This window comes from Condylostylus longicornis, unplaced genomic scaffold (genome assembly GCF_029603195.1).
Source record: "Condylostylus longicornis isolate FDR11 unplaced genomic scaffold, ASM2960319v2 ptg000001l, whole genome shotgun sequence".
Lineage (NCBI taxonomy): Eukaryota > Metazoa > Arthropoda > Insecta > Diptera > Dolichopodidae > Condylostylus > Condylostylus longicornis.
Genome location: NW_026577970.1, coordinates 6,056,987 through 6,201,165, shown reverse-complemented (window position 1 = coordinate 6,201,165; position 144,179 = coordinate 6,056,987). Strand labels below are relative to the sequence as shown.

At 25.8% G+C, this 144,179-nt stretch overlaps 1 pseudogene; it reads right to left on the bottom strand.

Annotated features, from left to right (window-relative positions):
• Positions 1-33,731: 33,731 nt before the first annotated feature.
• Positions 33,732-34,201, bottom strand: LOC129619123 (40S ribosomal protein S12-like; annotated as a pseudogene).
• Between the last annotated feature and the right edge of the window lie 109,978 nt (positions 34,202-144,179).

Here is a 144,179-nt window from a genome sequence, read left to right as displayed (position 1 = left end):
GATACACGTGTGCTGGCATACATACATATAACAGATATGTATTGATGTTTACATATGTACGTTAGATTTAAGTTTCTTTATTTTATCATTTTAAGGATTCTTTTGTGAAAAATTTTTTATTTCTTTAGAAGTTTATTGAAAACTTAAGATTAAAAAGTTTTTTTATTTAACAAAATAATGTGTTTTAATAAGTCATTTTAAAAACTTTTCTAGTTTTTTATTTTCATTACTTTAGAATAATTTTGTATATATAAATTTGTAGATAGCTATAGCAACGTGAGTATATACATACATAGGCACTTTACATTACAAAAACTTAAGTTTTTCGTTTGAGTTTTTAAGTTTTCACAAAATTAAAATTGAAAGTAATAGACAAAGTAAATAGTAGAGTAGTAAAAATCAAGTATCTACGATTGCTAAAATATTGAACTATAAGAAAAGTTTCCATGAAAAACATCAAATAGGTTAAGGCACAAAACATAATGAGGGGAAATTTCATTTGGAATAGCATTGGGAATTGAGGGTTAGCAAGATATTTCTGGCTGAAGGTGGACAAGGTAAATGAAATTTACAGACACTAAGCAAAAGGAATCTTAATATTCTGTATTTGGTATTATTAACGGACATGGTTTGTTTTGTAAAATGGCCAAGAAACTGGGCTTTCTTTATTCTATTTTTTGATCGTGCCGGTAATAATATTGAAATAGTAGAGCATTAGCGACACATACTCTGCCACACGGGTGCTATGACTGCAATAGTTTTGGAAAAATCCCAATTCCGTGATTTCAGGGGGTTTTAAAATTGTCCGTGTGAAACTATTTTACTTTTCTTGAAGATGGTTCAATGGTTCGAAGGAGGAGAAATATATGTTTCGTAACATTGAAATTTACAAGAAAAATTTATATATTCTTAGAAAAATATTAAATTAAAACAATTAATCTGAATCGAATTCACAAATTCGTTTTCAAAAACTTTCGAAATAATTATAATAATTAATTTAATTTATCTTCGATTGTGAATTATTTGATATGTGTTTCTTTCAGAAAGAAGCCAATGTGTTGCAATGCAATTAAAATGTTATATAAAAAAATGTTATGTAAATTGCCTTCAGTTATCATACATTAAAACGTACGCAATATTATGAAATTTATAATATTTATAAATTTTTGTATAAAAGTTTTGAAAAGAAGATTGATACTATCTACAAAATTTTATATGTGTATACAAAACTCAATAACTTCAAATAAATTTATTTTTTAAAAATTATACTCTATAAGGAATACACAATAAATGAGAGTAAGCATCAATAGATATCTACTAATTTTCATAAAATATTTAATGAAGATAATACAAAATTAGAAAACAAAACAAAGTGGTAACGAGGTACGTGTACCTAATAAATTACAATAAGAAAAAAAAATTTCAATAAATATCAAGTATTTTCAAAAATAAATTTTTCAAAAATAATAATAAATATTAAAAGGGTCAATCCTGATTTCATAAGCAACAAGTATTTTATCTTTTGTCTATTCTTAAATTTACTTAATTCTCATTTAAATCAGGTGTATTAAAAGCTGAAAATTAGCCGTATATTATAATTAGTGCTTTTCTTTTACAGAATGGTAACTCTCCTAATTATATCGTAGTAGTACGGAAAGAAGGCATATATAGAAATTCTATAATAAAGGATCAAGAATAATAATGCACATTAGAGAAAATTTTGAAAATTTCACATTTATTTTGCGTTAACACCTTTAAAATAATACAACCTTTTCTAATATTTCCTTATATAACCTGGTTTCATATATTTATTCTTGTATTCCTGTAAAAGAAGGTGATAAAAACTGTAATCATTTTAATTTTAATACGAACGTGTTTGCATTTACAAATAATATAACATGAGTAAGAAACAATAGCTATCTACTCCTATAAAAAAAAGGCATCATATAGAAATCGATGCATGAATTACAATACTGCACAAAATCATCATTAAAAGATCATAATTTCGAACTATATCGAATCACAATTAAGAGATCATAATTTCGAAAAATGCTAGAAACTATTAAATTCGCCCCATGTATCTATACATTCATATAGGTCTATTAAAATAATATTAATAAATTAGACTATTAGTACAAATAAATAAAATTGCAGCTATATGTAGTTAAAATATTTCGATGTGGTAGCCATCTAGAATATAAATTAGTTTTAATAAGAATTCAAACTAGTACCTCATATCTACGTATAAAATTAATTGCTCTAATTCTGGAAGTATAGTTGTATTTCTTTAAGATAATATTAAATTTTTTTCGATTTCCCTTAGCATAATGAGTGTAAGGATAGTATTTACTGTTTTTACAAACAATTTAATAAATGATCAATAAAATTTCCGAATATCACTAATGTCCGTGATGTAGAGATATACCCTACTCTCAGACGGGTTATACCCTATTGTTGTTATACTCTATTATACCATCTAATCTCCATTATATTTGCAACCAAATTTAACTCAAAAATTTTTTTTCTTAAATTATTTAAGTTAAAGATATTTATACATATTGTCTTACATATTTTAAGAGGATTACCCTTTAAAGCAAATATTCTTAAAATTAAAATAGATGAATCATAAAACAGAGTATAAATAAAATTTAATAAAATATTTATTTGTTTTCTATGAGTTTTCCACTTCAAATGCACGAAGTATAAATATTTTTAATTAGAGAATTATTATTATTATCGCCTCAAGGATACTTTTTGAAATAATACTTGAGTGCATATAAATTATATACTTGTTTTTTTTTTTAAATATATAAGTAAGTATATAAATGATTTGATATTCAGTACATCTACGTATACTGGGTATGTATGTATGTAAATATAACTATACCTATTTATTATTGTTTTGTTGATAAATTAAAAAAAAAAAAACAGAATAAGAATTTTAAAAAACAAAATTTTTTTTTGTTGCTTTTCAAGTTGAAATTTTAAACTTATAGTAGCTCATTAAAAATAAGAAAATCATTAAAATTAAGAAAAGAAGAAAAAAAATCATAAAAAACACACAGAAAATTCGTCCTAATTAAATCTGAAGATTACTTTTTTTTTCTATTTGTATTTTTAATTTTCTTTATTTTTCTTGTCTTATATTTTTTTATGATTCTTCAATTTTTTTTTTTTATAACAAAAGAAAAGGAATAACACTGAATAATATTGACTTGAATGAAATATACAAATACATACATACATATACAAATATTTAAACTGTTATACACTATATAAATGCAAGATACAGTGTACAAGTGTGTATGTACAGAATATTTTACATAATTATATTTATAGAACTTAAGTTTTCTAATTAAAGGCAACCATATATACGAGTACAGCTGAATATACCATTTGCATATTATACATAAAGGATACTTTCAGTACAAGTACACATATACATAATATACCAGTTAAAAATCAAAATATGCCAGGACTTGAATAAATATATATTGTTTAAAACTCATACATACGTATATACATATTTATACCCATAGTATTGTGAAACTTTCAAAATAATAATTTCCAAAAATAAAAATAATTTTAAAGACATTTTCATTTCAAGACAAAAAAAAAATTAATTTTTCAAATTAATACTTATAAATTTACTTAAAATTCGTAATCACTACCAGAAATATTTTCAATACACATACCTATAATATGTGTATGTATATGTATTTGTATACATTCTGTTTGTATATAGCTCTACATCTAAATATTATTATTATTATACAAAGTAATACAATTATGATCATTAATAGTATTTTCTACAGAATTTTATCACTTTCTCTCTCTCTCATCCATCTCCTTTTCTTCCTATATCTCTTTTTCTCTGTACAACTTATTATTAAATTCATCATTATATAAAACTAATTTGACCAAGATTAACGAGCTTAATCAGAGGATTTTTGCCATTTTCTATATTCAATTAAAAATTCATCTAATTAATATTCTTTTTGATCAACGCCAATACTACTAAAAAAAAAATTTAGTAAGAAAAAAAAAATTATAACTTGTATTTATACTTACAATATTTTTTTTGTTGCTTTATATAATATATAGTGTGAGTATAGCAAAAACTTTGTATAACAAAGTAAAATAAAGTTAAGTCAAACCAATGGCTTGTAAAGTAGCACTTTTGTTTTGAACAAATGAAATTATTACAATTAAAAACAATCTATTTAACTTTTTAAATTGGTTTCATTCATATATCAAAATTTTTCAAAGATTGCATACATTTAGGATAAGATAACAAAAAATTGAAAAAGACGTTAACATACTCGAATACTCGTATAAGGGTTAATTGCGTGAATTAAGAAAAATAATTATATTTTTTCGGTGGAGTAATATTTACCGTTAGCTTTCTACATTTATAGAAATTTGGAATAGATTGCGGTTTCGGAAATATAATGTGCCAAAAATTCATATTTTATACATTTTAAGAGGCGATAACTTGAGAGCGATTGAAGGTAGAGGAAATTTTTCTTCTAACGAAATGAACAATTTATAAGTGTCTAAAAGCTGCTAAAATTACAGACTTCTAAAACCTGCAGTTTAAAAGAAAAACGATATAAAAAATTTGAAAAAAATTGGGTTTTATATAACGGTAAATTTTAACGTCCATTTTATTTTTTTAAAGTTCAAATATTGTATGACGCGGTAAAAGATGCTAGCCACTATTCTAATGTCTTTACAATATTTAGGAAATGTATTAAAAATCTTTCTTTTTCACGGTCTTCGATGGCTATAACTTTTAGGGGGAGAGGGATACGTAAAAATTTTCTTTTACGGAAATAAGTTTCCTGTATAGATCTATATAATATATGTGAAATTTCGACATTCTATCTTCAAGGGTGTAGACATTTTGTAAACACATTCGATATGGATGAACAGACGGAAATAGTAAAACTAATAGGCAGTTTTTAATAAATTTTTTCAAATTTTTTTTGGAAAATTGCTAAAAAGAGAACGAAAAATATAAACCAATGATATAATATTCATTATACTTATAGTATAGATGTATTTAGACTATATGTCTACACTTTTTATAATATATTATGTAAAATAGTATAACAAACAAATATAAAAGAAAAATTAACGGGAAAAATATTCATTTAAGAAATTAGAGGGAAATTTCGTTTAAAGAAAATTTTCAACATAAGTAAATAAAGGTATAAAACACAAAATTTTATTTAATAAAAGTACAAGAAAAAGTATAGGGAAGATATACTCGTAGCTACATAATAATAATATTTTTAAAGAAGGCTTTAATTATTTAAGTAGCAAAAATGTTCTTTAAAAAAAATGTATATTTCGATTTCACTTTAATTTATAAGCTAATTATAATTATTCTAAACAGTTAAGGGTTACCAGATAACTTAAAAATTTAGAAAAATATTTTTTGAACTCAAATTTTAAAATGAATTATGCATCCTGTCTTAATTTCCAAGTACAGCAATACCTATATATAATTGTTAAATATTCGAAATTCTATGGTAATTTATATTTGCTTAGGTATTTATACATTAAAAAGATACCCAAGTTTGAAATTAAAGTATTTGACATAATTTTAAGAACACTCTTAACAACACAAACAAAGACATAAAACAGTGACGCCAGAAATGCATATGCAAACAGAAGGTCACGACTAGTAGGAGCATCAACGGAGCATAAGCGCACACTCTTCCAACCGACTTCTTTATGTTAAAATTATGTGTTTAAAATTTAACATTTATTTTCCATCCAAAATTAAGCCATCTTGCGGAATGTATGTACAAAACTACAATTTTCATCTACTCTTTTTATAGCCTAGAGTAATTTTTATTAATATAAAATATTAGTATGGAAATCTAGCTGTAAAATGTGGCTGCCATTATGCGGTTTGTCAGGTATCCAATTTAGGTGCAGGTATAGGGCTAATGTAAATGAGGATGAGAATCGCAAAAGGTTCTATGGCTCGATGTAAGAACGGCTTAATGGCCTTGGTTCCAGACGCAGGAGAATTTTCTGAATTGTGTTACACTTTTGAAGATTAAGATTCCTATGAAGGGAGTTCAGGATGTATCTTCCCATATTATAACTATTGCAATATTTTAAAATTTTTGGAAAAAAATTATTTTACTCTTCTAATTTTAAAAATTTCAAGTAGCTGGTAATCTAGTATTTTTTCAACAACAAATAAGGAAAAAAATTCTATGACTTGTAAACTGGAAAACATAATATTTGTAAAAATAACACCAAAGTAAAAAAAAAAGAAAACAACCAACGTAATATTTCTTCACTATAGTTCACCGTTAACCATAACGATGATGGCTTAAGCAACGGTGCGAAAGAAGAAAGAGTTATTTTTTGGCATCGTTATAATGCTGGTATAAAATTTAAGCATGAAACAGAATAACAAAAAAATAAAAACAAACAAACAAACATTGTAATTAAGTTATCAACGAAGATAAATTTTCACTCTTGCCTTCTCAGTCTTGTTCAGGGTTTTCAAAGTTTTTGCATTATTTTAAATGGTGAAAATGTCGAAGAAGACGAAGAAAAAGTAAAAACAAAAAAAATGGAAATCTTAAAAGTATAGCTGGGGTGCAGGAGGTGAATAGAATAACTAATAAAGATGTCCTGTGTTTGGTTAAGTTTTTCTTTTTTTTTTTTTTTGTTTTGCTACTGAATATTTTCCAATCAGCATACCAGAGTAAAGGATAACATTAATTTTTTCTTTTAGTTGGTACGTTGATTGGAAAATTTTTTAGAAGCACAGAAGAAAAAATTGTGTGTCGTGAAGCAGCAAAATCTTATTTCTTAAGAAAAAAAAAAGAAGGCTAACAAATTTATAGTTAATATTTTTTTTAACTAATTTATTTTGTACTTGTTTGAGTAATCATATAATATAATTTTTTATTGCGGTATTACAATCAGAATTATTAAACAAAGTTATAAGAGAAGGAAATTATCATGAAATTGCAAATGGTTTGAATACAAAATACGTGAATTATTTAAATTATTCAATTTTTATTTACACAAAATTTTAAAAATAATTTTAAAGAGTTTAATACTAAAGAGTTATAATTGAATTTTTACATAAAATAATTTTTTAATTCACTCTAGTGAATTGTCCGCTTGAAATATGAAAATATAACACCGGAACATAGGGTCGTATACTACAATTTGTGTGGAGTGTCTCAAAATCTGACCCGAGTTTTTACTAACGTGAAGTAGTGTGAGCCTTAAAAGGCACAGTCGATCATACCTACTATAGATTCTATTGAAAACAATATTTTTATGACCAAGTCACATTGCATATATTTAGGAGGAAGTTAAGAAAAAAATTAAAAAAAAAATTCTAGATACATTATTTTTAATACACAAACGGCAGTTTGTGCTTCACCGATATTTAATTCGACGACTCTCAATACTTTAAAATCCAAACAAAAATGGATATAAGCAATCTTTTATACCAGTAACTACCAATAATTTCTTCCTTTTAATTGTCTTTTTTTGTTCATTCAAACAATACTTAGTAATCATGTGGATTACAGTATAAAGCAATATGAAGAACATTTCGTCGGCAATTTTTTCATACCTCTGTAGCTCAGTTGGTACAGCGTCCGTCTAGAAAACGGTAGATCACTGGTTCAAGTCCAGTTCGAGGAGAAAAATTTTTTTAATTTTTCTGCCTTTCACTCGTTCCTTTGATTACGTCATACATCTGTTCTGCAGTTATATGAAGAAATTTCCATTAAGTTAATATTATTAGTGTAATAGGCACATTACTTATTAATTAAACAACTACACGTTGTAATAGTAATTCAATTTTTGTGCACTTTTTTTAACCAGGATGATTACATTTCAAGATGATCAAAATAATAAAAATGTTTTTTTTAGTAAAGGGTTGGTCATCCATCTTTTAGCACATTATTTCATAGACATAGGTCATGAAAATTTACACTGTGCAAACTCATTAAACACAAATTTCTAACTATTGAGAATAGGAACAAGTTCCAAATTTATAAGGAGAAGGGAACATCCACTTTTAAAGCGGTTCCAGTAAAATGTAATTATTAACAAGAAATTTGTAGTTTTTAGATAATAAAAGTGGTAAGACTCTATGACACCTATGTGTCTGATTTGAAAAACTTGAATCTAAAAAAGTTTTATAAATCTAATCAAAATATTAGTTTAGTGTTGTTCTAAAATAATTTGCAAAAATATTCTTAACGATTATGCTTCTAGCAAGAGCCACTAATTGCATCTCGTGCCATATAATGTTTTAATTTTAGTTGTCGTGCAGTTGCTTCTTTTTTCTTTTGCAAATTTAAATTAAATTCTATTTAATCAAATTTAAATTCTTAATAAATATACTAATATTATTGAATTAACTCACTGATAATTTAATAATGAAATAGTGAGTTTCATAATTAATCCTACAGCCGACAAAATTTTTACTTTAAATTTTTTGTGCAGTGTGAATTTAAAATTATGAAAAACGAAAAAATATACGATTAAAAAAAAATAATTTTAAAATAAACTTTTACACAGGCACATTGTACACATGTGTGCCAACAACCACGCACTTATACAAATGTAAAAAAAAATAAATTTTTTTAAAATTAATTAAATTTTAAATTTTTATTATTTAATTTTCAAATTTAACTTTTAACCTTACCCCCTTCTGCTTTTTATCTTATTTTCGTAATTAAATCGATTCAAGTACGTACCTGAAATAGAAAAGAATAAAAATTTTATATGTGAGTTTTTTTTCTGTTAAAATAATTAAAAGGAGGAAATATAATTTTTTTTTTTATTATTTTTAATTTATGTTTAAATATAACACTACATATATATATACATTCATTAAATTTATTTATATAAGCATCTATGTACATAAAATATCTTATATCTTTTAAGATAAACTTGAATATATTTTAAGAATTCATCTTAAAAGTTTATTAAGTAAATATGCGACATACAAATTATCTACTTTCATATTTTTACTACCTTTTCTATTTAAATTTTATCGTCTTGAAAAAAAAAAAACAAAAAAACAAAAAGAAAAGCTAATAAAAATTTTGAGTGTGTTTTAAGTAATTTGTTCCCTTTAACCGTCTATTACACACTTCTTACCCCCACACCCTATATACACACTATCCACATCCTTTTCATATACACAACCATATACACGTATCCTTTTATATTATGAAAATAAAACTTAATCAACGCTCTTTGCATACGTAAATTTTATATACGTATACAAAAATTAACTGCGAAAAGTTAAAATTTATTTCGCATACATTTTAACACGTATGTACTTTGTAATTTAAAACATTTTCGTCAATTAATATTCTCTACTTTGTTTTCGCTGTTTCCCTTGATTATTAACGCTAATTTTTATAATTTTTTCATAATTTTTTTTTTTTTTTGTGAAAGAAACGCTTTTCGTTGTATGCCAAAGAGAAACAATAAAAAAAGGAAACGTTTTAGATTTAGAATACAAGAGAGTAGCTGCTATTTCATCTACATCTACTTATTTTGTGTATACGCATGTACCTATGTACACATACACAAACATAAATTAAAAAAATTTTCGAGTAAAAAGTTATGAATTTGTAGACAAATTAGTAGATAAGATTTTCTTTTTTTTTTGATTTTTTATGACAACTATACCTTAATTTTCCGGCTTTTTAGAACTTTTTCAAGAATATTTGAAAAAAACAAAATGTACTTTTAATTTCATTCTGTTCGCCTTTCCGTCCTTTTGTTCATGCAACTGTTCCCTTCATAAGTTTTACAAAATAAACCTTTTCGAGAAAAGAATTTCTATAAAAACAATTTTTTCTTACACTACCGCCTTCTAATAAAACTAATAATACGTCAAAGTCCAAATATTGACTCTTAAGAATAACTAATGGAAACTTCTTCATACAACTGCAGAACAGATGGATAACGTAATGAAAGAAACGAATAAAAGCAGAAAAATTAAAAAATTTTTCTTTTCGAGCTGGACTCGAACCAAAGACTCACTACTTTCTAAGCGAACAATCTACCAACTATGCTGCAGGGGTATTAAAAAATCGCCTACACATTGTGTTTCAGATTGCTTTATAATGTAATCTTCATGGTTACTAAGTATTTGTTTAATAAAATACTACTTGCAATCTCCCATTAGAAACACACAATCACAAGAACATATACGTATTGTGCCAATTACATTAATAATGTCACTAATTTTTTCACAATATAAAACTAAAAATTTTCGCAAACACTGAAAAATACGGCTTGTGTCTTTTATCATGTCCTTTTTTTACCTGGCAGAAATCAAGTATTTTTAAAAATTAACAAATTTATGGTTTATTTTGTCGGAACAAAATTACTTCTATGAACTTTTAAAACTAGCAAATATTCAAATTTTGGCTTGTATTTTTTAAACTGCATGCTTTCCTTAACTTCTACAATATTTACGCAATTACTTGCAATTATTGAAACCTGATATTACATTATATCGTCTACAAAATTTTTGCTCGTATCTCTAAAATATGCAATAATTATAATATATTTTTACTTCTGGATATTTTAAAAGACTTGTTTTTTTTTAGAGTCAAGAACGGAAATGTGCTACCTTACAAACCATTGGTTTAATTCAAATTTAGTTAGGATCTAATAAAAACGAATCTAAACACTGATTAATATTCATTTTGCGTGAACGAATTGTATAATACTATGTATATAAGCAAGTACGTATTTAAATATAATTAAACTAAAATATTTTTAATAAAATTTATACAAAACAAATTTCCTTTAGATTTTCTTAATAAAATTCTAAAGGAAAATTCAGCCGTTTATTATATTTTAATTTGTCATTTTAATCATATTTTTCACAATAATTACTTCACAAAACCAGCATTCTAGAAAAACTTTTAAGTTATAAAGCGAAACAATATTACAAAATTACGAACACGCTTCAGTTTAAAATTTAAATATTTTTTTTTTAAAACAGTGAAGAATGTAGTATAAGGCAGGACTGGGAATATTATGTTCCGGTTTAAAATCTAAAATCTACTTAATAGCTGCCAGGCTATTTAGAGAATGAAATTTCGACTGTGTATTGTGTTTATCATAAAAACCATTCAGTAGTCATTGAAAATTAGTTTGGCATTTTTGAAAATGACGTAGACTATTATGTAATAATTACACCTTACGGATATTCATGGAAATATTTGAGTCTTTAAAAATGATTTGATGTTTTTAGAAGTGTCGTAGCAAAATTTTTTTTCTTTATAATTTCCTGTTGCATATATTTAGGAGAAATTTCCAAGAAATTACTTTATATTTAACAAATTGTCACCGGCTATTATTTCGTAATTGGTAGATGGTACCGTTTTTGCAAAAATTTTATTTAACTCTTTCATTTGAGAATGTTAAACCATATTGGTCTACGTAACGACTAAATCAAAAAACCCACTATCAAAAAATAAACCCGTTACCCTACTGATAGTCGAAGCGTCACCATGTTCAATAGTTGCACCAAGAATATTTAAATAATTTTGTAAGTTTGGTGTAATATAATGTTCGTTCCACTCTTCTTCCAAATCGCCGTCACTATCTAATGCAATTATATTTCTTTTTTTGATATTTTGGTGGCCTAATATCAGAGTCGCTCTCTTCTGTTGTAACATCATTTTCACAGTTACAACAGTTTGATTCATAATCACTCGGGCAATCAGAAAAGCATCCGCGTGTAATTCATTGAAAGATTCTTCTTTATGTTACGTTATCTTGTTTTTTTAAATTTTTTAAATTATTAAATATTTTTTACAACAAAAGAATTGACAGGTCTTCTAAACGAAAGAAACAGCTTGTGTTATACTGACCAACAACTGCACTGTATGGTCGCTAACAGAGAAAACAAAGAAAAAAAAACGCATCACGAGTTTACTCGTGGCCGATCAACAATGTTCGGCCACAAAATCACGAATTAACTCATAACCGGTCAGCAATGTGTTATCATTTCCATTTAATAAAACTGTTAATTTTTTATAGTTCGTTCAAAAAAATTTTTTGTTTTAATCTGCAAGGATTTAATTTCTTTACTTGTAGTAACGGTTAATTTGTTTAATTTTCGTTTTTTAGACGTTAAACAGATTTTGAAAGTTCAAAGACATATGATTCCGAAAATTTAAATTTTCCTCACTTTCCAATAAAATTAATTATAGTTGTTTGTTTCTAAAGTGAAGGCTATTTTATCGAGTGGTTGAAATAAAATTTTTGACAAAATACGAAAAAAAAAATTAGCAAGGATAAATTTAAACTTTGAACGCACTGAAAACATTGATTGTTTTCCTCCTTTTTTTTTGCTATTCACAAAAAAAAAAACACATTACAGCCTATATTCATATTAATTTTTTAACCTTGTACTAGTTTTCAAATTTGTTCAACATTCTATTAAATATTTGTACAACAAAATGCATTCACAATCATAGATGGTTACTATTGTGAATTTTAAATATAAAAAAATTAAAAATGTCACTGAATGCCATATGAGCTATGGATGGAAATGAATAAAATTTATTTCTACTTAATTTTATTTTTTTTGTGCAAATCGCAGAAAATAAAAATAAACTTTCCTGTACTCACTTAAATCGTAATAATGAAGATAATAAAAAAAAAAATAAATTTTTTCGAATTGCATTTATGCAAAAAGGAAGTTTCCTTTTAAAAAATTATATTTCCGATAAATACTTTATAAATATGTGCATCCCCTATTTTTATGATGAAAGAGAATGATATTTTTATTAGAGTGCTTGTTTATTTCAAAGTTTCAGTACACATACCATACATTACAAATATTCCAATTATTAATAAGGCATAAAAAAAGAGAGAGAGAGAGAGAATTGAATTAAAAGAGAATAGAATGAAAAGGATATGCTTAACAAGTTTTCGTTTTTTTTTTCCATTATTTTCATTTTTCTCCTCATTCGGAACTTAGAAGTAGACATTGTTGTAAATCATATTATTAGACTGCAATTTTTTTATCTGCAATTTCTATATATGCTATAATAGAATTTATAATGTTCTAGTGTTTCCTTGACATTAACCAATGACATACTTTTGTTTAGTTTTTTTTTCAGTATAATGCAAAATACAGCATTTTCGTTTGATTTTTCATTTTCATTTGCATATTTTATTTATAATTTAATAACATGCAACTCTAAGGATTTCTATTTTATATAGGAATATTTAAACAACATTTTGTCATTAACAATTAATTGCAGGGTTCAGAAATTAATCAATGTAAATCAATGTTGTTAGTTGATAATAGAAAAATGTTAGTTTATGCTTTATAAATGTTAGTTTTGTTTAGCACTTTTGTCAAGCATAATGGCTTAAAAATAAAGCATAATTTGCGTACTTAAATATTTTTTGGTTGAAATGTATAACTTATACCAATTAATTTTTGAGGCCAGCAGCTGTTAAAATACCGAAAATGAAATATTAAATTAGAAAAACATTAAATTTACTGCATTGTTACAAGTAATTGATAACTACTAAGAAGAAAAATTTTGCTGAGTCGGGAATCAAATTACTATAATAGCAATGTAGATATTTTGGAATAAGTGAAAACATTATTTTCAACGCTCTACTTATTTATAATAGAGGGTATACCCAAAAAACCAGTGTAAACAAGTGAAATTTTCTCAAAATTTCCGTAAAATCCAATTGTACCTTTGAAACTATTAAGCTTTGACGCATATTCTTCCAAACAAAAATTCAACCTATTTTCGATATTTCATATTATGCAACAGTCCTTACTCCCTTGGTGAGGTATATAGAATTGTTGCATAATATTATACAGTAATACCTCAATTTGATATCCCGTTCTGCATTTCTTCAAATCAAATGACTAACCACTTGCGACTTCCCTTTCTAATACTTAATTTTTAAAAATATGATAAATTTACAAAAAACAAGTTAAAAAATAAAAGGTGGACAGAAATAACTATGAAAAAAAAAGGTTTGCAATTCCCATGCGTGATAACAAAAAGTTGAATATACTTTTCATAATAAATTGTAGATTATTATGCAGCATGACGATTAATCGAGGCCATCGAGGATCTATTATGCAAGATATTTTCTTGCAGTATAGCCACTCTAGCTCTCATAGTTCTAATAAAATCAAAAATAATATAATTTCTAATAATATAAACGATTCGTATTGTACATGATAACAAAATTATTTTAGTATGATAACAATTCTAATTCTATAGAAATCTAAAATAATAAATAATAATAGAGAATATATTAAATTTAATAATAGAAATAAATTTATGAACTATATGTGCTTTTTATATTGAAAAATGATTCTGAACCTGATGATAAGGTACCTAACATAAATGATCTTACACTGTGTACATTATACGAGTGCAAACAATTGAAAATGAAACAAATTACATAGATTTTTTATAATATTATCTATATGTTATATATATACATATGTATATGTATGCTTTGTATTCCTTTTCAAGGCTCAAACAAAACAAAAAAATATTCAAGAATTTTTACATTGTCTTCCTTTTCTTTTTACATTTTATCCTTGTGTACAATAGTTTGACTAAATAGTAAATAATTTTTCTTTGTTTTAGAATATTTTACATGAATTTTTTCTATTATTTTTTTTTTTTTCCGATTTTATTGTATTTTATTGTATAAAATACAACATATGCGGTAACCTTTTATAGTTTAGATAATATGTAATATGTATATATATATATGTATACATAATTATGTATAATAATACATTTATAATAATGGAATTAAAAAAGGAAGAGCAACCGACTATGAGTTTATCCTCGACAATATTAGGTTTTTCTGGGACATTTTACATAATAAATAGAGAGAACAACCGTGATAATAGGAAAATAAAATAGAATTTTTTTTTTTTTTTGTTAAGTGAATTGTAAAAACAGATTATACAATAGTATATGTATGTGTATCTGAATGGTAGATAATATTACTTGAATAAGAAAATATTTAAATATGTAAATAAATACAATATGTAATATGTATATGTATGTATTATATTCATAAGTTAAAGATGCGTTTACATATAATATGCACGTAGATATTAATACTATATATATGTAAATGGTTAAAATAGCTTCAGGAATTGTTAGATATTATGAAAATTTAAAAAAGGGAAATAAGATACAGACATACATATACACTTAGGTACATAAATATGCATTATATTGTATTTCCATCTCAGTATACAGTTAAATACTCTACAACTCAAACTTCTTCTCTTGAACCCAAAACATTTACTGTATAGATATAGATATATATAATTTTCTTAGATAGAAAAATGTACAGATCAAAGTAAACTTAAGACTAAGTCATTTCAGTCTTTAAAAATTTTTGTAATATTCTAACATTCATAAAATGCCTGTTAGATATATGATCTTTATATATTTATAGATTTTCTTAAGCATCACTTCCCACGAACTTAAAGATGCAACCACATATTCTCCAAGCTGAATTAGTCGATTTACAAACAATGATTCGCAGGAGCAAATGACTAGAAAAATCTACACAAACTGACAATAGTTTGTCTCAATTTTTTTCAAGTAATTGATAAGTTTCAGTTTGTAATGCTCATTTCGAGAGACCACAGAAAGACCCGAGAAGAAATCTCTTACTCGAATATTTTTGGATGCTCAAACTTTGCTCAGGCTCCAACCATTTAATTTTTTGTATGATTAGTTGTTGACCATTGTTGATATGTCGTTGCTGAACCGCCATACACAGTTATTATTGTATTTGTGTGTATCATATTTTATAACTATAGAAATTGACTTTATGACTTGAATTTAATGGAATTTAATTGCATTTTTTCCCGGTTTTCGTTTTTAAATTTAAAAAATTTAAATGTGTGGTAGGCAATTTTAACTCGATTCCTTCTCAAAATTAAGTTTTAGTGAAAAATTTACTTCTACACGAAATACAATGCATATTATGTAACATAATAACAAAATATGGCGATTTGATTTTGTACATGCAAAAGAGAGTATAACATTAATTTCAGGATCATTTTTGAATTTTCATTCAAAACTTTTTTATAGAGTTCAATTTATGCAAGTCCTACTGTAATTGGAGCTTACGATTTTAAAAATTTTCCTAAAGGTCTTTACAAACAGAAGAAAAAACAAAAACTAATATAAACAACAACAAAACAAAGTTAAGATAAAACTACAAAAAAAAAAAAAAATTCAGGTTATCCGGTTATTTTCAGTTCTGCCCTCTAATTATGTACCATATCCTGTGTTCTTATAAAATTTTATAAAAAGCTAAAAAGCAAAACGTAAAAACGAAATTTGTTTATTTTTTTTGTTTTTTTGTATTTTTAGAATGGGAACAAAGATGACTCTTAAAAATTTTCTGAATTTTAGAATTTTTCTTGAGGAAAAATTTTGTTTTTTGCTATTTTTGTTTTTTGTTCTTTGTTTCCATTATTGTAGCAAAGAACATGGAAAAAAAATTGAATAGAAAATTGTTAAAAAATTAAAATAAATTAAACTTTCATACATTGAATTTGGAATTTTTTCTTTTGGCACAGTTAAAAAATTTTTTTTGGTATATTTTGGTATATTTTGGGTATACAATAACAAAAAGAACATTAAATTGAGCTGTAAAATTAATTTTAAGTTCCTATTCCTTTTTATTTTTTACTGTTTCCAAAATTTTACATAAATTTTTCAAAAAAATTTAATAAGGAAATGGGAAATTTTAAAATATTTATGTATGTTTTTTTGTTTTTTTTTTAAATTTATTTTCTGTATTCTTTCAAATATAGAAAAAGGGTATTTTGTTTGTATGTACGGTTGTATTAAAAGTGTGTATTTTTAAAAATAAAATTGTAAAAAATATTAATTTTATTTTCACATTACATGCAACAAGATATAGGTATATGTGTGTTTATATACATAAATATTCTGTTTTATCTCCCGGAAAGGAGTAAAAACTTATAAATTAAAGTTGAAATACTTTGAATATCAAAATATATAAGAAAATATTTTAAAATCTTCTTAACGTTTCTTAAATTTGTTTTTTCCTATTTTAAGCAACAAAAATTTATTGAATTAAATTTTCTTTAATAAATGTATGTAGGTAAGTAGTTTAAATGGAAATCCTTATAACAATAATTATTATTCTGATGAACTATATATTCGAACTCTTAAAAGAAATTTAAAATAATAAAATAAAAAGAATTTTATATGACAAACTAATTGTTTGAATAAGAATTAGAATTCAAAAAATCTAAGTGATGTATTAAAATCATGTATGGTAATATAGCACATTTCTTTTATTTAACATTATTTAATTCTAGAGCTTCTAAATAATACAGTTTTGCATAGTAAGATCTACCACACTAATCTCATTTTTTCCATACAAACATTGCATACATTTAGGAGAAATGTTAGAGTTTATGTATAATTTTTGAAAAATTAATGCCAATATATTATTACATTCCAACTAATTTAGTCAAGTCACTTCAGGATGATGACGTCAGACTACAAGAAGATGACAGTTAACTTTATGTTTCTATGAAAGTTTAATAAATATCGCGAAAATAAGAAACGGGAAATCGACATTTAGCAAATTTTTTGGCGTAACCCAAAAAATTTCATAATAATTTCAAATTTTAATGAATACTTAAAATCATCTTGGTTAGTAATTGAATCAACCTATTGGTATATGATCGATTTAGACAGCTAATGAATTTTCAATTAGAAAATATTGATTTCATTAACATTAATGTATTTTGGAACGAATTTAATTAACAAAAAGCGATTTTTATAATTTTGAGCAATATTTTGCGAATATCATGTTCATCAGAGATGAATACAGTATTTTGTTCAGTAAAGCGTTCTTAAATGAACAGAGAATAGAATGTTTCCAGACGATCTATCATTATTTTTGGCACTACTAATATTGGGCGATTGCTTTAAAAAAATTATTCAATTAGAATTTTTTTTACGTATTTTTATAAAATGGACGATTACAAAATTGCATTGAGTTCATCAGCTGGCAGTGATCGTGGAATAACGTCACAAGAAATGTTTGTTGAAAATCACTTGCGATCGAATAACTACACATCCAAAGACCTACATATTCTTCGTAAATATTTGAAATAAATTGTTAAAATAAAACAAAATATTAAATTGAAACTATATTCTTTTTAAAATGAATTCGCAGATTGTACGCTACTGTAAGTAGAGTTCTTGAAAATTTTCTTAATTTTTCTTACTGTAAGATTGTACTACATACTGTTATAAATATGAAATCAAACATATAAAAATAATAGGGTACATGAGCATTGATTCAGGGTTTTTAGAAACTTTTGTTACAGTCTTCCATTTTCTACAAATTTATCCTTAAAGAATAATATTGGCATGATTTAATTGTTAACATACTTGCAAACATATAGAAGTTTCTTGTAGATTCAAAAAGAAAATTTTCAATTCAAATGTTCACCATTAAATTTTTAACAAGAATCAACAATTATTATTTTTCAATAAGTATAAAATTCAATATAATTTTCATTTTTTTTTCATTTTTTAAAATTGTTATTTTAAATTTATCATCAGGTCGAAATATCATTTAGTAAGTTAATATAATTTATTTAAGAAAAACATTATTAAATTGTCAACAAAACCAAAAAAAAAAAGATCAATATTTTCAAAATCATTTTTTTTTTTTGTTTTTTGCTTTTACACATCCCTTGAGCGATATTGAAACGAAGAATTTCTAGAAACAAACATGGAAAATTTTTTTAAAGAATCATAAAAAATCTGATTGTTGATCAGCACGTAACCGTCGTGAATTGTGTACGTATTTTCTGAATTTTGTACGGCTTTGAAATTAAAGTTTTCTTAAAAATCAGAATTCTGAATACGTACAGACTGCTCCTACGCATTGCGGCAATTCAGCAATCTAAACAAAGATGGATGAGCTGAAACACGTGTAACGCAATCAGAGAACTGATGTGTCTTCACGGAAGAGCCATTGGAGCTGTGATAGCGGTCATAACAGGGATTTGTCTAATTGGCGAACAGGCCCGAAGGATCGGCCGCTCTGCGAACGATCTCTGCAGGAGCTGCTGTGACGAAGAGGAAGGGGAACGGTGGCCCATCTCCTTCCCTCCTGTCCGGGTTTATCAGGAAGAAGACGGAGATTTCTTGTGATTCCATTTTCTTTTTACGGACTACGTATTTAGCGAATGTAAATGTCAGGGGCCTTGGTCGGTTTTTGAAAAGCTCGCGCTGGTTCTCGTGAGGCGGGAGTATTTTGTGGATCCGGCGATATCACAACGGGCCTTACTGGCTTATATGTACCTTGCGGTAACCGCGTTAATCTAAATATAAAGCTAAAAATTAGAATTTTAATATTAAATTACAAAAATTCCACTAGCAAAATAGTTCTACAGACAAGATCAAAAATGTAAAAATTATAATGAAAAGTTCAATTCCCAAACCCTCTGGTTATATAAAATTTAAATGCCATCATAATTTCGCCTTTATTTTTTGCAATACAGTCGATAAGAAAGAAAAAACTAAAATCAATTTTAAAAATTCTTTTAATATTGTCAAAATTATTTATATTGCGATTATACCATTTATATGTATGTATATGAACAAAAGTTTAATTCCATAAGTATATTACAAGTTATACATTATGCACATTATGTCAGTATAATTCTTTTATACCAAATTATGTTGCAGTTATAGAGTACTGCTTCAAAAACTATTGGTAAATAATCTTGTGGTTTTTTTTCCACGAGATTTATACCGAAAAATTTTCCATTGTTCATACATAGTGAATTTTTATATCTCTATGTGCATGTAATACATAATATACGTTGTAGAAAATGAATACGGTGTAGAATCTACACAAAAAAAAACAAAAAAATCCATAAAAATTCAAATGGAATCGAGGAAACCGACTCTTTTATATTATCCCTGTATTCCCTATAATATTCCCTTTTTTTTCTGTAATTTTTTCCAATATTTTTCTTTTATAATATCTTTAAAATAAAATCATACATGAATTCAACATTATTTTCCGAATTCAACATTATATTTTTTTTTTGCAATTGAATGATCGAATACATTGCACACACACATACTATTATATGCATACATACACACATACCTACATATTTGAGTGTGTATATAGAAAATTCAATACAGAAATGTAGAAAGAATATTGGAAAAATTATTGAAAGGAGAAAAATGAGAAATTCTATGTTTTTATTTTATTTCACTGAAAAAAATAAAAAAACACTGAAAACAAAAAACACACATATTATAAGTATACATTGAAAAACTTAAATCAAATGATTAAATGCAGTTTTGGATTTCAATGGTGTTGTTGTTATTTTTTGTTTTTTTTTGTAAATTTGTCAGTTATTAAGCGTTATTGCTCGCTTAATACCCTATTATCCCTTTTGAAAATCGAATGTAACCGTATATAATACAAAATGATTTTTTTTTTCAGTGGAATTCTATACAAACTAAATTTTTTTTTGCAATGATTTGATAACAAAATACTTTAAAATATTTGAAATGTGAATTTAATTGGAAAAATAGAAAAAAAATATTAAAATAAGAATTTTTTTTACTTTTTGTTTAATAAAAAAAATATCAAAAGATTAAAAAGTTGTATAAATGAAATTTATCAGTGTTAAGTTTTAGAATAAAATTGCTTGTGAATTTATACGTTAAATTGGTATAATTGGGATTTGCTATAAAGAAAAAAAAATATGAAAATTTTATTGTGAATTTTGAAATTATTGCTAATTTTTAAATAATAATTTGATGGTATACGTATATCAGGTTATTTTTATGTATTTCAATCTAATTGATTTTTAGAATATTTTGCTTTCATAATTTTATATGGTCATGTTCATTTGTCTGACCCTATATTAAGTTTCTTGAAAAACGTTCAAGAAAGATAGCAGAAATTATTACGGCATATAGAATTGCATACTAACTTCCAAGTACTAATTGCAACTCATCTAAAACAAAGTGTAAATGTAAGTATATAGGTATTTATTTGACAACGTAGAAAAATTAAAAATTTATTTTTTAATTTTTTTTTTGTGAACTGAATTCGAACAATGGGTCTACTAATATGAAATGCTGCATTGACAAAAACAGAAGGGATACAAAAGCTATTATATTCAATTTATCCAATTTCAAAATTTTTTTTAGCATTCGAACAGGTTAAGCACGTAATATGGCCCAAATCACTTTTTGATTGCAGTATAAAGTTGCCAATATACAATTATATGTTATACTAGAGAAAAATTCATATTAATATGCTCTATATACTTTTTCAAAAGTCGACCCTGCTATACTCCATATTTTTCAGAAAGTTCCAAGAATGATCTAAAAAATATTAATTAAAATAAGAGAATAGGTAGTGTTAACCTTGTCAACATTTTGATACTTGTGCGAATTAAAGATTTTAAAAATTGTATTGTAATTGCCGCACTTTTTCACCCAACTTTTTTTTTTTCTCTTGAGTTCTAATCTATATATAGCACTATTTTATACACATATGGCAGTTACAACATAACCTCATATTTATATACCATTGTTTAAAAGATATGTACTGAATATTAATGGCCGTATTACAATATCGTTTATGCAAATTTTCATTATTGTAATTTCAAAAGTTTCTGAGATATGACCAAACCACTACTGAAGTTGTATAGCAGATACCGCAAGGAATTAAAAAAATTTCAACGACTTTTATCGCAAATAACAGCCCTAATAATACACAGTTGTTTGCGCCATGTTGCCATATTTTTTTGTTCAAAATTCAAGACAATACAATAAGTAATTTCTGAAATATTGCAAATAACTATTGAAATTGTAGGGCAGCTACACAAAACACATGGAAAGATGGCAAGGCAAGGTTTAATCGACTCAGAATGGGACGCTGATCAAAAAGATACACTTATGTCTACATCTCAGCCCATTATTTCTTAGTGTTACAAACCATAAACGGTACAAATTTATTATACCCTTGAAATATACGTTCGGTCGGTTATAATAATGTTGAAAAGAACAGGGATTCATAGGGCTTCTCAATAAAAAATCTATACAAATTTTGTTTGAAAAAAATGTCTTTTCAATTCAATAATGCTTCTAGACTTCTGCTCAACCCAAAGACTCATATTCTGTTAACTGTCTTCTTAAATTCAAATTGTATAGATTTTAAATTCTGTATTCTATATTCTATACACAACGTACAGCAATTAACCAGTAATTAAAACGGAATGAAACAAAAACTTTGAACAAACTTCTTATAAATCATCCTTATATAATGGAACTCTTGTCTGGCTTATAATAATTTTATTTGCACTAAACATAAGAAAATTTTGTTTTATTTTCTTCTTCTCTCTAAAATACAAGAAAGATCGAACTAAACAATTAAATACGAGTATAAAAGCACACGTCATCTAGAAAATTTTTAATCTGCATTAAAGTACTACTGTCCATTACAACTCAAAATATCAGAATGAAACAGAAACAACAGTAAAACCTAATTGTTATGTTATTATTTGAAGGAAAGAGGAAACAAAAGAAGAAGAAGAAAACATTTTTCTTTTGTTATCCTTTAAAAAATAATTTGAAAGTAAATTAAGAAAGTAAATTAAAACAAAAAAAATAAATGTGAAATGTACAAAAAAGATGTAAAAAATTAAATAAAAAAAAAACAAAAAAAAAAATTGTAAAAAGGAAGCTCTAATGAGTTCGAATAAAATGAATAAATAAAATACAATGCACATTCGAACACACATACACTCAAGACGAGTCCATCTCTAAGATTGAAAAACTAGAAAATTTTTCATTGATTTTAAAGACTAATTGAATATACCGGATGTAATAAATTTCCCCCAGCCCCCATCTCCACCTCTCCTCCTAAAACTTTTCTTTTATTTACTTGTGTATGTACGTAATGTTCATTTAAAAGAATCGAAATTATTTTTACAAATATTACACAGACCTAGTTTTTCTTTTTTTCTGTAAACCAAACATAATATTTCAGGAAACAAAATTTTTATTTATATATGCTTGTAAAAATACACACCATAACACACAGGAAACATGACAAAAGGATCAAGAATGTACAAAAAAAAAATATTATTTCTCTTGTTAGAAAAACAAAAGATTGTTTTGTATTTATTTTGGAAAATTTTCAACAAATCAGTCAATTTATAAATAATTGTACAATTTATTTTTTAGCATTATTGTGTACTCTTACAAAATCAAATATTTGTGTACACATATTCCGAAATTATGTTCTCTTGCAACTGTACGGTTTAATGCAAAGAAAAATTCTATACATAACATTTAACTAAAGATTTGTATCCAAATTTATATCCAATTTAAAACTTTATATTGCAAATTTGTTAAGGTAATAAAAAGGTAATAAAAGAAAGGCCGAAACGAACGGATCTTGGTTGCTGTGTGGTGGTCGAAAAAGTAATAGTAGCTTTAAATTTAGGAATATTTACCGTCAGGGTTCAAAGCATTGCCTCCCAGAAATTCTTGTACAGTATAGCAGGCTATTTCGAGAAAGGGGCAGTTTCTTTTAATATTTTTTTTAATACAAAACTCTCCCTTTCTTATATACAGAGTATCTCGTATCTAAATGCACTGTTATATACCACTGTATAGTCACTCATATTTAATAATGAGTCTGTCTTACACAGGCACGGAGTTATATTTAAAATTTCAAAGAGTAAGAAAAATCAGTCGAAATTGATTTGAACCCCCTATAAGTACGAAACTGTTGAGCAGTGAACATCATCTTCTTACAAAAATTTTGAAGACCTTTATACAAAAATTTTGTTAACGCATTAGGTCAAATATAGTGATATATAGCAGTGCACTTATGTAGAAAACACTCTGTATAAACTAAAATGAAAACTGGTTCGTGTCCAGAATTTTTACGGATCACACATTTTTTTATATAGTACATATAACAAATTTATTTAAAAAGTAGATAATGATAAATTTTATGGGCAAAAATTAAATCAATTTGATCAAATTATTTTGTATATCGTAAAGGATGTAGGGAGAGGAGAACATTTTTCTTTTTTTTTTTTTTTTGTTTTATAATAAAATTAATTTATTTATATTTCAAATTGAATAAATTGATTTGAAATGAAAAGGTTAATTAATTTTTATAAAGATTTTCTTATATATCTTAATTTTAAATTGGGTATTTTGTATAACAAAAAAAAAAAAGACAAGTAATAAAAACCTATAAAGGAGGAAATTGGGTTAAAATTCAAAAGTTTAGTTTTTATTTACTTTTCTCATTTGTTTTTTTTAAATAAATTTAACATTTTCTCAATATATTTATTCTCTAATACTTCTAATATAAGAAGTTGTTCTTGTATATGTATAAGTATAGGGGTCGTATAGCTTTCAAACTGATTTATTGCTCGGAACTTATATACTTATGTATACATATGTATGTATTTTGTAGTATGAACATATGAACCAATTACAGATAGGTATCTATTCAAAGATTCAATTTTAATTTTGTAAAGTGTTCTAATGATTTAATAAAAATAATTATCTTAAACTTTTTATATACAAAAGACACGTACTGTATATTGGTATAGATGTTTGTATATTTTGAGTGTATAAGAAAAAGGGTCAGGAATTTGTTTATTTATTTAATAAATATGTAAATTATCATGTTTTTTTTTTTTTAAATGTTGGTTTTAAAAATCACAAAAGACCAACTTATACAAAATTTATTGAACTTTTGTTAAAGATATCAAAATTAAAAATTTCTTATTTATTCTTAACTTGTAATTTAAATTGTTTGTTTTTAGAATATTTTAAGAAACAAGTTATAGTATCGGGTTAGGTGGATTCTAAGGTAAAATTGGATTATGTTACTGTTGGCAATTTTTAATAGGATATGGGTCATTTGGGTGAAACGGACTTTAGCAGAATAAGGCCGCTGATGTATTAGCAAGAAAAAATCCTGAAGCCGATTTCGTGGTACATCCTATATTCTATAAATAATGTATAGCCTCTATGATGTGAATTTAAGGCACGCAATTTACTTTTATTTCCGCCGATTAATTCAATATTGAATATTTTCTCTAACTTTTTTCGGAATTTGATTTTAAAACTGTATCTATGTTATATGTTTAATACAGAAACCTAATTTAAAAATCAATCATACTGCAATTCCATCCATCCTCTTTCTAACATAACTTCGTGCCAATTCTTCTTCCGTCGTTGAATGTACGATTGCGAACTACCTATAGTTAAATCATACAGGATTTTAAGGAATGTATCTAAATGTTCGATATCAATATTTTCTGATACACTATCTAGAGCCCAACTAAATGTTTGACTTACTCGAATGTAATTTTAATTAAAACTCGGATAGTATTTACTGGGATAGTGAAAAAGGGTGTCTTGCTCTTACCACAGCTCTGACAAGGTGGACTCAATAACACAGTTTTAACCCAAGTTTCGGGCAACTCCCATATAGGTTAGATTGCCGTCAAAACGGATATATTTCAATTTCTTGACACCCTTTGCTAGGAGACCCTTCCACCGTTGAACCAATTACCGTTTTATTTAAACACAAAAATTTGTTTTGTTTTTTTGTTAAAAGCTGCCATCTTAATAGAGAATATTGAACTATTTAAGTTAAAAATTATTGAGAAAAAAAAACAAAACAAATCCAAAAAAAATTTGTTTTTATAAAAAATTACGATAAGAGGAAAAATAAAATAAAACAGAAAAAACTTAATCATAAAATGCAAGTTTAAACTACTTTAGAATGAAAATTCAAAAGCTGTTTAAATTTTTATTCTAAAAAAAAATATTTTTAAATATACAAAAAAAAAATGAAGGGAAATAGCACGAAAAGAACAGAAAAAAAATTAAAAGTTAAAAAAAAAACAAAACAACAAAGAGAGAGCAAAAAAAAAAATAATAATAACGAAATGTTTAGAAAGAATAACAAAAACAAAAAAAACAACGAAAAAAAAGAAGAAAAGGAAAACGACATATCCTTGACCTATACAAGTGTTATGGATTTTATTTAACTTTTCTTCTTCTGCTTCTCATTATTTTTTGTTTTTTTTTTTTGCTGTGTATGACGAGTAGCTTTTTCGTTGCTTTTTTTTCTGCCTGGATTTCTTCTGCCCCCTCTTTATTTAAAAAAATAGAACGTATACATCGCATTTTATGGAAAAAAAAAACTACCCTTGCAAATAGCACTCATCGTCTTTAGAAGCAAGTGAAACTTTTTTATTTCTTTTGATTTTCTACTTTTTCTTCTCTCTTGTTCTCCATATATTCTAATAATATACTAAATTGTGACTGTGTCCTTTTTTATTTTATTGTGCAACTTCTTATCATCGTATTATACTAAGTGTATACAAAGAATAACAAAGGACAACAACAATAATAATAATAAGAAGAGAAGAAAAGTTTTCGGATACAAAATATATCAGAAAATGTTAAAGGATACGAAATTATTCTTCGATATTTTAACACAAGCACTCTTCAAGAAAGTAGATATATAATATACAAGTAAAGAAAAACAAAAACAAAAAAAAATAAAAAAAGGTCCTTTAAAAAAAATATGTTTGCATATTTGATTTACTAAAGCAAAATATAAATAAAAAACACGAAGAGAGAAAAAAACAAAAAGGGTATGTCTAATGTAATCCTTTATCTATCTTTCAACCTATATACATTATACTTGTATACCTTATTTTTCCAACTAAGTATTTATATTAAAAAAGGATTTCTACTATTAAGTCAAAATAAACAAGTAACATCAAAAGGAGGGCTTATTTTTATAAGAAATATATATATGTATATATATATATAGTATAAAAGAAAAAAATAACTTAAGTCGATATTATTTTGCCTTGAAGGATTTTAGAAGAAGATCAGTGTGTTTTTTTGTTCTACATGTAGTTTTAAATTAAAAAGAAAAAAAGGCATTCTTAAAAGATACTTTATAAATTCATACTAACTCAAATTTATACATTCATACATACTAATATAATATTTGTATCTGTTATACAGTATAAGGATTTTTAAAAATTAGAAGATAAAAAAAATTGGTAAAATATTGATGAAAATTATTTTAGTTTTAGTAAGTTTACAAAACTATAATGGAAAGAAAACATTCTAAGACACAAAATTTTGTTTTTTTTTTTTTTGCACAAAAAAAATTTAATTGAAGTAAGGAACTAAAATAATAGAAGAATTTATATGTTTGTGGGATAGCCTTAAAAGTTTTATAATTAATTAAGTAAATTTTTTTTTTTTTTTTTTTGAAGTTTTATAGGGGTACGGATAATGGGAAATTTGTTTAACAACCAAACAAATAATAAATTATTTTTTATATACTTATAAAATTTATGGGTTAAAATATAATGTAAACCTATATTTAGTTTATCGTTGCGCTACAAGTATTAATTGTCGTAAATGTATAAAACAACAAAAAATTAGTCAAGTGTAATATTCTCTGATAGTTGTTTAAATTATGTGCTCAAACATTTCAGTCTATTTTAGTATAACGATTACAGATTTTTTGACAAATGTCGTATTTGACATTTTTGTCGTAAATGCCATAAAATTCTCTAATACGACAAAATTTAGTAAAAATCTAAATTTATAATAGAATAATGAATTACGTTATTTCCATTACAATACCATATATCTATTCTTTCGTTTTTGAATATTGAAATGTCTTCAAAAAATTTTTTATACGACAAATTATTTTCGAAGTTCTAATTCCAAAAAATTTGTTTTATATACGTTTTAATAATTGTTTTATATTTCGAAGAAATATAGCAAATAAACCGTATTATCAATAACACAAAAAATCTGATGTGATCAGCACATAGCCGACCACGATGTATTTTAAATACTCTCTTATAATTTTAAGGACAATAGTAAGATTTAAGATAACATTCTTCGAAAAATGTAAATTTGATTTTTAGTAGAATTTCGCTTTGTGTTATTCAATTTCCATGACGAGTATACCAGTTCGTTTCGATAACAATCAGAACTAAATTTTAATTTCAGCAAATTCCATCAATTAATCTCGCAGATATGGTAAAAAATGTAAAATTGTTCTGTAAAAAATTGCAGTTCCCGAGACCTGATATATCCCAAAAAATGAATGAATACGTAACATTCAAAATAAATTCATATGTAAAATTTAATGAAAATCGGTTCAGTTGAACTTGAGATACACGCGTGCACACAGAATGGCATAAAAACCGACATTTCTCTAAAAATAGTTTATTTATGCTTCTTTACCATCCAAAAACCCGAAATTTGGTGCCCTCACATAAACTCTATTATTGTATGCAATGTGGTCGGTAAATAACTCACCATTTACACCAATTATATAAAGTTGGGTCAAACCAATGGTTTGTATTGTAGCACTTTTCCCTTCAACAAGTGAAAATTCTGCTTTTAAATACAGTCTATGTATACCTATCACACTATTAAAATTATTTTCATTCATATACAAAACTCTTTCTAGGATTGCATATTTTTAGGATGAACGATTTATGCAGTCTTTGAAATAAAGCAAAAATTAATATAAAAAGGGGTTAACATAATGCTCGATTTTAAGGGTTAATTGTGTGAGTTAAGGAAAATAATTATATTTTTTAATGTCATGGAATTTACCGTTAGCTTTTTGCGTTTATAGAAATTTGAAAAAGCTTGCGGTTTCGGAAATATAAGGTGTCAAAAATTCAAATTTTACAAATTTCAAGAGGCGATAACTTGAGAGGGGGTGGAGATGGAAAAAAATTTTCTTCTAACGAAATGAACTATTTGTTAATGTCTAAAAGTCTCTAAAATTTCAAGCTTCTACAGGCTGGGATCTAGAAGAAAAACGACATCAAAAATTTGGAAAAAAAGGACTTTAGATAACGGTAAATTTGAGCGACCATTTTGTTTTTCTAAAGTTTAGCTGTAGTATACCGCACTAGGGAAAGCAAGCCGCTGCCTTTCTGCGTTTGCAAAATTTCAAAAATGCTTATGGTTTCATTGCAACAAATAGTTAAAAAAGGCCATTTTTAAGGTTTTGGAGGGGTATAACTTCTAGAGGGGGGGAGATAGGTAAAAATTTTGTTCTACGGAAGTAAGTTTCTAGTAAAGATCTATGTACATATAAAATTTCAGCTTTCTATCTTCAAGGGTGTAGAAGTTTTGTAAACAAAAAAAGTGTCCACGGACGGACGGACGGACGGACGGACGGACGGACAGAGTGAAACTAATAAGCACTTTTTTCAAAATATTTTTTGGAAAAGTGCTAAAAATAATGTCAAGTTTTAAATACGATTTGCCAAAAGGAGATATTTTTGATATGCGACAAAATAAGTAAGAGCGAATCTTCTGTATCTAAAACTAAAGGATGTATGGTTTGAAAAATAACATTCAAATACGTGCACATTAATAAATTATAATTGTTTTAATTATTGCGAATTGAAAATGCGTCTTTATAGCAACAACAAGTTTATAAAAGATTTTGTGTAGCTTACGTAAAAGAATTTTGCATAAACAAAACATTTTAGATACATAGTATTTTTCAAAAGCGTGACTAGAATGTTCCTAGATTTAATAATGATATTGAATATTCATTCATTTTTTCCTTAAACCGCAAATTTAAGCTCATGTAATAGTTTTAATATACCTGTCAATGTAATGTTAATGGAACGGCAGTTTTACATCGTTAACTATATGTTAAAATATTCTAATTTTCAACATGTTCAACCTGTTTCCTATTAAGTTTTCCTCTCTTATTCTGACTTCCTCTCTCATATGATACTGAAATAAATGAAGTATAAATGAAAGATTTCAATAGGAACTGGTCTTATTTAATTCTATTGAAGGCGTTTCGCCTTTTCAACTAGTGGGACTTATGAAGACAAAAGTCTGTTATAAATTTTCACAAATCGTAGACAAACAAAAACGAATTTATTTACGTTTCTCTATCATAACATAAAGAATTCTCGTTGAAAAGTCGACATAAAAAATTTGGTGTTATCACAATATTATTCCTCCTCCTTCCTATTCAATAAATGAGTACAATGTTATATTTTTCATATTCTAAAAATAAATTTTTAACTAATTTTAAAAATGTTTTAAATTTTTTGTTTGTGACAAGTCTACTTCGATCGAAATTTAAAAAAAAATCACAATAATTACAAATTTTTCTCAATTTCATTTTTCAATAAAAAAGTCATTCGAAAATATAAAAAACAAAATTTAATGAAAAGGAAAATGAAACAAAATAATAAAGAAAATAGGAGAGGGAGAACATAAAAATTACTTCCTAAAATTAAAAAACTTTCTTTATGTTCTCTCAGTTCTACAAAATATTCTCCCCGCATTATCTCCGCAGTCACATGCTTATTTCAACTTTATAATTCACGTGAGTGTTTCGTAAAAAAATATTTTCATCTTCAAAGACTACAAAAGAAAACAATTGGAATGAGAACAATGGGAACCGATTTTCAAATATTTTTAAAATTAAAAATTAAATTTCAATTTTGTACTCATTACTGATATATGTATGTAGGAATATTTTTCGATGGAATTTAAAAGAACTAGACAAATATTTAATAAGGAAGGAAAAGTTATTGCTTTAGAATTGATGAAATAAGTCCATAGAGAAAATTTATTTTAGTAAACTACAGGATTCTTTTGATTTTCACAAAGAGAGCTCTTACACCCATATTTAATTTAATTGTCGTCTTAAAAATTGTTAAGTTAGATTTTTTTACCGTTCTTCTATCATTCTAGATATGCATGAAAATCTAGTACAAAAATTTATAGTTTGAGATTGCACAGTAAACTATTTTCGACGGCAGTATCGATTTAATTGCAATATTAGATCAAGGAAAGCAAACAGAAAAAAAAGCGAATACATCAAATTTTCTGTTGGATTTTTCAGATTTGACTTGGCCTGTGACGTAGAGTTACCAGAAAAACTCTTAGTAATGTTTGGTCTACATATATATTATTAACAAAATTTGATTTTTTTGTGTCCACTAAAACGCTGCTATTTCGGTAAACCTATTAATTGTAAATTTTTTTAAAATGAAATATGTATGTATGTGCATACTACATAATAAAAAAACAAAATAATTCTGGAACTCAAAAAAAATATTTTTCTGAAAAAAAATAATCACAATTAAAAATGTTCGATTTAAATTTTCAATGCACACTAAGGTTTCGAAATTTTAAACAAAGTATACAAAAATTTTTAGATGCACGGTTTGCTTTAATTTTACTTTTAGTCAGCGTTTACGAAACATTTTGGATCAATTGACGTTGTAAAAAATTTTCAATTTGCAATTTGGACCATAAAACTTTACAAAGTTTACGTTTTATTTGCGATTTCGTTGTCACAGTTACGATTTGTTTAATATTGAATAAATTAATCGAATTTTTAATTTTCAATCGAAACATTTTCTAATTAATTATAAAAATGGCAATCTATTTTTTTCTGAATTTATAAGCTTTGTCAATTGGAACTTCTGTACCGGATGACAAAGCAATAGAAGTTTACTTTTCCAACAAAAATTGAAAATTTTTACGATATTTTTTTTAATTCTTAAAACTGTTTTAAATATTTAACTTGTCATATCGCATGCAATCCTGCATAAATCGAAATTTCTTAAGTGTTCAAGGGGCTAAAAATCGGATTTAACTACAATTTAAGACAATGGGTAAAGAGAATTCTAATATTTTATTGTCGTTATAAATGAATTTGGTTAATAGTAAATGCAATAATTTTGTGATACCAAAATATTACTACATACTTTCCGTACTTTTCACAAGATTCTGTTTTCGTGGTCAGGTATTCAAAATGGGACACGAAGAATTTCATGGGAGAGAAAGAATTCAATTCAATATTCAATTTAAAATAAATATTTTAATATTCTTTGGTTTTCAAAAAGCAAACAACAAACGTACCTGAATAAATGGCCAATTTTTACAATTTATCCCTTCTCATTCATTAAAATATGCTTTATGATTAAATTTTGGAACAGTCTGTTCATATTTCTTAAATTATCCCTTTGTTATTTTATTTAAACAATTTCACTTGAATTAATGATTGAATTGTAAAACTTGATTCTTTAATCTGCCCAATAGACGATGAAATGCAAATTTTTGGAAAACAAAATTTCCGTAATTCTTATTTGAAGGTTTTTTTTTTTGCATTCTTAAACTGATTTTGGTTTTTTTTTGCACAATTTTATGTTATGAACTTGAAATGAAAATAAAATCAGAATTTCTTCTCGTATTTTCCGTTCATTTTGTTTTTCTTGAATATTTTCCAGCTCTACTCCGTGTTACATACATAATTGTTTTTCTTTGCTTTATTGAAGCTAAAAATGTCAAATAAATTTCCTTTTTTTTGTATGGCGAATTTCAATTTCGTAAACTGTTTCTTATTTCCATTTTTTTTAAGATTTTGAATGAAGAAAAATAATTTTTTCTTTTTTTTTAAATTTTTTTACTCTTTATACAAAATTTTCATTTTAAAAAATGAAATATAAAAAGAAGACTAAGAAAAAAAAAAAATAAGGAAGAAAAGAAAATGTGATTAAAAATTTATTTGAATTTTCTGTTCTGCTTAAGAAACGTACATAAGCAAAGCGTTTCATAAGCAAAATATTAAAGAGTATAAGACTGGTAGGACGGTTAAAAGACGTAATAGTATGCGCTCGCAACTGTTACACAATCAAAAATACAATTTATTCTTTGGTAATGCACACACAACTACATACATATGTGTACATACATTCTTAAGAAATAAGCATGGAAAGTACAATAGAAAGCAATTTAAATGTTGAAAATTTATTCAGAAAAAAAAAGAAAAATCAAATAACTATGAGCATTGCACACACTCCCACACTCAAACACACTGGTATGTAAGTATATAAAGAATAAAATTATTTTGTATAATTTTTGAAGTGTTCATTTAAAATAAATTGTAGTTTAAAGAACTTTTTTTTTTATTCTTCTCGCTATTTTTTTTTAAAGGACTTTGCAAATTTTTGTTAATGTCTTTAAGTTTAAGTAAAATAATAATATTTTTGTCAGGAATATGTGCCTGTATTTGTATATTTTTCATCATTTTCTTATATAAAGATTTAAAATTTTCTCACTTTATTTCATTTTCAAGCATAGCCAGCAGCCTGTCTATTAGGAGTATTTTATTAAAGTTTGCGTTGAATAATTTTGTGTTTGGAAGGAGTGTACGGACTGTGGTGTTTAAAGAAATCACAAATGCGAGTTGTTAGTATGAAGATTTTCTTCAATAATTTTATTGTATTTTATGTAAATTATAAAATTAAATGCAATTCGATGATTCTATTCGAACTAAGAACATTTAATTGGTCATTAAGAATAACATGAAGAGCCTAAAACACAAATATGAACAAAAGATTCGATTAAAAACATTTCTTATTAAAAAACGACATTCATAAATGTTCAAGTGTTCTGCTTCAGTATTCTACTGCTGAAGAAAATGCTTCAATTTAAAAGTTGTGAATATTATTCTTTTATCTAAAAATAATTTTCTTAGATTGACTATCTTAACAGCAGGTGTTCTTTAACAACAACCAATGCTCTAGTTTCTTCACGTTAATCTTTAATTACAATTACAGAACAGCCGCAATCTTTATGTGTTTTTACTTCTATGTCGATTTTACATAAACCAGACCATTCACCTAGCTGTTAATGTGAATCTACACGAATTAATGGAATTCTATGGTCATTTTGTAAAGGTGTTATTTATTAAGTCTTTTGTATAATGGTTCTTGAAATACTTCAGTCACTAATGAATTCCATCAACATATCCATCAACCCTTAATAATTATTTTAAAACTTCTTGTAAAGCTGAATTTCTGCTCATAAAACTACCAACGATTGACAGTGCCGAAGGATAATCTACATCTACATCTGCCACTTTAAAATATTTAAAGACTGTAGCTTCTGTTTGATAATCGGAAATAAAAAGGAAAAGGAAAAACAAATATACAAAAAGCTCACTTACTCATAATGACTAAAAGTTAGCCTACATCCTGTTAATAACCGTTTTTAATTAATATAAAAGGCTAGGGTTACAGAATTCAAGGAATGTCGAAAACAATTTCCACAAAAAATATTCTCGATATAAAATTTAAGTGCTGTATTTATGGTCGCAATTTTTGAATGTTTGTGTAATAATTCCTGATAGATCGTCAAATGAATCTTGAAGTTCTATATATACGGCTACCACATAAAAAATTACAAACATTTGAGTATTTACATTGAATACAATAATATATTAGACATTTATTTTAAAGTAATCTTGGGATAGGGCGTTAATTAGGAGGTTTCTGCAAAACCGCAAATCAAACATCAACTTTATGAAATTATGTTGTGGCATCTATTAACATCAGTCCCATTTCAAACCAGTTTTGATCTTGTTGAAATTAATGAATAATTCTTGAACGTTTATTTTACAATGGACTTAAATATAATTAGAAATAAATTGGTTCTAAATTAACTAACGAAAAAAAAATTGGTTGTTATTTTTCACTTTCAAATATTCGACCATGACTATAAGACCAATATATGGACATGACTCATAAGACATGCAAAATAATGCAATTCAAGTTATTGTTACTCAATATTTTGCTAAAACTATTTACAAAATTCAACTTAAATACTATGCAAGATTTTAACTCAAATCCTAAATTTAGTTATTCAATTTTAAAGTTATTCATGTGTACACAAATTATTTTAAAATTCTTGAGAAAAATTAAAAGACTCATAAAAAATAAAACGTAAATATCTTCTTAAAATACATAAAGAAATTATTTTTTTTTTATCTTCAATAATTTTTTATACTATGATTCTTTAAATAATAATTGACACAACATTGATTCGAATTCAAATCCTCCTTTGATCTTGCAACTGTATAAAATTCAGAGTATTTGTTGGTAATAAAATTTTATGCTTTGAATTCTGAAGGAGAAAAATATTGAGAAATTTTAATAAATTAAAATTAAAAAAAAAAAAAAAACAGAAATCTCTGTAAAATCGATTTATTTACGAACCAAATATTTTTCAAAAATTTAATCAGACCATGTTTTCAAGATCCACGATAGAATCAAAGAGATTTTGCATCAGAAAATATTTTGAATTTTCCAGGCTGTTTATAAATTTTGCATTAAAAACGAAAAGAAAAAACTCTCAACTTTTCTTTTCACAGAAACGAAAAATAAAAACTGACAAAGTAAAAAAATTTTTATAGTACAGAAAAAAGTGAGAAGTTTTTGAAATATTTGCAACTTCAAAAAATGACAATAATTGTAAAAATTATCACAAATAAAAAACTATAAATATCAATAAATAAAAAATGATCATTAATGAAAATGAAAACAACATCTTGTTTATGGAAAACTTTGGATTCTACTCAAAAATTATACGCGAATCAAATTTGGTAATGTCCGGAGCAAATAAATCATGATTTTTCAGATAGACGCATTTCTATATTGCATACACTTGTAAGTGTTGTTTCTCATTAATAACTAATAATATTTTGCTTATTAATTTAAATAATTAGACATAGACTGTTGCAGTATATATTTTCTGAGGCAATAACAAGAAATCGTAGAGTTTCAATGGCGATTTCCCGTTATTCAAGTATAAATCCAGCACAGTTTGGTTTAATTGAAGTGGTGGAATTAGAAAGAGAAAAACGGAAGTCTCTCTAACAATTTTAATTAATATATTGAATTTAAATATATTAACCTTAATATTACTCTACTTTTAATATTAATAGGAGTTCTATATTTTTTATTGGAGTACATAGCATTTAAAAAATTATAAAATTTTACTTCAAATCTTTAAATTTTCATTTACTCGAAATCAATAATTCTATTTGTTTTCCTTTATTACACAACTGATTGCACAAATTGAAAATAATAATAGCCTTATATTGTATCCCAATTCCAATATATTTTAAAAAGATCTTAATAGAAATTTATATATCACTTCCCTCCACTCTGAAAGTTAGAGCTCATCAAAGACCTTAAAATGCCACAATTTGAACATTTATTTTAAAGAAACCATAAACATTTTTTAAACTTTTAAAACGGTTTTTCTATTTTTTTCTCCTTCGGCTATGTGAAACCCGTTTTTCTCAAATTTCTAATATCGTTCTTCTTTTAATCAATAAGTTGTAGATGGCTGAAATTTCACTATAGCTTTTAGACACTAATAAACAGTTCATTTTGTTAGAAGAAAATTCGTTTCCGTATCCACGCCCTCTCAAACATTTGTTACCATTCTAAATTTTTAAAATTTGAATTTTCGACACCTTATACAACCGAAATTGAAAACTTTTTCAAATTTTTGCAAATTCAGAAAACTAGCCAACAAAAATTATATAATTATTTCTTTAAACTAATGCAATTAAATTTTAATTGCGACCATTACTTTTTCAATTCTTTCAATTTGTTTTTTTTTTTTACCGCATCCTAAATGTATGCAATCTTGAAAATTTTTAGTAGAAATTGTCTTAAAAGCAGTATTTTCACTTGTTGAATGGAAAATTGCTACTTCACAAATCATTACCTTAACTCAACCCTGTTCTAATGGATATTTCATTTTCCAATTTTCATTTACTCATTTCCTCAAAGGAATTTTTGTAATTTGTCCTCAAATTATCGACTGAAATTGTCTCTCCTTCAAAAACAAAGTATAAACATAAAATTTTTAAGTTGTAAACGAAAAAATTTATTCTCACTTTAAAATTAAATTATACAAGTCTAATGATAGTCATTCACTTTCCTCTCACTAGGCGAATAAAATAGCGAGCTACAGAATCACACCCTTAAACGCATTGTTTTTTTCCACATTTAAGACAGTGTGTAAGTTTTAAAGAAAGGAAGTTCTATAGGCAAATTAGAATTTAAAAAAAAATATTAAAAATAATTTTAATTAAATTTTAAATTCAAATTTTTTAATTTTTTAAGAGTACCTCAAAATTAATTGACCGGTGAAAAGTATTTTTTTTTTGTTTGAATAAGTGCAATGGCAGCACAACAAAAATTCAATTTATTTAAAATTTTTATTAAAATACGAAGTTCAGATTACAAAGTCATAATAAAATTAAATTTTAATAATCTTTGTATTTACGCTTTCAGTACATTACACATTTGTCTATAGATACAAAATATAAAAATTATTTTTAAAAATCTTAATGTTATAAAAAACAAAAAAAAAACTTTAAATTAGATTTTCTAAGCAGTTTTTCTATAATTTTTACTTAATTTAATTCTATTTCAAAGAATTCGAAAATGTACTTAATGTTGTTGCTGTTTTTATTTTTTTATTTTTTAATTAAATAAGCAGAAAATATTTAACTTTTTATGCCTTTTGGCAAAATTTCAGACCAGAAAGGTACATAATGTCGTTTTTCTTAATTCACGTCTTTTTGCTTGTTTTTTTCTCTTGCCTTTGCTTTAATATATTATAGTAGAATACTTAAAGTTGAAAATTTTCGTATACAGAACACACACAACTGTATACAGATGCACATACACACTCAAACACACATAATGGTTATTTAAGTATAAATTTATACGTATTCCTTTCATATTACGAAAAAATTGACTAATAGACATTACGCTGGAATTTACCTGCCCCAAGCAATAAAAGAATAACAAGTTAAAGAACAAAAAACAGAAAACATAAATAAATTGAAAAGAAAAACAAAAACAATAAAAAAAGTTCAAAAAGGATTAAGTCTAGGTTAAAGTCCAAAACATATTATACTTAGTCCCTATATATTTTATTTCTATTTGTATAGGCAAGTATGTATATGCTTATATTGCACGTATTAAGAGAATTTTTGTATATACTTATACATCATTTTAAATTGCATACACACATACATACATTTAATGAGAAAAATATTTTTTTTTTTGCTTCTTATTTTTGTTATTTGTTTTTTTGATATTCCTATGTTTTATATATTATTATATAGGGAAACGATAAAAAGGATTTCAAAGAATTCACAAAGAACTTTAATAAAATCAGAAAAAAACAAAAACAAAATACACATAAAATGAAGAAAGCATTTAAAAGAGAAAACTTTATATGACGAACAGGGCTGATACTTAAAAACCAGTAAAAAGTATTAAAATTTTGGAAAAATAAGAAGCAAAGTAACAAAAATTAAAAAGAACTACCGAAGTACCTATCCGAAATATACAAATTACTTTTCTTTTGTAGTTTCAGGCATTTATTTAGTACTCTTCTTCGATGCGCTCTCTCAAAAATGTACTCCAATGAATAATAATTTAAAATTTCCCATTTATATTATTTAGGATTTTTTTTTTCAATATAAAAAATATAATTCTCATTTCAAAATTTCCTTTATTGTCCCGGGAATTATACAATACAAATACCAAATAAAATCCCAATTTTGTTCCAACAATGGTTAAAAAATTTCAATAAGAAATCCTATAAAATCCACAGGATTTCAAATAAAATTCCAGATAGGTATAATTTAGACCAAGTGACTACTGTTACAAAAAAAAGAATTGGTATCTTCACATCATTTTCGTCACATGTATTGATTAATTTACCATGAAACGTGGAAAATTTTTGAATCCAGTTGGAAATCCTTAGAGTTTGATCAATTTTAAATTCGCCTTCATTGGGCAAATATTTAAATTTATTTTAAGACCAAAAAAAAAAAATTGCATTTTTACTATTTAATTAAAGTAACATGACGGTAAGACAGCGCCGTGATTACACAATTTTTTGTCTGAGGAAATAATAATATGTTTAAAATCAGTTGAGTTGAGTTGAGAGAGAAACAAAATTAAAAGAAACAAATCAAAACCAAAATAAATAAACAAAAAGAAAAAAAAACAAAACGTAAAAAATTGAGCATCCAAAATTTTGTGTTGAAAAGATTTGTGAGTAAAAATTACTGAAAAGATTTCAATTCTCTTCATTTTTTTTTGTTTCTCTGTTTTTAAAACTTTAAATAAAATCCCTCTAATAGCTTTATTTAATTCTCTTCCACCCCTTCTTTAAATTTTTTTTTTGTTTTGCATTGAAATTTTTTTTATATTTTTTATATTATTATTTATGTACGTATGTGTGTATGTGCTTATACCAAAATTTTATAGAGTAAATTTTTCATACAGTAGAGCTGAACAGAATTAAAACAAGAAAGAAAAATAAACTTGAAAAAATTCTGAAATCCTTTAAGGTTAATTAGCATTCCTTTTCAAATATAAAAAATGTTTGGTCTTTAAAATAAAAAAAAATTTTATTATTCTTTCTCTTTCTTTCTCTTTTATTTTTATTTTGATTTTTTTTTTATTATTTTAATTTCTTTTACTGTTTTTGTTTTTTTTTCTGTTTCTGTTTGTATGATGAACTTTTTTCTATATTCAAAGTATACAGTGAATTCATTTTAAATAATAATGATGATGGTTGAATGGAATTGAATACAAGAATTATTTTTACTTATAAAAACAAAAACAAAGCAAAAAAAAAAATTCTTAACCAAAACTTCGAGTTGAAAGATTTTCGAATTTTTCAGTTGCACATAACTAAAATATTTTTGCTTATTTTTTTATTGTTTTATTTTTTTTGTTTAAAAAAAAAGCAAGAACAACTGATTTTATTGATTTCAGAAGCTTCTACAATTTGAATTTTAATTTTCATGAAAAAAAAATTTTAAGCAAAAATTAAAGAACATACAAAATTACTGAAATTACAGAAATATTTTCATAAATTTACAAGATGAATTCCAAAAATTATGTAAAAAAAATTTGAGTAACCCAGCATTTACACATACAAGTTACTTGCATGCAAGTTTGTATAATATTAATTGTCAATTAGTTGTTCGAAATGTCAAATTACTTGCTATTATGACGTAGGCGTTTAGCAAGTTAATTTTTGAAAATGTCTTTGAGAAGAAAACAACTAGCAATATATATAATTGTTTATAAATTTTAGAAACCATAAGTTTGCTAAGTTTAATTTTTTCAAAACAAAATTCAAAAATTTTAAATTAAAAAAAAAAAAAATCAAAACAACAAATTTTTTTTTGTGAGTTTCTCAATATGTCAAATTACTTGCTCAAATTACTGGCAGCAAAATTTTCTTGCAAGTTGAACTGCAAGTAAACAAGCAAGTAGAAATATTTCAATGTGTTAGTAAAATTTTTGTATGTATTGCAACTTTCTTGCAAGTAACTTGTACGTGTAAATGCTGGGTAAAGCCTCAATTATCAATTAATTGTCAAAAATTTCATATTAAATATTTTGAATCCAGAATATTATTTTAAATCGAATAGTAAAAATTATAGAAATTCTCTATTCCTGGAATATTTTCTAAGATCACGCTGATCAATAAAATTTTATTGAATTTCAATGCAAATTTTTGAAAAAAAAAACTTATTTATTTTAATTTTTTATTAAAATTACCACCAGATACCGTTGAACCAATTAGACAACAGGATCACTGATTTTTGACCCCAACTACTTATAAAAAAGTAATACCTTCAACCGTAAATAACTAATATGTAGCCAGATCATCAGCCCTATCATGAATTCTACTCATCAAATTCTACGATTTACGAACTCACAAAGTGAGTACACAACTTTCATAAAAAATGATATTTTTTAAAAAGGGAGTTTTGCAGTTTTTTTTTTTGTTTTTGAGTGTTTTTAAAAATTTCCTTCCATGGTAGGGTAGGTAGCGCTCTGTTGGAAGATTCAAATTTAAACAACAAAAATTTAAAACAACTCTCTTTCTCTTTAAATTGCTTGTGACGTCTGAATATTTCTTTCGTAGATTTTTGAGGGTTAATTTGACTACGAACGTAATTTATGATTACTCTATTAGTCTATTATGAATATTCGTAATCGAATTTTAGTAATTCAGAATTCAGAATATGAAATTCATAATTTTCTGAATTTCGAAGCTACGAACGAAATTCATGATAGGGCTGTATATTATTTTTTTGCATTTTATTAATTTTACACTTTAATTTTGATTTCAATTATTTTATTTTTCATTAATTTAATTTGGGACGCGTTTATTAACAGATCAATAATATATAATTTGACTTTTAGATATGATTTATTAAGAAATGTTTACGGGATTTAGGAAGAGTGGGCATTTAGGAGTGACCGAAAATTGCAGACCACAAGCAGACAAACATGAAAGCAGGTTAAGGAAAACGTGTTAAAAATTGGTAATCACTCCCAATAATTCATTTGTCTATATACGAGTAATTGAAAAAAAGAAAATAAGTAGTATATTTTTTAACTCTATTAGGGAATTTTTTTTTACTTTTTAATTTTAAGGGAATTTTTTGTATATACATAAATATTTGCGAGCAATTGCATTATTGGTATGAAATTTAAACAGAGTGTCGAACTACTTTTCTAATAATAGATATATAATTTGATACAGTCTTACCAAAATGGTGAAAAAATTTCCATTTTGAGGGATTATTGAAGCCTTGAAAGATAAAAGGGAAAAAGGCCAGAAATCGTGGGAAATTACATTGAAAACTTTTCGTTAACATATTGGTTTTTATTTTTGACCAAATACATCTTAAACTTAAAGCTCTTTAACTGATATACTATTACTCATATAACAATTTGAAAGTACCTTTTTAGCTGTGTAGTCATTAAGTTATGCGATCGAAAAGATGATTAAATACGAATATTATTTAAGTACTATGCTAAATGTATGCGGCAATAAATAAAAAATTTTGTTAAAGGAAAATTATATGAGATAAAATAGGGTTTGGAAAGGAAATGAAATGGTAATTTTCGAACTAAAGGTAGTTAATTGTGCAAGAAAGAGTTGGCAACACTGAGAATTTATATTTCGATTTTTCTTTTTACAGGTCGCCACCCGTGATTAGTGGGAATTTTCGAACTAAAGATAGTAAATTGAGCAAGAAAGAGTTGGCAACACTGAAAATTTATATTTCGCTTTTTCTGTTTACAAGTCTCCACTCGTATAATAAACAAAAGAAAATGTAATAATTATATGCAAGTGTAATTAAAATCAAAATATTTACATAAACCTACCAGTCTGTAATCAAAACTCACCATACCATATACTCGTAAATCAGTCAAGCCAAATAATAAGAAGAAGTGTAATTAATTATTTTCTAATCAATAAACTTAGTTAAACGTTAGATCTTTTGTTAAAAATATATTTCACTTCTTATGTTTTTCCAATCTCTCCGTATATAAATAACGAAAACAGAGTCGGATTTTAGAAACTTTAACATTTTAATAATTTAATAATGTGTGAAATTTAAATAAAAGTTTTGAAAATAATTTTCATTTTTTAATTAAATTATTAAATTTGTTATTTGCAACGAAAATAAATAAATAAAATTAAATTTATAAAATAAATTTTCAAAAATTTATTCAATTAATTTAAATATTTAATTCGTAAAGGTTATATAAATAAAAACTATATATATCTGTATATGTATGTATGTATGTATATTTGTATAAACATAAGTTTTTTCTAAGCGAATAAAATTAATTTGAATAATAGCTATGTTTTGCAAAAATTTTATAAAATTTAAAATTCTATAAGGTGTTGAACTTTTAAAAAATAATTTTAAAATAATTTTTCAACTTTTATACAAAAGATCTTTGCAAAAATATTATTTTAGTGTGCATAGTGATGTAGTTTGTATTAAAGTTATCTTAATAAAAAATTTTGGGAAACTAAAAAATACAAAAACAAATAAATATGTGAATATGAATGCCGTATAAGAGTTTTTAAAGAGCATATTAATTTAACAAGTTCTCTAGTCTTTATAATTTTATATATAAGTATAATACATATACATATATATATACGAAATCCCGTGAACTATGTTCAAAATTAAAGACAGAAAATGAAAATTTAAAAAGTGTTAAAAATTATACTTGTATAATTTCATAAATTTTCAAGTTGAATTTTTAATTGGTTGTTGTTTTCATTCACAAGAAGGACATAAGAACTTATAATATAGTTTTAAAATTAGCTAGAATAAATAAGAATTGCTTCTGTACTAACAAAAGTTTTTCGTATTGTCACGGAAATCATGAGAACTTTCAATTAAATATGGTATGCAATCAAAAAATACTAAATAAGGCAAAGGTGAAAATTAAAATATTAGGGGTGAAAAATAAAATAAAGGGGTGGGTAAAGAATAGTTTGTTAATATTGCTATTCATTATATAATAATTTTATAATTTAAATTATATTAAAAGCAAAAAACAATGATAAATTCACAATTTTAAACTTTTTGAATTTTGAAATTTTTAAGTTCTGGATTTTGCATTGTACATTGATGGAGCTAATAAATAGTAGAGTCTAATATTGCAATGCTTGGTAATATTAATTTTCCGTATATTACATTCATTGTTTGTCTCTCAAGAACTATATGATTCGTTCTAATTGTGTTCTAGTGCCATAAACTGGAATATATAGACACTGGTACTGGAATTGAGTGATTTAATCTCCTTAAAATTAATAAAAATTTAATATTAATTTTATTAACAACATACAAGCGAAAATATTGAATGTATATGAAAAAATTCAAAGTATTTTTATTTTAGGTTCTTAATAGGTTCTCGATCCAACTCTGAATGTAATTACAATGTTTTTTTTTTTAATGAAATCGTCTCTTTTATCTTTACTTACCCAATACGGGTATATATAAACAGCAGACGTAACAGGAATATTGTCCCTTAAAAAAATATTGTAATAAAAAAAAACAGAGAAAAAACCAAACAAAACGCAAAAATAATGCTCCTTTTAAGATGATTTTTGCTAATTAAGTCACATAGCCATAGTAAATAAAATGAAAAAGATACTAAAAAAAAAAAATAGACAGTGAGTATTTTTATTGACATTTAAAAGAGACCCGTAAAACATAAAAAAATCTAGGTACCTTTTTTTCGCAATTTTTTTTAAATAAAATTAAAATTGAAAAGGGGATTGCCAGACCAAATTCGTCTGTCTTTGTATCTGTTTATAAAACTTCTACACATTTTAAAGCCGAAATTTTGTACAGGATTATTTCCTTGGAGTAAAGATATCCCGCGAGGAAAAATTTTTTTACCCCACCCCACATTTCTAAAAGTTCTAGCCCTTAAAAGTATGGTAATGGTAATTTATATCTTAAAAAGACCACAAACATTTTTAAAATTGATACTACGCTAACGTGTAAAAATAGCGACTTAATTGTTCTATTCCAAAAAAAAGTCTCTTGTTCTATTCAAAAAAAAAAGTCTCTGAAATTATCTATTATAAGCCCGTTTTCAGTCTAATTTTTTACGTCGGCTCTTCCCTTAGACAGTAAGTTGTACTTGGCTTAAATTTTAACAATCTTTACTAAAATTAATGAAAATTTTTTTTATTGGTATTCAATTTCAATTTTCGGCTATCAATGTTTCCGAAACTGTATGTTTTTCCAAATTTAACAGAAAAATTTACTGGAAATAATTTATTTTCGTAAGTTCTACAAAACGAATGTTCGTACATTATGTTCTTTAATTTTTTTTTACCCCTCATCCTAAAAATATGCAATATTTAAATTTTTGTTCAAAAAAAACAAATGTGCTATTTCATAAACCCTCAGTTTTATCAATATTTATTTTTTTCTTTAAATTAAATAGAAAGAGAAAACATTAGATTTTCTAATTAGATTTCTATATTTTACCCTAAAGAAAGGAAAAGAAGAACAAAAAACAAAATCTACAAAATAAAAGAAGTATAAATCTTTTGACTTATAATTATTCTGTTCAGCGCTCAATCAAAGTATTTAAAAAAATCGCAACACGAATAAAAATTTACAATACGTGTACTCTGTGTGTACACGTTTGTATAAGTATACACAAACAAAAATGAGAAAAAAAGTGGGAATTTAATTATCGCCTAAACATTAAAAATGAAAAATGACAAAAAAAAAATATTTCCACTGTTCTTTTCAATTTTATTAGTCTAAATTTAATTTATTTATTTATTTTTTTTATTTTATGAGGACGTGTTTGCTCGTTTTCGTTTAAGGAAAATAGGTACATTTAATGTTTAAGTAAGTACCCAAAAGTTGAGTTTTTAAAATCTAATGAACTCATTTTTATTTCTGTGACAAATTATTTGAAAATTGTAAAAGTTTTTTTTTTGGAATTCTTAATTGGAAATCGAAATTTGTTAAATCTTAAACTTTCTAGAAGGCTGGAAATACATCAGAGTAGTATACTAACCCTGGAAATAGAGTTGTTGGGGATGAACAGGAGCCGGGTTCGCACTATTGCGAATTTTTTTGTGGGGCATCGTTGAGGTATCACCTGCATAGGCTGAAGATATCAAGCTCTGTGCAGATTTTGTGGCGGCGGTAACGATACCACCGTGCACATCCTTTGTGATTGCCCTCTACTGTCTGTCCGGCGTCGAAATTGTTTAGTACATGGTTTCCTAAGCGTTTGGGAACTGCTGTCCAACTCCCTTGAGGATATCTCCGGCTTCATAATTGGAGTGGGCATATGATAAGTAGGGTCATGGGATGGCTACAATAAGTTCCGAATGACTGCGGCTTGGGGGATACTCCTTCTCCACTCAGTTCCCCTTAAGAATTTAAAGAATCTACAGAATCCTGGAAATTGTTTTCTTTTTAGCAACTGGAATAATAAACTGTTCTTCTAAAAGCATTTATTGTAGTCAAAGGAGAACATATCCCAAAATGTACCCAAAACATACAAAACTTTTAAATATCATACATGAAACTTATAGTACATAAAGAACCCAGCCATTGGCATAATTTTTCAAACATCAATTAAAATAAATTTAGCGTACTAGATTAGGATTCCCTATAAATTCCGTAAAAGAACCAAATAATATTTATCATATCATAGGATTTTATAGTAGAATCATTACCTAAGTGCAACAACTGTTTTCTACTTAAACATTAGGACATTAACATTTGTTGAATAGAAATCTTTTCTAAGAAATTTTATTTTTAAAATTCCAAACTTAAAATGTTGTCTTAAACTCTTAAACGAAAAAATGCTTTTAGAGATTTCTTTCAAATTATAAAATTAAACTTATAAAGTTCACATAAGATTTTATTTCCCGTAGCAAAAATCACATTTTTTTTTGTTCACGAACTTACAAAAAAAAAAAAAAAAAACGAAAAAAAAAACTCCACAGAGTGACTTAACATTTAATTTTTCTATGCTATTGAAGTACCACCACTTATTTTAAAAGAGTAGAAAATTTCATTATTAGACACATTTTCAATTTTAAAAAATTTCTGCTGCATTCTTATGAGTATTTCACTTAAATATTAAAGAAAACAGAAGAAAAATAAACCAATTTTAAGTATAAAAGGTTTACATGTCACATTTAAATCGAAAGAAATAGCTATAAAGATTTTCTTCTATATTTCTGGGTATTTTATGTAGCATTTTGTCGAAAGAATAAAGAGAATTTCATTTATTTAATAAAACAAAATTCAGTTAATAGCGCAAACTTTAGGATTTCGAAAATATTTTAAAATAATTTTTTTTACAATAACAAATATTCTAAAAGAACTATGGTTCTATTTAATTAATTCTATGAAATTATCATAATTATTACATTCTAATATTGCATACTTTTAGGGGAAATCTTTATTTTATTGTAGAAATTTAATAATTAGCTGCAAAGAAATGATTATTGCCGAAAATTAAAATTTTCCAAGATGTTTAAATTGTTTCAATCTCAGAGAGCGGGGAATTATCGAGAAAAAATTTGATCCCACAAAATAGAATAAGAAAATTTTAGATTTCGATAATTTTCCGTCAAAAAGGAGACGGTAATGTTAAAAATTTGAAAGAAAGAGGAAGAGCTGATTTTAATGTGACCATTTTGTCAAGCTTTTTTTGCCTATGCTTTTTTGCGTCAGAAATCTAGCAAGTAACCAGAACGTGTTCGTAAATTTTTTTCAAAGACATAGGTCTTCTCCACAGAGAAATTCATTTTTGTTGAAAAATACAAATTGTATTTTTAAAAAGAAAAAAAAACATTAAGTAACAAATTCTTGGACGGCCGAATTCTTAACTAATCAGATTTTCTCAACCGAATCACATTATTTTTACTTACGCAATTGTTTAGACAATAGATTTGAAACCTGATATTTTACTCAGTCAGTACTCGTTCGATATGAATCTAGATTTTAAAATTAAAGTCATAAATTTTTTTGTAGTCCGTTCATTTGTCTTATTTGCTATTTGAGTGCTTTAATGTCAATTTTATAGACATTCAACAAACTTTTATTCCAAACCTTACAACATTCAATAAACTGTTATATTGGATATAGAATTCACATCCTATCGTCCTGTCAATATTTTATTAATCTCATATTTATGTTTTCTATATAATTTTTGGTCTAGATTATAAATGGAAAAAATAGATGGCAATGTTTTAAAAATACAAAAACATTTTACAGAAAATTATAAAAGGAAAGAAAAAAAAAACAAAATTAAATATAGGAAAAAAAAAATAACTTAAAAAGGAAGAGTTCGATAAATTGAGTGAGTCCTTTTTAACGGGCCAATGACAATGACAAACAGCATTTTAGGTTTATCAAATTAAAATTTTGATCACGTATTTTACCTACTTTTTTATATTTTCTAATATAATTTAAAAAAAAAATGGAAAAAAAATTAAAGAATGAAAGAAACACACACAAGGCACACAAGGATTCTGATTTTGTTTTTTCTATTTTGTCTTCTTCCATTATTTTTTATTTTTATGCTTTTCTAATATTCAAGCAGCCCAGCCCAGCCCATTCGCATGTATAGAAAATTTTTGTTTTTCTCTTTTTTTTTTTATAGTCTATTTTTTCTCTGTGTATGTTTAGTTTAAGGACGGCAACGACGGCATGTGATATTAATTTCTTACTTATGTTGCAAACGTACATGACGTTATAGGAAAAATACAAAAAAGAAAGAAAAAATGTTTAAATATTAAATTTTGAGAAAAAGCAAAAAAACAAAAAAAAAAAACTTAATGTTGCCCTATAAAAGAATTGCCATAAGAACAACATTCGGATGGTGTTGAAAAGTGTTTTTTTAATATTATGAAGTCTCGCTTTCTTATTCTCTAAACTGAATTGCAATATTTTTTAAACTACAAACACAAGGACGTGTAAAATAAAATAAAAAAAATATTGGGAAAATTTTGTTTTTTATTCACTATTCATTTAGGTATAGTTTAGTTAAATTTAAAATGTTTTTTTTTTATATTCACAAATTAAAGGCTTTTAGTTTAAAGACTTTAATTTGTTAACCTTATATACTACGGAAAATAATGGTTAAATAAAGTAGAGAGTGTAATAATCGTAAATTTTAATTAAAGTTTAAAATTTGCTCACCATTATTATTTTGAGAATTTTTATATTTGTCTGTCATGTATATTATACAGAGTTTCTTGCATAAGGTGGCAACTAAGTTCAGATATTAGTCTTTGATCGATTTCCAGCAAAAAAAAACATGTATGAGATCGGAGGGTTCTAAATTTATAAGTACCTATTTATATGCAGGACAAATCTGGTATCTTTTTTTTCAAACAGGATGTAGCTCGAAGCCCCCGCCTCACCTCATCCATACAATTTTTGGTGGATATTGATTAAAAAATCATTCCTGAAATTATTTGCTACTTTGTACTTAACACCCTGTATATATGTATATGTCAATATTTAAAGTGAAACAAAAATATTTTGTGGTAGATTCTCACTAATGAATCACTAATTATCTGATAAAAATGAAACTCTCGGAAGTTATTAAGAACAATGCCGAGGTGGTTTGTACAAAAAAAATTTTAAAAGTGAATAATTGAAATTCGTTAATTTATTGTGATCGTGCGAAAAATCTGAGTGAGATTAGCAACCTTAGCATATTGAGAATTTTGGAAATCATTCCTGTGGGGCACTAAATTTCGGGAAACGGGACACTCGAAAAAAATATATATGTTAAATATTTGTATGTAGTTCTACATGGACAGTAACAATTTTTGAAAAACAATATCCGATAGAATTTTATTAAGCTTAAGAAAAAAATTACCAGTAAGCCAAATACAATGAAGATTTGTGTACTCGTATAATTATATAGGGTATCAGAGGAAGATTTAAATGAACTCTTCTGCTTCTAAGATCGCAGCGACGCTCAAGTTTCAGTAACGTACGTGTTTTAGTTTCCGAGATTGGCGTGGTACAAATAGATTAAATGAAAGGTAAAAGTAGCAAAAAAAAATGTAATGCTTTCTTAGAATGTTTACATTGCAAAAACTGGTATATTGATGAAACGTATATATGCTAAGCAGTTTGTACTATAAATTTTTACACTATTACACATTTTATTCTAAGGGCACGATCTTTTGTGGAAAAATTCAAATTTTACTGAAAAATCTTATTTGAAATCAAAAACTAATTTAAGTAGTTTAATTAGAAAAAAAATTTTGCAAACTTTCAAAGCAATCCACTGCAAAATTTTGAATTTTCTAATTAGCATAATTGTGCCGTTCAACGTCTACACATAATTCTATCTGTAAATATCTTCACTTGGTCTAGATTTTTTAAATTGAAGCTTTAATTTTCATTACTAATCTTCTCTCTGCATAAAAACTTATCGACAAATTACTTGTCGACATTGCTATTGAAATTTTCCGATTAAAATTATTACAATAAAACTAAGAGAAATTGAATTTGGATACTAAATTTGCCTTACCGCTGTATTGTAAAGTTAAAAAAATAATAAGATGAGACATCGTCGAATTCTGAGTCGATTTAAGCTTGTCTGTTAGTCCGTTCGTCCCAACGATAAATCAAAAACTAATTGAGCTAAGCTCATCAAATTCTCATAAATAATTTATTATAGTAAATGCTAGAACCGAATTTAAATTAGATGTGATCAAGGAAGTCAGTGGTTTTCGTAGCTACCCTACAAATTCAAAAGTTATTTGGCTATATTTTAGAAATTATTGAAGCTATAAAATCGAAATTTCCCAAAAGCAAATGTCTTATTAAGTGCTGTCATGTGTTATATCTGTGTTATAGTAGTTGCCATACAACTTCTAAAGACACTTGGTTGGAAATTTTTAAAGCTACGGTACTGAAATTTCGCAAAAACAACTATTTTAAACATGGCCATGATTTTTGACAAAAGCTATTAATATAACAAGAGCGCTCATGATACGAGTAGATGCTAAATACAACTTCTAAAATTATTAAAGGCTAGATCTTAGAACTGATAGAACTTATAGTATTTTGAAATTTAGCACAAGTAAATATTTTATTAGGACTCTTCTATTTGACAAAAGTAGTTGAAATTTGTTGACTTGTGTTGGTAGCTGATACACAACTTCAAAAGGCATTTAGTCGTGTATTATGGAAACGAATAAAAAAACCAGGCTATTACGTATGACAAATAACATACAACACTTAAAATTATTGATTCGTACGGGTATCATTCAGCTACCTTTTCTCATTTTAAATAACTTTTTCATTTTTTTAATAAAGAACTTCCAACTAAAATGATGATTTTCAATTGAATTCGACTTGAGACCTGTAATTATATACTAAACATGCTTTATACATATTATATGTATTAAAAATCAAATAAATATTATAAATTTTAATTATTTTAATTAAATGGTATGTAAAATATTTGTTTAATGCCTTACATTATTTTATATTTTTTCTATTGAGAAATTCTTATAGAATTCTTAGAATTTTACAATATTGCTTTCCTACACCTACACACATCTATGCACACCAACCGTTTTATTTAGAAATTTTCTAGAATATTCTTTTATATTATTGACAAGAACACAAAAAACAAAAAAAAAATAGAAAAGAAAAACAAGTCATTTTAATTGAAAAGGATTTGAAAGTCCTTTTAAATTCTTAGAAACAGTATTTTTCTCCTAATTATAAAATTCTTATTAAAAATTGATTTGAAGTTTTTTTTTTTTGGCCTTTTTTCTTTAAAAAAAAGAAACACAAGGTCCTTATTTTTTTGATAAACTCATCATTAAAGTAAAAGGAGTAAGTACAAAAAGAAAAACAAACAATTTATTATAAAGATTTTTGACACAATTTAAAAGAAAGAAAGCCAACCAAAAAAAAAGAGAAAAATTTTAAAAATAAAGGATTTTCTTAAAGTTCCCTTTCAGCTCTCAGGTGTTTAAAAAATGTTTTACATTAAAAAAGAAAATCCCTTGTAAAGAAAAAAAATCATTTAAAGGAAAAATTGCAAACACCATGAATCTGCCATGAATCTTCAAAAAGTTTCACCCATTTCATATTAAAAAATGTAAAAATGTTAACCTTGTTTTCTCTTCAATTTTTTTTCTGTGGTTTTATTATTTTACAGGAATTTTTGTTATTGGTGTTCTAAATTTCAAAAAAATATTCTTTTGTTGAAAATTTATTTTTTTTTCTATTTTGGATCTCTGAAGAAAACGGATATTTTTTTGTTATAAAATAACGTTATCAATATGTCAAACATTGTTAAAATTTAATTGAACGATTTTTTTTTTTTTTGTCTAACCACATCAAATTGCCTCCGTAGCGTTATAATAATGAGAAATGGAGGGTTCAGAAGTCAGAGTCAATGTAAATCAATTTCAAATTAGAGAAATTAGTTATGCAAGGTAGATATTTTATTTTAAAGTTCTTGGATTAATAAAAAATCTGAGTTTGTACTTTTAACGGTTCTCGTTTTCCGAAATTATAGTTTTCTTAATACAAAAAATTTCCGGGTGTTTTTCAATTTATTTGCTGACTTACACTCATTAATTTCATTCTTGGAGAAAAATTAAATTGATTTTGGAAACTAGTACTACGTTTATGTGTATATCACAATATTTCCAAAAAAATATTAAAATTAAAATGGTTATTTGCAAAAATCTATAATTAATAAATTAGAGATTCGCAGAGCATAATTTGGAGATCACTATTTGGAAGTCCAAAATTTTCGGCTATCTCACAAATTAAATCTGTGATTTAATCGCCAATACAAATTAATATTAGAATAAATTCGACTATTAAATAAAAATTTTTCAGAAAATCTTAAAAATTAACAAAAAAATTAAGAGTAATTTAGAGATAAATTAGTTAATAATAAAGCAAATATAAATATTTTGCTAATTCTTTCATATAAAAGGGGTACTTGTATAAAGTCTCAATATTGAATTTTTAATTGTCCTTCATTATTTTCATTATTTTATGCTAAAAAATCTAAACACTAAATACTAAAATACTAGGAAAACCTTACAAATCACAAACTAAACAAAAATCACAAAACACAAAAATCTATATTGAAAAGTAAAAAAATTTTTTTCCCCATTACATTTGGCTTTTACTTTTGTTTTAAGCTTCCGTTTTGCATTTTTTTTATTTTTTGCAGGAAATTGTAAAATTGCTTTTTTAACTTTAGCATTTAAGGTACGACCAATCTCGTTATTTCATTAAAATACCAAATTCAATGTAAATGTAATTAATTCATATACCTGAGGCAGTTAAATGAAAACACATTTTTTGGTGCATTTTAAAAAAGATCAAAAAAAATGGAAAAAATAAGCCTATTAGTTTCATTATTGTTTATCAGTCTGTCTATTCGTTCGTCTATTTAGAAATTTTCCACAATGTTCAAAATAAAAAACATGAAATTTTTGTACATAAACTAATCACATCTTCAACTTATATGTCAAACCGGTTTTTCATTATTTTTCGAAGAAATTTTTTGTTAATACGGCAGCTTGCATGAATTTTAATTTTTAACAATTTGTTGATATTGAAAATCTTATTTCATTTCAATTGAGAATTATTTTTATTAAAATGCGTGCTGTGTTGTCTCACTCTCTTATTATCCATAAAATTTTTAATATTTCGCCTAATTTTATGCAATATTTTATAATAATAAGAATAATTAACTAAGAATAATGTAATGAAATTTACAATTTAAATTTACATAAATACAAGCTTTATACTCACATTAATGAAGCGAAATTTGCTATTGTACAAACAATTTTTTAATTTTTTTTTGTGTTTGTTTCATAAATTTAATTATCTATATTATTCTAATATGATTAAGTGAATAAGAATAAATTGTAATTTTTGTGAACAAATTTAGCTATACACTAGAGCACAATTCAATGGAACAAATTAATTACCTTACATAAGATTTACAAACATTTTATCGTGTACTAATCACACAATATCTTAAAATGAAAAAGAACAAAACGGGCATTTTATGTTTCGTTCAATAAAATTGAATGTTGTTCATAAAATCATTTATAATTTTGTATTCTAGGGCAGAATCAAGCATTTCAGTGGCCTGAAACACAAACCACCTAACTGGAGCTAAGACTAAAATGGCAACCAGTGAATTCTCTGTTTTAAGTTTCATATGCTCACAAAAATTGGTGGTTCTACGACTGTTATAGCCGGAGTTATTGCCGAATCTAAAACGACTTAAATTTGAGTAATTTTTCACATATCGGCCAAGTCGAACTTTTTTCAAAATTTAGTTTAAAGTTTTAAATTCATTTGTCTCGAAATCATTAAAACAGACTTAAGTCGTTTGTGCTTGAAGCCACTGATTTATTTTATCGGCTGCATGAAAATAAAAACCTGTAAATTCAATAGAGTATGCTAATTTCAAAAAATTTGATATTCAAGATAAATTTACTTAGATTTAATTAATTACAGAAAAAACACGTATACTTACGACTAATGGCAGGAGACTGTTCAAAATTATCTAAGTGAATATACGCAGAGGGATACAAACAAATACAAATAAAATTTATATTACAATATTTTCAAAATCTCATTTCGCTTATATTTTTCGTATATCAAAACTAAAAGAAAGACGACCGACCGGAGCTCTTTAAAATGTTCATTTTGATTTTTTTTTCTATATTGGACCAGCAAAAAAAAAAAAAAACATTTTTTTCCACTTACATTAAAATTGAGGTACTTTAATTTTGATAACAGATTTTTTTTTTTTCTTGAACATAAAGAAAAATGGCTTCAAGGAAAATTTTTAGAAAAAAAAAAAATAATAATCGTAATATAATTTTATATTTAATGTACACATGCTTATATACAAACACATTTGAGTGTAAGTGATTGTGTGTATATGTATATGAACTCAATTTATATCCTTTTCAATAACTTCATCATTTAACCATAATAAAATAAAGAGTATTTTTCGTCCTTAAAAACCGACAAAATACAAAATGAAAAACAATAATAAAAATAACAACAAAAACTTAATAACAAAAAAGAAAAAATTGAAAATTTCAAGAAAAAGGAAATGTTTTTAACCCTTTTTTTTTTGTTGCTCTTCTCCACCTTTTTTCTAATATCTATATTTTTTTGAATGTGCGGCCAAGACAATAACAACAACAGCAGAAAAAAAATTAAGGGATATGATAGGAAATTATTGTACATTTTCTAACAATAAGCATAAGAAACCTTTTTTTTTTTTTTTGGATTTCTTTAAGAAAACATTGCTATAACCATTGCCACCCATAGGTTTTTTTTTGTATGGTCACCATAGTAGCATAATCTTAAAAAATAAAAAGAGAAAATGTGATTTCCTATGAAAGTAAAATAAAAATAATTTTTTTTTTCTGCTCTTGCTTATTTTTTTTTTGTTGTTATTATGATGCTCTTGCCTTTAAAAATCAATTATCTTCGTTACTTTATGAACATGGTATATATACACTTTAATACACTCTGTATATCTATATAAAGAGTAAAAATATTATGAAAAAAAAAAAAAAACGAAAAATTGTTACCAAAAAGAGAGTAAATTGTTATATTAACAAAAGCAACCAAAATTTTTAATATTATATAAATATAACAGTTTAATAATAAACATACAATCTTGTAATACATATAGGTATACACACGGGGATAATAATATAGAACCATATAGGAGATAATATTAAAGAGAAAATACAATAATGAATTTTAATCAAATCGCTATGATTTGTAAAACAGCACATTTCCCTTATTATGAATTTTAGTTTTTAGCTTGTACTTACATATAATTCCTGAGCAGAAAGGCCAAAATTATTTAGAAACGATTTACTTAAAATACTCTCTTATTATTAGAATATAATTTTGCATAAATTTAGGGGTATTTAGAATGCTTTAATGGTATACTTTTAGTTGAGCGTGTTTTTTCCGATCACTGTAGTTATTTTCAAAGTTCGTCAATATTGCAATAGAAATTATCGAAAATAATATTTTTTTGGAAGAAATTTTAAAAAGTCTTTTGAAAATCTTTAATTTCAGAAAGATTATTATGGCACTGTTGCTATTATAAAACTTCGATAGAGCATTTGAAATGTTAGACTAAAGATTGATATATTGCCCCTTATTCTATGGAGCTTTAGGTAAATAAAAGAGAGAAAATTTGAAACAAAAAGGAAAAAATTTGAAAAAACAAAAAATTCGTTCCAGTAAAATCAAGTTTGAATGGATAACTTTCAAATTGAATCCCTGAAATATGAAATATTACTTTATTGACGTTTAATAAAAAAATTGCTCAGAAAACTAGTGAAAAATTGCTTGGAGATAATGATTAAATTGCAGGGGCAATTCAACATTTAGACATTTTGTTCGCAGTTTGTGTTTTGTGATAGAAAAAGTTATCCTTTACCTTTTCATCTTTGCGAAATTTACAGATTTCTATTGGTTTGGGCACTGTAATTTGTAAAGTAGTTGAATTTTTATGGCTATGGAAAGCTATAACTTGTACTGTGGGGAGTGGGGGAGTAGGGGTTGGGCGAATTTACAAAAAATTTCATTCTTTTTATCTTGAACGCAAGTACAAAAATTTTAAAAACAAACAATCAGACGGGACAGATGATTTTTTGGAAATAAAAAAAAACAAAATCAAAATCATTTTTTGGAAATGTCCCGAAAATATGAAAAAAAAACAGAGGAAATTTAAAACAAGTTGATAAATAACGACAATACCTATTTACTAGTGAAAAAATGTAAGTATAAAAGGATAATATTTTTATGTTATCCTTTATTTTTTTTTTCAATTTTTTTTTTTTAATTTTTCTTTATTTTCTTCCTATACAATTGAGTAATTCAAAAGAAAATTTCATTTAAAAGAAAATAATTTTTCCTTATTGTTTTTTTTTTTCATTTTTTTTTATTTTATTAAAAAATATTGTGGCAAAATTTTTAACCTAACCTTTTCTATACAAAACAAAATAGACACACAGTCAACTTATAAATTTTTTTTTTTTACTTTTTATGCAATTTAACACAATCCATTTTATAACCATTTAAATTTTTTTTTTTTTGGAAAGCTAAAGAGATCGAAAGGAGGAAAAAAAACACGAACATAATATTAAGGAATTGTGAATAAAAGACAAAGACAAGAGGACAATCCCAAAAAAAGCACAAAGAAAAAAAAATTATAACAAAAAATCCTTGGAAGTGTGTGCGTGTGAATGCGACAACAATAATAGAAAAAAAAAAGACTATGACTTTTTCTTTTGCTATTTTTCCTCTTAGAGCATGTCAAGGATCCTCTACTCTTTTGTTAAAGTTTATTCCCATTTATTATTATACGTTATAGAGACGACAGTTTAAACTTAAGACAATAAAATACCTACCATTTAAATATCAATGGTTATGCAAAATAAAATAAAAAAAAAAACACAAAAAAAAAGCAATCTGAGACTTCATTTTTTTGTAATTTTTCTTATTTTTTCACAATGAGAGCTAAATTTATAGGACAATTAAGATTAAAGTTGTATCATTTCACTTTAATAGTGTTGATTATTAAAGATTTAATTTGAAATTTGAACAAAATAAAAATTATTGTATGTCGACTGTAAATTTAAATGGTGTAAGATTTCGTAATGAATCGCTAGAATTTGTCACTCCGGAAATTATTTAATCCTATATATTTCCGAAATCAAATTTAAGGAATTCAAGCTTAAAATTTGAATTAATAAAAATTGAGCCGAAAAAATTCTCCATTTTTAAAAAAGGTTTTTAGTATATGTATTTAGGGACGGTTTTTTGGCAATAAAATATCAATTTAAAACTTAGCAGGGTCAAGATTTTGGTAAATACTGTAATTAAAATTTCATACACTGAATATAAAACACTGGAAAATTTCCTACAAACCTAAATTTCGAGGAAATCGATTGATTGTTTCCCTATATATGAGCAGAAACATAAATTTGGTTGGTATAATTAAAGTTCAATAAATGTAGCACGTTATTTCTTCGGAAAAATCATTGCCGTTATCATGCGAAAATTGCACAAAGAAAATGTGTTCAACATATTCTCTAAAATAATCAATTATACCGAATCAACCCTCAATATAGATACTATCCCAAAATTCAAGATAAAAGTTTGACCGAATTGATTGGTCAAAATATACTTAAATAAAATATATTTCAATCAAAATCAGTTTAGCAAAAATTTAAATTCACAAATACACATACAGACAAACGGGGGACGAACGGAATGGACAGAAATCGAATGGTATACGGACGGATCCAAAACTAGAGAAGGGGCATGTGGGTATTTGTAGCAACGAAGAGGCAGATGCTCTTGTGAGGTCAGGTATGATAATGGTTCTATGAGCTGTCGAGTTGTCATATGAAGGCGTATGGAACGGAACGTACGGCGGCCTTCAACAGGACCGTTGGGGTCGGGCGTCGGGAATGAGGCAAACGAAGCTCTTTATTAATGATCCGTTTCCCAGAAAGGCCAACGAGCTATTGGCGCCTAAGAGGGTGTGTGGAGGGGGGGGGGGCAGGGGGATTATTGGTTTTCTTACTGGGCACTGCAGGCTGGGCTATCACTTGAACTATTAGGAACAACCCGGAGATAGTTTGTGTAAATTTTTCCATATTCTCTGTTTTTGTGAAACACTGGCCAAGAGTTGATTTGTTCACTTGGGGAAATTTGTAGTTACACCCTCGGACTTTCGAAAAATGACGCTTGGACGAATCTATAATTACGTGGGAATTATAGACCTAGGTCGCTCCAATCTACGAATCTAATCTAACAAAAATTGCATTTCCGTTAAAAATTTGACATATTAAATTCGATACAATCCCAATACCTCCATTGTTGTACATGCAATGCGGTCATAAACATCATATTATATGAAAATGATCTTAAAATTTTTTGCTGTGGTAAAATTTTATCGTTTGGCATGACATAAACAAAATATTTCCCCCACAAAATACGATCCTACACTTTTTCAATTACTTTAAGCTTGCGTGTGTATGTTTTGGTTTGTCAATATACTAAAGCTGTATAAGACATGATTTTATTTCAATTTTAACTTGAATTTATTTCAATTTAATTTTTTTGTTTGATCATAAATTAGCTTGAATAGCAATTCAATTCGTCGTATGTGATGAAATATTGAATAATAATTTTGATGTGTGGTTGTGTCCCAATAGGAAATAAAATAAAAAATTGTTAGCCAATAAACTGAATTTTATATATTTTGTTACTTTGTTGATTAAATTGCATAATATTAATTTCTATGTCCTTAAGTTAATATTATTTTAATGTTTTACAATTCACACATAGGTATATAATAAAATTGTATACTTATATATATATTTTATAAAAGCCTATAAAATTCTGATGGGATATGGGACCATAAATTTTTAAGAGGGCGATGAAAATTAAATTATATACATATTTATAATGGTATTTAAATGGTTGAACAAGCATCTCGAATAAAAAGTTATACACGTACATACATGTATATAAATGTATTTATAAATGTGTGTTTAATATTATATTGGCTATGTAAAATATTACAGAGATAAAATAAATGCAAAATTCTATTCCATAAAAATAATTGTTTAATAAGAATCTTATGCGAAATAAAAAGTCATAAGAGCACGTCTTTATTAGTTCTTTTCTTAGGATAACCCCCCCCCCCCTCCTCCTCCCTCTAAAGTAAGCACGTGATCTGAGCCATAATAAGAATAAATGGTCATATTCAGATGAATCATCTCCTTAGGCTTTGAAAATTTCGCTGACACCAATTATAAATAGAAAGAATTTGAATGCTTTAATTTTTAATTTGAGCAAAATAACAAATATGAATTAAAATAGTACTCAAAATTGATTCTCCAAATATTTTGATATTGTTTGCAAACATTAGGATTCTAAATGGGTCAGGTTGATTATTTTCCGAAAAACCGCTAATCTAATAAGTTCGTGGAGTTTATTAGATTTCAGAAATGCCTAAAAATATGTAAAAAATGGTATTAAAAACCTATCAGTTAATAAAATAAATCTATAAACAAAACTTTTTTAATACATTCAAGGTCTAGTAAACCTGGAAGAAGAATTCATTAAGAATTCTGTTGTTAATGAATCATTATGGAAATTTTTTATATTACACATAATTTTCACAATATACGCTCCAAAAATAAAGTAATAAATTTTCACCTAATCTCGTTCTTCTTCCTCTTTTTCTCCTTATGTTTCAATAAAATCAGTTATTTCTCTAGTTTCTTAAAAGTAGGTTAAATTTATTGCATATCCAGAAAAACTTCCAAACTAGTTCATAAAAACGTCAATAAATTGCCATTTTCAGATCCCGTTTCGATACTCCCAAAGAAATTACGTTTTAGATCAAATTAATCTACCCAACAAATGATATAAAATATTTGATCTTATTCTATGAAAACTGCTCTAAATTAACGAAAAACAGTAAATGCAAAATTTTCCGCCTGACCCCAGGAACAAGTTTTCATTTGCAAAGATGGAAATAGAGAGTAATCTCGTACCCTTTCCCCTTGCGGCTTCTCTAAAGTCACATACTCTGTGGTTTCTTTAAAGTCCAACTGTAAATTCATTTAAGTCCATTTCAATAATTATTCCAATCCAGTTACGTATAGCAACCTACTTATTAATTGCATATAAGCAACAAGAGAAATGCACTTTTTTGTTTTTTTCTTTCAATAAGATCCTTTTCCTGTAATAACAGAAAAAATTGGAAACAGAAAAACGGAAATTATTAAACTAAATTAAATAAATAAAATTCCAAATAAAAAATAAAATCCTGAATTTCAAAATGAAAAATAAATCAGCCGTAAGCGAAAAAGCGTTTTAAGTCGAATTAAAAAAAAACAAAAAAAACCAAAAAAAATATTAAAAGAAAAACTCAACACACCATCATTTCCATCACGTTTAATCGCCAATAACGGTACTATGAAATCATCATTGTGTCATCATTATCAACGTGTTATCAATAGAGAACAAAATAGTCTTATCAACACAGACCTTTTAAAATCCCATTGCACTGTTACCAATGTTCTTAAAAAACTTTTTATGTCGCATTAAGCTACACTTTTATACTCTTAATATAACACTTTTGTTTTTGCTTTTCTGCTATTTTCACTCCGATTTTAATTCTTTTGTGCAATAAATTGATAGTTACAAAGCATTTATTTGTTCCACCGTAGTTCCACCAAAAAAAAAACTAAAAAATAAAACTTGTGGTAAAGTTCTCTATAAAAATGTTTTATTTATTTATGTCATTAAACACAATCAGTCTCCAACTCTATATAGTAGTTTAAAAGCGTTTCTTCTTGTTTTTGTACCACTTAGAAAACCTCCAATAACATTTTCCATGTACTTGGGGATTTTTTTTTCGTATTTCTTTCCTTTTTTCCTCATTTTCTGTTTTGTGGATTTAAAATGAGATAAAGCACTAACTTTTCTTTTTTTTTATTTTATTTTATTGATTTTGTTGTAAAGAAATTGGTAAATTAGTTTTAAAAAACTTTTGAACTTTATCAGTTTTAAATGTAGAAGAGCCCCAAACCAAATAAATATAAGAAAAAAAAATTTATTCAAAATTAAAATTTGAAAGCTTTGAGGACATTTTTTTGTAAAATGTACTTGTAATGTGACAATTTCTCTGACCAACCGTTTTGAATTTTTAGGGGTATGGAACACCCTACATTAGTGTATTAACTCAAAGAAAATTGCGGAAAATTGCGGAAGGACACGAAATATTACGATATTATAAACAAAATCTAATATCGAAACATGAAATTTTCGGAAATTTCAGAACGAGATTAAAATGGAGGGAAAGATAGATGGAGTTAATAAATGATATATAGCTCAGCATAAGCTAAGGTTCGGCAGATTCAAGACTCAAATCAAATGACTGAATAATAATTAATTATAAAGCTTAACTAATATAAATTTCTTCATACAACTGCAAACCAGATGGATGACATATTCGAGGCCATGTAAATTACTGTAAAGCAATGTAAAAAACAATTTCTCGATAATTTCTTCTTATCTCTGTAGCTCAGTTGGTAGAACGTTCGCCTAGAAAGCATTAAGCCACTTGTCCGAGTCCAATAAGTCATCCATCTGTTCTGCAGTTGTATGAAGAAATTTCTATTGGTAATTCTTATAAGAATTACATATAAAGGTAAGGCACTCCACGTTGTATTGGTATAATTATTAATATAATCATAAAGCATTGTAATTCTAACTATCCTTATTATTTTAGCGTTTGTTCCAAATCTTAGTGGCTCAAAAATCGAAAATTTTTATGAAATGATCTAAATGAAAATTTTACTTCGTAACTCAAACAACAAAAATTGTGAAAATTAAAAATCAATACTACAGTCCAGTTAATTACTTGATTTTATTTCAAAAACTTTTCGTTTTAACGTTGAGGCTCAATTGCATACAAGTACTCGCATATTGAAATGCAAAATAACACACTATACCTTTTTATTTTTAAATAAGCCATTTAAAAAATTCCTTTTGTTTTCTCTCAACAATAATATACTTGAATTTTTCATTGCTTCCTTAAAACACCGCATATTTTTAATTTATATAATTATTTAATTTTGAATATACGAGACACATTACATGTTAACATTTAATTCTTTATTTATTATTCACAAGACTACATTTTGGAATTACATTTTGTTGGAAATTCCGGTGAATATTTTAAATGTAGGTACCTATAATGTAAAAAAATTTGTTCAAATTTAAATATTGTAAAAACAAGTTCTCGCAATGTAGTAAAACAAATGAAGTTCAATGAAATTTAACGTATACATTTTGTATATTAAACGTGATAGAAAATTTTGATATGGTCAGCCACATGATCGACCGTATTAATTATTGTATTTAGCTCAAATAACATAAATTTTAACAAATCTGATTTTATTGTACAGTGTTGAAGTGTTTCACAAAATCATGAAAATGAAGCTTTTGTTAAAATTCTAAGGAAAGTTTAGTTACTACACATGGAAATATACCAACCTCCCTTTTAATAGAGTTTCTGGTCACAAAGAGGTTCAATATAAAATTTCACAAAAATTGCGGTTTATTTTTCCCTTGGTCAAACAGCTTAAATTTGTTAGTCAGAAACCGCTTTCTACTTAATATTCTTGAAAGCTTTTGTAGGTCAGTGTTTTAAAAACCATTACAGATTAAAGTGTATTACATTCCAGGAAAATTTTTGTATATTTCAGCCCGTATTTAAAATCCGTCTTATTGGTAGATTCGGCTAGTACTTAAAATCTGCTTGACACACCCATATCTCGCCAAATACAGTTTACTTGCGTTTCCCTATGACATAGAAAAATACTTTTCCATTACGAACTCGACATGTGATCCCAGTACCTTCCCTATTGTACAAAAAATAGCGACATTCTTTTTTTTTTTAATTTTCCTTATAAATTCTAATTATTCTTACATTTAAATTTACATTTTTTATTCCCTAGTCATTACAACTAGTAATCACTTGTGTAGAACAACCACAAAATTTATATAATTTTCTACATTAAAACTATACATAACAGCAACCACTTGTATACGAGTATAAGACGGTTTTAACATTGTTTTTTTTTTTTCAACACTATCCTTTTTTCTACCCATTTTCAGTTTGTAGTAGTTCCCCATTTCTTTACGACATGATTTTTAATTTGGAATGCACACATGCACATGTTAATAACAATGAATATACAAAAGTTCAACAATGGATGATAAGAATTATTATTGTGCATGTACTTACTAAGGAAATTTCTTCAAGCATTCAAATTATTAAAATTCTATTACATGTATACACTTATATAAATTTATACATTGGCCGGTTTTAAGAGCTCTACTTCGACATTCAAATTGCTGCTAATAACAGATAATTACTTAAATTGAGTGAACCATACTGTTTTTTAACACAATAATGAAGCTGGAATGTCAGAAATCGCAACTGTAGAATCATGAAATCATTATTGAAATACAACTGACTATGTCACACACCTTGAAGTAAGCACATTTAAATTAAGCTATTTAGCAACAAAAATTACACTGTCATATTGGTTAGGCTAACGCTATATTAAAATTTTGATACAATACGATTCTTAGCCATAATACGTTAACATTTTAAAAAAAAATCCAGAACACATCACCTGTTTTCATAAAAGCCATCGGGTCAAAGAATAGTAACCGAAATTATTGCATTACATATACACGACCCTTATCTTATGCACGAATTTATAAAATATAATTGCAGCCAATTTAATTATTAACCAAGTCAAACTAGTTTTAAAACAATTATTTTATACGAAATATTGTACAAATATTTTGAAATTACTCTCTTTTGTTTATACTTCTATATGCAAATCAAAAGATTAAGATGAAAATTTACTCAAAAATGAATTCATACTTTTAAATGATAATATCATTGTTAAAAATGCACTTAAACTTTTTTTTCACTTACAGCAAAATAGTGTGATCAGAAGATTCAGACCAATTATTAAAGAAAAATTTATTTTTCAAAAAAAAAAAAGTTTATTTAAATTTATCAAAATTTTCTCTATAATAACTATAGATTTTGTGTAATTGCCGGCTGTATTTCATAAAATAAAACAAGTATTGCAATAGTACCAAATTTTCCATGTTGAATTTTTAACGAAAATACATTTAGAAACGGTAGTAAACTATGCCAGATGACGGCCTTTCCGTTTGTGCACTCATTTGCTTTATTTTCGAACAAACTGATTTTGAATTACAAATTAAAATCAACTTTTAAAGTATTTGCGATATGAGAAGCTCAGCCTTGAACACGCACTGATTTTATATTTTTGATAATTTTTGAAAGAATATTAAATGAATTTCTTTATAATTTTATATGCCTGTGCATCGGTACCATTTGGTCATACGACTAATCGCCTATTTTTACGACCAGTCGTCTATTTTTACGACCAGTCGAATATTTTCCCAAATTTATATTTCGTTTTGAAATTTATACTTTCAAATCTGATTGTTTAAATTTTTACAGCATACTCGTATATGTAAGAAACAAATAAACGAATTTTCTTCAAACACGTTCTAATATATGAGTTCGGCTTGTCAGCGAAACTAATTGATACTCTACTGAATCTGTACAAAAAAAAACCAAATGTACATTTTTCTAGCTTTCTATTTTAACTATCAATTTATAAACTTTGCAAGAATTTGAAGTTAGTGTGTAAAGAACTGTGAATTAAGAATAAATGTGAAATTATTTTCATTGAACAAATTTTGTGGTCGGCTATATGTTGACCCAAATGACATTTTTTATTGTTTTGATATAGGTAGTGCTATAAATTAAACTTCTTTACTATTTTATACAATATTATATTTTCTTCCAGATATATATTTATGTATGTATGTACGTACATATTGTAATATTGTTGAAAATTTCTGCTGATAACAGTAGGTGCATTTATTGTATAAGTATGTACAAACAATAACAATCATCTAAAAATCAACAATTTATACAATAAAAACAACAAAAAAAAAAAAACAAAAACTGACAATAAGTATATACTGACAACGTATAAAGGACGTAATGTAAAGGACTCAAGCGATGTATAAGGAGAATTTATATAAAATTGCACTTAAACATAAGTACCATAGTTTTCACAAAAAAAAAAAAAAAAGAATATTTAAAAATAAAAAAGTAAAAATTTCAGATTTTTTTTTCTTGCTCTTTTTTTTTATATTTTTGTTATTAAAGTCAGTTAAAAGCAATTTTTCTTATATACAATAAAAGTAACAATACACAAAAATGCAATATAGAAAGGAAAAACAAAAACGAAACAAAAAAAACAAGTAAAATAAAAGGATTTATCAAGGACTTAAAGAACAATAAGAACAGCCATCAAGAAATTTACGGTACTTTTTTTTTTTTTTGCTATTTTTTGTGTTTCTTGGTTTTTTTCTCTTTCTCTTTCTCTGCTCCTCTTAAATAATACCGAAATGCTTTTCGACTGATATTATTTTTTTGTTTCTGTTTTTATGTTTTGCTTTTTTTTTTAATGTTTCTTTAACTCTATTTTACTTATAAAAATGTTATGTCCTTAAACAAAATATAGAAAAAAATTAAGTCCTAAACAAGGACAACAATCACTCTTGTCCTTTTTCTTATTATTTGTTTTGCTCGTCTTTTCATTTTTTTTTTTTTGTTCAGTTATGGAATAGAAAATGTGCAATGTCGCCTGCTGTTGGTTAAAAATTAAAGCTATAGAAAAATTGTCATCAAAGAAATTATTTTTCTACTTGTTCTATAAATGTCATCGCAAGACAAAATCAAAACAAAAAAAAATTACATTAAAAATATAAAAAAAAAAATATGAAAAAATTTCGTCTCATTTGGAAACCTTTATATATACACAGGATTTCGAAAAGAAAACCGCTAGCTAGTTAAATAATACAATCATACTTTTACACAAATATTTATTATACGTTAAAAATATCCTTACAGGATCAAAATAAAATAATAATTTTTTTTTTTTGTTATTTACAAAGAAATTTATTTTTTTTTTTTGTATAAAATAACTTTTTAACTGAAAATTGGATTAAAAATTATTTTTGAAGGTAAAAATATAATCGGTTTAAAGGAGAATGGAATGAGAGTGGGGGAGGGAGGAAAAAAATTGAAATTATAAAGAATAAATGAGGGAAAATACGAAAATAAATTTAAGTTTTTGAAAGTGCAAGGACATTATTTGAAATGCAAATATTTACAAAAAAAAAAAAACAAATTTTTTTTCATATACTTAGCTATTATTTTATTGTTGACTCATGGAATTTTGTTTTTATCCCTTTAATATTACCCACATATATACATACATAATTAAAATTTTAAGACTTACTCATATTAAATTAAGAATGTTCACGTTGTTAGTTCGCGAATATAGCGTTTTATTCAAAATGTAAATTCTCAGAGTGCTTTGATTCTAATATTTGAAAGGCGATTCTTAAGAGAATAAGCTAAATGGCGGCTAGCTTTTCCCAGGTGTTGATATTTGTGTAGCTAACAAAATATTATTGTATTTTCATTCTTTATAAATGCTGTGCATTGCCTTTAGCCGACCCCTTATCATTAAATGATTATATTGTTGCTTTCTAACTGGTAATTGCCATTATTTCAACTAAATGATGTTGTTTTGGCTTTCTTTTTAGTTAAGGCATAGAATGGCATAGTTTTACACCTTAAATCTTAAATAATCGCCTATAATATTTTGAGCTAATTCTTTTAGTTGACGAATTATACATAAAACAAATTCGTTTTATTGTGAATTTGTATTGAAATATTATTACACTTGATCATAGGGGCTTACATCATCTAGAACTATGATCAGCGAATATACTTTCTAAGGTATAATAATGTTAGCGGTTTTTATTGTAATACTATATGGAATGTTAATGTAATATTAATAACAATTAGTTTAACCCTTTCGACCTGGCTTTCGAATAGTGTAAATAGCATATTTTTCTCATGTGACATCTACATTACCTTTATATAAGACATGAACTGTCTGTGATGAAAAAATTTGCATTAAAATTTAATGTGCCCAATCATGCAAAAAACGAAATGGTACAACAGAGAACCAAATACACTGCGGTTTTTAACTTTTAAGGATGTTTGAACTTTGCTGATACAACGCATGTGTACTTTGATACACATGTGTACCACCCAGGTCAAATCAGCTAAATTTACAATTTTGAACAAACTTCATATTAAATATTTTATATGACGTCAAATTCTATAATTCCAAATTAAAATCTGTTATACACTTTAATTTTTCCATTTAAATCTCATTATTTATTTTAATTAAATTATTTTCTTAAATTTTCTATGTAGAATTAAATTAAGATTTTGCAGTTTTTCATAAGTATTTTTTTTGCATATGCATAAAATACAATTCGATTTTGAAAATGACAAGGTCAAATAATTTTCAGAATAGTTATTGAAATTTTTTTTAAATAATTATTAAAATTTTAGAAATCAAACCCATAGAAGTATTGAAGAATTGCATTATTACCACATAGTTAATAAAACGTGTTCACATTTTATCGAACTGAAGGAATTTACAATTGATTGCAGGTTGCTAACAAAATGCTTTTTTATATGAAAATTCTGTTATATAGAGAAATTTAAATGAACCAAAATAAAAAATTTAAAAATTAGAAATTTGGATTTTGTTTACCATTAAAAAAAATTGAGGTCGGGTCATCTATTTAATTAAATTTAAGTAATTGCTACTTTATAAAGTCTTGTGTGGTTAAAAGAACTCTCACAGTTTTGGATGTGTTAAATTACGGTAAAAGGACAACAGTTGCGCATTAATCTTTGACTGCTATTTCTCTTAACAGGATATGGGGTGCTAAATTTAAAATTTCAAAATTATTTTACATTCTAAATGCAATTTTATAAAATAATCTATAATTTTTATTAATTAATTAATAAGGACTTTTAAGAACCATCATTAAGATAAAGATTGGCGGTAATGGTGGTAATAATTGTAAAGAACACATCTGTAAAGATTCAAAATAAGATTTAATTAAGTACTTTACAGTAACTATAAAAATAAGTTGAATAATAATGGGGCAGATAATTAATTTCTCTTCATTATCCTGTATTCAGTTCACCATAAAAATTAAATAGGTTTTTAACGCATAAAATTCGATAAATTACTTCAGTTTTTTTTACTGTATTTAAAATAAAAATATTTTCATTCCAAATTGCATTTTTATTTTTGGCCATATTTGACCTTTTCAATTAATAAAATTTTTGCTCAAAACATAGGTTTTGATTTTAATTCTCTAGAAGCGAATTTTCTTTTTAATTAATTTGAAATGCAGCCTAGGGATTCGGCAAAGTTAAATTTCTATAAAAACCTATGACAATAGTAGCAAATATCGGCCCGTATACCTTTTAATTTTCAGAAACAATAAAGTTCCCCTAAAACTATGCAATAATAATACTTTTAATAAATTTGAAATGTTAATTTTTGAAGAGTTTATTTAAAATTGTTCTATCTTCAAAAACTCTTTAAATATTTTCGAGCACCCTATTATTTATTTTGTAAGTGTTATTGTGTATTTTACAAATAATATTAGTTTGACTAAAATGTTTTTTAAGTGTATATAAGAACTTAATATAAAGTGATAAAATAATACCGTTTTTCTAATTTTTAACAAGTAAAATAATTACCTTTAAAGTATCATAACAATAAATTTTATGTAAAGCCTTTATAATGGCACTATTTTTCAAGATTGTGTGGGGAAAAAAAAACAATTAATAATTACGTAATGCGAGCACTTATTTAAATTATTTTAGTTGACTATCAACTAAAATTTATGAATTTAATTATAAATAAATCTCATGAAATCGTTTTAAATTTTAGAATGTTTTCAAAAATAGACTAGAAAAAAAATTTACTTATTGCTGATCTTGTGTCCGTCCATCTACTATCCGTAATACTTTTCACAAACAAAAATTGTGGTCGTAATTAACCATTACCATGAAATAGTTTTTTTTTCTCTCAAAATCTGAGATTTTACCAAATTATATAGAAATTCGCAAATGCTTTTTTATTAAGACAAAATTTTTTTTCATGACTCTCCGCTTTCGAGTTATCACCTCTAAGAGAATTAGAAAAATATTAGTTTTCGAGTCCTTAATTTCCCCAAATTATTAGGCTTCCCATATTTTCTTTAAAAGCAAAAGGATAACAGTTATAAAATATACATATAATTGTTTTCTGTTAGCCAGGATTGAACCGTTGATTCGACCATTTCATTAAAAAATCCTTTAATTTTTATGATCATCCTAAAGTAAAGCAATGATTATTGAATGTATCAATGAGAATAAGAATTTGAGAAGGCGATTGGTATCTAAATAATGTGTTCTCACTTATTCTAAGGAAATGTGCTGCTTTATAAACCATTAAATTTGTTTATTTAAATCGTTTTTTTTTTGCCTCTTTTGACAATTTTCTAATGTAATTATTTTAATAACATTTTCAAATATCTAATAAAAATAATAAAATAAATAAATTACAAAAACAAAACAAAAAAATTCTATAAAATGGAGGACAAAAGGAAATAATTAACCGCTTTATATGCATAGGTAATAATAATTGATTAATTTGTTTTAACTACTCTCCGCTTAAAACAGAAAAAGGGAGAGCTGAATACCGAAAATTTTTTCTTTTAAAAATTCAACAGTGATTTTTTCTTTCAAATTCATTATTTTATCCTCTTTTTTTTACACATCTGCGGTTACTATAAAGCTATAAGGTACAATATCCTTATTTGACCTTGGTGGTATAATTCAAAAGCACGTAAAGCATTTTTTTCTTTTTTTGATTTTTTTTTTTATTCTGTACATTTTGTTATACATACACATATAGATACAAACTAATTATAGATTTATAGTTGGGAAAAATGCTAATAAAAATGAATTGGTCCTTTTGAATTTTCAACCTCCCCAAAAATTAATTTCATGGAAAAATGAAGGAGAAAAGAGAAAAATTTATATTTTTACGATATCAAGTAATTTGCATATAGGGTTAATTTAGTTGAATATACACACTTGCATACATACATATATGTAGGTACATAATTTTATATTTTTTAGATAAATTTTACCTAAAAAAAAATTTTGTAGTCTATTCATTTAAAAAGGACCGTTAATATTTTAGAAAGCTTTGCTTAGTTTTGTACTTTTTTTTTCGATATTTCGGTATAAAACAGAAAAAAAAAACTTTTATTTCATTTTATGTGTGTGTGTGTGTATAAAATGAATCCTTTAATTAGTAGAGAAAATAAGAGTCCCTGAAATTTAAAACATGTTTCATTTTGCGTTTATTTAATTAGGAAATTTAAATTTTTAATTAGTCCCATGTAAATTAGATTCAATATATTATTATCTAACTATTCATATTAAATTGTATCTATTGGGTATATGAGGGTATGTACAAGCATATATACACTGCATATTTGAAAAAAAAAACCTTTAGGGAAATGATTTGTTAAAAATTAGAATTTTTTTGAGTTTTATTACTCTTAAATAATAGGTTTTATATAAAAAAAAATTTATTATTCTATATTGCCCCTTCATGTGATTATATGGTCCCCCTATGTGATTTTCATATAAATATGTACAAAAAAAAACAAAATTTTTTAATATTTTGCCACATATGCAACTCAGTATCTCTGTGGATAATCGTTTCATCTGTAATGGTTTCTGGATCTATTGTCTGCCCCAAATAAAAAAAAAATAAAAAAATTATATTATAGATAACAGATATGATAAGTGTAAATAAGTTTGTGATACCTGCGAGCCTGAAACGAATTCAATTACTCTTATTTTAACTACAATTTGAAATAATTGTGTTTAATCAGGAGTGTGTCCGGAATGACGGCTAATTCGGTGTAATTAATACTTAAGGTTACCATTTGAGAGAACAGAAATTACCGAGCCTAAAAAGCTTTCAGCTCTCATTACCATCCTAAAAAGGCAATTCTCTATAGAACTCTCTTAGTTTTGGATTTCGATTTTTGGATTTCGTTCAAGTTTATCGATTCTATTTAGTTCACTCACAGCGACAAGGGAAGATTTCAGGCGTTAGAAAATTCATAAATATATAAAATATTTTAACTTACATTTAAATTTATAATTTCATAAATTCTACAAAGAAATTAATCCAAAGCTTACCTGAAAGAGAGAAAAAAAATTTATCAGTATAAGTAGTTAATGTTAATGATAAAAATTTAATATTTTTATTTTAAAATTTAACCGGTCAGTATTCAACTTTCATTAAGTGTATTTCTTCTTTCTCTTAATATTAAATGATTAAATGATTAGCATATTTCAAAAAACATTCCAGCACAAACTTTGTGTTTTCGAACTCAATAAGATCTATGCAATGAAACACAATAATGATTATTAGTTCACAGTTCTCTGAAAGACTTTGTTCAATTATTTTTTTAGATCAAGTCTCGGATAATCAAAATGTAATGCCATCACAAACCAACATGTTCAATACTTTCATAAGACATACATGAAATTCATACTAGAATATTTAGACGTCATTTATTTTAATTTATGTAAGACTAAGATTAAAATATTGAGGATAATCTAGAGAACCGGATTAGGGATACTATACAAGGGGTTACAATTCATCATACAATTATGTACGTACAAATTCTTTAAACGTTCTTTAAGTATACAAATCAAGGAAAGAATTTGAAACTGACTAGACGCATTTTCAAGAATTAAAAATATTAAAAATATTTTTATACTTTTACTGCCTTTCATGTTTAAAAAGCAAATGGGAAAAAAAAACTCTTTGAATCGACCAAAGTAACGAATATTGATTTTATTTATAGCATTTATTTTAATTCCCCCAATAGGATTTCATCTCTTGGACGTCAAAATACTGAAATAGCTAAAAGAAAAATTTTCTTTTAACAGAAGCGAAGTGAAGACTGCGACAGTTTTAATTAAATTTTAGTTCATATTTTTATTAAGCATAAGCAAATTAATTTCTCTTTCTCTCATTTTTGTTTTTTTTGTTTCATTTTCAAGGACCAGACGAAAACATAAAAAAGAAACGAAAACAAAAAGTTTTGAAAAAATGTAAGAGAATTGTGAAGAAGAAGAAGAATCCTTCAATTTATAAATAATTTCAAATCAAGAAGTCATTCAAAAGCAAATTTTTCATAATTTTCATGTTTTTATTTATTTTTTTTTCTCTTTCTTTTATTTTTCTTTGTTCAATAATAATATAAAATTAGAAAACTTTAAGGATTTAAGAAAAAAAATAATAAGAAAAATCTGAGATAATAAAAAATCTGATTTTTATTTATAATATTCCCAAGAACCTTAAACGAAAACAAAAAAAAAATTCGGATGTGGTGAGAACACAACCGACAGCATTGTGTATTTTCTAGGCTCTTATTAAACGTTCACACTTTCGCATAGACAAACAAAGCGCAAATATGTGAAGCTCGTCATATTAGAAATTCTATTTCCAATTGAGATTCCTGACGAATTTGCTGGTTCATCGTTTTAGAATCAATATTGTACAGAAAATCGTTTTGTTATTTCTCTATAAAGTACGGCTAAAAAATTTTTTATAAGTTTAGTAGTAAGAATCCGAAATTAGTGTAGTTTTGTTAATTAATTCGCAAAGCTAGATGACATTTTCAGAAAGTTTTTATAAAAATGAATTGAAGAAAATTAATATTTTTACATTTATGAAAATTCTAAAATCGGCCTGTAGTAAAGGTCCATTATTGGCACCTTTACTGCAGAGATCAATCATACATGTCCAAAGTTATGTAAAATGTAATTTATCGTCAATATCAATTCAGGTTTAGCCAAAATTATGTGCGGAAACTGTAAGACTGTATACCGACATAAAAAATCATGAAATTCGAATGGGTTTCTATTTAAAATTCAGCATATAAAATTCAATGCTATCACAATACCTCCGTTAAAGTATACAATTTGGTCGTTAAGAAAAAAAAAAACAACACTTTATAAATAAAAGAAATCGAAATAAACAATAAAGAAGACACACCAACGATTTACTCGTGTTAGACATATTCCAACATAACGGTATTTTTGCGCTTTAGAAATAGAATGTATTAAAATTTGTTTTTTTTTTTTGTTTTTCATTTATTTTCATTTTTTTTTTTTTTCGTTTAATGTTCAAATTTTATATACGAATTTCAATTTTAATACGAAGACGGACGAGAGACAAATCTTATGAATAATTCAACAATATTTTCTACACTTACATGCATATACAAAAAATTTATCATAATAATATGTATATGTGCACATGCATGTGTATATGTTTATGTTTCAAAAAAAATCTAGAAATCTAAATATAATAAAAAAGCAGTTTATTTCAAGCATTTATATAAACGAAATCCCTTATAATACAGTATTTAACTTGCAACAAAAGCATATAACAAAATCTTTTGCTTATTATACGCGTACCGTTTATTTAAATATTAGAACACAGTCGAACTGCTATTCTTTTGACAACACCATTAAATAGCTATTGTAGAGTTTTTGTTGTAAAAGGATTTACATAAATTTTTTCTGCCATATTGAAATTATAAAACAGCTAGTACAACCGAATAAAAAATTTAATTAAATGTCAGCGTAATTTTAAATGCAATATTTGATTTTAGTATACATCCACGAAAATTTCTAAATAGATTTAGATTTACAACACATCTTTACTTAACATTTCGTTATTAAGTAAATTCAATTGGATAATAAGTTCAATGGGGTCGAATTGACCCTATAAGTTATATAAAACTGATTTTATGGCAATTTTCGAAACCTTTTTTTTTTGCTCCACGGTTCTAACTCTTTTAAATAATATTGGTACAACAACATTGTATCAGTAGAGCAAAGGTTCCTTTTAGTACTTTTCGTAAAAAAATTTGAAAAAAAGAGCTTATTAGTTTCATTCTGTTCGTCCATTCGTTCGACAATCCGTGACAATTTACAAAACTTTGAATTTTTGGAAACTTATATTTCCCAAAACTGCAAGCTTTTTCAAATTTCTACAAATGCAAATACAAATTTCACAAATTTTAATTCAAACAATTAATCCTTAAAATCGAGCAATATGTTAACGCCTCCTTATTTCAAAGATTGAATACATTGGTCATCCTAAAAGTATGCAATTTTTGAAGTATATTTTGTTTATAAATGAAAGTAACTTTACTAATGTAGTATAACGCTGGATTGTTTATTTAAAACAGTTTTCACTTGTTGAAGGGAAAAGTGCAACACACAGACCATTGGTTTGACATATTTTATTTAACTTTTCCGATTTCTGAACTCTAAACTTAAATTTTTCAAATCAAGTAAAAATAAAATTTTAAATACCCTACAATATTGATTTCCCGAAATTCCTTATATGACACACTTCTAAAACATTAACTTCAATATGTAGAGAGTTCTGCTGTACATATTATGTACATACTTATTAAAATATAAAATAAAAGATTTTCATATTCCATAAATAATTTATACAATCAGAACGTATTAGGAATAAACAATATTTTATATGGTGATTATAGATTTTGTTTTCTTATCCAACTGGGAAATAATACCACGCATGTATTACACACCACCATATAAATACATACATAAAAACAAGTTTTATCAGCTGATACGTGCAAATATACATATTATATTATATAGACCAAAATTTAAAAAAAATAACATGGTATATTTTTAGAAATAAATTTAAAGTCGTTGTTAAAAATGACGTCGAAAAAATATAAATCTTACCTTACTGTCGTCAAGATATTCTGTAAATCAAAGGATATGATTTTAAAAATGCGAATGTAACGAAAGACTTCTGTTAACAAACGACTTTCTGTCTTATGACAATTCAACTCTTTATAGTCAAGTCTTGATAAAAAAATTGTCAACATGCAAAAGTTAAATTGATAGAAGCTATATTACAACTGAATACAAGTTTCCAGATCTACTCTTTGGGTATTTTATCACAATTATTGCAACATCATCAAATCATCGATTCAAAACCAGAATATGAAACTTATATTACGTCCTTCATTTCGTATCCACATAAGACCGAAACATAATTGTAAATATTCCAAAATGGCTTTCTGGAAAAATTTTATAAGGCGATAAGAAATATGGATTGAAGTTTGTGGATAATTTGAAAATGATCATTTTGAAAGCTTGGGGAAACATTGTATTGGATTATTTGGAGGTGTTGTATTGGATTAATTGGAGGTGACCTAGATAATTTCATCAAAGAAAGAATTTTCCAAAATTCAAATAATTAAAAAAAAAAATGACGTTCGGGCATTGATTTTTTGTTATTTGTTTTACAAAACACTAAAATTTGTCTCATTTCATGTTAACAGTAAATTCCATTAAATTTTGGAGAAATATACAATTCTAGTTTTCGAGATTAAGTAATTTTTGTATACCCCTAATTCCAAATAACAGTTTTTATCAAATTTGGGTTGACCTTAATCATCTTGTGCTAATTAACATAAATTTTACCAAATTTATTTAAAGGAAAATTTTACTTATGTACCACTTTCGCTTAACTAAGAAAAACAAGTGATTACCTATAAACCAAGATATAATTAAGTCAATGATTTTTAATTCGTCACATGGTCATTCTATTTAGAGTACAAAATTAATGATATTAACAATATAGATTTATTAATTTTATTGATGAAACTATCATAAAAACTTTAAGATTAAACTCGTAAATATTAAAAGAATATGCTCTAAAATATTTAGGCGCGTTTTATTTGCACAGCACTAAAAGATCATTTAGAAAACGTTCACCTTTACTTAATAATTACTTTAATCATAATTTTTATTATGAAACAGCTTGGTTTTCTTAAATTTGTATAACTAGTAACCTATAGCAATAAAAGAAATTATGATTTTTTTTTATTCCATTATTACAAATAATATAATAAATTTTTTCTATAAACATACAAAAATAAATATGCATTTTTACATATGTTTTTTTCATAGTGTACAAACAATCACTACCAAATGTATCAATCATAAGAAAAAGAACATAAACCTCTGACTCTGAAGGTATAATAATGTTTGACTGATACTTACACCAATACCTTGTCTTACGACAATAAAGAAATTTTGTCGCAAATTTAACATCGAATTTCGAAATTACTTTTTATGCATAAATGTGCTCTAGAATGTTAAAAAATACATGCGTTATCGTAACGGTTACGTTATTGAAAATAAGATGATATCCCGTTTCTGTAGCTGGAACTATAAAACTCGGGTTTCTGGTTACCACAGAAATGAAGTTGAGATTTTCTAGATCTGTAACTGTGATTTTCCTATTTGCATATGCAATTTTTTTGTTAAAACATTAAAGACGTGCTTACACGTACAACGGAAAGAATCCATTCCAATTTGTATATTAAATTACAGTTTTAGCTTAGATTCTTTTGCAATCCAACGTGAAATAACCCAAATTTACAAATCGCAAATTGAAATGGAGGCAAACGAAGGTATTGGTGTATATTATAAATTATCCAAAGTCATATTCTTAAATGTTATACATTCTGGTTATATTGTTACTTTACTACTTATTTAATACATGTGTACCTACATACATTAATATGTAAAGAAAGATGATATTAAAAAAAATCAAATCGACATCAATATTTTTATTCAGAAATTTCCTTTTTTTTTTTTTAATAATATCATGATTTAGTGTATAAAAGCTTGTTGATACGGAAAAGAAGGAAATTCTTTGTAAGTTTTTCTTACTCCTCAATATGCGCGTATGTGTGTAAATTTTTTACTTTGTTTCTTAAAGAAAAGATAAAAACCCTAAATATGAGCAAAAAAAAAAGATTCATTTTTCTTTTGTGTTTATTACCCGTATTACCGTGTAGTATAGTTCAAAGTTATCATTGCCAATAGAGTCTTATGACTACAGGTCATAAAGAAAATTGAAAGTGTAAAGCTAAAAATATTAAAACGATATCCTTGCAGCTCTTTAATAACAGAAAAATATAAAAAGAAAAAAGAAAGGAATAGGAAAAGAGTGTGAGAAAACGCCTAAAGTTTTTTATTGTAGATATTTATTAATGTTTTCTGTTAAATTAAATTACTAGAATTATATAGAAATATTCTACTTAATATCAAAATTTTTTAGGCGCCATACACAATTATGTACATAAAAAAACACAATACATATACACCTATTAATTTTGTTTTTTGGAAATATGTGCATATATAAGTAGTTTATGATTGGATACTTTATTAAGGGCACTCTATTTAAGAAAATGCCTATGGAACCTGAACTATGGTTGAAATTCCATTCCATTTTTAAAAACGATACTCCGTAAATAGAAGACTAAACTCTTCCTCCTTCCACCGTTGAAAAGTCATTCCTCAACAAAAATGTCATTCATTAAAACTCCCGTTCCTCCCTCATTCTACAAAATGGCGCCCTCAAAAAAATTTATGATAACTGGCGTCATTAAAAAATTTTTTGATCTTTAACTTCTTTGAATGCCAAGCAAAGAATTATTTCTGATGAACCCTGGGCCTTTGTTATCTAATCGATGAAAAGGAACGATTTTCATAGAAAACCATTGTATGCAAGTTGGCAAAATTGGCATGAATTTGCGTCACCAGGACACGAATGACTACGCACGCGTTTGAAGTAATTCTGAGACTCATAACGTCGAATCTCGTCTTATGAGCTGCTTGTCATATGCATAGTGAAAAATATGCATAGTGTCAAATGCATAGTGAAAAATAATAGCTTATTCCAAAGCCATGTCACCATAATGACGTTTATCTATAATTATTATTTCTTCCCCAGAAAAATAATTAAGATACGCTTTCTTTGCTTTATGTCTGTCAAACTTAAACGTTGTATTCATAGTTCCGATACAATAAATAATCAAAGATTAACGTTTCTTCCGGAGGGATGAAAGGTGGGCAAAAATTTTCGTCTATGAAAAAATAAAAATTGCAATTTGAGGCCTAGCTATTTGTTAAATCCAAAATTTTTGATTCCATACCATATAAAAGATATAAGAGTTTTATAAGTACAGCACGACTGAACTGTTAATGCAAAAGTAATTAAAAAGCTACAAAATTTTTTTCAGCAAACTGCTTAATATAAAAAATACAAGATTGAAAAAAAAATTAAATCATAGGCATAACAATATTAAAAACCCCAGTTGGAAATCTTTCCCTCATTCACTTAAAAATATTTTTTATGTATTTATAGATTTCTTTAGGCAAATTGTCGCTAAAACAGAACTCTAAAGAAAACTCATTGCCTTAATTATTCAAAAAAAATAACAATAATAATGCAACTAAAAAAACAACAAAAAAAAAATTTAATTCAGTTTTAGTGTCATTCCTTTACCATTTTGTAACTGTTTTACTTCACTACCATGAAATTATTAAATGTTTATTTTTTTTTCATTTAAATAATTTGCATTTCACTATTTTTTACACATATGCCTTTGGCAATATAACATAAGTAAGGCTCACATAAGTAAGGATCGCCCCCCACCCCTTGCTCTTCCCATGTATGCATATTTTTAAATTGTTTCATTTTCTTTATATAATTTTTTAAATATAAAAGAAATGCTAACACTAAAAGCCCTTAAATTTAACCATTCTTTAGTTTCGTTAGTCGTATATGACTATTTTATTATTCTTAATGATAATATTTTGTATATGTGAAGTCGTAGGGTTCTTTCTTTGCAAAATTTCAATTAAATTTCTTTTTTGTTTTTTGTATTATCAAAAATAAATTCTTTTAATTTTGTTTTTATTTCAATTTAATTTTTTATTTTCCGTTCTTTAGTTCCCTTGTTGTTTTGTAATTAAGTGAAAAATTATTGTACTTTTATGAATTCGTTTATAATAGTTGTACGATAATATGAATGAAATTTGCAACGAGCCAAATAATAAAGTATACTTCAACTCTGCAGTTTCCGAAAATATTTTGGGAATATGAGCTTTTCCTTAGCGATCGTCGTGAGCAATTAATGGTATGGCTATGTCTTTGTTTTTTTTTTCTAATATTTTCTCGGAATTTTTCAAGGTTTGTGACGACAAGCTAATAGTTAAAATAATTATATTATCAAATAAAATTTTGTAAGTTACATAATGTCTCAAAACATCATCGTACCAACTGACTTTATTCGATAATGTTTTTCAGATCGCTCAAAACCTTTTTTTTTTGTAATCAATTTCTAAAAATATATCTAAACAAAAATTGTAAAATCTTTAGTACCTTTCCAATAGCCAGTCGAACGATTGTATTTTTTTTAATTTTTCAGGTTTCAGGTTGGAAAAGTGACAAACCAGGATTTGGAATGAAAATTCCGAAAAAAAATACGTTAGAGCTCCATTCCTTAAAATATCTAACACATTTTGCATCTATCTGTACTTCAATACTTATGTAGCATTTACTATGAGAAGAACTAAGCAAGTAGCTTATAAACTAGTGAATTATATTTGAAAAGCTCAAATTAGTTTAGACACAATAAAATCGTAACGTGGCTTAAATTTAGGTACCAAAATTACGTAAATAATATGTAGATCGCATTATGGAATTTTAAATGCAATACAACTCACGATCCCAATATCATCTTTCACCACAAAATCATTTGTATTTGCTGACGCAACTCTTGTGTTATTTATTCTTAAACACATTCAAAATTAATATGAGTTCTTCTCATAAAGAACACATTTCACACACTTACTTCAATATTAATTCAACGACATTATATTATTATTATTCACGAATATCTCGCACTGAAACGAAACAAAATGGTATTATTCGCGAATATCTCGCACTCAAACGAAATAAAATCCAAGAATTTCTTACACAGTAAACAAAGCTTATAATGTGCCTATAGTTCTTGTAATTCTTAATTTTTTTATAGTCATGTTCGTTTGTTTGTATATATAATTTTAATATCCCTGAAGCGCTTTCATACTTACTAATACAAACACACAAATATATATGAAAATGTTTTTAACACATGAAGTTTATATAAGGAAAACCAAACGTCATACAGTTCTAAAAATAAGATACAAAGAGAGGAAGACAAAAAAAAAAAGGAAAAACGGAAAATATAAGGAGAAAGCAAAAACTCCTGTTCATTCTTTTACCTTTACTTATTCTATAATTTTAAGTAAATGTTTAAGAAAAAAAAGAAAAATTCCATTTTTCCGTGAAAATCACTAAAACATTACGGGAAAATACTGAAGAAAAAAATGCTGTTTAAAGTATAGGTTTTTTTTCGAATAAAAGAAAATTAAGGTGCGCAAATAATTTCAAAGAAAAACTGTAAAAACCAAAAAAGAAAATTTCTTTCATTTTCGCATTTAATTTTTGTTAAAATTTTAAATTACCAATACCCATAAGAGTTTTTCTTTTATATATTTTTGCCTAATTCATCACAACCAAACCAATTTCTCTATACTCTCAGACAAAACTGCTTTTCATTTGAACATTTTCGACGAAATTATTATTTCAGTTTCAAATGAATTTCATGCGAAGCTTAAATTGTGATTCAAAATTGTATTAATGTCTATAGGCATGGTTTAATTTGAATTCTAAATGTGTTCTTATGATTAAAGTATTTTCGTTCTAAAAAAAAAATAAATTTCTCATATGAATATTCATTGTAAATAAAATGGGAATTTCTCTCTTGTAGAATAAGAAATTTCGTACTCAGATACAGAGACCAGAAGAACACATCAAAAGTCCTAATTCAATTCTGAATTAGTCCCAAATCCTTATCTTTTTACTGTAATGCAATAATATTTTTATTAACAAATTACTTTTAATATTGACTCATTGCACTTTGTATACCTATAGTTAATGTGATAAGAGCATAATTTTCTCAACTATCTTTTAATTTACACATTAATTAAGAAGAAAATACACAAAAACAAAAAAAAACAATTATTAAAATAATAAAATGAATTTTATGAAAAATAGACCATCAGCCATCATCAACTTTTAATAACAACCTCAAAAAAAAAAAATTATGAATTGCGGTACAGATTAAAAAATATTACCATACTTAAAAAATAATTTCTTTAAGTATCTACATATTTTGTATTCTAAAACTATTGTACTATATGAATGGTCATAACATTCATTTTAAAAATTTCAAATTAAATGCCGCATTGGGTATTAATATACCCCATATTATATAAGTAAGATGGTCTTTAATATTCTATGAATGTAAAAGTAAATTTAGTTTTTATCACACATGAATTTCCTTTTTCTACATTTGAATACTATACTCATAATATATTCATGTACGTATGTATGTATAGTAAAATTTATAACTCCCATCTATATATATAAATGGATTGTAAGGATATTTACGTACTGTGTGTGTGTATACGCAAATATTATTATATTTGTGCCAAGTTGTAAGGAAAACAAAAGAATAAAATTTTTATATTCCATAATTTCCTATTAAAATTTTTACATTCTCTTAGATAAATTTTTAATTTTTTTTTTTTATAAAATATTTAATAATTATATATGTATTAACGCATACTTTACGTATACCTACATATATAATATATATTAATATACTGATGTAGTCATTCACATATTACACAAAACATATAGGTCTTCGTAAAATATTAATGGTCATAATGTTTTTTGAAGTTCTCTCGGAAAAGGGTTTTTTTTTCTATTTTAAAATATTGTAAATTTTACGTACATCTGTACAGTACATGTGTATATATGTATATAAAGTTGAATATAAGCATATTTTGAGAAAATTTCATCCCACAACATCATCAAACTTACTTATAATAATAATATGTGTGCCAAATTATAAATTTATTAAAAAGGATTATTTCCTTATTTTATTGCTCTTTTTTGTTTTGTTCAAAAAAAAAATATATATTTTTAAATTTAAAATTCATGCGAAAGCCAGAAAATTTTTTTTCTCTATGATTTGTAAAATAAATAGAAAAAAAAAAGAATTTTACATTAAAATTTTCTACTTTAACACTGCTATGGCAATCTAGACGGGAATCTTAAAATATTCGGACAGCAAAATTTGAAATCGGAAAAAGTCGAATTTCTTCTTCACATTAAAATTTAGAGATCAATAGAACTTGGATATGTTTAATTAAAAATACAAAACAAAGTTTCGAATTTAGTGCACATAGGGTGATTGCCCTAAAGTGGTGCATTGACATAATACCATTGTGAGAGTACCTTAAAACGCTATTAGATATTGACTGAGCTTTTCAGCAAACATTCAACAAATACTACTTTTGACACATGTACAAAACCGTTCAAAACTGAATTTTAAAAAACTCTTAAATTTTTTATTGTAAAATTTGGATATTTTTTCCATAGTTGAAAAGCTTTGTTAATATGCCAATTATAACCATATAGTCCTTCAGTTACGGAAAATTTGATTTTTAATTGTTATAATATTATTTCTTTTTAGCGCCCTACTTTATCTAGCAAGTAGTTACCTTTAGTTATCAGTAGTCGCCAACAGAATCTATGTCAACGATTTGAAAAATTTTCCTAACGCAAGGTGATTACATTTCAAGCATTTATTGTAGCAACTTCTTGAAACTGATATGAGAGGCAAAAGGAACTAGACACTCTATGGGTTATTAGGCCATTTAAAAGTGATTCATTAATAATAACCATACTTTGTTCCTCCATATTATAACTAAAACTTTCAAGAATATCGAGCCTTGGAAGGTGATTTAGTTTATTAAAAACCAAATTTTCATTTTGGGTGGTAATTTAAGTATAGAAATATCATTAGTTTTCTTAAAATTTTAAATAATTGTACAAAGCTCAGGACCGATTTCAGAAGATAATTAAAAGCAAAGTAATTTTGTGAATTTTAAGATGCGTCGCCTTAGAATTAAAAATTTTTTCGAACGAAATGAATAATTTCTTCAAGTTAACAAAATTTTAAATAATTGGACAAAATTCATATTTAATTTGACTTTAAAATTCGGGATTACAGTGCATAAAATAAGAAATGCTATATCAGTCCTGGCCGCACATATTTCTATACAAAATAATACAAAATATGTAGGTATGCATGTGCCTAGATTTTCTATTTCCAATTCCGAAACATTTCCTATAGTGACCAATTATTTGAACTGTATTTGAAAATACAAAAAAAAAAAATTGAAAACAAAAAAACTGAACATAACAAAAGATTTTTTTTTATATTCATTTTTGTTACCAACAGTTGCTCTGACACTTAATATGAACATGTAATCGAGAGCAATAATGATAAAGGCACACAGGACCAGAAAAAACAAAAAAAAAATAATATTAACAATCATAACAATAAAATAAAATAATAATAATAATAATGATGATGATAATAATATTAAGTAGGCCAAGTATTTTTACTTCGTAAACCATGAAACAAACAATTCTCAAGGATATGTAAAAGATATTGGGGACCTTTATAATAATTATGTGTGTACATGTAACCCAGACGGATTTTTTTTTTTTTATTATTATTTGAATTGTTCTTATTAATGTCTTTCAATTTGTATGTGTGTGTGCGTGTGCCGTTTTTATTTTTATAATTTTTTTTTTTTACATTCATAAAACATAAAAACAGGAAGACATTAATTTAATTTTCGTATAATTTCTTTTTTTGGATATCCCTACTATACTTCAGCATTAAACTTATTTTAAAGGACGTTGAGGACACCATTTTTATGATATTTTATATTATATTATCATATTTCTGATGTCCTTATACATAATATAATTCAATTGGACAGCTTAAAAAAATAATATAAAAAAAAAAATAAGGGAAGCAAAACCATAGGGAAGATTAAAAAGAATAAATAAAATAACAAGAATAAAAAAAAAAAAATAAATACTTATTAAAAAATACAGGAAATAAAAAAAAAAAACATTTTTCCCGTTCACATGATAACGGTGCCATACACTTTAAAAAAAAATAATATTATTACCGTTATAAAGATTATAAAATCTAATATACTTTTGGTCAGAAATAATTTAGAGTCGGAAAAAAATTTATGCATATACGCAATAATTAATGGTATACCAGGTTTTTCAACTTTAAAATTAAATTTAATTTTAATAAATTAATTTTAAAACTTAAAAGGTACTTATTGTACAGTTAGAAAGCAAGAATTAAGTATGTATAGAAAATTAAAATGGCCTAGAATTCGTTCTACTATAAAAGCAAATATATTTATGATAATACAACGAAAAAAAATAGAGTTCACCATGTCAACTCTGGAATACCCGTGCGAATCTGTTATCCTATGTGCGAATAAATATGTCATACCTGACTATAGAACAGACTATGACGTTAAGTTGCCATATTATCATATTAATTTAAGCAAAATTTCAGGACTGTGTTTTCAATATTTTCTTAGGTATGGCCAAACTACTGTTGAAGTTGTATGACGGTTACCCGGACCAGTACCCCGATCATGTCCAATTTAAATAGAATTCTGGCACTTACTACTGTAAACGAAGCTGATCAAAAATATACGCTTTAGTCTTTATCTCAGACCGTTATTTCTTAGCGTTACGAACGATAACGCAAATTTTGTAGACCCTGCGGTGTAAAAATTTAATGAAACTCTTGAATTACAATTGAAAAAGTGTTTTTAAAGGCAATCTTCCATAATCTTTATAATTAAAATTATTTTTATTAATATTTTACATGTATTGCATAATTTTAGGATAAGCAAAAGAAAAAAATTTAAAGAAGTGTTAGTTAGAAGCATACAGTTTCAGGGATAACTAGAGGGGAGGTGATTATAAAAAAAAAATTCTGCTAACGAAATAAGCTTTTTGCAATCAAAAAACGGAAGAACGGAAAGAGTAAAATTAATAAGCACTTTTTTCGTGCTAAAAACGCCATCTTTAATTTAATAAAAATTAAAATTAAATTCTTATAAACCAAAATATTACATTTTGTTGTTCTAATCCCAGAAGTATGCTAAAATTATAATAATTGAAAATCTCTAGGATTGCAACAGAAACTAAAAAAAGCATCAACACAACAGGACCGACTTTAACCGATAATTAAAATTTTTGTCATTGGTTTTCTCTCTGAATAGAAATTTTCAGACAGTTTACAGTTGCGAAAACAAATGCAAGGTGCCAAAAATTAAAGTTTTATGAATTTTGAGAGAGTCTTAGAACTATATATGAATAGATTAAAAATTTTTAAGTGAAATTTGAATTATTTTATTAATGTCTTGAAGTTACCCAAATTTTTAACTATTGCAGTGTTTCAGTAAAGAGAAAAACGATATAAATGATGATTTAAGTGCAAATTTTGCCATTGTAATGTTTTCATAGACTTTATTGCAGTAGAAAAAGAAAAAACCGCGGAAACAGTTACATTGGAGAGTTAAGTAAGACTTTTGTTCGGAGAAAGTGTTTAAAAATCGATTATGTCATTCTTGGTCATCTAAGAATCCAATCCCACCAGAACCCCCTAACGAGACACGATCTTCTTTAAACCAAATCTTATATTTCGTCAACTTTCTACATTATCTACAAAAATCGAATAATTAAACTGGTTTCTGCTTTTATTTTATGGCATAGTAAATACCAAACGCTTGTCTGTAAAACAACAGTATGATCGTTAAAAACGCTAATAGAGGATTAGAGACTGGAATGACACAGTTTTGTACGATAGTGCTTTAGCAAGTTATTAATAATTATGTGAAAATGTGTCCACTCAAGCTTCTCTATATATAATCGGAAAAATTTTAGCAACGTAAAACCACTTTAATACAATTAATTCGAAAGTTTATACTTTATAAAGATTTAATTTATGAAACCGTCATTAACAAAAAATTTAGTAAATCAGAACAATACAACAAAAATATCTTTAATTTTTGATAATTTCACAAAGAGAATGAAACAAGACTGTTTTATCAATTGTACATTTCTTAGTCGACCAACTTGTCCAAGATAACGAAAATTATTTTTTAGACAAAAGTTGTACGAAGTAGTTAATAGTATATAGCAAGTTTCATTTTGGCCTATTTCTTTTCCTCAAAAATAATTTATTACAGACCGCCTGGGGTGGTCTATTATAAATAACTTGTTTTTGAAATAAATCATAATAAGTTTATTTGCACCGGAAATTCAAAAAAATAAGATAAAATTTAATTTAAAAAAAAAAATCATTTTTCAAAACTTTTTAACTTCACATGGAATATTCTTCTTGTTCTTAATGAACAAGATAGTAGCCAAATAACAAAATAGTAGCAAAGTTTATCCGAATTGTACACATTCTACTCATTAAATATTTTCCTTAAATCTTTCTGGCCTGATAAATATGGCAGTTAAATATTAGAACAAATCTTAAATTAGCGCAAATTTTTCAAATACTTTATTTGGAGTAATGCAATATTTGACATTTTACTAGATTATTTAAAATTAATCAATGACTATTCAATTAATGGAGCTTTAGCCCGGGTTTGGTACATATACTTTTAAATCAAATTACCTCTTACATTTTAGGATACCTTTTAATTCTCATTAGGATTCTCATACATTTTTATGCAAATTGATCAAAGCAATTTCTGAAAAAAATTTTAATTAATTCTATCCGAGAGCAAATCTTTGACACAAACATTTAAATGTTACCACAATATCGTAGTTTTTTTACTTTGTAGATATTGATATAACAGCTAGGGTTTTAGTATACTAACTATTGTTTAAATATACTATAAGTACACATTAAGCAATACAATCATTTTCACAATCAAGAAAAAATACAATAAGACGATGGGTGCTATAGGAGTCATAATTTAAATAGAGTAGGATCTCATGATTTTTATAAATTTCCTGAATCTCAGTTTTGATTAAATTTTTTCGAATCTCAAATCTTAAGTACAAATATTTCCCGTAAGAAAAAAAAAAACGAATTATAGTCCCTTAATATTTTTGTTTTTATTTTAAAAGAATTATTGTATATAGGCAAGAGTAATGATTATATAAACCTTAATATCATCCCCCCCCCCCCAACCCCTCCAAATTTGAATCTTTTCTCATGAATAAACTCATAAAAATTACTGAAAATTATTTGACCTTAGAAACATTAAAAATATCAAAAATCACTCTCTTTTTTTTTCTTTTATTTTTTTTTTCCAAAACATAATCTTAAAATTTCTTTTTTCGTAAAAGGATTCCGCTTTAGAGAAATTTTCTTTTTTTTAGAAATGCAAAGCGAAAATAAAAACATTTTAACATTTTAAACAAAGGTACATGAAGCACACAATGTCGACTTAATTTTATTCAATTTCAATTCAACTTAAAGATGAACACGAAAAAAAAGTATTAGGGTTTTTGTTTAACAAAGATTTAATCCTTTTTGTTTCTTCCTACATTTTCCTCTTAATTTTATTGTTTTTGTTTTTGCGAAATGATAAGAAAAAGGGTTAAAATTTAAAGATTTGATTATATTTCAACATAAAAACTTTTCTCTTATGCCATTATCAGTGGCTATGTTTAAAAAATGAAAAGAAGAAAAAATGAAAGAGAAATCTTTTCCGTATCCTTTCCCATCGACTATTTACAATTTATTCATAAAAGAAAAATTTAAACTAAAAGTTACAAATAATAATTTTTAAAAACGCCATCTAAAGATCGGATTAGAAAACTAATTTTTTAAGACATTTTAAAAAAACTCCAATCATTTTAACCAAAAATGAAAACTTAATCTATGGTCGAGTAATTTTGGGACTCTTGTATAAAGAAATTTAAATAAATAATTACTTGTATTCTTAAATTGAGGAAGTTAATAATAAAAATAAGGCTTAATCTAGATTGAACGACAATAACAACATTAATTATCGCGACACAGACTTAAATTGAAGCTGTCAGGACTATTTTTGAAATTTCTGAAAATCTCATTCTTAAAATTTGTAAACAGTTATTAAGAGCCATTATAAGGTCATTATAAGAAAGCCTAAAACAGTAATATTTTTATACATATTTTCTAAAAGTACAGGACAAGGTCATATTACTAGTTCAAAAATTAGTTAACCTTGCTGAACAATTCAATCCTTTCACCACAATAGCGAAAATAATATTTTCCAAACAGAGCTTAAAATAATATTCTGGCAGGCAAAGTTTACAAGTTGAACATTTCAAAATTCGAAAGGCAGTAACCTACAATAAGAGCTACTAAAAAAATTTGGTAGTAAAAGGGTTAAAAAAAAAATTGGTTCTAATGGCATTTTACATTATATTTAATGTCAAGAAACTGAGAAACCATTTTAAAATATTTCTCAAGGCACCACATTTACTTTATATTCTTATGACCCATGAAACTGAGGCGAATTAAAGAAAAACAGAATTGCAACAAACAATTACTAATGCTGAACTCAATTTCAATCAAACTGAAGAGCCATTAATTTTTCAGCAGACTTACAGAAAATTTAATTAAATTTGATGATTTTGGAAAAGGGATGCATGATTTTGAGTGACTTTTTTGTATATAATTTGATGTCAATATTACCTAGATATTATTATGATTGCATATATTCCGGAAACGACCACTAACAATGCATTCCCATATTATTCAACAGAAAAATATGTAAATACTTTTGGCTAGTTTAGAATAGTACTAAATAGTTTTAATGATAACGCCATCTAGGCATAAAAACAATTAAGGCTTAGAAGTAAAACGTGTAACAATAGTCAAGACCAAAATAATAGTAAAATAAAATTTAAGATAAACATTTAAAGTCTCCTTTCTATCTTTAAGTTGAATAGATTAATTTTATGTTCAGTCCATTTAATTTGAAAAGAAAAAATAAATTCAAAGTCTGCACGCAAACCGAAAACAAAAAAAATTGTAAGAATTAATAAGTACGTATAAAAAGTACAATACGATTATTAAATACAGTTACATCGGTATATTAAATGAAAAAAATAAAATAAAATACCTGCCTCACGATACCAATAGAATTGTAAAAGAAAAAGTTACAAAAATTACAGACAACCTCAAAAAAACAGAATGGCTCGCATTATTTTATTGACGCCTTATTGTCTTAATAGTTTTTGCCACACCATTTGATACTTTACTAAATTCTCAGGTGGCAAAATCCATTAAAGATTAGTTATATGGTTAGTTTGCCTTGTTTTTCTAAAAGTTCAGTTTGTTCAAAATAGATTGATGTATGTATGTATGTATGATACGTAAAAATATTTATGTACACTATTTGTTTATACTTACTAATAATAGTAAAGCAGACAGTGTTCGTAGATGTGTATTACAATTGAAAAAATTACTACTGGTGAAAGTTTTTGTTTATATTGAACCGTTGGGCAATCTAAAACTACAATTTTTTTAATTCAATTTATTGCTCAGCATACCTGCATACATACAAACTATATAGAATAGTGGAGTTGATATTTATATGAAAAGCTATTTTGAAGTCAACATAAATTTGAAAGCTTAAATGGAAGTTTTAATATTAAATTAACCTGAATCGAACCAAGGTTCTTAAAAAAAACCTATAAAAAACTATTCTAAATTATACTAAAATATATCATAATTTTTGCGTACTTTCAGGATAACAACGGAAAATAGGATTAATATAAAAATCGAACTCGACAGCAAATTAGATGAGCTGAGGTAAATTGTTATATATTTTGATAATAATGCATTTACCGTTACTTGTATACTTTTATAGAAATTTGATCACAATAGAGTATCGGAAAAAGGTGGTACCGAAAATTTAAATTTGGCTACGTAGGAAAATTTTCTACTAGCAAACTAAATTATTTAGCAATTTCTATTGAAAATTTCAAAAATTTAAGGTAAGTGTTAGAAAATTTTCAAAGACGATAACTTGAGAAAGAACGGAAAGTGGCCAAAAGATTTTGTACGCGAAGTAGACCGTTTCATTAACACCAACAAGAAAAAGATTATTTCCATTGAAAATTAAGAAAGCAAACTAATAACATATAACAGTTAATTTTAAACTACGATTTTGTCTAAGTATAAAATTTTTCTGCATGCTTCAGAATAGAAGCATTATGTCGCTTTCTTTCTACATTTACGAAATTCTAATTTCAAGAGTTTGAGAACATGAGATTTTTCTTCTTTAGATTAACAAATATGATGATTGCCTCAAAATTTTTTGGACCTATCATCATCTTAGAATAGATCCCATTTGTTTTGTCGTATAGGGAATTGATCAATTTTGTTTCTATGTTACTATTAACAGTTATCAAAACCAGTATCCGCCACTCATAAAAACATCCTATTTTAAAATATTGTGCTACTTTTCTGATAAATTTTCAAATACTACTAACAATACGTCATGTGATATTTACAAAACCCATTCCTAACACCTTCCCCCTCTACCTATTCTCCACCGACCCCTTTCAATAGAACAGGATAACAAGAAAATTTTTGTTTGCAAAAAAAAATATGAAGAAATTAAAGTTTCTTTCAATGTAGACCTTAATTATGTCTACTATCTCACATATTTATATACAGATATATATATATACATTCTTACGTAATTATACTCGTCACGAATTTATCATATACACATATAGATATAGATACAAACTTAACTATATACAATTGAAAAAAATAAAAAAAACATCTACTCACTTTTATTTTTAGGGCGAAATTTCTACTCTTTCTTTTTTGTCTCTTGTTGTGGGTTAATTTTTCCTATTAAAAAGAGAATTAAACGTTTTTGTTTTTTTTTTCTTGCTTTCTTTTTTGTTTTAAACATGAACCGTTCGCGTGTTTTTAAACCGCAATGACACGTCAGCATCTCTCCCTTACAAAAAAAAAAGAAGTTTTTCCCTTTTTTTTTTTTTGTATAATTTTCTTTTAATTTTTTATGTCTCTAAGGAAGGTAGTTTTCATTTTAAATAACAAAAAAAAAAAAAATAAATTTATTCTTTTGTTTTATTACATAAGAAAATTGTTTACACTTAACATAACCGTGTGTTACATATACATACCAATTAATGTACGTGTGTATATTTGAAATTTATAACAATTTGAATGAAAACATTTTAAATATTATTTAAAAGGATTAGAAAAGAAAATAAAAAAAAACCATATAAATTTTCTCTTTTTGGCACCAAGTTTGTAAAATTGTTTTTTTATGGGTATGTTTTGTGGTATAATTTATAAAATATTACATTGTTCTTTGTTATAAATTTGTTATAATTTTTAGTATGTATAAATTATATTAAATAAAATTTAATTGCTATGAGAACCTTTAAAGGTATAATAAAAAAATGAAGGAAAAAAAGAGAAAATTTAATTGCCTTTAATGACACAATGGGAGTTGGAATAATGTTGGAAAAAAGAAAATTTTAAATTTTCTCGTCTTAAACTTAAAATTTAGCCATAATTACTGCTAATACATGCACATATTTGTTACCTTTAATTTAAAATCTTTTGGGTATACAACTTTGATTAAGAAGACAATTGAAACGGGATTCGAGATTAACATAATCACAACATTTAAAAGAAACTTTCGCAAGGGGTAAAGTAGCTCTTGTTATCATATAAACTCCTTCTTATGAATAACTAGTGTTGAGGTCAATTATAATTTGACATTTTTTTGATTAAAAGCGAAAAAAATGATGCGCAGCTTTCTTACATCAACCAAAAAGACATAAAGGAATATGAAAACCACTGTTTAGAAAATTTATTAAATTGGTTTTCACCATGTCTATTGCGAATGTAAAAACGTACGAAAGATTTACAGTTTGGGCTTCCTACAGTTGGCTTGTAGAAGTTTTCTATTTCACTAAATCATGCGCGAAGAATATTATGTATAGTATGTAATTGTGCATAGCAATTCATAAATGCTAAACGATAGATAACTGGAAAATGGTGATCTAGTTAATATGTTAGAATGACTAACGAGGCTAAAGTATGAAATCTGTTTTGATATTATGCAGTAGCCCTATACTCCATCGGAGGGTGGAAATATAAAAAGAAGCAATTTCAAATCCATGCCTCAAAAATTCATTTTTTCTTTTTCGTTAAATTTTCCACTAAAGATATGCTCCCTGCGGTTTCGATCCAGTATGAACAATTGCTCTTTTCATATTTTCTATAACTTTTTTAGCGCGTTAGAAACAATTTTGTGGAATAAAGCTATCAGTTATTTTATGTTTTTTAAATTTATGATGACAGATGGACACATGCTTTTATAATATTCAATTAAATAGCAATTTAGCGGAATTAGCGAAATCAAATGTCTTGAAATACATATTTAAAATTAGTTAAGTGGCTATATTAATTGTTAGACTGCTTCAGTATGCTCTTCAAAAATAAAATACATAGTTACGTGCAATTTCTCATAATTTACAGCTTTCTTTTCATTATCTTTAATCTATAGCCAACTGATTTTTTGATTTTCCATTTATATTTTGTTTTTAAATTGCATATTTTTATATTTACAGAATTTTCCTTAGAATTCTTAATTATTACGTTTGTTTTTTAATAAAATTCTACAATAAACCAAAATATTTGAATAATGAAAGCAAAGCTTTTCTAATTTTCTTTTTCACCTTAAATATTACCCACACAACTGTACTAACAGTTCATACTAAGGCATGTGTCAGGCATAATATGTACGTAAGAAGTGCATATTATATAGAAATTAAATTTAGATTAGAACAAGTCTATTTTATTATAAAATTTTTACAAACGTGTTGCCACACTGTTTTTAAGGGCATAATATGAGATTTTAACGGATCCTGTATTCAAAAGGACATTATTATTTTGGTGTTTCAATTTTTTAACCTTAAAAAAAACAATACTTTAATTTATTTTTTTGTGTTTGACTATAAAATATAAAAACCGATGACAAAAAACAACTGAAAAAAATTTTTTTTTTTTAAATTTAAAATATTTTTCATCGTAACAACGTTAATATAGAAGAGTTATAAAAATTAATTTCCACTTTCAAATTTTTTTTTTGTTTTACCCACTTAACCTCGATGAAAATTACAATCGAAAAACCATTCACATATAAAAAAATACGAAATTATTTTCGAAAAATAAAATGAGAAAAAAAAATAATTAATAAATTCAATTTTGAAAATTTCCATTTGACAATTAAATACTCGAATATTTTACAAAAATTTAATATTATTTCAACTTCCGTTAATTAAGTGCAAAAAAAAAACAAAAAATTTAAAAAATAAAAAACTGAAAATTTTTTAAATTTTTCAATTCTTTTTTTTTTGTAACTAAATTCTGAATTAAATTTAAAAAAAATATCAATTGCCAATTATCGATCTTTTGAACACAAAACACCAAAAACAAAAACCTCAGTTTTTACGTACAGTCCACTACCAATACAAAAAAAATCTGATGTGGTCAGCACATAAAAGACCACAATGTGTATTGTCTAGTAAATTGAAAGTGTTACAGAATATTATAAAAATGTCTGCTAAATACTTCTTTCCAATTTTTAGGACATTAGTAGGCTTATAGTTAACATACCTAGAAAAATGTAAATTTGGCTCTTAGTAGAGTTTCGCTTTATGCCATCTGAATTTCCTGAAATGCTCGTCAGTTAGTTCCGGTAACAATCAGAACTCAACTATCAAATTTCAAGAAATTCCATTAATTCGTTCTGTAGATATGGTGAAAAATGTAAAATCGGCCGGCAGATCAGTTTTCGAGCCCTGATATTTCCAAAAAATTTATATGTTCATTGTTTTAGTACGAAAAATTTAAATATTAAATTTCAATAAAATCGGTTAATAATTTCTTTTATATACGCATAAATCTATATTTGGCACGTAGTAAAGTTCAAGTTGCTGACTCCTGATTTCTTTCAAAATTTAGGAGGTTTCGGCCGAGCAAAGCTCATATATTTAATGAATATTTTCTACCTAATGATCAAAAATGTAAAACAGGAACGCTAAAAAGAGAAGTTCCCGAGGCCTAATATATTATAAATTTACATATAAAATTTCATCAAAATCGGTTCAGTCGAACTTGAGATACACGCATGCACAGACAGACAGATAGACCAACAGGTTGCTAAAAATAGTTTATTTACACTTCCCTACCATGGAGAAGTGCGTTTCCACCGAAAACTCGATATGCAAATTTTGTTGCCATCACATCTCCTACCTACTGTTTACGCAATGCGGTCGTAAAAAAAAAATTCCGATAAGGTGAAAACACTACTGACAACGCATTGTTTATTTTCTCATCAAATCGTCCTGTATTAAAGGTTATAAAAGCTTGCAAACCCTAAAAGTTGAATAATCTGTTAGAAGACCCACACAAACTCAAACATAAATTTTCATCAAAATCGCAGACAGACAAAAGTACACAGACGGAATAACTGACAGACAGAGAGAAATTTTTCAAAAAATTATATTTCAACGCGTTATACTATCGCTGAGAAATACATTTTTGAAGTGTTAAAGTTCTTGATAAACTACCCTTATTGTATGTGCAATGCGATCGGTAAAAATGTAGGCATAATAAAAATTTTTCATGTAGTTATGGTTTTTTTAAAACTGATACGCAACATGTTCGGTTTTCCAATATAAGATTATGTTGTGTACATATACATATGTAGCTTCATAAGAACGTGTACACATGTATGCAAATGTGTTTTATTAATTAAATTTGTTATGCTTGAACAAAGAATGCAGTCGTTCTTAAAATTGTAGTCATTATAAAACAAAAAAAGCAAAACCATTACTATGTTCATAAAAATATGCTTTGACTGTACATACAATTCAGGTTATTGTAGGACATAAAAAAAATTTCGTTAGATTTTTACATACTTCAAATTCTTGTCGAATAATGTTGTTTTGTATTTTTTTTTAATTTTTGAATTATATGCAGTTAAACTTAATTAAAGTGAAATTTGCGTTTGCAAGTGACCTCTTGAATTTCGGAACTACAGATCTGTTTTGTTCATCGTCTTTAGAAATGCAAAATAATTTTATTAATTTCAATTTTTCTTAGAAAATGAGAAATTAATTCTACTTTTATTAGAATGTAGGCAAAATATTTTAAAAATTTAGATAACATTACAGTTTTTAAGAAGAGTGTATATTCAACATTGATCAAAATTTGACATTAAATTTAGTTGGCACAATATGAGATTCATCACCTGGCTAAAATATACGATTTATTTTTCTAAGAAGAATGTTGCTAAAAATTTATAGCTAAGAATTTGAATTTAGTTTGAACGTTGGCTCTTCTCGAGTTAGGAATAGAAGCCCGAAACCTTTTTAGATCGCATGTAAGAATCGTTAAATAAATTTGTAAGCGGGTACTGATAAAATAGGTCATAAGTAGTATTCGACAAATTATTTTTGGTAAGTTTTTTAGCTCTTCAGCTTCTGCTCAGTAAAATTTTTGGAAATCGTTTCTTTGCTTAGACTCCAAAAAATTTTCTTAAGAACGTATAGGAAAAGCTATTGAATATAGATAATTTTGCAACAATTATCTTTGAACAATGACCTTTTGTGTTAAAAAGTGTTTTGACTGCAGTGTTACTATAAGTTTCCAATAAATTATCTTCAAGAACTGCTGTTTTGAACTTGTTATTTTAAATTTCTGGCAAAAATTTTTAACTAAAAATAAGACTTGTGCACAAATTTGCCAACACAGCACACTCTAATTCGGAAAACTTCGTTTGTAAATTAAGATTTATATTATTATTTGCTCAATAATTATTAAATAAATGTTATTTATTGCGTATACTTTGCAAATTAAATATTATTGCCAAATCTACCTAAATTGTATATCTATTTCTTTAAAACAATAAAACAAATTCAATTAAATAACAACATTTTATTTATATAAAAAAAAATAACAATAAAATTTTTTAACTTTATTGCTTTTATTATTAAAACAAAAACAAAAAAATATTTTCTAAGTAAAATAAAATTTTATCCTGAAATAGAATTATCTACAGTATTTTGCCACTCAAATAATCTCATTATTTTATACGTAGGCAACCTATGAATAAATTTTCCAATTATAAATTATTATTCAGATATGAACGTATATATCACATACATACATATATACAGAATTCAAACAAGCTTTTATTATCTTCATAATATATAAAAATAGTTTTTTTTTTTATTTTACGAAAATTAATAGCTACATGTATGATATAACAATACACTAAATCCTGAAAATATCCTCATGAGCTTAAAATAGAACCTAATTGAATTCTGAATTAGGAGCTGAAAAAAAAATAAATTTTTTTAAATATAACACGCGCACATTTATGTATTTTGTAGGTGTACTACAGGTCTTTTTTATACACACTGTATACAATACATAGAAAACATAAATAGAAATAAATAAAAAAAATTTTCAATAAAATAAAATGGATAAAGGAGAAAAAACAAATTAAATAAATAATAAAATAGAAAAGAAAATGAAAAACAAAAATATAAAAAAAAATCCTGAACTCATTTGTCAAAATAATTGAATTTTGATTAGTATGTTACCACTTCCTCTAACAAATACATATGTAAGGTTATAATAAACGTACTCTATTCCCTATGTACAAACATAATATACATATGCATAAATATAACATATAAAACAATGATCGGTAACCTAATGTCCGCGGGTCGTTAGGTAATCAATTACTTAATTTAATTTCGCCAAAAATAAATTAAATAAAGTTGGGTCAAACCATTGGTTTGTATTGTAGCACTTTTCCCTTCAACAAGTGAAAATGCTGCTTTTAAATACAATCTATGTATACCTACCACACTATTAAAATTATTTTCATTCATAAATGAAACTATTTCTAGGATTGCATAAATTTAAGATGAACGATTTATGCAGTCTTTGAAATAAAGCAAAAATTAATATAAAGAGCTAAGAAAAATAATTGCATTTTTTAATGTCATGGAATTTACCGTTAGTTTTCTGCGTTTATAGAAATTTGAAAAAGCTTGCGGTTTCGGAAATATAAGGCGTCAAAAATTCATATTTTACAAATTTCAAAAGGCGATAAACTTGAGAGAGGGTGGAGATGGCAAAAATTTTCTTCTAACGAAATAAAGCATTTTTTAATATCTAACAGTTGTTAAAAGTTCAGACTCTTACAATTTATCGCCTAGAAGAAAAAAGACTTTTAAATAACGGTTAATATTTTATTATGCTGTGCCGTTGTAAAAGAAGCCAGCCACTGTTTTTCTACGTTTGGTTTCCTGATGGTTTAGATTCTTATGATTTACATAGTTAAAATAAATAGTCAAAAAATAGCATTTTTAGGGTTTTGGGGGTTCTGGGGGGGACATTGTAAAACTAATAAGCACTTTTTTTTTTCAAAAATTTTTTGGAAAACTGATAAGAACAAATTAAAATTCAAGTTATCCTATTCAACCAAAATTCAACAATTTGTCCGAACAAATTTTTCATTGTTAGACGCCAGTTTTTTTCACAAATGTCAGTTTTCTGTCAGCTGTTTTAATCTAAATATTTTCTTTATAAAATATAAGCTAAATTACTATGTACTGAGAGGCTTTTTTTAATATAAAAATACTCCTGTCCCAGTAACCGCCATTAATATTCATGTTTTGAAAGAAAAAAAAAATTTCCGACCCCTGATTATACCAATATAAATATTTACAATAATAAAATATCAAATTCATTGCTATTCTAATATTATTTTGAATATGTTTGATTACTTGAATTTTATTTAATATTATTTTATTTTTATTTAGAATAAAAATTTTTCGTATATACGCAATTCGCGTTAAACTATAAATTTTTAACTACATACATAAGTACATATATAACAATGTTGAATATTATTTGCTATACTATGTATCCTGACACCATTTTTAATTTTGCATAGATACCAGAGGTAGTGATTGTTGCCAGATTATTTTTAAAAAAAAATCTGAAATTCTATATAATCAACAATTATTATACAACTCTATAGTTTTGGTCTTCCAAGCAATTCTACAATTTATTCGTATTGAAGGTATTGATTCGGACACATAATTTTTACCAAATCATATCGATTCTGGGGTGATTGTTAGAGTGTCTGTAAATGCTAATAGAAATTGGTAAAATTAATAAAATATTCTTACCAGTATAGCACATGAACGGCTTTTAAAATGAAGGCGCAATTATTTTAATGAAAAATATGGAGAGACAATGAGATTTTTTATGAGTCCACCACGCGCATAACTGTTATTTGTCGTGAATTCTTACATGGAGACAAAGAAAACTATACTGAGCAAATGCAGATGGATTAATGGGACGGTAAATGCTAGGAATGAATTGTAAGTCTATGAAAACCTCAATTTTTTATTCTTTGGAAATTTATTTTTAAAATGTAAAATACACAAATATATGGTAATTCCTAAACTAAAAAATCTAATAAAAATAATTATATTAAAATATTCACCTTTTAAATAAATATTCATTTTTAACATTATTTGTATTTGAATGTAAGTAGGTATGTAAGTATGTGCCTACGCAAATATGCCTACATCATAATATTTATTTGTTATTTGTGTGAAACCGTTAAAGTTTTCGGAAAATATTTATTATATTTCTTTATTTTTATTCTATTATTAATTTTTTTTTTTATTTTTTTACTCCCTATACATTGTATTTTCTTTTCTATTTCAATTTTGCCCCCATCATATAAGATCCATATATATACATGTATATTTATAATAATATATAATATACATACATTATATTCGTATAATGTCGTATTTCTTTATTTTATATTTTAACTTTATTACCAATATAAACGCAATATTCATCAAAACCGGCAAAAACTTAAAATAAAGGAAACAAATTTGCCAAAAAATGAGTCCTTGAAACGACGTTATCTATGTTAAATAGGCACCTTTAATACGTTTTTATAAAGATACCTTTCATTCAATGTAATCATGTATGTATATAATATACGTATGTGTATTAAAAACATACATATTATACGAATATATGTATATGTATAAACAAATAGAGGAAAAATTTTATTATCACAAATATTAAAAGGATTATCGTACATTTTGTTTTTATATTTTTATGTTTGTTATTTTTATCTATTTATGTATGTTTAACTAAATTAGGTATAAAGGTTTTATACATTATTAACCTATACAAAATTTTTCTACCGTATATGTATTATATACTTTGTATATCTATGGCTATTATATAAATATTTTTATTTATATAAATACTTTGTGTAAAATGTTCAACTATATGTACCAAAATATAAAGGTATTATACAATATATAAAAGAATGTTTCATTATTATTATTATTATTCTATTGAATATATACGAGTATTACCTTTAAACATACTCCTATAAATAATTCTCCTATATACAATATAACATTAACATACGAGATCTCACGTACTCTCACAATGTATTTTAGTTGATATAAAAGAGTATTTGAACCCAATTCAATGTAATTTTTCTTATTTTTTTCCTATTTCTTTTTTTTTTTTGTAATTTCATTCCATTTCTGTGTATTTTTTCTCTTTGGTGTTATTTTACCTTTGTGTTTAAATATCAAACCAAATAAATAAGCCAGACCTTCATAATAACAAATTTGGGAAAAAAAATAAAATGAAATTCAAATTAAACCAATGGTTTGTAAAATGGCACATTTCTCATCAACAAGTGAATTTATAATATACTTCTGAAAAATAAACAGTACTTTTATTTAAATTATTCTTATTAATTTATCAAATCAAAATATACACAATGTAACATTATTATTGCATACGTTTAGGATGAAATGGAAAAATTTATGTAGGGGTTAGTACAATAATTGTGGTCAAATTCAAAAATTAATTAGGTCAGCTCAAATTAGTGTTTATATTTTTGGATTTTGAATAGATTTTTCCACATTATTTATAGCTGTTTGGTTTTGTAAAAATTCGAACCAGCTCAGAGTTTAGAAAAAAAAACCCGAAATTTATTTTCAGAGGCCATTTAGTTTTTTTTGAGAAGAAGGAGAAGGAGAAGGAGATGAAAAAAAAAATTTTCTTACAGGCTTAAAATGCAAAACAAAAACGATTTTAATGATTTATTTACACCTGCCTACATAAATTCAAACCATAGCTTTGCGATTAAATTTTTAGCTTTCTATCTTCAAACAGTGTAGAAGCATGCCGTGGAAAGATTAGGCAATACAATAAAACGAATAGTCACATTTATTCTAAAAATTTTTTTTTTTGGAAATGTGCTATAAAAAATAAATGAATAACGTATGTTATTTTTATTTCCATGATAATTAAAAGATTTTACATTTTATTTACTTGCTTTTTCATTTTATACTTTGAATAACAAAAAAAGGATCAATTATTTTTGTTCATTACTTTGAGATAATGAAAAACACTACAATTATTCTTATTTCACTTAATTATTTTTTTTCTTAATAATTCAATCCATAGCATGGTTATTTGAAATTCAGTAAAATTTTCAATTTATTAACAATTCGAGAGTATTTTCGGAAAATTCTGATTATAATTATGTATAAATTTTGAAAATTTCATTGATTTTCTATTTCTAGATTTGTAATTATTGAAAATACGGCAGTAATTTTATTGGGGGGAAAATATTAATTTTTCCAGGAAATTTATATAATCTTCAATCTGCATATCATTATGTTTTTTGGTGCTTTTATGTTACTTTGTAATTAATATAACATCTAGTTCGCTTCTAAAACTCCTAGAATCCCAGAGTTTTTCATTTTCATTGGTTTTAGAATTCACTTATATTAGTTAGGATTTTATAAAAACTTCATAAATACTGTAAAAATTTATTTGAAATTCAATTTGAATAAAAGTGCGTTATAGCATAGTGAATTTAAAACCGAATGATTTTATAGTTGTGACTTGGTGTAAGAAAAATAAAAATTCTTTCTCAAAAAACGGAAGTAAAATATTATTTTTTAATATACCTACAAATGACTCATATCAAATACACAAACCATTTTTGAAAGTTTCACTAAAGTGGTATTTAAATAATATTCTAATGCCTAAAGAGTAATTTAACAACAAAAAAATTAAATTTAATCATTGATTCTTAGTATGAGAATGTTTGTTAAGCATAAGCTCAGATATTGTGATTATTATGCCACCTCAGACAAAAACCTGCTAATATCTACAATTTAATTAAAAATCTTCAACTTTTTGGCATATGAACATTGATTTAGCTTAGACATTTACCTAAGTATTATTTATAAATTTAAAATTCAAATTTTTAGAGACCTGATTGTGTATTTCACTATTTTACTCACCGGGAGAGAAGAAAAATGTGAGTGAATATAATTTATTCGTATCACGCATCGCATCTTTTATTTTTCAAAAATTTACCAAATTTCATCAACATTTAGTCAGTTTGTTTTTGAAGTTGACAGTTAATATTTTGAGAAAAAAGGAGAATCCTTACTTGAAAGAGTGAAAAAGACTTCTGACATCAAGGGAAAGTGAAGTCTGAGAGACTACTAATATGGTTTTTTAATAAAAATATAAAGAAAAATTAATTATATGACTGGCAAGGTTATCTTTTCTATGATACTTAAAATAATTGAAAATAATAAAATAAAATTTTCTCATTGAAATTTCAAACACTCATGTATCAAGTACAAGAATACAGATATACTAGCTAATCTAAATTGATTATCATACAATGTATATGTATATATAGGGTGATTTATTTTTCATTGAATATAGTTAACATTGAAAAGAACAGCTTTTTGGTTTTGAAAAGGAACACTGGGTCTATATTCTGAATATTAAATAAAAAACGGTATTAAACTAATATGTATGATCGTATATGTATAATAAAATGTTTAATATACATACTACATAACAACACATTATCAATAAAATAAAAATGAATAGATTTTTTTTATAAATATTTTACATAATGTTGTATGTTAAATACAAATAAACCTACTAACAAAATGAATTTTCATGAATTTTTAGATTCCCTAGAGAAAACACACCACCATTCATTCATAATATAGAAGGCAAAACCAAAAAAAAAAAGCAAAAAACAAGCACAAAGTAACCTTCCTCCATTTTTTCAAAAACCATTTTATATGCTGTTTCCATAGATATTATGACCTAGTTCGGTCTATTTTTTTTCCTCCCTACATATACATAACGCAAATTTATAGTTCAATCAAACGCACAACTGAACTTCGACCATTTTCTCTTTTTTTTTTTCGTTAATAGTATCAGGTGCGTGATCAATATTCCCAAAACTTAAAAGGTATCAATAATATGTGAGGTTAAAAAAAAAATTGGATGAATGAATGAAGAAAAAATAAAATATTTTTTGTATATGATATTGAAAGTGAGTCCTGCCTCATATGTGTGAATGGCGTATGTAAAAAAAAAGGGAACGTAATATAATAAAATGAATTGGTTGTTGTTGTTTTTATTCGCCACTTTTTTTTTGTGGTTTGGTTTTTATAAATATATTTTACATAAATTTAATATTATGATGGCTTGATGGAAATAGATTCAATAAAATCAGAATCTAGTTTTTCCAATCTAACCCAAAAATTATACCTATACCTTCATGTACACAAATTTAATTGATTCAGTGGAAAATATCAGTCCTATGTATAGATGCATATATAGATTTATATAATATGTAAATATGTGTGGAGCTGATATAAGTGAAATTATAATATATTTAAATCAGTTTCTTGATTTAGAATAAAAACTTTTAATTTAATTTATTCAGACTGAAATTATAAATAAAACTAATTTTTTATTGGCATATGGATAAAATTTTGAGAAAAAAACAAATTTTGTATAAAAGATTTTATTTCTCGCTTCCAGTTTTACATTCCGAAAAGTTTTTAAAAACTCCAAAGTCTAAATACAATTTTGGAAACGTATAAATTGTAGAAAATCGGCTCCTATTTAATTTTGAAAATTTGGTATCCCTACATTCAAAGTGAACATTATATTGTAAGTTCATTCTAATAAAAACCTATGTTTTCAAGTACACAGCTGAGTGTTTCTAACTTTTCATTTATTAGGCTCCCTAATAACAAGCATTTTTTTTTTAATTATAAGTGAGATAGTAGTTTCTTCAATATGCACCTATATCATTCTGCTTCTTCAACATCAATTTGTTTTCAGAACTCATGTACTATATTTGAAATTTTGCAATTTTATAAAAAATTGTCTAAATCTAACATTTTGTTGCATTTGAATTTGCAAATTTCGAAAAAAACAATTATTTTTTTTCAAATATAATTCGTTTTATTTTAAGATTCAACACAGATTTCTTTCTTATATCACCAAATTCTGCAAATTATTAATTATAACAAAAACACTCAACAATAACACTCAATAACAACAATAACACTCAGAATCGCTCTCTCATTTCCAGTTTAGCCAGAAAACGCATTCAAAATTTTCTAAGAAAATTGCAAATGCCTTCCAAAATATTGCTTAGATAAATTTGTACTAATAGCTTTGTCCCACGAAATTATCTTTTAAAAAATTCGAAAAGAGAAAACTTGAGCATTATTTTTCTATATTATATTTCCCAAAAATTAAAAAATTATAAAATCGATCTTAATTGCAATTGTTTTGTTTTATGTAAAATACAAAAATTTCAAGTTGAGAGTAAAGTTGACACTTTGTGGAGCCCAAATTTTGAAAAAGCAACACAAAATTTATATTTGCCTTTTCGCTATAAACAAACGCTAAGAAGTAATCCTGAAAGAAAGTAATCATTCGGTAAAAACATTACTTTGAGAGAGAGCACGATTTTACTCAAAAATTTTACTCAACAATAATAAAATTTGAGTAATACTTTTATCAGAAATTTCGTGAGGTGCATAATATTTTTTAAGTTCATCTTAATGCAATCTATTGTGAACTGTTCGTGGGAACAATTAGTAATTATACTTTGAATAATTTTGAGTTTTTGACCTTGAAATGCCATTCTCTCTCTCTCTCTCGCTCTGTTAGCAATATGTGCGTTTTTATTTTTTATGAATTTTTTTTTTTCAAATTAAAAGCATAATTAAATTAACATTTTTGAATATCAGATAATTTTTATTGCAACATTTCCCACCTTTATACTCGTATGTAAAAATACTATGCAATGTCGAAATTTTCACTTTAAAAAAGAACATTCATTTACGAGTACCATGTTTTGCAGCTCATTATTTTTTATTTTACAATTATTTTAATTTTTTGTCTTATAATTCATTTTTTTTTTTCATTTTTTTTCGGTATTGTTTTAACCTGTCTTTTTTTTTAATTTTTATTTTAATTTAAAACCGCATAATAAATTAATGTGAAATAATTATATGCAATTTAATGAAACTGTGTCGTGGTTTTACAATATCTGTCAATAATTCTACATTAATTTTCTTTAAAATACAAAACATTTTTTAATGTGTATACGAAAACCGAATAAAAATTTAATTACCTAATTAAAGTTGTATAAAATACAATATTAAAATGCTCATATAAAAGAAACATTGAGTAATTTTTTTTTCATTTTTATAATATTGCGAAAATTTAATTTATAAATAAATATAATCCGGCCTTATACTCAAATAACAATATTATAAATTTATTGTAGGTATATGTTACAATGGTCATATACTTCAAAAATACTAAAGTTATTACCAAGGTATATGTACAAGTAAAATAAGATTTATGATGAAAGGAGCTGTACAAAAAACAAATTCTACACAATATTTTTAAAATTTTAAAAATTTATGCATTTTTATCAGCCGTGTTGCATACAATAAGGGAAGCATTGTATTGGTTCAACATAAATGCATTGTTCCGTGACAGAGAAATTCAACTAAACTATTTTTATAGTCAGATGTCGAACTGTTGATCTAACTGTCTTTCTGTCTTATAATTAGCAGCTGTTCATATCTCATCTGTCGTCCGTCTTAACCGATTTAATAAAAATTGGCTTACATTGCATCTGAATAAATTTTAACCATGTAAAGGATTGATTAGATACCATTGAAATTAGGTTTTAGGTATTATTACTGAACTATTACTATTCACTTTTAATTTATTTTTTTGAAAATATTTAAGAAATTTCCTGGAAACTATAGGTACAACTTTGATTTAATAATTCAACGAACCTCATGAAGAAATAATAATGAAATCGTATGAACATATAAACAAAATTTATGTGGTTGAAACTTTGCGACAGTTATTCAAATTACTGCCCTACGGCTTCAATCATTCATTGTTATAAAACACGTTACACAATCTCAACTTAGGTTTTTGAATTATAGATGAAATAAATAGACGAACAGACGAAAAGGCCGACAAACATAAATAAATTGTTATCAAAGTTCAGCGAAGAACAAGAAACATACCTCAAATCTTAATTTTCCAAAAGTTACAGAAAGAATGATAAAAATATTATTTGATATATTTTTATTAGTTGAAAACATAATCCGTCCGGTTTTACAATTACTTTCTAACCGGAAAATGAAACATAAAATAACGGTAAAAATTTAATTATTAGAATATACAGTGATAACTTCAAACTGGCTGCCAATCACTTTTTATCAGCAATTTATATTAAATTCATTCTCATCCTGTAGTTCTATATGAAAAACTGGATAAATTAGGAACTTGAACGAAAGACCGTTTTTATCGTCACAGATACTGTAGTTCCTAACTACAGTAATTCTTATCTTAAATAATTTAAGGGGAATTAAAAACCAAAATTATTTAAACCGAAATATTAATGAAGATTACCGTTAATTGTGCCATTTTCACAATAATTTCATTTGACTTTAAATATTTAATAATATTAACTTTAAAATAATCTATCTATTTAAATAAAACATGTATACATACATACTTGCATAGCTATATAAATAATATTAAGCATATCTGGAATTCATGTTTGTAAACGAAAAGCCATCAGGTGTAAAATAAAAATTTAGCATACCTGAAAAATAAAAAAAAAAAGTTAAAAATTTTTGTTTGTTAAATGAATTTCATTTCAGTACAAATTATTTATTAAATTGTAAAAATAACTTAAATATTAATAAAAAAAATAATGCATATATATACAGGGTGTTTCATACATGGTTCCAAGTAATAAATTAATAATGATTTTATGATCAAATTCCGGAGAAAAATTACATATGGTCGTTTTCCAGTTAAGAACTGTTAGGAAAATCGGGTTATAAAATTTGCATTCACACAAATGAACACTAACAAGCTTGAAGCCATATAGAGTGATCATAAAATAATTGTGTTACAGGTAATTGATGTAATACAAGTAATTCTCCCCACAAAACATCTTTTTGCTGTAAATTGTCCATAAACTTGCTTCTGAAATTATTAGTAACCTTCTGTGAAACCTGCTCTATGCCATATAGGCATACTTCCGCATCGCATATGAATACAATAAAACTAATATACAAGTATAAAACTGAGTTGTGTATTTACATACGCTCGTATATTTGGTATAACGTACACTAAATCAACCACCATTTTACCTTCACAAATAATGGTCTAATAACCAAATGTAAAAGACAGAAAATGTGGAATTTTTAAAAAATTTCGATAAATGAAAATTCAGATAAAACTTTTCTATTCAATTATGTATTTGTTCGCCAATTATACTGCAACTATGCTCTCCTTATTTAAAATTATTTGTCTATTGAATCGACCCCTGTCATATATGTACCTAGTATTCCAGTTTTGCTCACATATTCATGAGCACTATGAGAAACAGAACTTGATTTATGATATTTGACTTACAATTACAATTAATAGTCGAGGCTCTCATTAGTTTAAACATAAGCTTTACCCTCCAGAATTTATACACCTTTACTGCTAACTTCCAATTTTTGCATATTTCATTCATACATGCAAAATTTCTTGCATCTTAAAACCTAAAGTTTTAAACTTTTCCTCATGCACATTAAAGCTGTTTTCGCTCACATACTTAAAGTTTACAAAAACCTCTTTTTATATTTTATTACTCATGTTTTGTTTTTGTAATAAATTTTTGTATGAAGCAAAATTTTTTTTAAAAATTTAAATTTAAAAGCTTTGGTCATGCTGTTTAATTTGATTATACGTACATATGTACAACATTTCACCAAAAAAAAAAAAACAAAAATACAAAAATTTCAGTAAATTTTTAAAGTTAAAACAAAAAAATGTTCCTGATCAAACCCATGGTTTGTAAAATAGCACATTTCCTTTTAATAATTGAAGTCAAAATCTTCTATTAGATTTAATTTTGAATAACGAAAACGATAGATTAAAATAATTTTAGTTTTTACGATATAATTTTGCAGAAATTTTAGGAGAAAATTTACCATAATTTTTTTATGGAAAATGTACATACAACATACTAATACTAAGATTTTATTGTATTGTGCTAAAAAGGCATAAAAGAAAATTTCTACTGACTATTGACGCAAACACGTTTTGAGCAGCAATATTCGGTAAAATCAATGTAGCAACCTGATAATATTTCTAAAGTATATAAGTAAGTATATATACATAATAGAAAAAAAAATTTCTATAGAAAAAAAAATTTCTGAACCTTCTGCGTTAACGGCATATTTATAAATTGCTTTTAGTTTGGAGACAATAGTTTTTTAAAATCTTCCTTTTTCACTGCTTTGGAGCAATTTTTTTCGAGGAGAATAATATCTGCCCTAAAATCTTTGAACGTATAAAATTTCATCTATTTATATTGAAAGATTTTTTCGAAGAACAATGACATTTTGTAAACAGATTGACAATCAGACAGGCAAATAGCTAATACGAACATATTTTCGATTTTCTTTTTTCTTTTTAGTAGTGTACCAAAAATGAAAATTGGTTATTAAAATTTAATCATTATATTACATTCATTTAAGCAAACAATATAATATTATAGGTGTGTACAAGGTACACATACAAAGTGTATGCAATTATTCAATATTTTTTTTTTATCATATGTTGCAACAATGTTATTGTGTGCATATATATATGTATTATAAATATTGACGTAAAATTTTATAACAATTATTGAACATGATGTCTTTAGTAATTTAAATCCTTTCACATTTATTTTCCATTCATATCTTGCAAAATAAGCGCGCACATATTACATGTATAACCAATTAATATCAATATACATTATTTTTATGTACATCTGTTTTTCATACACACATACCCATTTTATATTATTAACATTTAAAACATAAATATATTACATATATATGTGTATGTTTGTGCATAATGTAAATTTATAATGTACATCATACATTTTACATAATTTTTTTACCGACCGTATTGTGTAAACAATAGGTAGGTTATGTGATGGCAACAAATTTTGCATATCGAGTTTTCGGTGGGAACGTACTTCTCCATAGTAGGGAAGTGTAAATAAACTATTTTTTGTAACCTGTCGGTCTGTCGGTCTGTCGGTCTGTCGGTCTGTGTGTGCACGCGTGTATCTCAAGTTCGGCTGAACCGATTTTGATGAAATTTTATATGTAACTTTGTTTCCACCATGGCACGGATCGATCAACTTTTGGTATATATCATGCCTCGGGAACTGCACTTTTTAGCGGGCCTGTTTTACATCTTTGAACATTTTGAAGAAAATATTCAACCGATTTACTTGAAATTTTATATATAAGCTCAGCTCGACCGTCCGCAAAAATTCGTATGTTTTGGAAGAAATCAGGCATCGGCAACTAGACGTTTACTACGGGCCAAATATACATTTTTGTGTATATAAAGAGAAATAATCAACCGATTTCATTGAAATTTAATATATGAACTCCTCGTATTAAAATAATGAACATATAAAATTTTTGGAAAGATCAGGGCTCGAAAACGGATTTGCGGGCCAATTTTACATTTTTCACCATTTTGAAGAAAGTATTCAACCGATTTACTTGAAATTTCATATATAAGCTTTGCTCGATCATACGCAAAAATTTCTAACTATTGGAAGAAATCAGGCATCAGCAACTGGGCGTTTACTACGGGCCAAATATACATTTTTGTGTATATAAAGAGAAATAATCAACCGATTTCATTGAAATTTAATATATGAATTCCCCGTATTAAAACAATGAACATGTAAATTTTTTGGAAAGATCAGGCATCGGCAACTAGACGTTTACTACGGGCCAAACATACACTTTTGTGTATATAAAGAGAAATAATCAACCGATTTCATTGAAATTTAATATATGAATTCCTCATATTAAAGCAATGAACATATAACTTTTTTGGAAAGATCAGGGCTCGAGAACTGATTTGCGGGCCGATTTTACATTTTTCACCATATCCACAGAACAAATTGATGGAATTTCTTGAAATTTGATATTTGAGTTCTGGTTGTTACCGAAACTAACTGGCGAGCATTTCAGGGAATTCGGGTAGCACAAAGCGAAACTCTACTAAGAGCCAAATTTACATTTTTCTAAGTATGTTAACTATAAGCTTACTAATGTCCTAAAAATTGGAAAGAAGTATTTAACAGACATTTTTATAATATTCTGTAACACTTTCATTTAACTAGACAATACACAATGCGGTCGGTTATGTGCTGACCACATCAGATTTTTTTCTTTGTGTTAATTTTTAACATTCAATCTTTCAATAAATTGAACAAAAATGTTGAATAAATAAAAATGAAATAAAGAAAAAAGTAATTGCATCCCAGAAATGGTGGAAAATCCAATTAATTCTTGTTATTTGCATCTATGCATATATATGTATATAGAAACACTTGTTTGGAATGATTCTTATACTCTCTAGGGTTTGAATAGTGTTGTAAAGATCGTATAGCTAATAACATTATTAATTCAATTAATATACATATATTATTATTGTGTATTCGTACATATATATATGATAAAAATATTGACCATATATACATTTATAAAATGGAAATACAAACGCGGCAAATATTAAGTATAAAATTAAGAAATTGAAATTAAAAATCAAAATGTGTAATAATTTATGATTGGAAAACCAAAAAGAGTTGATTTTTACTAAAAAAGCTAGTATACCGGCTATTAAAATAATTTCGGGAATTATTAATATTATTACAGTTCTAATTATGATCCTCTTCAAATTTTTTAATGTAATAACGATATCTTATTATAATTATCATATTTTTATGAGCCGATATTAACTACTTTTACCTGTATTATTATAGGTTTTTAATTATATCACATAAATGGCACATATTTTCCGAAATCTGTGGGAATGTTACCAATATTTCTGCATCAAAAAATTTCTTGCTGCAATAATATTATTACCAATTTCGAAATTGATAATTAAATTTGGAAAGTCTATACACTCACGCACAATACAATATGTAATGAAATATTTCCTGAAAATTATAGAAATTTCTCGGTATGTCGTATAGTATACGACATGACAATATTTGATTTAGATAATAAGCTAAATATATTTATATTATAAAATTACAAATAACCTTTACCATTAATATTATTAAAAATTATTTTTGTTCCTAAATACACGTAAATAGTTCCAGGAAAAACTTTACTACATCATACAAAATTTATTTAATTGCCAATAATTGTTTTTAATTTTCAACATTTTTCCATAATTTTAATTCAAATATTTTTTTTTGACGATTACAATGTATGTATAAATAAAACGAATAATAACATTACATTTTTTACCTAAAATAAAAAATTTAAAATAACTTTTATAATATTATAGATGCCTTATTTAAAGCGAATATTATAAAACCAGTGAGTCTCAATAAACAAGTTCGCAAGATTCATGAAATTAAAATGAATAGGTGAAATTTCACATACTCGAAATATAATTTGCAAAAAAGAAGACTTTTTTCATATTCAAATCCTGGAAAATTTTTGTTTGTTTATAAGCTGTTGCGACCCTAAAGAAGAGTTGAGAAATACTGCTATACCAAAATATCAAACGTTTTCGTTTTTGTTTTCTAATAAATTGAGTATGACGATTGTCAGCACTTTTTTTGTTTTTTTTTTTTTTTTTGGTGTTGACAATGACATTCAACAAATTTTTTCATTAAAACTCATATGTGCACATACAAACATATATATATATACGTAATACTATAAAGGTAATTTCACACATGGGTAACGCTTTTGAATAAAATAAAATTCGTACTTTTCAATTGGAAAAAAAAAATTATTCTACATTTTTTTTTGTTTGTTTTTATATTACAAATCGTGGTCATGTAAATCAAAATATATTAGCTACTAACAATTAAAATTTAAAATGTATCATACTAATTTTTTTTTTAAATAATAGTTAATACACACGTACCATTATGTATTCGTATATAAAAAAAGCTTGAAATATTAAAAAAAACATGTTCGTGTTCAAACACCTGTTTTTTTTCTACAACTGAGAATTGAAATATTTTAATGATTTTATTTACATACTTAACATTGCAAATCATACCCATACATTGTTGCCGTAGCTGAAATTCCCATTTTAATATTTAAAAAATTTAAAATGACCGAACTATAAAAAAATCTTTTAAAATTTTTCCATATTTATAATTAACCCCATAATCTGTGTTCAGTTAAAAAGCAGACACAAAAACTTTATCCCAATAACTATTATTCGGTTTGTCGGGAGTACAAAATGTATTTATTTTTAAACTGACCAAAGACATTCAACACAACTTATACATGTATGCTAATTTTTGTAGAAAAGATACAATATATAGATTTTGTTTCAACAACAATAGAATTACGGTTTCGGACACTACAATAAAAAATTTTGCTTCAAAACTGTTCAACTTTTACGGTGTTAATGAATATAAGCAAAATAATGGTTGCTAACCATAGAATATCCGTAACTTTTGAGTGACCGGTAGTCTCAGAAAGGATTAGAGTCAAACAATAAATTATTTATTATAATTTCATAGAACATTTTCAATAATTCTTATATTTAGTAAATTGAAATTAATTTATAAAAATTGTATTTTAAATTAAAAAGTTGTATAAGTGCGTACATATATATACATACACATATACATATGTGCAATGAAGTTTATTCCTACAATTTTTTATTACTAAAAATACAAAGGTAGCGAAATGTTTAAAAAATATTTGAAATCAAAAATAAAAATTTTATTTTAACCTAAAATTGCTTACAAAAAAAATGATAAAAATCTGAAAAAAAAATTAATTCGGAGTAAAAATACAAATAATTTAATGATTCCGAATAAAAGTAATTCCAGAATTTTCCACATGTTTTGAGAGTATTTGTATGTATAATACACATGCATACATATATACTTACATATTACGTATACATACATATATGCAATCCAGGAAACTTGTTTTGAGCTTTTAGTACAGAAGAATCAGAAGTCAATCTAAATAAATTATTAACTGTGAGTTTTTAGACCAACTGAAAAGAACTAATTAAAACTGACATACATACATTTTTCTCATTTGCCGTACAATTTTTTTTTTGCAAAATCTTATTAAAAAATTGTATAAATTTAACACTTTGACCAATTTAAGGACAATTAATACTTTTGGACTTAAAAGTAAAGGATAACTCGCATACAATAAATAATTTTTAATTAAAAAATGATTTTGAGTGACTGCCCGCTCAAGACCATCTGAGAGAAGATCAATTAAAGCGCTCTGCTCTGTATCTGAGATAAAATACAATGAGTAAAATTTCTAATAAAATTTCTAATAAAATTTTAAAATTTTTCACAAACAAAAGTATTTTATTTAAAATAAATTATTTTTTTCTTATTTTCATTTCGAAAAAGCAAAAAAGAATTTTATTACCTCTTTTATGTTCTCGTTAATCAATTCTAACGCTATAATTTTGTCAAAAATAAATCCGTTATGTTAAAAACACAAAAAAAAATTCACACATTAAAAATAAAATTTTCAAATAATTTGCAACAAATTTTAATATTTTTTAATATTTTTGATTTATTGACACTTTCGATAGCTGAGCTAACAAACAATAATTATTAGATTTATTTTTTTTGAAAAACACATTAAATATTAAAATAACATTTTCAAATTTATGAACAGAGCACTTAATTTCGTATTTACACTTTCTAGGTCAACTTTATCTAATAAACTAAATACAGAATAAAAAAAAAATTATTTTAAACCAGTTTTAATGTTCTATATGTAATGGGCCTGTTTTATTTTTTTTTTAATACCAGTAAATCTCAAACTTTAATAAAATTATTAATGGTGATGGTTAAACTTTTTTTGTGTTGTTATTACTGACTTTGTTCGTTTATCTTAACAATTTTATAAATTTTCGAAAAAACCTGTTCCTTTACTGGAAGGTTTGGGTTGAGTAACTCAAAAAAAGAGACCTGGAAAATGAATTGACTCTCTCTTTTAAAACTTTTTGTTTTTGACGTTCATTTGCAATCTTTACTGCTGCTTTTGCTACCATTTATAGTTCATTCTTTAAAGTTTTCTCATGACAATTTCTTGTAAAATAAATAAGAGAATAATCTCAAACCGTAAATTTTTCTTAGCTTTCTCAAATCTCAAATTTCATCTATTTTGAAATTTTACCTTTTTTTAAAATAGATGATAATAGTACTGATATACATGTATGAGTAAGCTAATACACGGTTTCAAACAGAATCGGCTCTTATACAATCCAATTGAACTTTAATAATTGAAAAGCAACGTGCTAAAAATAAAATAAGAGGGCATCAATAACGTACAAAACCTTATAAATGTACATGTGTCAGCTTGCAAACTTAAACTATATTAAAATGTTGCAAAGCGCTGATAGTACAATATACATTTATATATAACTGAGCATAATACAAATAATATTATTATTAATGACATATTTACGTTATTTTAAAGAAGTCATATTTTTAAAATCATTTTTAGAACTTTTTATTATACGAGTATATAAAACCAAAAAATATCAAAATTATTATAATGATTATTAAGCAATTTATATAATTATTACAGTTTTTATAATCAAAACGTACATATAGAATTTAAAATATTATTATAGTTAGTTTGACATTAAAGGCAAGCACGTATGACAACTATGTATGATATTAATTTAGAAAATTTAATTGCAAATCAACATAATTTTATGTGTCATTGTATAGATGAGTAAATGTATATGTATATGAATGATTATTTCATTAACTGCATTTCTTATCATGATCTCGTAAAAAAATGTTGATTATCGTTAATGACACTATTATTACGATAATATTATGTTAATATTAGTGAGAGATTACAGTAGTTTGCTACTTTCATTTTAAATCGATATTAATAAAATTTTTAATATTGTTAGTAAGAATAATATTTCGTCACATCATATATCGTATTTGTCAAATTTAACCTATAAGTTTTTAGGTATTAATAAATTAATAAATGTAGTTTGAAAATTCTCTATGTTGTGTACTAAATATTTAACAATATTGTACATTAAAATCACAAAAATATTAGAAATTCAGTTGTTGATTAAATTTTCTAATGTTTTATCATATATAATTCTATATATTGTAAAAATGTAATACTTTTATTTACTTTAATTAATTTTATGTAATAATTATACCCTAGTATGTACATATATACGAGTAAATATATAAAAAATTTTTAATTTTGTTCTGACAAAAATTCTCCTAAATTACATTTATATTCGCAACTTAAGTTTTGAACAATTTGAGTCCCATACGCACCCCCTGAACATTAAAATACATTTAAGTCCCACACAGAGTATCGCACGAAATTATACAATAAAATTATATAAATAAATTTTAATAAAATTTTATGATAAAACGAACCACTCATACTCGTATGACCAACAATTATTGTGATGTGGGCAAATTTACAATTTAAATTATTCTTCTTTTAATAGCAAGTTTCTCTATATTACAAACAAAATATTTGAAGTCGCAGGTCATTCTGTGGAAATTTCCCGATATACAATGCTAAATTTTTTTTTTAGTTTACCAATGAACAAGTTGGGTCTAAGTGAAATTTGTAAAATACACGTTTAGTACATAGGTGAGCACCTATGTACTGAAGGTGTTAATAATACAAAATATTTTTAATATTAAGGTCTATAATTTTTATTGTTTCCATTAAATTTGCCGCGGTAGACCGCCTTGTACTGTTTTTCATAAGACTCAAGCATACTTAGATGATGATGATGACAGAGAAAATTACAATATATTTAATTTTATTATAGGAAGTGAAGCAAATTTATGCCTTTATATTTATACCTACAGATTTAATTTTTAATGAGAACTTACGTCTTTGCCTTGAATAATATAAAATATTATTTCTGATAAAATGGCAAATCAATAAAATTTTTTAACTGTTAAACGAATAAATTAACATTATCTCTGTTCATTATACATATGTACTCGTACATATATAAAAGGTATTTGAAAATTATCAATGTAAAAAAATTAACTGAAATTTTTTTTTACCAACACGAGCCAAAAAATATTTTAATAGCCACTTTCAATTACAGATTTTAATTTCTTGTCATATTTTATAATTTTATTTAATTTTATGATTTTTTGATTTAGGTAAGATATTCTGAATTTGAATTTTCATAACTTTTTCCTTTATCGTAAATAACTTTTCCACCATTTTCTATCTTTTTATTTACGATGTGCAAAAAAACCCTTTAAAAAAATATTTTTACTTTTTCGTTCTCTTGAAATCAATCAACTGAAAATATAATAATTATGTATGTATTTATGTATATATGTGTTATCAGTAATATAGCAATATTATGCTCTTTCCAATAAAAAATATTTTAATTGAATTTTTGAAATTTTATTCTAAATTTAATTAATAATTTCGAATTATTTAAATATTTAGCAATTTACATATTGGTGATAAATTTTATTTAAAAATTGAGCAAATAATTACAGGAAAATTTAATAAAATTCGGAATTTTTATTTTTCTTATTTAACATCGTAAAAGGGACAGTGATAGCAGAATGCCGAAAATCTCTATTTAAATACTTCATTTATGAAAAGTATCAAAATTGAATACAAGCCTTTCAAGTTTTTCTTTCAAATTTATTTTCCCATTAATAGCAGCTACTAATTTAAATAGTGCCATCTGGGGTGTTATTAGGGTAAGTATTTTCATATTTCATGAGAAAATAACACTCCGAACTATTGTTATTACTACCAATTAAATTATAAATAATAACGAGATTAACGATTCTTAAACCATTATAGCCTCAATGAAATCAATGTTATCGGAAAACTTAAATTGTTAACTTAAAATATTAATACTGTTATATGCTCTCTCGTCACAAAGTATAATGTGCTCAAAATTAAATCTTACAATAATAAAAAATATTTTATTGATCCAATATCTTTATTTATGCACATAAACCTTGCAAGAAGAAAATTTAAATTCAAAAAATCATCAAGAATAATAAATGAGCCGAAAATTGAAAATTTTTAACTATTTTTAACTAAAAACTACATTATTAATACAGACCTGAACTTAAAGATTCCTATAATTTCCTGTATGACCAACAGAACATTTCCAAGCTAACACATTTCTAATTCTACTAAATTTTAAGGAAATTGTATACTATTTTCATTAAAATTGAAATAATTTCTATATATTTGCCTATACTATACCATTATATCTATCTGTAAGAATATCATACGTACGTAGTGCTATGCTTAATCTGCTTATATACAAAATTTGATATACCCATAGGCGGGTGAGAATTTTACTTTTTTTTTCTTTTTAAATCAAAAATTAAACATGAAAATAATTTTTTTTTTTCTTAATGAGATTTTCATATTTGGTTTAGGAACGAATTTCTTTCATAACAAATTATACAATAAGTAGAGAAATATATAAAAGTTAAATAATTTTCTGCACAGTAATTCAAAATTGTTTTGTAAGCAAAGAGTACATTATATACTTATACACAGCAAAACACAGTTAAGTGGGACACATGGCAATCAATTTCAGCCTTTAAAGTGCTTAGATGTCCAAAATAATTAAGTCCTGTACTATTTTTAGCAATAGTTAAGTGCTGTAGCTTTCCATAGAAATCACAATTTTTTAAGGTTAAAGTAATCTACGTTATTTTCAGGATTCCGCTGCCCTTTTTGTAAATTTATACATAAAAAGCATCAAATAAAATATGAGTGTGCATCCTCATATTTATTTGATATAAAATATAAAAGGATAAGTAATATCAAATCACAACAAAAGCTGTCCAAAGAATTGCAGTTTTTTAAGTGTTAGTTGATTTATAAATATATCAGTATGTTTTTTTTCTTCCTCCTTCCTCCTTCCTCCCGGGGAACGATCCCCTTAAGGCACTCTTACGTCAACACTTAGGATCTTTTGTGATTCCCGTCACATCAGCCCTAAATCTAGGCCCCTGACAAACCGCAGTATAACAGTCACATCAAGCCGCGAAATCATACCGGAGGCTTAAAAATATCGCCCCCCCCCCCCAAATCGTATTCACACAAATCAAAGTGCTCCATTCTTCGTTTTCTTCCAGGCACAAACGGTAAAATCCATACCCTGCCCTGCCCATCCTTTTTAAATGGATCATCGAGAGGCAGTTTCCAGTGGGAACATCCGCCAATAACATAGCCAGCTTCCGTCCACCCAGTCCCAAAGGGAACACAAGTTATTTAAAGTGCGACAGGCTCGGCCATCTATTTTTCGGTATGCTAAATTTGCCTATTCTAAAAATAATTTAAATTTCTGAGTACAAATTAAATTATTAAATTAAATTTTTTTTTAATTTTCAACTTTTTCTAAATAGAATTTTTAAATTCTAAGAAAATAATTGAATATGAAATTTCGTTCCTGTCCATTAAACCATGTTTTACTGTACATAACAACAAACAGTACATAGAATATAACACAAAATTCACATTGTAATATAATAGAATATATTCCGAACTAGGATTATATTTTCTCAGTTCAATTCATTGTTGGTTGCATAATTAAAAATCGTGAAAATCATTAAAAAGGTGATTAGTGGTATTTGCAGTAAGTAAAAATCTGAAATAAATTTTTTACATTTTGTCTTAAAATATCAATCATAATTATTCAATTACCAAAACATTATGAAGGTTTAAATATGAAGATTTTGTTAAAACTTTGCTTTACGGCTACGTTGCTATAATAAACAATAGCGTTCTGTTACAACATACTTTAGATGTTGAAAATAACAACTTTAGAAGTAAAACGATATTTTAATAAAATATAATCTGTGCTCACGAAAAATTTACACCATACAATCTAGGTAAGTATTATAGCAAAATTAGCCTTCAGGAAACTGAAATCTATATGCACGAAAAAAGCATTTATTTCACATTAAAGAACAAAAAACGAAGAACGAATGCATTATTGAATTTTAAAGATTTAAAAATTTTATAACATTGAAATTGAATGCATACCTTAAGGCAACGTTTTCCTTTTGAATGAACTTGACTTCTTTGTTAAAAGATCGCAAATTTATTACTAAAAAATTATTGATACTCGTATTTTGGTTTTGTTTTCACAAGTTAATTATCATGTACTAATTAAAGCACATTCATATTTAATTTTAAACCCCGTATTTAGTAAAAGAGTATAGAGAAATCTTTTTCTATGAATTGTAAATTGAACAACGTTTTCATTTTTCATACCATTACTTTAAACCAGTTTCAAATTCATAGCTTACATAATAGTTCAATTTTTTTCGTAAGTTCGATTAGTAAACCTTCATTTTAGAGCACTGTAAAATGAATTTTTAGAAATTTATCGACCATTTTGAAACTTAATAAAAAAAATAGCATCTAATTCTGCATTTTATTTTAAAACATTTCTTAAATGTTCGAATTTTTTGAACATTTTAAATTTGGTTCTTTGTTTTTAAATGGTTCTTTGTTTTTACCAAATCTTAGAATAGTTCAATTTGCAATATATGTACTAATGTTTTAAAACGACGAAAAAAGAGTTAAGAAGTTGAAAAGTTGTGTGGCCGACATTCTAACATACGCTCATCTCAAATAAAAGATTTCTGTTTAGTTTCGTTTTTATTCATTTCTGACACTTATTGCATCCTTTCCAATTAGTGATTAACTATTATCACTTAAATGCTTTCCAATTTCAATTCTTAAAATATTTTAAAATTCTTATGATTCGACAAAACTATTTGTCAAGATTTTTATAAGCAAATACACACAACAATTTTATTGAACGAATTATAAATGCACCTAATTAATTTGAATATTCGTAAACCATTATACAAACATTAATTAGTCCATATGTGGCTATATACGTATGTACATAAGTATAAGTTGTTTACCTGAAGTGATTCTTAATTCTTCCATTTCAAGACCATAGAAATACCAGAAGACCATCTGTTAATCATTCTAATTTTGAAAAATAAACTGATTTGTCATTGTCATTTATACATTTTGTAATTTTATATACATATGTATGTATGTATGTAAATCAAAAAAGGAAGTATTCAACAAGAATTACACAAAGCATTCTTTTATGAAATACGAATGTACATATGTATGTATGTACATAAAATGTCACAACATTTGTTCTCATTTCTTGTTCAATATTACTCAACTGTTATACAAATTTATATAATAGGTACATTATGTAAGTATATATACATTTATACATAATGAAAACAAACTTATACATAAAAAAATCAAAAATATTGCAAAATGGAAAAAAAAACTTTACAAATATTTTGAAATTTTTTATTACACAAAATCATAAAAATCTGACATTTAATTAAAATGTGATAATTTTAAAAATTAAAATGTAATTTGAGTATTTTTCTTATGATCTCAAATTTTATGGAATATTTGAAATATACATACATACATACATAATGTATAATACAAAATACTAGAAGTGTATAGTCATGGTATTGTTAATTTAAATAGAAAAGTTTGAATGAACTTCTCAAGGTAAATGGAACAATAGTGTTGACTATAATAGGGTATTTTAAGAAAATTCACATAACTACTTTGGAATATCTCAGTTCGAGCTGAAATATTTATAATGGATGGCAGCATTTCATAAAGGTTCCAAAAATGGTGACCCTTTTTTGTTTTGTACAGCAAAGAAAATAACACGGTTGTTTCAAATGGATTTCTAATAGTTCTTCCTGTAAGTTCTTAATACACTAACATACTGCCCCAGTGTAGTACAGTTATTTCCAGTCAAGAAAATTGTCAATTTTTAGCACTTTTCCAAAAAATTTTTTGAAAAAAGTGCTTATTAGTTTCACTCTGTCCGTCCGTCCGTCCGTCCGTCCGTCCGTCCGTCCGTCCGTCTGTCCGTCCGTCCGTGGACACTTTTTTTGTTTACAAAACTTCTACACCCTTTAAGATAGAAAGCTGAAATTTCATACGTACATAGATCTTCACTAGAAACTTATTTCCGTAGAACAAAATTTTTACCTATCTCCCCCCCTCTAGAAGTTATACCCCCCCAAAACCTTAAAAATGGCCTTTTTTAAATATTTGTTGCAATGAAACCATAACCATTTTTGAAATTTTGCAAACGCAGAAAGGCGGTGGCTTGCTTCCCCTAGCGCAATATACTGTAGTTAAACTTTAGAAAAACAAAATGGCCGTTCAAATTTACCGTTATCTAAAGTCCTTTTTTTCCAAATTTTTGATGTCGTTTTTCTTCTAGACCCCAGCCTGTAGAAGCTTGAAATTTTAGGAGCTTTTAGACATTAACAAAAAGTTCTTTTCGTTAGAAGAAAATTTTTTTCCATCTCCACCCCCTCTCAAGTTATCACCTCTTGAAATTCGTAAAATTTGAATTTTTGACACCTTATATTTCCGAAACCGCAAGCTCTTCCAAATTTTTATAAACGCAAAAAGCTAACGGTAAATTCTATAAAATTAAAAAATATAATTATTTTTCTTAACTCACACAATTAACCCTTAAAATCGAGCGTTATGTTAAACCCTTTTTATATTAATTTTTGATTTATTTCAAACACTGCATATATGCGTCATCCTAAATATATGCAATTCTAGAAATAGTTTTGTATATGAATGAAAATAATTTTAATAGTGTGATAGGTATACATAGACTGTATTTAAAAGCAGAATTTTCACTTGTTGAAGGGAAAAGTGCTACAATACAAACCATTGGTTTGACCCAACTTTATTAGAACTAAATTTTAGCTTATAGTACAGCTTTTGTAAAACTCTAATATTATTCCTGAAAACTTATTACGACTCAAATATGAGCTACAATGTATATGTCGTTTGGTAAATCTTGTTGGATGGTGCAACTCGTCGGTTAAAAAGCAGAAAGCATTAAGTAATCGTAAAAGTTTAATAATCGCAAAATTGTAAAACTAATCAATAAGTGCAATAAGATTGGTCTCTTTAATTTCTGGATTTATAAACTACATTCTGGATTTGCATGATTTTTTGGCCACAATAAAGATTATATTATTCTGATTTAATTCATCTATGAAATCCGAATTCTCAAAAAATGCTCGAAATATTGAGGAATTCTGTTGGAACTTAATACTAGAAAGTACTACATGCTGAAATAGAGCCACACAATTAATTGCAAGGAACTAAAGGATTCGATAATTCTTTTATATTGAAAATACAGAGCTAATGTTATAGCAGACTATACTTAATTTAAGGCTCTTAAAAACTTGATATTTTGTGTACTGTGTACCTGGGCAAATAGTCCCAAGTTTAAATTTCTTAAAGCATAGCGTCACAAATTTTTCTATGTATATGAATACAATTTTTAATTTATAATGCTGCAAATGTAAATTAAAAAATTACTAAGCTCTTGTATACAGTTTACCAATTTTTGAATTTATTTTTTAATTTATAAAACAAGCAGTAAACGCCGTAACACACACAAAGAATAACATTGCAATTTTAATACAAAATTCTCATAACAATAAACTTCTATACTTACAAACATACAAATATACACATTATTTACACAAAATAAATGCTTATAAATGCAATGATGTTAAATATGAAGATAAATAGAGTTGATCATATGCCTATGATTCAATTTCTATAATTAAAATCCTATGGTTATTCAATGATATTCACTTAAAATCGTTGATATTTTAAAAGTGAAACAATTTGTTAAGTTTTAAAATAGCTATCACCGGAATTCTCATAACTATGACAATAAAAAAAAATTTTTTTTTTTTTTTTAAATTTTACTGAAATAATTTTACGCGAAATCGAATTGTTGTTTGAATAGAAATTATAATTCCAAGCGAATTGTGAATAAAAGTTTACCACAAACAAAATGTCTGATGTGCGTATGTATACTTTAATTTATAAATTGAAGATATTATACGAGTGAATGAATATGTCAACTACAATTTATTAGGGAGTAACAAGTAGGAAAGGGATAACGAGTGAATGAAAATTTCAAATGAATTAGGAATTTCAAATTCCCTCAAAGGCTTTTCAATATGACGGCAAATTAATCATGGCAAAATGTAAATATGCACTGCTAGACTAATCAACGTTATGTGATGTTGACTGGGACTTATGGGTAAATAAATTTGATAGGCAAAGTTAAGTGAATTCCTCAACAGTTAGCGCCAATTAATAATCATTGTGTATCCTACACAATTTCATTACCTATGGCCGTGAATTCATTTAGCGTTGCAATCGAATTTTTGAAATTTGTAATACACACAAATTATAATTAAATTTAGAATGTATAGAAAGTTATTAAGCACAATGCACATTATGATCTATGTATGTATACACAAAAATGTTTTGTATAAAAGTATAGGTGTAAACTTCATTCGTAAAAGTATTTAATTTTTAAATAGACAATATAATATTGGCGCTATTTTATTTATTTGACATTTTGAAATATTTAACATTTTGCATGTTTACACTACATACATATATACCGAAAAAGAAAAAACAAAAGCTAATCTAAAAAAAAAACAATTTATTTGAATCGATTTTCAAATGAATTTATTTTCAAAATCTACATTACATAGCAGAACAGGTGTACTATACAGTTTAGTAGTTGAATTCATTTAAATTACAAGTGAAGGTAGTTCAATTCATATTGTGCATAATGCATACATGTACATTCACATAATATATATGTACATATATACATGTACTTATGATGTGTATCAAATCAAAACAAAATTGTTATACATTACACCTCAGGTATATGTATAAATTCGGTACATTATGCACTATATCACCAATCTTTATTTGCAGGCTCGTTTTATATCTCTTATACATATATGTACCTACATATATAATAATATTATGTATACGGATACATATGCACTTAATGGACATAGTATCTCTTATATCAATCCATAATCTGAATATATATATGAAATTTAATATACATACATATTTACATACATAATTTATAATTTGTGTATTACAATTTTAAAAATATTTTCAAAAAAAAATTTTTTTTTTGGAATACAACGAATGAACAACCAAATTGAACGTCATCAACCGGACCGGAATATCATATGACTCTTTTTTTTTTGCTTTAACCTATACCATTAACTATATTATGTATATCTACATTTTACAGGTACATTCATATATTACACTATTAAGTTGTGCATATATGCATTATTCTGCGGTTTTTTCCTCTCTTTTTTGGTAAAAGTATATAAGTATATAGGATTTTTTAATGTTGATGCGGTTTTACTGTAATAGGAAACCAATATTTACTTGTAGGATGTACACGGTTGTTAAAATATTTTATATATATACATATATACATACAAATTATTTTATATACGTTCACGTTTATCTGAACATGTGAGATTTGAAAAATTTGTTAAAAAAAAAATGGTAGGAAATAGTAATAGAGAAGATATAGCAAAATTTTCAATGTTATTTTAATATATAATAAGTTATACATTAATATGTAATATTTTACGTACATGAATGTAATAATAATAATATACCTTCAAATGAATGGGCATACATATACAGGCTACACTGTTAAAAATTTAAGCATAAATTCAATATGAATGGTTATAAAATTTTGTAATACAAATTTATTGGGTTCTTTGTAAAATTTTATGATATTAATTCGGTATAGCTTTTATATTATTAGAGTATCAGAACTACTTAGTGTTGAAATTTTAAAGGTAATGTACCAGAAAGCTAATAATTTAATTTCCAACACTGTTAATTTTCTATTTCAGTCGTACCAAATCTACAATAGTTAGCCCATTGGAGTTAAATTCAGGTTTAATACGTTTTTTTTTTCAATGAATTTATAAGTAAATGTACAGAACGAACTGTACGGCATTTTGGTTTAATGTCGTACTAAAAAATCTGCCCAACATGTAATTCAAATCAACGCAAAATATACATTTTTTCAGAAAATTAGTACCAATTTCCTGCAATTTCAATAGAATTTCGAATTAATTTCTTCAATTTTATATTCTTACATTATACTTAGTTTCTGTTTATATATACGGTAAAATCTACGATATAATATGAGTCTGATGAAAGTCGTATGTATATATAAGGCCATTTTTGATATCAGACATTATCTGGTAGCAAAAAAAAACAAAAAAATTACTCTATACTCATCACAATAATTGTTCGAGTTCTAATTAAAATGGCTACAATTAATTTTTAATCGAAGTTTCAACATCTGTTGGTTTTTATTTTGGTTATAATTTTCGCAGCAATATTATTAAATTTTCATGTTAGGTCTATGCGCCATCCAATAATTTAAGTTTGATCAGTTATTGAGCTTTATCGTAAATTTTGATCTCAGATTTTGTCGTATAATGTAAACAGTAACTTACACGAATCATTTTTCATGAATTTTATATTATGAATACGAAAAATTGTTTTAATTTAAAAACTAAATTTTTAAACGTGTAGAGTAGCTTCATATTTTTAAGTGTTATGTGTATTATTATGAAAGAAAATGAATTTGACATAAGTTATGACTACGGAAATCCATACAGGTTTTTGTTTTTGACATTTTCTTTACGCCTGATGAAATTATGATAACATCTGATTTGCTTCTCATTTGAAATTTCTAGTTTTTTTTTTCTTTTTTGCTAAAACATTCATCGATGTTACCATATCGTATGGAAAAATTAAGGAGAAAAAAATAACGTGTAAAAATGTTTACGACAAAAAAAAAACATAAAATCAAATATACTTAAATAAAGTACATGAGTACATGTGGTTATGCACAAAAACATAATAAACAAGTGTATGTACAATTATTTAACAAAATAAATAAAAAAAGAAATGACATACGTACTTATGCATGTTTAGTTAGAAAATATAAAAAGGAAAACCTCTCAGGTGTTATAGGATCTGAGATTTTGAGCAAATCTTTTAAGAAAAAATAACGAAAAAAATATTGAAAAACGTGAACCTAAGGTTATTCAGGTGGATATGCTGAAATATTAAGAATTATACAAGTTTAATAAAAAAAAACAAAATCTGATTTCCAAAAATGGCACAAAGGTATGTAAATGAAAACATAAGATGACTACATAATATTTTCTTATTACATATACAAACATACATAGAGGTATATATTTACTATATCTTAATACCGTTATTATTTTATATCGAAAACAATTCATGCCTTGAATCGGAGGACGTTATAAATTTAAGCAATTAATAATGGCTCGAAATATTGATCAGTATTCTTCCTCAGTATAGAATTATGAGCTGATATAATGCCAACAATAAATCAAAATAAAACAGACGGCAGTGCCCATGGTACCACTTCAAGGTTTCGGCTGGATCCAATTTGAACGTTCGCCGAATTTTCATCATGCTCACAATAAAAGTTTTTAGATATATACGTACTAACTATTTATACAAAAATATTGTATTTTTTATGTACACTTATTTTATGTTACGAGTAATCGAGTTGTTCTCAGTTTTGATCGACTATCAGGATATCAAACATGACCCGAAGTCAAAATTATTTTTGATCAGGAAAACAAGAAAATCATTTTGGGATTCCTAAAAAATGTTAGCTTCATTCCATATTTAAGGTTTATCCAACCTTGATGACTATATTCTGTTATAATTACTGTGATTGACTTATATAAGCAAGTCTCTAGCTAAAATATTTTTTAGTTATCAATTTAATTGCTCTTAATTACATAAATGTAAATAAATAATATGTTTACTTCATTTCTACTTTATAATTAGCATCACATTACTAATTAAAAAATGATCAATGATTAAAAACAAAAATTACGTAAGTTAACAAAAGTGTCACGTAGACGAGTGTTTTGTCTTTATTAAAATTAAATTGGAGAATATTTTTAACTTTATAATTAACACTTTAACTCTAAAAATAAGAATACTGTGTTTGCTCTTAGTATTAAAATTAATATTTTAAAAAATTTTAAAATTAGAAATTTTTAAAATAGCTATCTTCAATATTATTCCTAAAAATTCTTTTAATTGTAAGTAGAGGTCATTGATCTTTGTTGCATCTGTCACCAACATTCACATACACAGTTTTCTTCCAAATTCAGTCAAATTAATAATGGATTAAAAATAAATCTATGTACATTTTATTTTATAGCAGCGAGAAATCATTGGAAAATTAATGCTTAAAAGTTTTGATTTAAGAAAATTCGTCCCACAGTTCAAGAGTCACTCGTGTGTTGTGTATTCCTACTACGGTAAAATCTTAACAATTATAGATTCAAAAATAATACAAGAGTACTCGTATTAAGATCCTCAAAATGCATATCTATACTATACATGGCGGTCTTTAAATGCAGAGTCTGTATTGTTCTAATAAATCTAAGCAATAGTCCTAATCAAACAATTACACATTAGAAGGTTCAAACGTCGAAAAACGACTCTATTCAATAAATTGGGGAATAAATTCTTCCTATTTAGAGTTGAAAATATTTTTAAAAAATTTTTAAAAATCACATCTCATCTCTACACTCTTATCCCTGGAAAAAGGATGACTTTGGACTGAAACAAAATAAGATTAGAGGATTTTCTGTAAATGTACTTTGTGCGACAATAAATTATATTATAGAAAAAATAAAGGAAGGAAATCATGACCAATTCGAATTATTTTATTGATTTTTGGTTATAGTATCAATGGCACTAATAATGATTGATCATTTGATAATCTTACAAATAATAAGAAAAATACACACATATAGACAATAGGAATGCGTAATTTTGAATTAAATTTATAAAGCCTCTTAGTTACTTATAAATTTTTTATATAATCTACTTCAGGTGTTTTTTAATTTTTTTTTTTTCATTTGAACATAACACCTAAAAAATCACTTCAGGCAATTTGTTGCAAATTCACAATATTTAAACATATTATATTTTATAGCATATTGAATTACTGGTGTTGGTGTGCTTATAAAAAAATCAGATTATAGGAAATTTATTTATTCATATTTCAATTAGAAAATATTAAATAAATAATATAGAGAAATCATTATTAAAACAGAGATAGTAAAGGGCGAGGGATACGATTACTGCATTTCCATTTCCACCACACATAATAATTTTGAAATTTTATTTAAAAGTTTTAGATTTTCAGAGTAAGTTTTCTACGACACGGCAACTCAGACATGTTTCAAATTTTAACTTACAAAGTATTAAAAAACGATTAATGGAAATTCATTAACACAACTGTAGAATGAACGAATGACATAATCAAAGAAACGAGTCAAGGCAGAAAAATTTAGAAATTTTTTTCTCTTCGAAATGGACTCAAACTAGACACCTATCGTTTTTTAGGCGGATGTTCTAACAACTGAGCCACAGAGGCATGAAGAAATTACTGGCAAAGTGTTTTTCACTTTGTTTTACAGTAATCTATATATAATTACCAAGTATTTGTTTACAGGAAATTGCCACATACAATCTTCTATTCGAAAGTACAGTTGTTTACCTTTATTATTAATTTTTATTAGAATATCTAATGAAAATTCCTACTACACTTTATATCGGTAATTAGTAGATAAACAATGACACTTTTTGTGTTTGGGATTAACCATTTAATTTGGGATAAAAACATTTATAAGCGTATTTACCTTTTGCAAAATCTGTAATTAATTCTTGTAGCACTTTTGACGTGATTTAAATTTTATATTTACACATCATCCATTCCTATATCTTCACACATAAATGAACACTCTGTTATTTTTTTTTTGTATTTACTGTTATATTGCCGTAAGAAATTTTTTTTAAAAAAAATATTTATTGAAGTAAATTTATTTTGTTCTTAATTTTCGCCTCAAGGTAAGATTAAAAATTTTTCATATTGTGATGAGAAAAGCATTCAAAGAATTTGTCGTCCATGTTCATACACACGTATTTCTGCATAATGTATGTGTGTTTATACAACACTATGCATTTAAATATTTTCTATTTAATTTTCTTAGATTTAAATATGCAAATATTTCAATGATAAGAAAATCTGAAAAAAAAACTAAATTTTAAGGTGCCCACATTTAAAATGGAAACAGAAGTATGACAATGTGAAATTTTTAAGGGTATTTTGAACGGGAAATCTTTGTTAATTATTACCAATATACCTATATTTAAATGCTGTCATGGATTGTGAAGTGATAATGAAACAATACACGATTTTATATTATCACCATACAAAAATGAATCTAGAGATGTAGTTTCTAAGTTGCCAATAGTGTAGTGGATTGCGCAAAAAACTAATAAGCTTACCGAATTTTTCACATAATTATTGTGATTATTTGAAAGACTGTGTGGTATTATTGTGAAATATGCTAGATTCACTAAAAACTTATGTTGATTAAGTGAATGTCATTCACTCTGGTCACAAAAATCTGCTAACATCGACTAATAGCGGTTAATGTTGATTGTAAAGGTATTTTAGTTGCCATCTTCAAAGAAATAAGGATCAATGATTCAAAATTTGTAATGTTTACAGTAGTGAAAGTAGGCTTTACCATATTTTTACAACATTTAATTATATTTCATAATATATTCTACATTTACTGTACTAAATTAAAATGGCTAAAAAAGATGCGTCTAATGGAGTGAAATTCCAACTCGAATCAAATTTGAAAAGGAAAATGTTATTTCAGATATGATAAAGAAATTTCAGAAGGTGTATCGGAAACACCATTATTCTTTTACAAATCGAAACATTAAATTTACACAGTTAATCACTGAGGTTGTGTGAAAAACGACAAAAAAGCGAAATCTTTAAATACTGTAATTACAATACGAGAAAAACTACGCTACTGCTTCACTTAAACTTCTCTTTTTCTCATTTTCATTAATAATACATAAATTTATTTGTCATGATCTGATTAGCATAAAATTATTTAAAGTTACAATTTGAAAAAGTATAAAAGTTTCTATAAAAATTTAACGATGTGTTCTGCTCTTTGCTTTAACTAACAACTTCTTTACATTATTTTCGGATTTTCTGCTTGCTATACGATATGATTTATTCCGTTGAATCATCAAAAACTGCAACTTTTCAACTTATTTTGATGTTCTCATACAAATTACAGCCTTGAATTGTTTATATTATGATTTGAAAAGCGAAAGCAAGTAGAGAGAGCTAAGAAAACAAAGAAAAAAGAAAAACTATACAAAATGAAAATAAAAATAATGAAGTTCAAAACTTTTCCTTGATGAATTAGCAAAATAAATATAAATTTGGAAATGATAATGAAAATAATAAATTAACGATAAAATAAAAAAGAATAATAAATTCCAAAAAAAATTTATCGTGAATAAAAAGAAGGCCAATCATGATGATGTTTTCAGTTGAACTTTTCTTTTCTTTTTAATCTTATGAAAATTTTTATTTTTTTTTTCTATTTTGTTGGATTCGATTTTTTGTATGGTCATTCGAACATTATTATCCAATGAGCATACAATAATTTTTATAATAAACAACTATAAAAATATTAACGTCGACAAAATTGCAAATAATATTATTTAATATTAAAAAGTAGGGGAAAATTTAGTTCAGTATAACATAAAACCTCTTAGGACATGCAATTTTAAGTTTTGTAACTGTTTGATTGCTTATTTGTATTCTATAGCGTACGCACATGCAACTGTATGATCGCATATAATGAAGCAATCAAACAGTTTGTAACTTTTGTAACAAAACTGATTGCAATTTTTTAGTTATTACACTCGATTTGAATTAACGTAATAGTGTAGTTGCGTAATGAGCCGGCAACCATTTGAAAATCAAACAGTTAAATAATTGTGAAACTGCAAGTAGCATGTCTTTTCTGAGCTCTAAAATAGACATTCATTAGTGTTTTTGCAACCATTTGATTGTTTATAATTAATCTTCAACTAGTTTTTTATCAAAGCTCACACGCATACAACTATGTATGATTGCATTTAATCAAACAATTAAACATTACAATTTCAACTTAGCAACATCGATTTGAATTAACGCAATAATTTAGTTTCAAATTATTAGCATACATAGTCATTGTTATTAAAGTTTCAAGGCTAATTAATAATTCATATATGTAGGTATGTAATACATATAAAAACTTCTTCAAAACAAAACACGAAATCTAGCCGAAACATAACGAAGTATAGTGTCTAAATAAATAATGAAGATTTATATTAGGAACTTATTCATTGCTTCAGAATTGATTATTAAAATTTGATTATTTTGTTTTTATAGGGACAAGTCATACAATAATCGATTTCCAATACGTTTGATTGGTAAATTAAATATGTCGTATTAAACATAAGTATGAGTATGTAATTTATTGATTAAACCAATACAAATCTTCATTATTTTAAGCTAGTTTTATACAGCGCACGTCGTAGTGTTGGTAAGAACTAAAAAAAGAAAAATTAATAAGCATACTGTTCGTACAATTTGTAAATGAAATATAATGAAATTATTGTAAATTGCAATAAATAATTAAATTAAATTATATATAAAGAAAAGATCTAAATTAGCAAGTAGTTTTAAGTGAAAACAGCTAAATGAAGCTTTCTAATCAGTAGGCAAATAGCACGATGAAGATACAATTAAATCGATAAACCAATAAGCATAATTTCAATCGATAAACCAATAAGCGCAATTTAAATTGGTTTACAACAGCCCAGTGCAATTCCTTTACATTACAAATATAATGGTAAAATTATCAATATCCGGCGATTAAACATTCGAGTGAGTATATAAAAATTTGTATAACAATTTTCTTTCCTTTAATTTAAATATTAAAATTGTCTTTGGTATAATCAAAACGCAATTTCAAAAGTTTGTCAAATCAAAGTAAAGAAGGAAGAAATTATCATGGTTGCCTTACTATAAGGTTACTTATGTAAATTAATAACGTATATTTTTTATGGAAACGCGGTTTCTTTTGTGTTTTAGTCTATTTGCCCTTGTTATTACGATAATCATAACTTTATCCTTTTTATCCTTACATATATGTTAATTTTAGATATTTTGATAATATCTTTGCATTTTTTTTAAATAAATTTTTTTTTCTGTTATATACAAAATATAATAAATTTCCTATTATTATCTTTTTATTACTCTTTTTGTTTTGTTTTTTTAACATTTTATATAATTACAAATTTATATTCTTGTCAAAACTTATTAAAACACTCCATAGTATTCCACTTTAAGTGTAAAAACAAAATATATTTTTCCGCAAACTCCAATTGTATTTATACGAGTATTAAAGATAAAAAAAGGCTGCTAATCAGAACAAATTATTTCATATTTGTATTTAAAAAAAAGTATATATATATATATATATATATATACGTACGCTTTCAAAAGGAATATAATTTTTTTTTAACAGAATCATATAAGTAACAGAGAGTATAATAATAAACAACAGTTGTTAAAGGATAAAATTTATAAATTATTTTCATATTCATACAATATATGTATATATACATATATATATATATATATATAATGTTCAAACATTTTTTATGCTGTGCCAGATTTTTGGATTAATGTCGCAATTCCCATCTCTTGTATACATGTATGCCACTTATACATAATATAAGTATAAAGTATGTACATATAGTTGCTACCCTACTTTACTTACAAATATTGTAAATATATCGCACCCTCTGATAATAGTACCATAACAACTCATAATAGCTTAACCAATAAAATTATTGACAGCCCCCCCAAAATTCCAATGTATAATTATTCAAATCCTCTTATTAATTATTTATTCACCAATGTTGTTGGAATCATAAAACATATTTCTTTGGATTTTCATTTCCGAATACGTAACAATATCTCGAATACATTCTTGTGTAAACTCAGTTTAGCTTCTTGATATAATTTTTAAAATTCAATACATTGCAAGATTATGAATTGTCATCCATGTTGTGGGCTCAAACTTTTAATTAATCGACCCGGTTTTCGAACAGTTTAATAGTTTACTGGTATATATGTGTACCAGCCGAGTCGAAAGGGTAAAGACCGTTATATAAAGGGTAAAGACCAACGATACAATGACAATATTAAAGAAATTTTGAAATATAAGATGTTATGGTATTATTCTTAGGGTGTCATTATATAACATCAATATAAAAATGTATCAAAAATTTTATGTATCTCATATATTACACATTTTCATAAAGATAAAAGCATATAAATAGTAAAGTTATTAAGGATAAAGAAAATTTTTATTTTAAGTTTTACCAAACATTAATATTTTCTATATGAATTTTATATGTATACAAACTGTTGTATACACATAAGACTTCCTTATTTAAAATTTTATTTAAAATAAAAAAAAATACAAAATAAATAAATGCTATATGAACTATAACGAAGAAATATAAATACCATTTTATATAAAAAATAGAAAAAATTAAAGATAATGACACGATTTAAACGCATTCTCATGATTTTATATTTTGTTATACATATTGTTATACATATATACTTTAAATTCCATTTGCGAATGCAATTTACAATTCCAGTATTTATAGAGCCCCCTCAGTATATATACATATTTCCATATAATATCTATATCTATTACATAATATTATTATACTCAAAGTGTACAGTTGCTTAAACTTAAATATTTCTCTTATTATGCTTTCATAACATTTTCTATAAAATATATAGAAAACTGATTTTCTATTACATATTTCTCTTCTATTATACGCAAAACCTCAAAGGGCTATTTTCTATATAATTGTGTACAATACAATCTCTTTAGAATGTAATTATTATTAAAGTTACAATTTCATAAGAATTTATTTGAATTAAAGAAATAATGTTATTTTATATTGTTGAAGGAAAAACACTTAAGAATATTTTAAATACAAAATAAGTAAAATTTTTAAAGTGCGTTTTAGAATAGTTAAAGATAGAAGAATGTAAATAATTTTAGAATACCGAGTTTAAATAAAAGATGAAATTTTAAAAAAGCAAAAATAAATAAATTGTTTTAAAATTTTAAAATTGCAATTCATTATGGTTTACTTTCTTTTGAGTAAATTTTCAACAAAACTAGAAAAAAATGTGTTTACTCCTTTAACGCTGTTCATCCGCACCGTACGCCGTTCTGAAAATTCTTAAAATACTCTTGAAAATAGAAAGCTGATATTTTACAAAAAAAATTGTTGCTTACGAAAGAGTAACTATTTCCCTGAAAGAAAATTTTTACCTACTTTCCCACCTTCTTCTCCCTTTAAAAGTATTGGCCTCGCAAATTCCTAATAATGTCATGTTTTGACAATTTATTTTCGTGAGCAATTTTCAAATTGCCACAAATGAAATGAGATCTACGATCTTTTTTCTACTACGAAACAGCATAGGTTAGGTTAGACAAGGTCGACGCGGCTACCGCAATGTATACATAGGACAATAAAACAATGACTCTTTATGACCCCTAACACAGATCCAATGTCTCTCCGGCGGAGAAACATCAAATCTCTGGTGTGACTCATATCCTGTCTTGGCTAGAGTTCACTGGTTGCGTTGCACGTGATTCCGCTAGCCCATCTTTAATTGGCTTTGCGTACCCGTAGCTTGTACGTACTCAGAGACATTTTCAAGGTAGAACCTTAAGAGCCGTCTCATGCCTCGCGAGCTCATCTCCCCTGCAGTTTCCTTGGATTCCGCTGTGTCCCGGAACCCAAATCAGGTTAATTTCCAACTGATCCGGAAAACTCGTTGAAAAGTGACTTGCAGTCTGGAACCGTTCTAGAAGTAGATGTTTCTGATAAGCAGCATAAACTGACATTGAAATGACAGAATGACGATTGGAAATGAATTTTACTTAAAACTAGTTCTTTCTGACACACCCGACTAACCGCGAATTTCGGTCATTATTTTAGCTCTTCTTTTAATTTTCGTTCTCATCCTAATTATATGCAATAATTATGACGCTTCAAATTTTAAAATTTAGATTGTAATTTTTAACAAATCTAGATAAATTTTGCAATTTATACACGAGGTTCTTTCTGAAAATTAAGCAATTTGAATTCACTTAATTTAAAATTGAACAAACAATTTAAAAATTTATTAAAACCAATATCACTTTTGATATTTGAAGCTATTTTTATTCAAATTTCCAATATTTAACTTTTGTACTTGTAACTATTGAAATTGTTTTTACGAAATTTGCAAAATAAAGAAATTCTGAAAAAATAATTGCCCCTCTTTGCATTGTATTTATCTTACTATATGAATATTGCCATTCATTTAAATTAGAAGGAATCTTGCACTTTATTCAAAATTATTTTCTCACATTGTTCTATTTTTCAAAAAAAAAATATAGCTTATAACAAGGATAATGATATCATTTTATTTTCACAAAATGAAAATGAAAATCATATATTTTTTAATAAATGTCCCGCTGAGATTATTCTATAGTCACTGTATAATATTTTTGCAACAGAAACAACAATTATTTTGAGAAAAGAAAAATATAATAATAAACTAAACCTAAAACAGAAACTATGTATATGAAAGGATTGTTGTTTTAAGTATGTATGCACAATATAAATATGAAATATACATAAGAGTTACCAACTTACATTTTAATGTAACTACATTAGGTGATTGGAAATTAAATATTATGTAAGCGTTAATTAAAAAAATTCTTAAGACTATATTAATTTTACTATCATGCAAGTATTTATTATTATACGAGTATTACATTGTTTGATTCATCTTTTTTATTTCTTCCTGTGTTGGTAAGGTAACTCTACTTCTAATATGTACGCAAATATACATATGCATAATGCATGGATAGGGTATACAAAAGGACGTATCTACGGCATACATATATGGTTTTTTCTATTCATTTACAAAATTATCGAAATATAAATATATATATACATATTGTGTATATATGTATAATGTAAATGTATAATAATATTTTCTATATAATATATTAAAAACAATATAATATAGAAATATCTTATGAATAGTTCCGTAAAATAGTTAATTTTGAGTAAAGTTAAAGAAAAAAAAAATATAGAGTATGATTTAGAACGCGACTGAAATAAAAATTTTCACTCGCTATTTTCATTCTTATATAAAATACATTTATACATACTCTTTTACATATCCGTTTTTGATTTCCTACAAGAATGCAATATCTCAAAATAATGCAATTTTGAGTAAGTTAAATTTAAAAATTTCATGAAACTTAATATTTTGTTTTTCTTGTAGAATTAAGAAGCTATACTGACAATTAATGAAATGAGTAATAATATTCCTCCGATATATTAAAATATTGTGCGAGTTCTTCTATAATTCCTATAATTATAGAAGATCTCTATTCTATAAATGTAGTCTTGTTTCAACTTTTATTAATATTGTCATAAATTAAAGACGTGCTTAACGAACACGCTTAATGAAAAATACTAGCATACAATCTGAAAAATATACTTATGTTAGCAATCGGAACGGCCGGAACAAGCCCGAAACAAGACGGGACTGGTAAACTGCGCTACGTGTGGTTAAATTGAAATTTTAATTAAAATTAATGATCATTTTGCAAAAACCTTATTTGAACCACATCACGTCGCTCTATAACAACGACATTTTCTTATGCAAGAACTGTCAGTCTTATACAAGAAAAAAATGTTAAAATAATTACTTCTGGCCATAAATAACTCAAAAATCAAATTTTTTGAGTTATGTCATTCTCGCACATCAAATGAATTGTTCTATATAATAAAAACCATATGAATATTTGCACAATGAGGAGAAGAATGAAAAATAAAAGAAAATCAAAAATCCAGAAGGATAAAATACAAAAAGAAAAGAAAAATGAGAAAATCAAATCAAATCCCGTAAAAAGCTCTTCCCTTACAATGTTAATATAAAAATATTACTTTTCAAAAGAACACATTCATTTTCCAAATACATTCCATATACACATATCAATATATATATACATGTATATAGAACCACATAGAATCGGATAGAGATAAAGAAATCGTCATGTTGTCTCCATAACAAACATAAATTCTAATTTATGTAATTACAAGTTTTACCATACTTTTCCTTCGTATTTTCCTCCATTTTTCTATTTTAGTTTTCTTTTCTTTTTTTATAATTTTCTTTTTAGTTTTTTTATTGTTATTCCTACGCTTTTCCGGATTCCGTTGATGATTTTTTTTTTTCATTTATGTTTTTATTATTATTGTTACTCTTGTGTTGATATTTTTATAACTGTAATGTTTTGTAGCTTATTCGCATCCGATTTATGTTTTAAGTATTAAAAATACAAAAAAAGAAGAAAACAAAAAAACATTTAAAACTAAAACTGTATATTTTCTTGTTCTTCAGTCGTATATACACATACATTCATTAAAAATAAAAAAAAATATTTAAAATTGTCTAGAATTCGGATGTCGTTTGTCTATCAGTCGAATATTAGATTGTTGTGTCTTTGGAACAGAAAGTTTTGCACTTGTTAGGAACGAATTTTAAAAAAAATTTCACTCTTTAACAAGTTTACACTTAAACTTGTACCTAGTTATGCTTTAACTCAAAAAAATTACAACGATGTCCAAATATAATGCTCGTTATTAATTACCATATACGTATAATTTTGTATAATTTTAGGATGAATTTTTAATAAAAATTTTAATCATAACTAGCATACTGATCAAACAAGATTCTTAATTAGTTGACAATTAATTTCCTGTGCGTTATATTAATTCGATATTTTATCGATAAACGAACGATTTCTGATACATTTTTACAATTTGTAGAAGTTCGATAGACGTTAAAGCATAGAAATGAAGACGATCGAAAATTGATTTTTTTTGGTGAAAATTTTAATTATAAAAAAACTCGAGGCAAGTTATAAAAAAATTTCTTCACGATATAAATAAGTATCCTATCGATGTTTTTAAACCCTTAAAACGTAAGATATCTGCGTTGCCGTGTAAAAGAAAAATTACTCCAAAATGAGTAAGAATCGGTTTGACATAACGGCTTATTTTAATGGGTTAACAGAATTTGTTGATCGTTTGGATAAAACTGTCAAAAATTTGATAATTTTTTCGAATTTATGAGATACAACTCAAAGTGGGAAGGGTTATTTGGGAATTTTTTCAAGATATATAATATCTTTATTAAAATCTTCTTATTTGTGCGTACAAAATTGAATTTCTTCTTTCTTAAATAGCTTAGGAGTTTTGTAAAGGACCGAACAGTCGGAAAATGTGAAAATACGAGTAGTAAATAATTCCTTTTTTAGAAAAGGAAATATAATATGCAAAATAAGCGAATATGAGTGCAATTTTACACATTGTATGTTTACATCGTTCACAAGTTTATGCACAATTAATTATTAAAATTCAATATGATCGAATAAAATGAATACAATATTCAAATATTTTGGTAGAAAAATAATTAGTAAAATATAGATGTGGTGTTAAATTGCACATTGTATAATTAAGTAGAGGTGTGATAAAATTATTTTAAGAACAAAAATTATGTAGATACAAAAACAATTTGCTTTGTTTAACGAAATTATAAGAAATAATTCAAAATTAGCTACCTTGATTCAAGAACGCATGAAATTTTCGGGCCAATTGGGTGAAAGAAACACGGAATGGACGTATTTGTTAAATAAAAGTGAATAAATAAACAAAATTTTCACCATTTATAGAAATTGATAATTCACTGGTCTTATACAAATGCTAACCAACCAAAGCAGCACTTTCCAGATAGTATTAAGAGTTTGGTATTTCAAACAAATTGTGCACTTAAATATGATTATAGAAATTGAAGTGACGATAAATATAGAAATTCATATACACTTATACCAGTAAAATAATACTCAAGTAAGAAATAAGATTCATTCTTGTTAGAACACTTAAACTATTTACATGGAAAATAAATATGAGCTCCTGAATTTAATTTTAAGAAACTAATAATAATTTGCCAAAAGAGCGTTTTAAAAATTGTGTGTACTTCATAAATTTTACGGTCTTAAATTAAAATATAAGCAAACTAAAAACTTATTTTTAAAACTTTCAATTAACTCAAATTATCTTGAACAACTCAATTTACATAGCGTTTATAAAATTATCAAAGGTTTAGAATTTTCATTTTATTTTCCATTATATTAAAAAAAAATTTTCTTACATTTTCATTTTAATAAATTTTACTAAATTTTATTTTATTTTTCCTCCGTCAGTTAAAAATTATTTTATTTTATTCAATAAAACATCACAATATAGAGTAGGATTGTATTTTCAAGGATAAAGAAATTTTTATATATAAGGTAAAACGGGATGAAAAAGACTTATAGTAAATTTTAAGAGTAAGTAATTATTTTAAGTGATAGATGATAGTTTTAAAATTATTTACATAAATTCTACAATTAAATTAAATAGGTATATGCATTGCATATTTTATTAAAAACTTTTAAAAATTATTATTTTAACTTTTATAGTGCTAAAATAATCTTGACAATAAAAAGGCGTTTGCTTTGCAGTTTACAAATTAGGTAAATTTTCTCTCATGCCTTATATAATAGAAATTTTATTGAAACAAATAAGAGTTTTCAATTATTTTGTTGCAAAATTCTAAATTATACTTTTCGCTCAATTTAATTTATATTGTAATCGTATTCTTACACGAAACTTTTAATGAAAATTTTTACTATAAAATTGTGTTCTCGTATACAGGAGCAAAGTAGCAATTTATGTATTAAGATAAATTGAGTTTATCAACCATAAGTCTTACTCTGAAATCAATTTTGCTTTGAAGAGATAAACATTATGTTGTATTTTTGAGCATCAGCCAATATATTTCAATTATAAAAAACAATCTCTTAAATTATTGTATTGTTCAAAAAATGCCAACCCGAAATTATAAATTTTATAAAAATCTTGATTTCGGAAACTATAGCAAAGCTTTGTTAAGTATAGAAATCGTAATTGAAAAGGACAGACAAAATCAATAGTTAAAATGTCTTCAAACAAAATTTTGAAATTTTGTAAGACCTCTTTAAAGATCATTGCTCCAAATAATTAACTCTAATAGTTTTTTTACAAGAGCAGGGCCCTCTGAACATTAATTTATTAATATTCCTTAGACTTTAAGTTATAACTTCCAAGAATTATAAATTAGTAATTAATAGAAACTTGCAGCCTTAAATATCATAACTCTCCACACTCCTCTTCTTTCCCGCATTGCTAATTTTGCCAATATATTTTAAATACCATGCGTATAAAAGAAACCAAAATTTTTTAAATGTCGATAATCGACATAGCAAGTTTTCAAACAAAACACTTCCATTTACATTTACAATAATATAATCAAGTGCTTCGTCTTATATCTTCCAAGTCCTTTTTCTCAATATCTTCTTAAAGTTACCACATATTACAATTTGTTCTCTTCTATTTTCTATTATTATTTTCATTATTACAATTTCGAAACGGCAGCATAAATTCTCAATTTTTTCAATAATTATTTATGAATTATAAATACTATATTAAATTGTCTGACAGTATCTGTCATTACATAATGTATATACACATGCAAACAACATAAAAATAATTTTATTTGAAGAAAAAGAAGAATATTTCAAGAGGAATAAAATTTAATTACAATTTATTTATGAATAAATTAAATGTAAACACATTAGTGGTCATCCTGGAATCTTTAATTTGTAATTTATTTATTTGAGTTTTGTGTGATAAAGGAATTTAAATTTATAACCAACAAAATATATACTCGTACTTTAATAATTTTCATTAATAGCAATGACGTGTTTTACGTTTTTTGTCGGGAAATTTGTTTTACTTTGTTTTTAAAATTTCTTAGAAATTATTTTAATTTCAATCGCATACAATTAATTATAACTTTTGTATTACAGTGAATCTTGTCAGAGATGAACACTACCGAAGACGAAGACTTGTATTTGCCGGAAAAATTTTTGTTGTCAGTATATGAAAAAATTTTAAAGAAATAACCGAATTTATCAAAAGCGACATCTGGAGAAATATTTGTAATTTGAGAAATTTGCTGAAATCTAGTAATGCAGGAAATTTTAAAGTTTCTGTCACAATATTGTCATTATTGAATTTGACATAATGTTTTTTTTTATTTGGTATACGCAATTGTAATACCCTGTCTACAAAAAAAAAAAAATCTGCAGTCAATTTGACGTTCTTCATTTTGGTACAAATTGAATTTTTAACGAAAGTAAGAATGTACTAAATTCATTTTGACATGTCAAAAACAAGCGAAATTGACATATTTTTGCAGATAAAAATTTCAGTATGCATTGAAATAAGAATAGGAGAGAATGTAAGTGGACATCAAAATGTAAGTGGAAAATTATTTCTTTTTTTTTATAATTGAAGCTGACTAAAGTAGAATTACCAGTCTACATTATATTATATTTGTTTACCGAAATGTTTAACAAGAAGTAATATTGCATATTCTGCGTAAAAATTTTGCAGTTTTGGTAGACAACCATAGTTTTGATTAGAAATAGGAATAAAACATAGTTTTTCGATTAGAAATAGGAGTACATGGTTAGGGGTAAGTAGTGAGGAGTATATCGTAATTTAATTAAAATGCATAATTAAAATTAAAAATTATATCACTAAGTTCTTTAATATATGTATGTATATGTATTTATTTATGTATACCATACTGAACTGACCATAAGCTCGACGTAAACTTAATTAAAATATATAAAAATTATAGTTTATTTCATTCATACATCCCTGAACATTTTAAAATTCCTATTATTGGCCTTCTTACTCATATCAGTAATTATGTAATTTGTGATAATAAACACATATATACACGCAAAGGCACATTAATTACATGATTATTGATTACCACTTTATATCAAAAATTTTCATTATTATGTCGTTAACCAACCATAAAGATAAATTATGCAGGTACAATTTATGACATCTTGATTGATTAAACACGTTAACGTAATTAGTTTTAACAGATATACAGAATAATGTTGAAAATAATTGTATGGTTATAAATAAATATATTTATATACGTATAACATTAACATACATTATGCATAAACATATATCTACATATGCACACATATGATGTGTTTGTATGTAATTTTGAATTGTGTACAAGTGTAATGCTATGTAATTTTATAGATTTTTGTTGTTAGATTATAAAATTTCATTACATTCTTTTATATTAGGTGTGGGATTAACAGTATGTAAAGTTATTATTAAAAAGGATTCATATACACATATATATACGTAAATATAATTTATATAATAATGTTATTTAATTACTATATTTAAGTCATTTAATTATGTTCACATAATATGAACGTAGAGTTAAAAATATAAATTGTTAGGATAAAAGATATTAAAAATTAAAAAGTTCTTTATTATTTTGAAAATATTTTTGGTGGCATGGAAGTATATATTTGAGGAATTATTTTTTAAACTGCATATTCCCACTCTTAATGAACCGATTCTAGCTTTTTTAGAAACGATAGGGCTGGAGCCATGCTTTGGGGTGCCCAAGACAACGGTCTTGTGCACCCTCAGTGAATGGGAGAGGCGGGCCAGAGTTGAACACTGGGACAACTGCCTGGGCCTGTCGCACTCTAGGAAATTTGTGCGTCCCCTGGGACTGGGGGGGCAGGATCTGACTTTGCTCAGTCGTCCAAATTTGAGAACATTAGTGGTGGTTTTCACTGGACACAGCCTCACGAGGGTCCACCTGAAAAGGATGGGCAGGGTGGCGGATGAGGTCTGCCGTTTATGCCTGGAGGAGGACGAAACCATGGAGCACTTGCTGTGTTAGTGCGAAGCGTTTGCTCGCCTGCGGCTGGAGTGCTTCGGGGGAGGAGGAGGGCTTTGTGACCCTGGGGAGGATCTCGCAATTTGATGTGGCTGCCATACTGCGGTTTGTCAGGGGCCTAGAAATAGGGCTAACGTAGTATGATAGGAATCACAAAAGATCCAATGGGTCGAAGTAAGTGGGGCCTAGGGGCCGCGGTCCTCGTGGAGGAAAAAAAAAAGGTAGGGATCTCTTTGCACTGCAGATCGCAATAGTATCAAGAACCACGCAATCTCTGTCGACTTTTTTCCAATGTCGAATATAAGCAAAAGAGATGGGAAACTATATCCTTTCCTCCTCCATCAGCTTTCGCAAAGATCATTCTTAGATGCCTATTAATTATAAAGGGTCCTTTTATAACCCCTATCACAGTTTCAATACCTCTGCGATTCAGAGACATCAGATCCGTGGTAAGTGAAATTTTTATCATAGTTCTCTAGTCGTGCTAAAAGTCGTTCCATCTGCTCACCTACCGACAGTTGGCTACAATAGGTCTTCATTTTCATGTAGAATTGCCAGAGTTGTCTAAAATTGAATAAAACTTATGGAAAAAGCAGACTGTTTACTAGATCGTGGAATTATTCGTATATTTTTAATTTTGTTATTCGTATAATAGTATGTATGTCACTATATTGTATAACAAACTTACGTAATTATTGAATTCATAAATTTTTAAATTTGTATCTTAAATGAATATGTCCTAAATGAATTAATGATAATGATAATGTAATCCTTCATAATAAACGTAATTGTATTCATATCTTAATCTTGATAACCACATACCTAAAAAGAAAAAGAAATGAGAATTAATTAAATTAATAATTGAATAATGTATGTAAATATTTGTGTAAATTTTGTATATTAAAATTATATATGTACATGGATTTTCCGAAAAGAAGCGACAACAAATTTTGAGCTACGTGTACATACAAAAATTATCGCCTGTTTGTATGACTTTTTAAAAATTTTTCATGACCTCTGTGATTAGTCCAAACAATAAATAAAATTTCCTTATTAATTTACAAAATCTAAGTTCAAATTCACAATAATTTTTTTTTCATTTTCATACTACAAATTTAAAACTTTTCAACTTATTTTCGGCAAAAAAAAATTATGAAAAATAACTGAAAACAATTAAGGAAAATTTTATTGGTCGGTCAAAAAAGTTTTAATTTTTCCAAAGAACCTACAAAAAATAATTTTATCCATTGCATACAAATTAATGTATGATGCCCCCAGTTTCTTTAATACTGCAATTTTTCAACAAAAATATTATTATTATTATTTTTTTTTTTAAATGAACTTCAACAAGCTTTACAAAAATTTAAAATAATTCTCATTGTTCTGAGAATAATTGAAAATATTATTTTGCTTTAATTTTGGAATTTGTTATAATTTTCTTTTTTTTTTCTTATGAATGCTGAAAAGTTTTTTTTCTCTATTTAAATTTCTTAGAAAATAATTTAAATATTTTTTAAAACAGCTTTAGGATATTTTTAAATTATCTGTTTTTTTTTTAATGTTTTCCAGATCGTATTTAAGAATCGGCCTACTTTCTTTATATTATATACAATTTTATATATATATTTGTTGTATTTCTGCATATAGAACAAAAAACAAATTATTGGGGCTATATCTGGCAATATTATAATGCCAAAAAAAAAAGAAAACAAGTTTAAAAGAACAATTCCTTTGTTTTTACC